At 42.5% G+C, this 141740-nt stretch overlaps 8 protein-coding genes across 16 annotated transcripts; 5 read left to right on the plus strand and 3 right to left on the minus strand.

The window, feature by feature from the left end:
• Positions 1–1535: 1535 nt before the first annotated feature.
• Positions 1536–7065, minus strand: slc5a3b (solute carrier family 5 member 3b). 2 transcript variants are annotated; one of them, XM_068704868.1, is made up of 3 exons: positions 6820–7065; positions 4785–4840; positions 1536–4230 (listed from the first exon to the last, which is right to left on the minus strand). In XM_068704868.1, the coding sequence occupies exon 3, from the start codon at positions 3937–3939 to the stop codon at positions 1807–1809; it is 2133 nt and encodes a 710-aa protein (XP_068560969.1). In that variant the 5' UTR covers positions 3940–4230; positions 4785–4840; positions 6820–7065; the 3' UTR covers positions 1536–1806. The 2 variants fall into 2 exon arrangements, with proteins under 2 accessions (XP_068560969.1, XP_068560970.1); XM_068704869.1 differs by lacking the exon at positions 6820–7065 and having other exon boundaries at positions 4785–6794.
• Positions 7066–14289: 7224 nt separating this feature from the next.
• dop1b (DOP1 leucine zipper like protein B) lies at positions 14290–36838 on the plus strand. The gene is made up of 38 exons (XM_068704870.1): positions 14290–14494; positions 17516–17693; positions 18238–18419; positions 18524–18694; positions 19403–19592; positions 19758–19856; positions 20160–20283; positions 20390–20499; positions 21214–21325; positions 21462–21582; positions 21691–21810; positions 22032–22140; positions 22506–22742; positions 22835–23145; positions 23242–23645; positions 23724–23995; positions 24085–24237; positions 24386–24486; positions 24960–25150; positions 25259–26834; positions 27126–27225; positions 27313–27504; positions 27698–27820; positions 27924–28058; positions 28162–28217; positions 28316–28420; positions 29117–29183; positions 29283–29430; positions 30168–30250; positions 30333–30442; positions 30535–30684; positions 31074–31135; positions 31704–31832; positions 31950–32086; positions 32189–32244; positions 32336–32479; positions 32623–32755; positions 35663–36838. Exons 2-38 carry the CDS (start codon positions 17556–17558, stop codon positions 35918–35920), a joined length of 6909 nt encoding a protein of 2302 aa, XP_068560971.1. The 5' UTR covers positions 14290–14494; positions 17516–17555; the 3' UTR covers positions 35921–36838.
• A 1335-nt stretch (positions 36839–38173) lies between these two features.
• morc3a (MORC family CW-type zinc finger 3a) lies at positions 38174–49783 on the plus strand. Its single transcript, XM_068704871.1, has 19 exons — positions 38174–38411; positions 40948–41020; positions 41802–41934; positions 42127–42353; positions 42665–42821; positions 43251–43395; positions 43557–43685; positions 43786–43905; positions 44016–44113; positions 44820–44927; positions 45015–45143; positions 45458–45532; positions 45718–45760; positions 45935–46045; positions 46320–46431; positions 46522–46591; positions 46679–47804; positions 48165–48361; positions 48493–49783. Exons 1-19 carry the CDS (start codon positions 38373–38375, stop codon positions 48665–48667), a joined length of 3267 nt encoding a protein of 1088 aa, XP_068560972.1. The 5' UTR covers positions 38174–38372; the 3' UTR covers positions 48668–49783.
• A 750-nt stretch (positions 49784–50533) lies between these two features.
• On the plus strand, positions 50534–58168 carry chaf1b (chromatin assembly factor 1, subunit B). 2 transcript variants are annotated; one of them, XM_068735496.1, is made up of 14 exons: positions 50534–50585; positions 50983–51129; positions 51326–51458; positions 51607–51727; positions 51874–51977; positions 52084–52180; positions 52312–52396; positions 53401–53494; positions 53616–53685; positions 53770–53861; positions 53952–54111; positions 54307–54891; positions 56049–56137; positions 57046–58168. In XM_068735496.1, exons 2-14 carry the CDS (start codon positions 51004–51006, stop codon positions 57144–57146), a joined length of 1857 nt encoding a protein of 618 aa, XP_068591597.1. In that variant the 5' UTR covers positions 50534–50585; positions 50983–51003; the 3' UTR covers positions 57147–58168. The 2 variants fall into 2 exon arrangements, with proteins under 2 accessions (XP_068591597.1, XP_068591591.1); XM_068735490.1 differs by having other exon boundaries at positions 50552–50585; positions 50988–51129.
• A 1237-nt stretch (positions 58169–59405) lies between these two features.
• si:dkey-229b18.3 (uncharacterized) lies at positions 59406–66770 on the plus strand. 2 transcript variants are annotated; one of them, XM_068704872.1, is made up of 7 exons: positions 59406–60827; positions 61094–61161; positions 61335–61563; positions 62588–64515; positions 64695–64910; positions 65532–65660; positions 65797–66770. In XM_068704872.1, exons 1-6 carry the CDS (start codon positions 60482–60484, stop codon positions 65634–65636), a joined length of 2892 nt encoding a protein of 963 aa, XP_068560973.1. In that variant the 5' UTR covers positions 59406–60481; the 3' UTR covers positions 65637–65660; positions 65797–66770. The 2 variants fall into 2 exon arrangements, with proteins under 2 accessions (XP_068560973.1, XP_068560974.1); XM_068704873.1 differs by having other exon boundaries at positions 64698–64910.
• A 16057-nt stretch (positions 66771–82827) lies between these two features.
• bcl9 (BCL9 transcription coactivator) lies at positions 82828–106575 on the plus strand. Of its 4 annotated transcripts, none has more exons than XM_068704874.1 (10): positions 82828–83007; positions 85016–85184; positions 97268–97815; positions 99438–99751; positions 100220–100327; positions 100474–100660; positions 101416–101512; positions 101614–103837; positions 104317–104589; positions 104704–106575. In XM_068704874.1, exons 3-10 carry the CDS (start codon positions 97529–97531, stop codon positions 105747–105749), a joined length of 4536 nt encoding a protein of 1511 aa, XP_068560975.1. In that variant the 5' UTR covers positions 82828–83007; positions 85016–85184; positions 97268–97528; the 3' UTR covers positions 105750–106575. The 4 variants fall into 4 exon arrangements, with proteins under 4 accessions (XP_068560975.1, XP_068560979.1, XP_068560977.1 ...); XM_068704876.1 differs by lacking the exon at positions 82828–83007 and adding an exon at positions 83022–83394; XM_068704877.1 differs by lacking the exon at positions 82828–83007 and adding an exon at positions 83797–84059.
• A 906-nt stretch (positions 106576–107481) lies between these two features.
• Positions 107482–113921, minus strand: acp6 (acid phosphatase 6, lysophosphatidic). Its single transcript, XM_068704879.1, has 11 exons — positions 113761–113921; positions 111772–111997; positions 111551–111679; positions 110760–110890; positions 110513–110592; positions 110335–110422; positions 110052–110184; positions 109126–109226; positions 108947–109042; positions 108681–108846; positions 107482–108585 (listed from the first exon to the last, which is right to left on the minus strand). The coding sequence occupies exons 2-11, from the start codon at positions 111988–111990 to the stop codon at positions 108451–108453; spliced, it is 1278 nt and encodes a 425-aa protein (XP_068560980.1). The 5' UTR covers positions 111991–111997; positions 113761–113921; the 3' UTR covers positions 107482–108450.
• A 1581-nt stretch (positions 113922–115502) lies between these two features.
• gja5a (gap junction protein, alpha 5a) lies at positions 115503–126527 on the minus strand. 3 transcript variants are annotated; one of them, XM_068704881.1, is made up of 2 exons: positions 126352–126527; positions 115503–118180 (listed from the first exon to the last, which is right to left on the minus strand). In XM_068704881.1, the coding sequence occupies exon 2, from the start codon at positions 118053–118055 to the stop codon at positions 116910–116912; it is 1146 nt and encodes a 381-aa protein (XP_068560982.1). In that variant the 5' UTR covers positions 118056–118180; positions 126352–126527; the 3' UTR covers positions 115503–116909. The 3 variants fall into 3 exon arrangements, with proteins under 3 accessions (XP_068560982.1, XP_068560983.1, XP_068560981.1); XM_068704882.1 differs by lacking the exon at positions 126352–126527 and adding an exon at positions 119263–119379; XM_068704880.1 differs by lacking the exon at positions 126352–126527 and adding an exon at positions 119260–119379.
• Positions 126528–141740: the final 15213 nt, after the last annotated feature.

The raw sequence follows: 141740 nt of genomic DNA on the forward strand, positions 1-141740 counted from the left end.
AACACTGAATGGGAAAGTAAGTGTGTTACAGCCCACACCCAGTATGAATTCCTTCCTACCGCTTTAGAGTTTTGAAGACATCTCAATTATCGTGTGATGGAAGAAGTTGCAGAATATCACTGTCAAATAATGCAGTTATACAGGAGTTGTAATAAGATGTGTCGATACCAACACAACCAGGATATAACTTGTGAAAATGGGTCCACAACTAATCAAATCATTTAGCAATTTCCTGAAAACTTGACTGATGCTTTCAAATCAGTCAACAAATCACCTGACTTGAGAAGAAATACAAATATTAAAGGGCACTTTATTTGAAATTAATGTTGATGTTGAGCAAACCTGACTTTATATTAGCTAGTGTTTCAAGAAAGTATATTCTCCAACTGTTCTTCTCATTTTTGTTCTGTAACATAAATAATGAATACACTTTTTTTTGTCTCCACAGGAATTTTATTTTAAGTCTCTAAAAATAAAATCCATAAAAATAACAATGTATATTCTCTCAGAGAGAAATAAATAATTTTAAAGCACTTTCCCATAGAGCAAATCATCACTCAATCCTCTAATTTCAGGAAGAAAAACTGACTTTTTTCATTTTAGCATCTAAGACACATTTGGTAAAAGAGGCTTATGAAAGATGCACTTGAAACAAGATTAATTGCACCGCAGTGCACTAAAGGTACATTGACACACAGTAGAGACACAACAGACAGCCGGCAACAGAAAAATGTATATTGTGGGTGATCCAATGAGCCCCGAATTACATTATACACAATATTAACCTAATGCAACAGACTCAACACTTTTGAACAATGTGAACCATACAATGAGATATTCATAGAGTATAAATGGATCATGAGTATTGGTAGTGGCTTATTGTTATGATAGAAGTTAGGATATTTCTTCTCAAGAAGAAAAAATATATAAATTAAAAAAGCCTAATGCCACAAATTTCTAATGTGCTTCTTCTCTTCAATTCTTGTGCGGCAAAACGCATACATATTATAAATACCAGATATTTACTGTAAGCTTGGCAATACCTCCAGTCAGCTAAATTAAACCACATAATGGTCATATGGAATAGCAGCAGAGGTTCTGGGCACTTAACTCATTTTACATACTTTATAATGTTCCACTTTACAAAGAGAGGGTAAAATATAATTTCTACCTATTGTCTTCAGCAAAACAACATGGATATTTATAAGATCTTTCGCTAATAAACTTGAACTGACAGTCCGGGAAACAATAAAAATGTATCAAATACTCACAAGTTTTACTGAAATAATACTGTGACAATTTAGCGCTCAGTGGCAAAAACTTGCACAAAACCGTAAAGGCCCTAAAACAGTTTTTGGACTTACTACAGACATAAAGGTGCTACACCAGCAACTAAGCCTACTGTCGCCATCAACTAAAATAGAAAAAAAAAAAAAAGCATAAATCACAGAATACATTTCATTTTCACAGAAAAAAACAAGTGCATATGTCAAATAAGGCAAATATTAAATTCACGTACAAGTACAAAAAAACAATTGTAAATGTAATACAAGCGCTGCACAAAAAGGAAAAGCACCAACTCAATAAGCTTCATAGTCATTAAGGAGTACAATTGCTTTCACGTGTCAAAGTTTAAATCATTTTAAAAAACTGATTAGCGTAATCTTAGAGAAGAACTGTATTACAGGCAGAGCTTCTCAAATCTTTGAAAACTCAACTGTTCGTTTCTGACAGTCACCGATCCCGCACATAACTTCCACCTCAATAAAAAACATCCACACCAGTTCACATTGGTTCAGAGTTCAACTACAGCGAGAAGTAAACGTACATGAAGATGGCCAAACAAAAGTTGATAAGCAGACCCACGTTGAGGAGAGTTTTGATTCTAGGCGGCTCGTACAGCCTCTCTGCAACGGCTCTTGCATCCTCCCGCACAACGTTTTGCTTAGAGCTCTGTGCTCCCTCCTTATATCCCCAAAACCATTCCATGAAACGCATGCACCTGCTAGTCTTCCCACTAACATGGCAGCTTTCCTTTCCGATCATCTCCCTCCTTGCACTACCAAACTGTTCTGGAGGGGTGGCGACAGGGGATGTTTCTGTACTAGGGGTTTCTGGGTCACAGTCTGTGGATGGGATCAGGGGTATGACATGCGCCCCATCCAAACACTTCTCCTCTCTGACCTCTGGGGGCAGTTCTTCCTGGAGACTTCCGTCTACACTATAATGGCTCTTTTCAGTCAGCTTGTAAGTGTCCTTCCTGTCCTCTGTGGGAACCTTTTCAATGTTGCGGAGCCCCCAGAATGTGGTGGTACGAACCTGCTCCTCATCTGGTGGAGAGGTGCAGAGGCTGACCACCACCGCCACAAACCCTGTAATCCAGAACAGCCCAGTGGCAAAATACATGTAGTGAATGTTAACGATGAAGGCAGGTCTATCGTCTGGCTGGTCACAGCGAGGCTGGCGGTAGATAAAAGCTAGGATCAGTCGCACGATGCCAAGTGTGAAACCTGTCATCCCGCCGCAAAAAGCACCTTTCTCATTGCACCGTGTCCAGAACACACCCAACAGGAAAAGAGCGGCAATTGGTGGAGTGAGGTAGCCAGCAACTTCCTGGATGTAGAGGTATGTCTGTCCACCTTGCATTTCAACAATAACAGGGACCCAGGCAATGCTGATTACCACCATGAGGACGACAAACAAGCGGCCCATGATCAGCAGCTCGCGCTGAGAAGCCTTCGCTCGAGCAGTTTTGTATATGTCCAGTGTGAAGATGGTGCTCGCGCTGTTAAAGATCGAGTCAAGATCACTCATCAAGGCGGCGATCATGACTGCCATCATCAAACCCCTGAGTCCCACGGGCATCACTGCCATGACCAGCCGTGGGTAGGCAAGGTTTGAGCAGCCGGACTGAGAACCACACACAGACATGCAGTGCTCTGGCCCAATGCAGGCGAGCTCGTCCGCAAACAAGATGCGGGAGATCATTCCTGGAATGACTATTAGAAACATGGGGAGGATCTTGAGCAATCCAGCCATGAGCGTTGCGCCCTTAGCGTGAACAATGTTCTTTGCCGCAAGTACTCTCTGGACAATGACCTGGTCTGCACACCAGTACCAAATAGATGCAGGGGTCTGGCCAAGAAGGAAGCCCGGCCATGGGATGTCTTCATCCAGGGGACCTCGAAGGAGACGTAGCGCATTTGGTTTAGGTTCAATACGGCAGGAAGGAGAATAGGTGAAGTTTCCGGCAGCCATTATTGCAGTAACATTTGGAACTGCCTGCATGTACTTAGTTCTGACACCCTCTAGCCCACCAACTTTGACTAGGCTAAGGATGCTTAAGGTTAGGGCTCCACCAATCATCAACACTGCCTGAAGGGAATCCGTGTAGAGTACTGCCACCAATCCGCCAGTGACAGTGAGCAGTGCGGTCATACTAATGAGCAGGACAATAGACACATACAGGTTCCAACCCAGGGACTCTTGAATGAAGAGAGCTCCAGCGAATAAGTCCACAGACAGCTTGGTAAAAATATATAGTAATAAAGACAAGAAAGCAAAGTAAACCTTTAGCCTGTTGCCACCGAAGCGTTTTGACAGGTACTCCGGCATGGTGTAGACTCCCGAGTGTATATACACGGGGACAAACACCCAGCCAAGCAGCTGCAGAAGTAGAAGTGCATTAAATTCCCATGCTCCAACAGCAAAGCCACTTGCTGCGCCTGACCCAGCAAGGCCTATGAAGTGTTCACTGCCAATGTTGCTGACAAAGAGTGATGCACCCACCACTATCCACGTCATGGAGCGTCCAGCCAGGAAGTAGCCACTCACAGTGCTGCGATTGGCTTTACGCATGGCAAAAAAACCAACGGCTAGCACCAGGACAAAATACAGGGCTACCACAGCTACGTCCACTGTCTCCATTCCAGGACCCATTATTACCGATTAACCTAAAAATAAACTCTTGGAAGAAGAGCTCACAACTTTACAAATTCTTATTCAAAAAAAAAAATACAAAATAGTCAGTTATTGATTTATTGGTTTAAAAACGGGGGAATGGAAATGCTTTGTTTTGGTTTTCTGTCTGGAAGCTGTGGTATCCACCGGCAGGTCAAAATCCCTAGATGTGCTTCGGGGGGGTTTATCCAACGGCACTGCGGTGGTCGTTCTAGTTTTGGAAGACGACGTTGTAAACCTCTGGTCTACAAAAGCCTAGAGTTCAAATGTCTGAAAACAGCAAAGAGAAAGAAAAACAGCCTCATTAGAGCGGTAATTTAAAGAGAGCAAAACACCAAACAGCCTCTCTGAAAACAGGATAAAAACACAAAGTGAGGTTTACAAATGATTTCAAAGTCAAAGTGACCATCATATCACAATCAATAACATAAAATGACGTAAGATGCATTATGTTATAGCCGACGCAATATAGCTCATTTTAATATTGTTGTATTTCATTTAGTCATTATAAATAAATGTAGTGAAGAAAAAAGTAGAATATTTCCCTCTGAAATGTAGTGGAATAGAAAGTAACATCAAAATTATACTAAAGTAAAGTACTTGAGTGCGACCAACTCAGAAAGATGGTAGCACAGGTGGGAAAAGGTAGTTTAGAAAGTCAACAGATATGTATAGTTAACAGTGAGATTGATCAAATTACATCCATAAATCCATTGAGGAAGCAGCGTCCATGCGTGGTAGAAAAGAAACCCTGTGTATTCCTCCTCACAGGCTGTATGCCCAACCCTCCCTCTCAATAAAAGAAGTCTTTGTTTTCATCTTACCATGACACCATCAAGGGCTGCACTCCATGTGTTCACCGAAAACTGTCTAGGAGACTCTAAAACACAGCAATGTCATTCAATTGAGCAATATATTTGCTAAATTATAACATGTGATTCAAACATGTTTATTATTACATATTTTCACTGATTTATCTTGCCGTCAGACAGCTCTTTCAGACGTCGAACTGAACTGAAATCTATGTATGCCCTATTCAAAGACCGCGTGATTGTAAATCCCACTGCATTTCTTGGCAAGACCCACGCTGTGTAGCTGGTTGAGGCAGAGACGATTGGTTAACGTTAAGCATTGCCCTCGAGGAGTTAGGGTCAGGACGGTCCGGACATAGCACCTGAACTAACCAGGTTACCTGTAACCCGGCCGGCATAGACGCCTGGCCAATCCTAGCGCTTGAATGCCACGCAGGGGAGTAATAGCAAGCTCAAAAAAGTGCCACTTTTTTTTGAGGCAGCCTCAGCAGCTACTGACTAACTGTGGCAGTTGCCGATGTTTTGGGCAGTTGCCACTGACTGACACGACCTGCCACGGCAGTTGCCGCTGCTTGGGGAGTTGCCATCGACTTGCCACAATGGCTGCCACTATTTTGGGGGAGTTGCCACGGCATTTGTCACTGTCTTGGGGAGTTGCCACTTTCCCTTTGCTCCACTTTGCTCCTGTGCAGGTCGAATACAGCTTCCCCGGACCTAAACCAACGCTGTCCCTAACCCTAACCACCGGTGGAGTGCGCTATCATTTTAGCAGGAGGGAAACACTATCCGACGAGGGAACCGACTTCCATATAACGTAGACCAGGGGTCACTAATAGGTGGACCACGGACCGCAGTCCGGGTCCGGACCCAGACGCCGTTGTATCGGGACCCTGGACCTACAACCGATAGATAATTGAGAATTATCTCATTTTGACGGAGCGCTTCTATTTTAACTGACACAGCTTTTCTAGCTGTTGCATGTGTTGTAAATCATCTCACGTGATGCTACTCAGCCAATCAAATATGTGTATTTCGATAAGCATCGCAACTCCAGTGAGATTTACACACACAGGGGAGAGAGACCCAACACAAGAATTACGTCAGAGAAGTTATTTCACATGACGCTCTCCAAAAAGAGAAATGTGTACAGCTTAACCAGAGCCTTTCACCAATAATGGAGACTCTTGTATCTTCATTCTTAACACGGGCAGTTTAAAACCAGTGCTTCACATGTTCAGAGACCATCACTTCACGCCTGAATGAACTGAATTTAAAGCTGCAGGACAATTCACTTTTCTAAAATGTAAGTATGATATTTTAAGATGCACATTTTTCATGGAATTTATTATTAAATGCAGCCCTTATTTTACTTGAAATGAGAGAAGAACATGTATTTATTATTAGAGTATCATTTATAATTCATCCAAACTGATGATAAATATTGTTTAGATTTTATTAAATTTAACTTTCTTTATTTGACAGTCAGTTGTTGACTACATACAGACATTAATACAACTGCTTGGCTACTTCAATATATATGGAACTAAATCACAGCGCAAGTTAGACAGTACTGTGATGTCCCGGACCTTTGCATGAGGACATTCTCTCTAACTGGACCTCGTTGAACATTAATTGAATACATCTGACGTAGACTGACACATTAACTGTGGGCGTGCCGACTGTCCTCTACTGTAGGACACTACTGACTGCAGAATAAGAGCCCACTTCAAAACAACCGAACCAGTTCATCTGAGGTCAATGCCTGACGCTAACCTCAACCGTCTCGGACAGTTTCTGCAACTTGTGCGTTAACAGTATCCGTCTAGACACGAACGTAAATATAGGCCAGATGTCTCACCAGACAATATTTGAATGGACGCTGGTCAATCAATGGTACATTCACCGTCACTACCGTAAACACAGCGTCGCCGCCTTAACACTGACATATGATCTCGTATTTTAAAATATCTAGGTAACGCTAGTCGTTGCAGTCAGACTCACTGGCTCCATTGTTTTTAACTCGGATAATACTGAAGACGTAAGCTACCTTGTTTAGCTACTGCTAGCATCGAGCATGTACTACAGCGACTCTCCATGCTGCAGACGGTACATGTGAGTGAAGCCAGTTCCTGACGGTCCGTCTCCCCTCAGGATAGGGTCGTTTGACGTTCACTGTCCGTTTTCTCGGGAGCAGCTTTGCCCTCCAAAAACCCCCAAAACAAATGCTGCCACTCTTCTTTCGCTCCTCATGCGCGCTCGTTCAGACCACATCCCACACGTGAAACCATGTGGATCACACCCGTGAGGCGTTTGGGTGCAAAGACGAAAACTGAGAATTGCCTTATCTATTTATTTGACCTACATGTTGACATAAACTAAAAAAGAAAGGATGACAGTGCCCACTGAACACACCTTCCACAACTTGTTTTAGTCGGGGACGAGAATTTACCACAGGGATAATTTACTAAACTTAATAAATCACATCTATACATTGAATACAACTGGTGGGAATTAAACAATGGCAGCTCTTCTAAACAGTATAGTATTTCACTGGAAATGAAGATGCCATTTCTAATCTGGGACAATCTTTTCTGAATTTCTGAAGCCTCCCTAAAACAGAATTTCACCCTGTATGCCAATTACAATTCCCATTTGAGATAGAGAGGTAATACTTAAATAATAGGTAATACTTAAATAAAACAATATATACATTTGTTTTATTTATTACATATTATATATTGAAAACACACATGTATTGTTTTACAACAGAAGTGAAGCTACAGTATTTCTTGGAATATAGTATACATCATATTATATAAAATATGGGAGATAATACATTACATTACATTACAGTCATTTAGCAGACGCTTTTATCCAAAGCGACTTACAATAAGTGCATTCAACATTGGTAATCAAAAGAACTACTGGTCACCAGAAGTCATAAGTACATTTCCTTTTCCAAACAAGCATCTAAGAGCATGAAGCAGAGCATAACTCAGAGCCAAAGTACAGTGCAGAAACAAGAAAAACAGTTAGTGCTATAAGTAATACGAATACAATAAGTGCAACAAGCTAGTATGAATACAATAAGTGCTAAGTGGAAGGCTCAAGGTAGCACTTCCTGCAATTGAGGAAGCAACACCTCTATTACTACCTAATAATAATTTAGCATAACGAAACATAACACAACATGACACACAAAACATACCACAACATTACAATAACACAATAGTAATACACATATTTGTTGTAGTCATTAGCCATACATCCTAACATTCATAATACTGTACATTTTGCTTTATTTTAAACACATAAGTGTATCAACAGCCTCAGCAGTCAAATCCATGTCAGCTCTGTGGTTATTTCTGCTCAGATATTTAACAAAACCATATGGCCACTTAACATAGCCAGTATTCTATTTCTGGAAAAGTCTCTTTCATGTATATTGAGGACATATTTTCCCCAATCCAGTATGTAAATATGTATTAGCTACATTTAAAAGTTGTGCACTTGTGCCGTTACAATGATGTCTTCTAAAAGACAAAAAACTAATAGCACACAAAACAGGAGCTGATTGACTTTAGTAGCACATTGACGCGCACAAAAACAGAGTTAATTCAAAAAAACTCTGCTGGCGTTGCCAGCATCATAGCAAGCCTTGGAGTGTAGCATCCAGGCAAATCAATCTAGACAGCAAGTGATCTTACAACCTTGTCTAGGCAAAGGGCTCCTCCAGGTCATCAACTTAAACATGCCCATCATTCATACACATGGATGAAAACTGAGACACAGAGCAGCCAGACAGCTTAATGTCACAAGAGCTGTGATGCTTTATACACAGTGTGGCCTCTCCTCCTGATCAAGGCTGAAGTTGAGTCCCACAAGTGCAGAACTCAACAATTGTCTTCATCGTTATGATGAAGAAGCAGGTGCTGGGAGGTGAGCTTGTAGGACATTAGGAGCTTATTTTAATTAATATTAACATTAATATTCTAACTGCCTGTCTGTCTTACTGTTTAAGTGCAATGGAAAATGTGTTTGTTCTGTTGCCAAAAGTCTGGTCAAAAGTACCAGACAGTGGAAAGTACTTACGAACAAAACCATTGACTTCTTAACCCCTCCTTTACATGCTCACTATAAGGAGACACAGAAAGATTACTTAAGCATTTGCAAATGCTTAAATAAGTTCCTCACAAAGACATCTCTCGCATCTCTTCTTTAGTGATACATAATTCCACCACATTAGCTTTTAACTGCGACCAGCGGCTCTATAGCTCACTCTGTCGGTCAGTTTTACAAAAATTTCCCCACCCACAGTTGTTGCCCTATAGAAGTTGCAATTTGAAATAGAGGTCAAGTGTGTGGGTGTGAAGGTGTGTGTTTATGTTCATGCCAGTTGGTAAAAGAGGTGTGGTGAGGTTGACCTATAATAAAAAATTGCATAGCTTTCCTTTGTTGTAGACTCTTGCGGGAAGCTTCCAGGAGGCAACCTCTGGTTCAGAAAACTGGAGGCAATGCAGAAGGGCCTTAAACTTTTGTTTATCTGTTTTAGTCTTACATTTTGAACCCTTTTACAGTGTGTTTTTTAGTTCATGTAAGTTCATTGTAACCTTTTTGATTTCCTTAAAATATCTTATTTAGCCTTAGGTTATACTTGGTTGCAAAAAGCCAAGATGGCGACAGCCAAAAAGCAGAACCCAAAGGCTTCAAAACGGCAGTCCACAAACTAATGGGTGACTACTTTCACTTCATTGCACTCAGCAGAGTATCTTTTTCATTAGTGATGCTTTGCCCTGCCCCCTACACTTTAGACCCACCCCATCATAACTAAAAATGGCAAAACACCATCAACAGCTGTCTCCAACATGGATAGACACACATACGCCCGCTGCTGGAACATTATGATTGGTTACAGAAAACTGTGTACAATTCTCTGATTGGTTGTGACGAACTATCACAAGTTACATTTTAAGGATAGTAGCTGAAATAAATCACCACATTAGAATGTATTTGCATTGGCTCCGTTGTCTGCTTATCTACTGATTCACTCACAATGTTGACACAGCTTCATACTTTGTACCTCTAAAGGTCAACTCTGCTCTGTCAGAATGTCTTCTGTACTCTTCCATCTTACAGCTAAAAACAGAACTGAATAACAAAGCTTTAATTATTCCCTCATACCATTAATGTGTATTGTTTATGAGGTTGTGTGTGTGTGTGTGTGTGTGTGTGTGTGTGTGTGTGTGTGTGTGTGTGTGTGTGTGTGTGTGTGTGTGTGTGTGTGTGTGTGAATTAATTGAGTGTGTGGTGGCAGCTACTGCAAATTTGCGCTTGTTATATCAAGATGCAGCATCATAAATATATTTTTCTATTTGACAGAACTTACTCAGCCACATATTTTTTCGGAAACTTAAAAAGGTAAGATAATGATTGCTGTGCTCCTGCTCTCATGTCACATTGTGGTTGATGCTATATGCACACATTTCCTCCACTTCAAAGATAATGGGAAAGAGGAAACGGGAGAAGGGGAAAATAATTCTAAGATTATGTTTGCCATTGTCTTCTTTTTCTGTAAAACGGGGGCTTGATTCTCATTGGTAACCATCAATTACATTTTCCATGGCTGTGACTTCTACTCAGTAGTGTGGACAAACTAAAGGAGGAACCGGCACAAGAAAGTACTTCTCTGTCTTATACAGTCAACCCGCATGTGGGAGATGTGAGACACAATATCCAGTGAAACAAATGATCTACTCATAGAACCATCGTTACATTTGTAAATCATTTTTTTTACATTCTAGCCATTTTGTTTTTTGTTTTGTTTATTTTTTGTGTTAACCCTTTGCCCCCAATGGCATGGTTGAAAACCACTGTGCTGTCTAAATAAGTTTATCAATGAATGTATGCTGTCGAGGAGCAATGAAATCAAATAGCAATTGAACTGACTCTGCAAAAGCTGCACTATCTTCTACATTTTTATTTAAGAAAAAAATGGTTATCTTTAACAGGATCATTTTATTACTCTATTACTCTATTAAAAATGGCATGCTATTAACCCTGAGTTTTTGTACATGTATTAATTATGCAAAATTTCAGGTGCGTTAGACTCATAACCACTGATTGATTGATCATGTTGCTGTGGAGTCACCTGCAACAGAATTTTGAAGGATCTCTTGGAAGTTTAGAGGTTACAATAAACCCATTGAATTCCCCTCGATTTTGTCCGACTTGGTTGTGGCTCATTAGAAACACCAGTGTACTGTTGTACAGCACTTTCCATGTTCACAGTACTCATGACCATAGCTTTCATTTTGGTTCACAAAACATGTTGGGTTTTTTTTATAGCTAGACTATCTTTGAGTTACCTGAATTCACAAACACAAACCCTGAATTTCCAAACCAGCAACATTTGTGACAAATAGTCCAGTAAGATCAAGTACTCATGGATATAATTTTATGCAAATAGGCCATACCTCCAAGAATTTGCTTGAATCAGTTGTAGAAAATCAGAAGACTTTGTAATTCTAAAAACAAATTCAAATCAAATGTTTTTTGTTGTTAGTGGCCCATCACTGAGCCTATCTTTACTGGAATCATTAAATCATGAAATCATTTTCAGAGAGACAAGACTGAAAACACAAATTTGTAGGTGAAAGTTAAATGAATCAAAGGAAAGATGAAAGAAAAGTATTATAGATAATTACAACAGGTGAAACACATTTTGGAAAGTGATTGTGTTTTAGTTGGGAAGTCATTTGTGGAATTAATTAAAATTGTCAGAAGTTTTACCAACTGGTCTGTAAAAATGTCCCCGTATGACCCTTTAGTTCGTTATTAAAGAGGAGACTAATGAACACTGGTTTCCTCTTGTCACTGTTATTACACTCAAACATGTGAAAGGACACAGTGAAATACTGTAATGTAAGCTTATCAAAAGAAAACATCTCATACCAATTATTAGTACTGGTGCAGTGTAGCTAAGTATAGTCAACTTTTTCGGATTTATACGGAAAAACAAAGTATAAATTTTGAAGTTAAAAATAAAAGGCAAACACTGCTCAATAAAAACAGCTTTACATGTTCTCAAATAGAACTTCTGATCTTTGTTTGACTTCAGTCCTGTCTAACAATTTTAATATATTCCATGAGTTGTCACAAGAGAAGATTGACCAGTATTTGTCAGTTCATAACTGCTTATGTTGTGCAAATACAATAGGCCATAAAAGTTGGAAATAGTGCAGTCAACAATACAAGCGTTTATTACAAACATAGCCCCAGATTGCAGTCTTTAAAATGATTCATTGCTATTGATACTTTGAACATGAAGCACTACGTGGCCACATTATCTTTTGACAGTTCTAGTACAGGCAGGTTAAAATAATGCCGGAGCTCCACCTAGAGACGTAAACATGTATTTGATGGTCCTTGTGTGTACATACAACATGATATATGAATAACAAAGTTATACCCAAAACCTCAGGTGAAAATGTATTATTTTCAAAAAAACAAAAAATTTGACATACAAATTAATTTTGTCATGATGACATTGTTGATAACCAGGAAAGCCAAACAGGTCCTACAGTATTTGACAGGGACAATATGGTCATTCATTATAAGATGAGAGTGTAAGATATTGTGACAAATAATGTTCAGTCTTTCACTGAAATTAAAAATAAAAATACCTATACTTGTGTTTGATAGGTCAGATATCTGAGAGCAGGAATATCACTTTTTTTTTTAACTATAACTTGACATTTACAGTTAATTTCAAATTGGGAAGAACATAACTTTTAAAATGGATAAAATATGCATGTAACCAAAAGCAGTAATGGTGTTTTTTCAAAGCAGACATGCTGCCTTGTTGTAGCAGGACAAAACACAGGTGCCACTAATAACATTCATAAGTTATCTTACTATGACTTGTTTAAATGTCTGCAATGAGAAAAGTTCTAAAAATCCTGACAGATGACAAAGAACATGGGAAAGAGTTGCTGCTTTCAAGGTGCAGAAATAAGCATAGTTCATATTCAAATCAGAATCAATTTAGCCAAAAAACAATAGAGGAAGAAATCAAGAGAGTTTTACAGTTTTTCTCAATAACTTTGGCTCATTTTTTGAAACAGTCTTAGAATTTTCTAAACTGTAAGTGTAATTTTCACAACTGCTTCATGGTACATCACAGCTCTATTGCATCTCTGCAAATGGTCCTAACTCACCCAAAAGATTTCATCCATGCCTCAAAGGTGTCAGTAAATTGGCCATTGCCAAAAAAACATTGTCAGAATGTTTAGATTTCCACCATAGCAGTAAACCTGGAAATATTTGTTATATACAAATCTTGTTTTTTTCATTTTTTTTTGTTGACACTGACCACTATATACTGTAACTATATATTGCAAGAATGTTTAACTAGCTGAAGGCTATTGTGTATCGCACTAAGCTAAGGTAAACATTTACTGGGAAAAGTCAATACTGTACAATGCTAGTTCACAGAAAAGGGATATGCACATTTATATGTGAACAGTAACTTAATTTGTGTAGTAACATATACTGCAAACAGAAAATTCACTTTTGAGCTTTCATGAAAAGTAGACAGTGAACAAACAATTAGCCACAAAACAACATCTATGCCAAAAAAATGCAACAATGAAGAAACAGCAATAGTTCAGTAAAAAAAAAAAAAAAATTGTACTTATCACTTTTGATCAGTATCCATGGGAAAGTTGTTATTGTTCAAAATGTGAACAAATGTGCATACTCACACACCACCTTTTTGTTTCAATGAATGAATGAATGTGAACAACAAACTAATTGTTCAGGGATTTGAAGTTATTGTTTTGAGAAACATATTTCAAATTCAAGAATTGAGCCAAGGCGAAGGGACAAAACTGTAAAATGAGTTAACTTATATCTGTTTCAAAACCTACATTATTAAAGATACCAGTATCAGCCCCCAAATAGTGGCGTCTGCTTTTCATGCGATGACATGTCAAACGCATGCTGTGAAAAAGGCACACGTATAACTGATTAGCTAAGACTAATTTGATATATATTACGTCAAAAAATAACCCCATATTCCACAACAAAACTGGTCAATATTAAGACATTATTTTTGTTTTATTTGCAGGGACAAAAAAAAATAAACGACAAAAATAAATCAAGTTATGGCTAAGGCAGTGTTTTGAGGTTGCAGTGCAGTGTGCTGCTCACTGTAATGCAAATATCTGACGTAAAGGTGAGAGGTTTGTAAACACTGCACATCCTGGATTATACCAAAGCCTGAGGCGAAGTGCTTGGTGGTGTCTGCATCTCGATTTTAAAGATGCACGTAGAGAAACTGGTTTATTTTGGCTCCAGGCGATACAATTAAATATAATTTGAGTGAATTAACTTTCTGGCGATGGTTTAAAGACAAACATCTCATCTATTGGGATGGTCCCCCCCGCGTCACACCCCTTCTCTACCAGGAAGTGAACCTTTCCGTCCGCGTTCGGCTCTGAATCAGCTGAGTTTGACGATCCCGCCCCGTTGTGGCTGTCGCTCCGTGGTACTCTTGGGATGTTTAGTGACACACTCATCCTTAGCACAAACAACAGGTCTACCACCTCTTTTCTTTGAGCTACGTACGCGTGGAGGATGCACCATGATGACCGGGCTGTCGCGTCTTTGAGTCGGACTGCTCTGAAGCGAGGGTACCGCATCTTGGGCTTGTTTGTCAGTTGGTGAGTCATTGATGCACCTGATAGCTAACGTTAGCTAATTGTTGTTTACGGGGGTTAACGGAACGGTACATGGTGTCTTGTAACCAGAATACCATATTATTTCTGACTCTCTAAAAAAGAAACGCTGGTGTTTAAATATTGCGTTAACATTACGTTGTTTTATTTGCTAGCTAGCAATATCTTATATTTTCCCCTGGTTTCAACTATAGTATTGACGAAAATGTCCATATATGTTAGCTGCACACACATTTTTTTATATTTCACTAACTGTAAATGTATCTTCCTTGTTTCCTAGACTTTGAAGCAGTGATATTATGATGCAGTCTGAAGTCGTGCAGTTACATAAGATCCTCAACTCTAGTGATGCTACAGTATATTCACAGGCCAAAAGCTGCAGCAGCCAACTGTCATTTAATTTGAGCCACAGTTTATGTTGTCTTCTCATCTGCCATGTCGCAGCGATCAGCGTCACATTATAGTCTAACAGCGTCACATTAAAGTCTAATAGCGCGGCATTGAAGTCTATCAGCGTCACATTGAAGTCTAACAGCGTCACATTGAAGTCTTAACAGCGTCACATTAAAGTCTGTTGTGGTGGGGGTGTCAGTCAGGTGACACAGTCTATAGCGGGGCTCGTTGTGTGCCATATTGCGTGGGTCCACCCTCAACGCACACACAATCCTGCCCAACAACAGCTTGTAGAAATGCATGGTTTTTTTATTGCACTTCCACAATGAGGAAGTGACAACGTGCATTTAGTTCTGCTTGGCCCACACGATTTCATAACCTACAGCTGTCACCTGTGAGTAGGCTGGATTTTAAGGATCCTCATGAGCTTGAAGGCTGCAAACAAATAAATTGTCTAATTGCTGGAGTATTCATGGTCCATCTAAGGAGAGACATCTGAACAGGGTCTGTGTACAACAGCACAACCTAATCTGGGGGTAGTTTGCTATGTAGCATGTCTTGTTTTTACATATTCCGTCTTTAGCCACTCCTAATTTTATATCATGGCTGTCAATGTGGAATAAATCATTGGAAAGGTAAATCCACTGGCGCCAGGATTTTACTGCTGTCATGAGTACTGCACTCTCCACTTGGCATACATATTAACGATTTGATTATGTCCAGACACATAATTTAAAAAAGGGACTACAAGACCATTTCTTGAATGAAAAATGCGTAACAAGAGGTGGTAATTGGTGCATGTATACATTATACTGAAAAGAGCATGGTAAAAAGAAAAAAATAAACATTACCAAACCTAATTTTCACCTACGAAGCTTAAAATAATAAGAGTTTGCTTAATCTGCCATATCACCTGAAAGCCAAGGCCGTAGGAAAATGCATCCTTAATAAGGTAGAGAGCCACACACTATTTCATCTAACGTTTATTATAGTATTATTATAGGTTTTCATCTGAACAATATCCTTTTCAAGCTCTGTATTGGTTTGGCTTTAGTACGAGAGTGTTGTTAGTACATGAAATGATTTTAGTGATCACTGATGAGGTGTAGGCCTATCTGCTGACAATGTTTAAGGCTGATGAGAACTGAAACAGTCTTGAGTCTTCTTCCCTCTTTATCACTTGGACATTTCATTTTCACTCTCCTTTTTTTTCTACAAGAAATAAACCCACCTCCTCTTCTGACTCATTCCTGCAGGTCAAGATCTTGGTTAGCTTTTTATCACATTTTATTTTCATTGTTGATTAACATATTTGTTGTTTTACATATATTTATTACATATTTTAGTCAGTAAAATGTGAAAAAATGCCTACTACAAGTTAACAGAGACTTAAGTGACGTCTTCACATTGCACATTATTTTGATTGAGCAACAAATAATGCTCTGTATTCAGTTTTTTGGGGGGCATTTTTCAACTTAAACCAACAAATGTTGGGTATTTGTATTTCATAAATGACTCCGAAGATTAATCATCAATTGAATTTTCATTGACTAATATTAATATTAGTTTTCTGTCAAGAGTTTGATAGTTTCACCACTAATACAAAGTCACCCTGCACGTGTTGGAGGGTTTGTCCACGATGGTAAAGCTCCTCACAGCTCAGGGTGTCCAGATGTCTGTGCTCCTCTAATCCTGCCTCTACTCCCCGACCCATCTCTCTGTGTAGCTTAATTGAAATCCACGACATGCATGTACACACACACACACACACACACACACACACACACACACACACACACACACACACACACACCACCGCTTTTGCCATGTTCTTGAAAGTGAGAAAGCTACTCCTTCTAGATCATGTAGTATATTTACTGTTGGACACTTTGTTCTGTGTTGTTTTTTTGCCTATGTAGCCTAAAATAAGATTATTTTCCAATTTCTACCTAAATGCATTTTTAAAACCAAACAACAGACAAAGTTGACATATGCTAGTGGACATAGTGGAGCTTTTAGCTGCTAAAGTGCCAGACAGGAGTTGGTGGAGATCAATATAGCGAGAGTGAATATTGGACTTATATTCATCAGGTGGCCAGAAACACCGCTCAGAATGAATGCTAATGTTGCTCTGCTGGATGTGTGCAACGACAGCACCATAAGGTGATCGTACGTCAATGTTGCCCCAAAGAGGCCAAAAAACCTGTAAACGCTGCTTTAACTGTCACCGTGAAGACAAGAGAGAAACAAACTGTATCCCTCTGTCGCTTTGTGCCCAGTCCATAGCTTGTTTTTCTCTGGAAGTGCGTGCATGACCACACAGTTTGTGTTATCTGGAACTCCTCCCTCCTCCGACTGAGAGACAGGTCAGTCAGATTAACACTGACCAGTCATGAATGAGGACATTTGTCTCCATAGTCTACGAGCCTTTATTTATCAGTACAGAGCTAATTGGCTAATTCTTTTTCCTAGAAAGGCACCTCAGAGGTAGAGGGACATCCAAGAGGCTGCAGACAAACTGATACTATTGCAGAGCTGATCGTTCTTGTGAGTTTGATAAACTTACTCTCTTGCCAATAAATAACCCTCTTGTTTGTTTCCCCTCTCATCCAGAAATATTGTGCTGAACATGCTGGGATCAGACTGATGTATCATGGATCCTGAGGAGTTGGAACTGCAGAATGACTACCGCTATCGTAGCTATGCAGCGGTCATCGAGAAGGCGCTGCGAAACTTTGAGTCTTCGAGTGAGTGGGCAGATCTGATCTCCTCCTTGGGCAAACTCAACAAGGTACGTTATGTTGTGCTTGATGCCTTAGAAATACTCTGACTGCTAATATCTTCATCTGGATGCTCTTAGTATGAAACTATAGAACTTTGGTCTATTTTTAATGTTAATTGATCTGAATTCACTTTAGCATTTGCAGGTTTTTTTATCGTCATTTTGCGGGTGTCAACTTCACAGCTGCTCTTGTGAGTTTCAGTTCTCTGTACTTATGAGGAAGTTCTTGTTTCTTCTTGAGTCTCTCTCTCTCTCTCTCTCTCTCTCTCTCTCTCTCTCTCTCTCACACCCTTATTGCTCGAGTCTTCTAGCTATTTGTTCTTTTTCCCTTGCAGAGCATGTGTTTACTTTGGAGTGTCTGTGTGTGTGTTGATGCAAAATCATTGGTCCTTAAAATACAAAGAGAATGTGAACAAAAGAAGTTCTGTTATACAACATCTCTTCCAGTGTGCCTTTATTTTATTTGAGGGTTATGCCAAATTTTACCTTCATATGTAAACTTTTTGTTCTTTGGCCAACCCAGTTTTTTTCCTTTTTTTTGTCTTTCTTTTAGGCCCTGCAGAGTAACCTTCGCTACTCCCTCCTGCCCAAGAGGCTGATCATAGGGAAGCGTCTCGCCCAGTGCCTGCACCCGGCTCTGCCCAGCGGAGTACACCTCAAGGCTTTGGAGACCTACGAGGTCATTTTTAAAATCATTGGAACAAAATGGCTGGCCAAGGATCTCTTTATTTACAGGTAAAGATTAATCTGTTACTGGTTTAAAGAGAGCGCTAGCCGGATTATGTGTGCAGTTTTTTATGTTATAACTTGTGTGTGTGTGTGTGTGTTTTGGTTTTCAGCTCAGGATTGTTCCCACTCTTGGGCCATGCAGCCATGGCAGTGAAGCCTATACTGCTGACACTGTACGAGCGTTACTATCTCCCACTGCAGAGGGCTCTGCTGCCCAGTCTTCAGGCCTTCATAACAGGACTACTGCCAGGGCTGGAAGAGGGACTGGAGGTTTACGACAGGTACATAGCGCATACTGTTTAGTCAGAAGAAATGTTCCCAAGCTGTCCCTCTTTTCTCATGTATAAATTTAAAGGATACGTCTGACAATATTCATATTTCTCTTATTGTCAACAAATCCCATGAAAAGACCCGAAACCTATAATTAATTGATCCCTCTTACAAACATATAGTCTCTGAAGGCAAAGCCTTATTCATCTGTGCTATAGGGCTCCATTGTTGTCTAAAAATAATTGAAAACACATCAAATATCCACACCGTTGCACTGGGTGACATGTTCCTTCATTTTGATGAACATGGGCACTGTAGTTTATTTTGAGTCAATCCCACATACTGTTATCGTAAATAATTTTTTCTCCTTTAATGAAAGTATACACAAGTGAGTCATTACAGAAGCCTCAGCTTGCGGGCTGAGAGCCACAGACGAGGTCGGGAAGTAGCAAAGCATTCATTTTCTCAAGTTTTTGTTGACAGCCTTTTTTATGACAGTATGGCAAACGAGCAGTCCTTAGATCCTTCTAACGGGAGCTGCTTGGTGTGCCTTTAGGCACTTCTGTACTGAAACAACAGAGGGATTTTATCAGAATTGATCGGTCTGACATCACCAACCAAAGTCAGCCTGCCTCTCGGAAATATAGATTTATTAGTGGATGTATTGTTGGAACACACGTCAATGGGTTGTCTCTATTTTGTCATCTCTCTCTATCCAGGACCGATGCCTTGCTGCTCAAGTTGTCACTGCTGGTGGGTCAGCAGGTGTTCTATGGTGCGCTGTGGGGCAGTATGCTGGTTACCCCCATGGTGCGACTGCCTGCCTCGGTCTTTATAGTCACACATTTTGACTGCAAGGCTTCTCTGCGCCAGCAAACACACATGCTAGGCTACGACCACCGACTGGTGGTGAGTGTCTGTGTTTGTCTTACTGCTCATTAGATCATTATGGGGATATCTTTGTCATTTGGACATATTTCAGTCTTGTTTCAATTTAGTTCAACAATCTGCTCCATCACCATCTTTTGTCATCCGTCTAAACTACTGAACGTCTTTGCTTCTGTGTGTCTTCAGATTAAGTCGGTGTGTCTTTCTCTGCAAGATTCAAATGTCCTGGTGCAGAGGAACATGCTTGAAATCCTGCTCTACTTTTTCCCCTTTGCTGCGTGCCTGGTAGGTACACACATAAACACACTCACTTCCTGTTTTTCTGGACAACATCTTTGGTTCCATGTGATCTATGTAAAATGCAAACATCATTAGATTCAGATTATTGAGGGGAAAAATTACAATGATATATAAATATCTGTGGCTGCTGCTTGAAACTATTGAGAATTATTTTTTGTGAGTTGTCTCCAATAATCCTCCTTTTGTTTATCTTCTTTTCCATTAAACATACAGACTGTCCTGTCATCGCTCTCCTGTTCTTTCTTGTTGTTCTTCGGGCAAATGTTACTCTGTGTGTTGTTGGTTTAGGACCCAGCGGAGGCCAGTATTGCCATGAGTGGTAAAGACATGATAACAATGGTATCTGCAGCCGCACTTACACTTCTCCGCAGAGACATGTCCCTCAACAGACGCCTCTACGCCTGGCTCCTAGGTGCTGATCATTGAAGTACATTTCAGTAATGAATGACCCACTCAGTTTTATAGTTAATACAGTACTGTTTGTCTCTCTATATATGTGTGTGTGTGTGTGTTGTCAGGGATAGACAAAAAAGGAGGAATGGTGGCACCACATCCCACCCTCTCCACCACCACAGAGGAACACACATCTTTTTACTTCAGCACATACTCAAGAGATTTCCTTGTGCAGGTAACTCACTCATGTTAGCATACAGCAAAACATAAAAATACATAAATATGTGTTTATTTGTAGTATAACCTGATTTGTCAATGTTGGTAAAGAAAAGGTCATTTTGGGTAATATGCATACTCATATTCTTGCTGAGAGTTAGATGAGAAGATCGATGCCATTCTCATGTTTGTACAGTAATTATAAAGTTACAGCCAGTAGCAGGTTAGCCTAGCTTAGCATAATAACTGGAAACGGGGAGAAACAGCTTTTCTGGCTCTGTCTCAAAGTACCTCTTAAGCTCAAGTTAAGACTTTATATATTGTTTGTTTAACCCATAAAAATAGAAGAAGTGTGAAAAGGAGAATGCTTGTGGTTTTATGTTGGTTTATGTTTGTTTCCTGGTTGGGAGCAGTGACTTGTCTTATGTCACGTTGAGGTTCCAGGCCACCAGCGGAAGACTCCAGGAAGTGACTTGACTTGACTTTTATCTAACTCTGCAAAGGAAGTGAAGAAACATATTCCCCAAAACTAAACTAACAAAATGTCTAAACTAATCGATTCCTGTAAGGATTTTAAATTCAAAAGGTTTGAACAGAGTACATTTCAGCTTGGACAGTATTTGAGCAGAAGCATACATAAAATCTTGGTCAGGTGTGTCTGTTTGAAAAGTGTACCACTGTATCTTTTTCACCTGTTTCTCTTATCCTCATTTGTTTGTTTCTGTGACTTCAGGCTCTTATTAACATCCTACAACAGCAGGATGTGGAGAGCGACCCTGAGAGTGTGATTGGGTACCTCAGGCCCTTTCGCATCATCATCAGTCTGCTGGATAAACCGGAGATAGGTAGGCAGCACGGAGCCCTGCAGCACACAAACACGTCGAAATGCTGATTTACTTGATCCGCCACTCTTTAACTCGTTAACGTCTCCGCTTCACTCTGAGCATGTTTCACTGTGATCATGACAACGTCTCTGCACAGGTCCAGTCGTCTTGAGCAGTGTGTTGCTGGAGGTGGTCCGAGCCTTCTACAGCTACTGTCGAGAGATGCTGGGGGAGGAAAACATCTCCAGCTCAGGTCTCTCAGGCAACCAGCTAGCCAGGTAAAGAGCGATAGGTGACAGGAAAGATGCAAGGATGTTAATTATTGAGTACATATTTAACTGTGACAAAAATGCAAAAATATGCTTTTCTTATGTGTTCTGAAACAGTACAATAAAAGAGAATAAAAATGCAGCGGAGATCATAAAGACGGTGAATATGCTCGTGACCTCCATGAACAAAGAATACCTGTGGGAGTACGTGACCCGACGCTTCTGCACTTCTCTCAGGTATGGCAAGAATGACTGTGACATGGAATCCTTATTTATAAAGGAGAATTATGCATTAACACAGTGAACAATATACTCTCAATAATGTGCAAGAAAGCAATGGCTGAATTTAATACATTGTTTCCCTGGAAAATAAACATTGCCAAGAACGTCTTTTTTTTTACCCTCAAATATCAACCAACAGTGATCACTGTTTTTAATTCTCCTTCTTTACTCAATAGTGACAAAGATGACCCACCAACACCTCCTCGACAGGAGCGCAATCACCCTGCTCCGTCTGTCACAGAGATGTCAAATCTGATCATTTTCCTGCTTGACGTTCTCCCTCTGGTAAACAACTTACACACACATGCACACCTTTACTTCCCTATTGTCGAACTAAATTGATGCAGTGAATCGTGCTAGTAAAAAAATAAGTGTTTTGCCAGAAAAAACAGAATATTGGGGTTTGATATTTTGGCAAATTCCCAAAAATAATGCAAAAGTAGAAAAATTTAAAAGCAAATTGTTATTATTTTGACAAAATAGAGAAAAATGGTACGCTTTTACTTGGTTCAAAATTTGTTCATTCCCCTGTTACTCAGTTACAGTAATGTCTAAGCAAATATTATCTTTCATTCACCAAAGTCTGACTCATACACACAAATTTGTATACACTAACAGTGTGTTTTACATGTTTGTTTGTTGTCCCACAGGAGCTTCATGCTGACATCCAGTCCCAGTTCCTCCCTGAGATGTTGGGCACCATGCTGGGGACCCTGCACAGCCACATGGACTTTGTTAGCCTGGAAGATGTCACACAGGGTCTACGTGCATGCTTCAAGGTGCTGAGCAAGATTCAGATGCCTGTAGCTGATATGGACATTGAGGCAGGGGCACAGACAGAGGACATCAAGTTACAGTCACCGGAGGAGGAAAGCAAAAGGACTCAGGTTAGGCATTTTACTGTCTGTGCCAATGTGGTTTATTTTTCATTTATGTTTTTGATGTTTGGCTGTGATCATATCTATTATACCCTATCCAGGATATGGAGAAGGAGGGAGAGAAAGATGTCACTGTTGGTGAGTTTAATGCCGACCGTGGAGATGAAGAGATGAACAGAGATGGAGGAGATGAGGCAGAGCTTGCAGATGGTATTTACCCAACACTCAGGTCTGAAGACAGCGGATTGGGCATCAGCGCCTCACCTTCAGAGCAGCTTCTACCACCAGGGATGGGGAGTAGGGAGGAGGAGAATGAAATTTCCAAAGAAGGTGAAGGAGTGTGGAGGAAGGGAGGCAGTGTAGACACCATGACCCGGTGTCTGCAGGACATCCTGGCCTTCATAACCACAAGGTAAACTAATGAGCAATCATCAGATTAACCATAACCTCCATGGACCTCTTTTATAAAGTGTGAATTCTATATATTTTCACTTCTACCATGTTATAGATACCTGCTGGTGCAGGTGGAGGATGTTGGGGTACCGGAGGAAAGACCCCAGCCTGACCTAACTGTGGCTTCTGTGGAAGAGAAGACATTGTTGGCGGGCATAGGGAGACGTGAAATTAAAGACAAACTGACTGAACTGTTCACTCCACACAAGCTTAAATCTCGCCCTACATCTGACATCCAGCTCTTAGCAGCCCCCACAGAGAAGAAAAAGGAGCATGGGCATTTGGGGTGTCTTGACTGGGCGGCTGGCTACATGCCCCGTGGCAGGGCAGAGATCTCTGAGGCCTGTCGACAGGCCTTCACCGCCACCTGCCACCTGCTGCTGGAGGGTACCACTTTCCCCGTCTACCTAAGTGAAGAGGAAACTCTGGTTCTCCACATGGACATGTTTGACCACACAGGTCAGCATAGATGTTATTTATCGAGCTGAGTTATTGCTACTGTCCGCTACGTACGTTTTACGTTTTGGTTTTCCACAGATCGTGACGTTGACAGCTTGCCAGTGTGGTTGAGGTCCTTGATGACACTGTGTTGCCTGTCCAGAGACTACAACATCCAGCACACTGCAGTGTCCGCCTTGTTGGAACTCATCAACCACTCGCAGTCCCTAGCACTGGTCATCCAGGACAAGCACAGACGCTACCAAGGATCTGACTCTAACCCTCTGAGTGGGCGGCTGCAGATGGTCACTGTGCCACCCATCTACCCAGCTCTGCTTCGTGCCATAGAGGAAGGCACAGATTTCTATCAGGTTAGGTTATTAAAGGGAAAGTATTAGTGCAATTCAGAGCTGTAGTGTAAATGCAGTATTCATTTTTCTTTCTTTTTGCTGTGACTCAGAGGGTGTCCCAGGTACTGTGGAACCAGCTGGACACAGAGCGGAGAGAGCAGCACATTTCCTGTGTGGAACTCTTTTACAGGCTTCATTGTTTGGCTCCATCGGCATCCATCTGTGAAGACATCATCTGCCAGGCGCTGTTGCACAAAGATAAGGTGTGTAAAATGCCTGCATACACGCTGAACACATTTGAATGTTCTCCCAGCATGTGTCAGTTTATTTGGCATGCACAAACAGAGCTACTAGGAAATGTGACAAGTGAAGCAAAAAAGCCAAATGTTTGCCATGTGTTGTCTGCCCCAGGCTGTGAGGCTGGAAGCACTACACCGCTTCACTGTTCTATGGCACCTGACCCGGGAGATCCAGACCAACAGGACCATGTCTCTCAATCACTCCTTCGATCGGTTAGTACCTAGTTGAAAAGTGGCGTCAAATGGAGGGTAGTGTTTTTATTAATGTATATCACTGTGTCTCTGTAATTCTTGAATACTGTATATTCTGTCTCAGTACTCGTCTTATAAAGCTTACAACATCAACATATGTGTCAGTGCTCCTCTGATAGTGGATGAACCTGCTACAAAAGGAGGCATTAGTGTCTTTGCAAAGATGCAAAGTGAGAACTGCATGCAAATGTCCAACAGCGTGCGGAGTGAAACCTGGAGTGACAACAAATATGCAGCAGTTAAAAACTGCCCAAATGCCTGCTCTGAATATATAAAATTGGAATGAAATGTGAATAACATGTTCGAAAACTGCAGATTGAGTGAAATCTGAGACATCGCATCCTTCTTTATATTATTCCTGTTAGACCGATGAAGGTGTGAGTGTTTCTCTTTGTGTTTGGATCCTCTATTTTAAATGTGTGTGTCTCTCTCAGGTCTCTGTGTGTGGTGGTGGACAGTCTGAGCTGTACAGATGGCTCAATAAGTGCAGCAGCTCAATGCTGGCTGGTCAGGGCTCTTTCCCTTAATGATGTGATTCGGGTCCTGGAGCCTATTCTGTTGTTGCTGCTTCACCCCTCCACTCAGCGCTGCTCCATTCAGAGCATCAAGCAGAATCTCACTGCTGGTAAGTGCTTTTTTTCAGCGTAATTTGCATATGCTGTGTAAGTAAATATTCCTGTTAGATGAACTTCTTTGGTTTGGCTGTATATGTGTTTTGTTTTGTTTCTTAAAGGCAACCTGAAGGTTCTAAGCCACAGAAGCCGAAGCTCCACCAAAACCTCTGGGACATCTGCGGATTCCATGTCAACAGAGGTCACCACCTTAAATCTCATGAACATTGTGGACCGGGAATCCCTGTGGGCAGAGTTAGACGGTGGCCCAGAGTTGGTCAAACCACCGGACACTTTAGTGGTGTCTAGGAGTGAGAGTGAAGAGACGGAGGAAGAGCAGGAGGAAGAGGAGGCAGAGAGTGAACACACAGAGTCAGCTGACACAAGTGGTGCCCAGGTGTCCACTGAGAACTCCAGCTCGGGCTCTGTCCCCTACCGCAGCGTTGAGGAAGGAGGGGTGGTCAACGGCCTGCGGAGGGCCGAGTCCGAGCACACACAGGCCTCTGATTCACTGTCGAGTGAGGATGAGGAGGATTTAGAGCTGGAAGCCATGGCCAGGTCTCGCCTGTTAAAACAGGAGCGCGAGAAGAGAGAGGCCATCGACTCTCTGTTCCGCCATGTGCTTCTATACCCTGTGGCAGGCGGCTGGCACCATCTGCTCCAAGGCTTGGCACTGCTGGACAGCCTGCTGCGAAGCAGTGCTGAATGCCCTCTGGTGAATGCCCTCGCCTACACTTCACTGGACACAAGCTCTGCTGCACATTTAAACCTGGTGTCAAACCTCCTGCAGCGCCACCAACAGGCCCAGGATGGTCAGGGCTTCTACGGCTGCCTGCTCTCCCCTTCCTCCTCCCCCTCAGTGCCCCCATCCTTGCTCATTGAACTGCTGGTGTCCTTGTGCCTGCGATTCCTGCGCTCTCATTACCCTTCCTATCTGAGCCTGGGTCCCCTTGACTTGCAGGGGAACAGGGAGGTTCAGGTGAAGAGTGTGGCAGTGCTGACCCGGATTGTGAACCAGCTTGGCTGCATGGCGCGTGGACAAGAGGGCAATGGGGCCAGCGTAGAGACCATCCGCAGACTCCTCTCAGGATGTAAAGTGCAGCAATATGCTCTGCTGACACTTTCTGCATCCATGTACGTCAGCCAGAGGGTAACGGACAAGGGACCATCAAAGGGTGTGGAGCTGCTGGAGGAGCAGGGAGGCCTGTCTGAGGAGAGTCTGGTGAATCTTGGAGCAGGAGGTGGACAGGAGCAGTACCCCTTACAAATGGAACTATTGAGACTCCTCCAGGCTCTCATCGTCCTGGAGTCCCATGTGGGGCCTGGTGGTTCCGCAGCTGTGTCGAGTGGAGCATCTGGCCAGCCCGGGGAGCCTCGTGAATCCCCGACTGCCACCACCCCACTTGCACGCGAATGGCAAACTGCAGTTCTTTTCCAGCAGTCGATCAAGGCAGCCCAGTACGTCCAAAGCCACCCCATCACAGCCCAAGGAATGTTCGTTTCTGCCGCGGCCAGGGCTCTGCAGCCGCAGTACGGCTATGCCATGCACCCCCATTGGGTGTCACTGTTGTGCTCCTCTCTACCGTACTTGGGTCGCTCATTAGGCATCATTGTGGCTCCACTCATCAGTCAGATCTGCAGGAACTTGGACGAGCTGGTCAAGCTTTACGAGCACGATGGAGGAAAGACGAATCAGAGGTAGACGGAGCACCTCCGAAAAACAGACTCTCGCTGACATAGTTTTGTACGCTATAATGATAATATAGTCCTTTTTTATTTTATTTTATTTCTCACTCCACAATATAAAACGATACAAAGACACACTGCTTAGTTCGTCAGTAGTTTTTGTAATTCAAGAAGTTAAGCAGTGTTATTAGTTATATGTGCCAGTGTGTGTCATGGCTGGAATATAGTTTGATATCATCTCAAATTTACAGTGAGGACACTATTGTGCTTTTAATTTGATATCTGTTTCTGTCCTCTGATCAGCCTGAGTGGTAGGAGGGAAAACATTGCTCCTGACTACCCTCTGACTCTGCTAGAAGGCCTGACCACCATTACACACTATTGTCTACTGGACAACAAGAAGGTGAGGAATGAAGCGCACACAGATATTTACCTCTTATATGTTTGAGAATGTAAAAACCCATTCGCTCTCTCTCTTTCTCTTGGTTAGTCCTTGGTTGCCTGTGATCCTGTGGATGTCCGTAATGCACGCAACGCCGTGATTGAGGCACTACCGCACATGCTCAGTAGCATGGCATTGTTATGGGGCGTGGTCTTGAGGGAAGAGTTTCAGAGGCGGCCATCGGATACCGCCCAGAGCAGCAGACACACTTCAACCTCTGTCTACTTTAAAAGCACCAAGGTGTGTAGTGTGCTACATACGAGCATATTTTCTTTGTTTGTTTTATGCCAACACAAATGTATGGCATAATAGATCTGTATCATTTATGGTGTTTGTGTTGGTTATATCCTGCAATTACACATCTTCTCCTTTTTAGCCATGTGCATGCGTTATGATGGAAAATGTCATCCACTCACGGTGTGTGCATGTTTAGATCTTACGACAGCGGATACTGGAGTTCCTGGTCCCTCTAACTGGGCCGTATGGGATTCAGCTCATGGCTTCGCTGGGAGCAGTGTGGAGCAGCAAAAGGAGTAAAAGGAGACATAAAAACAAAGTAAGAACTGCAGCGTTTCTAGAAACTGAGAAAGGAAAGTCACATCTAGCTAACGAAAAGGCTTTAGAGCAGCTTGCATTCATCACATCCCTGTCTTCTTTAGGTTTTACCAGTGGCCAGTGAGTCTCGTCTAACCATTGTGGCTCTGGTGAAATCACTGCACACCTTGCAAACGGATGCAGTCCTACAAATGGTCAAGGAGGTGGTGAAAAAACCACATCAGATCAAAGGAGAACAGGTACAGAGACATACATGCATACATGCACAGCTGCTCAAAACTTCAATAAGGTAATTTTTCCCTAATTTTTGTACAAATGTTACTGTACTTTTCTCTCCATCAGAAGTCAACCCTAGTAGATATTCCCATGTTACAGTTCAGCTATGCCTATATCCAGAGGTAAGTAGTAAATACAATGAGAGTCTCCACCTCAGGTTTGATAAGACCATTCTACAAAAAAAAAAAAAAAATGTTTTAAATAATGTTTCTCTGTGTAGCATTTCAGCTCAGACTCTGCAGGAAAACGTGGCTCCTCTGCTCAGTTTGTTACGGGAGTCTGTTCAGCTCAACCTGGCCCCGCCTGGACACTTCTTGTTGCTGGGGTCAGTTTTTAACACATTCACTTCTTGTTCAAGGTTTATGGTTCATTTGTTCGTTGTCATTGTACAATACAGGGTTACACAACAAAATGCAATTGTAGTCAAGAAACAAAACCAAAACGGTAGTGCATTACTGTGGTGCAGATAAGGCTCGCCAAATCACTAATCTCTTTTAAATCACTTCTTAAAACCTATTTTTACAGACTGGCTTTTATGTGATGTTGTCACTTTACTGCTTTATTTGTATTTGTTAATTTTACTAAGTTATTTTACTAAATTATTTTATTTTATTTATTTATTAGTTTATTTTTATCGTATTGATTGTTTGTTTGTTTTTTCGTTTCATCTATTGTACTGTTTTATCCGGGTTTAACGTTCTGTTGTTGTCATTATTGCCTTGCTTTTGCTGCTTTGTCTGTCAAAGCACTTTGTAAACTCTGTTTTTAAGAGGGCTATATAAAAAAAGTTATTGTTATTTATAATTTTTTAGGAATTTGCATCAGAGGATATGTAAACAGCAGCGACAGCATTTCTCTGATTAGTAGTAGTAGTAGTAGTTCTATTGTATTACAGAATACTCTCACACAGACAGTATCGGGGCCTTTAATGCACTGCTAGCTGTATTTGCTCAAACATGTTTGCCATTTGCCGGTTTTCTTTTGGAAAATCTGATCCTCATCAATGGTTTCTGTCTTGCAGAATACTCAACGACATTGTCAATAGGTTCCCTAACCTGGACAATAAAAAGGACACGAGAGATCTGCAGGTATGATGCATGTTGTATTGAGCTATGATTGAAATAACGAGGCAGTGCATGTGAGATGCTGTGGTGGTGATTGATTGATGGCGACACTATCGTATGCAGGAGGTGACTCAGCGGATCCTCGAGGCGGTGGGTGGGATCGCAGGGTCGTCTCTGGAGCAGACCAGTTGGCTCAGTCGCAGCCTTGAAGTCAAAGTTCAGCCGCAGGTGTGCCCTGAAGCAGACGAACTTGATGACACGGAGTTTGATGGTAAGTTTTCATATCTTTGACAAATACGTGCAGGCATGACCATTGACCTCGTACACAATTCCCATCCACTGGTTGAGGATATGAACCCAGGGGATCAATATGTCACTTTGGCAGATTGATTATGGAGCTCACAAATCAATACTTAAAGGGATAGTTCCAATTTGTTTTAAATCCGGGTTGTGTGAGGTACTCATCCATAGTCAGTGTATTACCTACAGTAGATGGCTATCAGCAGGCAGTACTGTAATCCATCATGTCTAATTAACCTATCAGGCTGTCCTTTAAATAATAGGAGTTGTCTTTAAACCGCAGCTGCGTCCTGATACAGCGGATTTTTTCTTTATGGTATACCTTAAAAACAACCTCCCTAGATAGAGCGTCCGCTCATTCACGGTTGAGGTATTATTTCTGAGGAACATGTGGTCAGCAGAAAGGATGAGTTCAAAGAAAAGACAGTTAATGCATTTAAACAGTGCTTTTGTACTACACTCTGGGTCTAGAATGTATTCTCCTAGTGCACCCTTTAAAACACCAAAGTAACACAATGACACAAACAAGCAAAACAATCGATCCATGGCAGGAGGTTCTTTCAAAAAGACTACATTTTTTCTTCTGTGGTGAAACATTTCTATCCTCATTGTCACCTGATTGTATATGCACACGTTGCTCACTCCAGAATTGTTACACGCTTGGTAACGGTCACAGTGAACTCTCTATTCTCTTTACTTCCTTGTCAGAGTCCGTTGCTCCAGCTAGCACCATGGTTTCCTCTTCGGCTCCCTCCATTTACAGCGTCCAAGCTCTTGTACTCCTGGCTGAGGTAGGTCTTTTTTTATTGTGAGAGAATGAATGGGAAACTCTTTCTGTGATTGTATTGTTTGACACATTCTCTCACTGTATAGGTCTTGGCACCACTTCTGGACATGGTATACCGCAGCGATGAGAAGGAGAAAGCAGTTCCTCTCATTTCTCGCCTCACGTACTATGTTTTTCCTTACCTGAAGAACCACAGGTAACTAGTGTGCAGCGCTATCTGAAATGCTAACAGCTTTGGTCTGTTTGCTCTCAGCTGACTTCATTTCACTTGTGCTTTCTTTCCGCTAGTGCCTACAACATGCCCAGCTTTGAAGCGGGTTCTCAGCTGCTGAGCAGTCTGAGTGGGTATGCCTATACCAAAAGGGCCTGGAGGAAAGAGGTCTTTGAGCTCTTCATGGACCCCCTCTTCTTCACTATGGATGTGTCCTGTGCTCCCTGGTTAGTGTGTTTATTGGTTAGAAACACAAACACACACAGAGGACTGGTAATAACTCAAACAATATACAAAGAGAGCAGATATAAGTGACACAAATATATACAAAGAGAACATTAATTGAATTATAAGACAATTACATAGAAATCTAAAAAATGTAAGTGTATGTATACAAAGATATGGGTCATCCACTAATTGGAAGATCGGCGGTTCGATCCCCGGCTCTTCCGCATATGGAAGTTTCCTTCGGCCTGCCATCAATGTACGAATGGGTGAATGTGAATTGTTGCGTATTTATAAAGAAGTATTTTGTCTGTTCGGTGTATTTAGTATTATGACACAAATGAATTGGAGATCATCAATGTCTAATGTCCTTTGTCTTTGTTCTCTATAGTTGGAAATCCATTGTAGACCACCTGCTGACTCATGAGAAGACCATGTTTAAAGACCTCATGAGTGAGTACAGCTTCTAGGAAATATTTGTAATGCTGTAATGATCTAAAGGTGAGACCTAATCTGTGACACAAAAGGTACTTTTTTTTTACTATTACCGTCTACTGTAGGTCATAAAATGTCAGGGAACAGATACATAGCAATCTGGGAACCCATCAACTATTGGTCTGACAGCGGATAAGCTTGAGAGAGTTGAGAGATGACGTGTGCGGCCGGACTGTTTCACAAGTAGCCAGTTTAAATACTAATTTTAAACAAACAAAAAAAACTAACTCATCAGACGATAGCTGATAGGTTTTTTAGATTTCGGCCATGCGTTCTGCCTCTGTTGCTCTCCACACAGACTGTTTACCTGCATTCAACAAAAGCCTGCTCAAACATGATTGGTCAATACTACAGCGACTACAAAGGGGAAACCGCAACGCTTCCAATACCAAAATATCTTGTCCCGTTGCCTGTAAATTCAGAATTTGTTTACAATGTCACTTCTGAAAGTAGTGTGTCAAATTGAAATTAAAGATCCATTTTTGATTATTTTCTGTTTTCAAACCTGTATTTATTTGTCCTGCAGGCATGCAGAGCAGCTCCCTGAAACTGTTTACTAATGTGGACCAGAAACCCATGCTGCTGAAGCGCCAGGCATTCGCCATGTTCAGTGGAGAACTCGACCAGTATCATCTGTATCTGCCCCTCATTCAAGGTGCAGTTACTGGATATTTATGTTAATTTTATATAAATCTGCTCAATTTAGTGTTAGAAACAGACACTGAAATTGACTCTTCTTTCGCAATTATAAAATTTCCTCCCCTCCTTTCAGAGCGTCTCACTGAGGCGTTGCGTATGAACCCCAGTCCGAGTGTTTCGGCCCAGATGTTCCTGATGTTTCGTGTTCTTCTGTTGCGGATTTCATCCCAGCACCTCACATCTCTTTGGCCAATCATGGTCACAGAACTGGTAGGATCCCATCTTCTGAGAGCCTGGCTTTATACACACGAGTATCTATTTTGTTTATTTTGAACAACTTGAACAATTTTTTCAACCTGTTTTATTTTTCAGATTCGCATATTTGCTCGTCTGGAGAAGTCTATGCAGTTAGATAAAGACGTCTCAAAGTGAGATGATTATTTTATTCACAAATTCATATATTATTGACACTCTGTTGACGCTCTCTCACTTAAAATACTTTTCTTGTGTACCACCTAGGCTGGCTAAAGTGGTGCGGGGAGCCCAGGATCGGAATGGACCAGTGAATTTCTCTCAGGCAGAGTTGGACATGTACCTGTCAGCCTGCAAGTTTCTGGACACCTCCGTGGCTTTTCCTCCAGAGAGGATGCCACTCTTTCAGATGTAAGAAGCTCAGAACAAAAGGACTTAAATACATGCTAGCACTCTGTCTGTCTTTGTATAAGTTGTGGTGTTGTGTTAGTTATTTTGTCAGTGGACTATTTTCCATCTTACCCATTCTGTGTAACTATCTGTTCCATGTACAGGTATCGTTGGGCATTTGTCCCTGAGGTGGACGTGAACCGCTACAGTGGCCCAGAGACTGCGCTGATAGAGGGCGAACAGGAATGCACACCCCATGTTGTCCGAGTACTGGAGAGGATACAGCAGCGATATGGGGTAAGATAACACCTGAGTTAAACACTCAATTTAAAACATATAGATAGTCATTCTCATTTAAGAGTCTACAGTCTTGAATGGTCCTTTTGATGGGATTGATTTTTGGCCCAAACATCCACATTGCACTCAAGGATGAACTGATTAGATTTGATGGTGTGGTGGAAGAAAAACTATTTAATAGTACCGAGTGAGTCCAGTAAACACTGAATACTGAAACAAGAAACATTGAAGAAAGAAGTTTGTCTTTAAAGTATTTATTCTCTGGCCAGAGAAGGCTTCACCATCATACAGACTGCAACACAGTCTGCAGAGGATGAGCAAAGAGTTCAGTTTGTCTCCTGCTCTTAAACATCTCAGCACACAGATTAGCACACAGATTAGATACAATTGATCAACAGTTTCAAGCTCCCCATTGACCCCTCCAGTCACCCCCTTCCTCTTCTGAGCCTTGTCACACAAAGACATGTGTCTTTATTACCGTTGCCTAGCTCTGAGAATCTTCACACCTCAGCATTCTCTGGTTAAACTGCAACCCCCATTTCGTTACTTCCTCGTATCAAAGCAATAGGCAGAGATAACCCATATGGTCCTGTTACCACCCTTCATATGTCACATATATAGTTGTGTTAGTGAGTAAGGCACATAAACTAAGTCACAGTAGAAATGTACTACCGCAACCAAATTTTCTATCACAATGGTCAAAGGTCAACGTTTTTGGGCATAACTCAAGAATACACATGCTAATTATGACAATTTTACACAAATGTCTTATAGAATAAAAGGATGAAGTGATGACAGTTACTGGTTGGCGGTTGCATTTAACCGAAAGGCAGTAATTCTAGTTTTATGAGGATGTAAATTGACCCTTCCCTAAGCCCCTCCCCTCGAACGCTGGTAAGTCATACCGTAGCATCAGCCAGCAACGACAACTAACCGGCTCATCTCCATAGACTCCTCGATGTCCGGGTGATGTGGAGGTTCACTATTACACTGTGATCTGTAGGCTTTGGCTTCTATCTTTATCTTTTTTACTTGTTTTCACTGCTCAGTTTGACATCCCGGATACATCCCTTAAACTATTGACTGAAATAGTATATGCCAGAATGTTATTGTAATGTATGTATTAATGCAGTTTAATACATTGTATTCTCAAGACAAATAATAAGGGACATTTGTATTACATCACAAAACTCACAATGTACTGCATGTTTAGAAAAAACAAATTAAATCATAAAATCTTTAACGACTGGCTTAACTGAACTCAAACCGAACAGTGGCCGATGGTATGCTACTGTTGTTCAGCGGTAGGTATTCCTGGAGTGGTATGTGTTGAAGAAATCATTCAAGTCCAGTTCAGAAGTTGCTGTGGTGTTGTGAGTTTAATAAAGCATGCCGGCACACTGGTGACCTCACAGACACAGAGCAGATCTGAGCCGGTGAGTTGACACAGAACAAATGAAAAAGAAGCATTTTATACAGGGAGCCAGAGCAGTGTTTAGACTGCATTTAATGCTAGAAAACTAGGGAAGACTATGACCAGACATGACCAGTGCCGTCTCTTGATGCATATGCACCATTTAATGTAAATTGGTTTGACCAACAGTGATGCCGTAAATTAATTTTTTTGATTTTATTGACAAAGTAGCGCAACACAGGGTCTTAAATAAAGGAATGTATCTATTTTATCTTGTCCATTTTCTTGTTTGGATAAATGCAAGGCTTTTTAAATGACAATAAAGTGATTTAGTATTTGCTGATGTGCCCTGAAACTGATATTATGGGCTATGTATGTATGTTACATACACACCACTGATATGAATAACATACCAATCTGATTCAACGACATATACCACTAATATGAACTTTCAAGCGGCACCTGCCTTCAGGAATTGGTGTGCCGTTCGAAAAGTACTGGCATACCACTCTAGGGATGGGTACCTCCCGCTGAACAATAGTGGCATACAACTGTAGGGATAGGTACATACCTCTGAACCACAGTAGCATACAACTGTAGGGATAGGTACATACCTCTGAACCACAGTAGCATACCACTGTAAGGATAGATACATACCGCTGAACAACAGTAGCATACAACTGTAGGGATAGGTACATACCTCTGAACCACAGTAGCATACCACTCCAGGGATAGGTACATACCGCTGAACAACAGTGGCATACAACTGTAAGGATAGATACATACCACTGAACAACAGTAGCATACAACTGTAGGGATAGATACATACCACTGAACAACAGTAGCATACAACTGTAGGGATAGGTACATACCACTGAACAACAGTAGCATACAACTGTAGGGATAGGTACATACTGCTGAACAACAGTAGCATACAACTGTAAGGATAGGTACATACCACTGAACAACAGTAGCATACAACTGTAGGGATAGGTACATACCTCTGAACCACAGTAGCATACAACTGTAGGGATAGGTACATACCACTGAACAACAGTAGCATACAACTGTAAGGATAGGTACATACCGCTGAACAACAGTAGCATACAACTGTAAGGATAGGTACATACCGCTGAACAACAGTAGCATACCATCGACCACTTTTTGATCTCTGTGTCACTCCCTCAGACACTGAATTAAAATTTAAAAAAGTTCACAGATACATTAACACTAAGGATTTTTGAATGTTACATATTCAAACCCTTGCTACTAGTATTTACCAAGTGACATCTAAGCAACGAGCCCAGTGCATTCTGGGTGTTGTAGGTTTTCTAAATTTTGAGCGAGAGGTCATACCACAGCCCATTTTCTCAGGTCATGTAGCACCAATTTCAAAAAATATTTTGCCTTTCTTGCATTTGGCCTTTATGTTTTTGTGTTTTGTGAATGACCACATCTCATTCTGATGATGAAGTCCTGTCTTGATATTCCAGACTCTGAATGGGCTGAGTGAGGAATCATCCACAGAGCACTTGGAGTTCCCCCTCCTCACTCAACGCTCGCTGTCCTCCATCACCCAGCTGTGGCCTTTCCTCCGCATCCTTTGCTGTTCCTTCCAGAGCCCTCCTCCCGACAGCCACCCTGTGCCCCACCTCCCAGTAGCAGACTACCCAGCAGCCAGTGCAGACACGGTCCTGAAGAGGCTGGAGCACATCACTGAAGAAGAGTTCCTGGACTCCATGGAGAGTTAGAACTCAAGCTTGAAGCTTTTAATGGGATAAGTCCTCTTCTCGAGCTCTTTGACTTGCATCCATACAATTGGAATACTTAAAATAGGCACAGTCGGTGTATTGTGAACTAGAAAGGAAATGTTTAGGAATTCAGTTTTTTTATGTTTTAACTTGATCTCTACATAAATATGTGCTCTCACACTGAATCCGTATTGGAAAAGCCAAGGGAATTTTGTTGTAGTTATTTCAGTGGGTGTTTTGGTTATCTGAAAAAAACAAATGGTAGAAGTATTGATTACAAATTACTGTGGAATGCTTGTTTCTCTCTCAAGGAAAAGTATCATCTAGGTTGAAAAATATTTACACATTTAGATTGCGTCTGTGTCTACGCTCTCATTTTATATGCTTTTAGTTCTAATATGTTATAATTAGGCGCCATGCACCTTATAATAATATAAGTTCCAGTAAATATTTTAAAGTTTGTCACCAAATAGCAGATTCACTGTGAAGAACCTCATTAAGTATTGTTGACTTTTGACTTTTACCACCTTCTGGTGTGTGCGTAATGTCTGTGTGACTCTCAGAATGTAGAATCTACTGTATATGGCTGCTGTTAGGTACTTTTCTCTTTGTTAGTGGATACATCATTATGGGACCTCACAACCCTTTCGCTAAGATTGACGTTAAGAGTTGTATGAGTAAGTTACTGAATGTGATTTGTGTACACCTTGAAAACCCTTTGAAGTATTCTTTGGTGTACCCTGCTACATGCTTGCCATTTCTGGTGTTCAAGGGAAATCAGTTTTTACAACTGCCTGTTGTCTTTTTTTTCCACAATGCTGAATGCTTAAGTAATTTATTTTGGATGTTTAAAGGACCATGTCTTGTTTCATGAATTAACAGAAAGAAGACTCATTAAAAAGAAATATTAATCTTAAATACTGTGTTTTTACTTTACAGTTTCTCTGCGTTTGTATTGGACACACATTGAATGGAATTGGCGTTTCCATCCCCGATCCCTCCTGCCCACATGCTGAAGTGTCCGTGGGCGAGACACCGAACACTAAACCCTCTGGCCTTACATATAGTTAGCATTTTACCATTTACCAACCGGTAAAGCGTTGCGTTTCATGCGCATCATTCACACGAAATTCAAAGTAACATCACTGCACACAATCATCAGAACCTTTTTGCCCATATATGGCTCAATGACGACCACCGGCTGAAACATGTCTTTTCCATAATAAAGCTGTTCACCATACAACAAATGTTGCAACAATTTGAAAACCCCCAGGAAGAGCTGGAGGAAGTAGCTGCGGGGAAGTCTTGGACTACCTTTCTTAATCAGCTATGACACAAACCTGTGAAAGCCAAAGAAAATAGACAAATATCTGCACAACTGAGGTTGATGGGTACAATCCACCAACAAACTGTAAAGAATATATTGCTTGTACTGCTCATGACTTTTTAGTCAAGTGTTGTAATTTATAAAGGTAGCGCTATTAAGTTGGACAACACTGAACCAGAAGTGATCCTATTAGGAAATGTATTATTAAAAATAACAATTACAATGCCTATTAGTTGAGTTCAGAATAAAACTGAGCACACGATGTGAAGCGAATTGATGCAACATGAGCAGATGAGAACGGGAAGTGGCATTTTGACAGAACTTTTTTTAGGTACATTTAGTCTCATATTGTAGTGTAAAATTTGATAATAAAGGAGACCAAGTACAATCGCTGCCTCTAATTTTGGCCTCCTACCCATGCTCTGTCTGACCTCTCACCTCCCTGCTCACAGCTCACTCCCTTCTCCATCTTCTCCTTCTCCATCTCCCTCATCCCAGCTCCCTACACCTGTACCGTAACACCACATATAGACTAAGCCCGCAGGAAGAACGCTGGGCTTTGAATCACATTTTACAGTGTCCAAAGGCTGGAATTACAATTTCCAAGCCCGTCAAGTGATGCCATGGGGCCCAAAATTGCCTTTTTCCATAGACTTAAATTGGGAAAGAGACGCCTGTAACTCAATGGATAATATTTGAGGTGAATCTATTTTTCAGTACGATCACTCGCATAGATCTTATTTAAATCATTGGGTCCTAAAAGTTTTAAAATCCACGATTAGCCAAATCCAAAGTTCTTTTCTTTCCACGGTTCATGTGAACAAGTCAGGGAATATGACTTGGTATGGTTTAGTATGGACTGTAACTGCGCATGCGTCGTACCCCACAGCTGTCCCATCCTTCATTTAACAGGCCTAGTTGTCATGGATGCGGAAGATCGCCGGAACATCCGCTTAATTGCTCTGTTGTCAAACTTTTTTTTTTTATTGACGTACCGCCGAGCAACTTTTTTAGGAATGAGTGAAGAAGAGGCAAGAATCGAAACCTAAGCCGCGCCTGGCTTTGCACTGTAACCCCATGATTTCTGTATCAACCCCTCCTACCGACATCCGTGTTTACTGAAAGATGGCGGCACAGACAGACCGCGGTGTCCCGCTCAGTACAGTGAGTAGAATAGACTATTTATTTCTATTTTGACATTTAACGTTATAATATGTGGTCAGCTGTACTACTGCGGCTATAGCTTACGTGATCAGTGGGGTTCATTATACCGTCCGTACTGTTTCAAATGCCCTGTTGACTGAAAGTAGAGCATGCATTTACGTTATGGCTTATTTATAAATACGTTAGACTCTTTATCATAACATAACTAGTTTAAACTCTATACAGCGATCTATGGTTGCAAACATTGGGCGTCAGCGTACAACTGTACTCTATGTACAATATAGTATTGCTCGTAGCAGTAATGTCTGCCTGTAAATCAATTCACAAATATCAATCAAACTGTATTTTTCAAATATTACAGATGTGTAATTTTAACTCAATGGAAGAAAAAAAGTACTTTCACATTTTAGCTCCCTCTATTTTCGTTTAATTACACCGTGGGACAACACGTGAGCTTAACTACCCTTATTAAGTAAATAATACAAACAAGTTGAAGAGTGTTTAATATGATATTGGTTTACTGCAAAATAAACATAGTACGTGTAAACCGAGCTGGTCCATGGAGCACCTAACTTCATCCTGCAATACATTCTCTTTTATTCCATTTATTTACACACTCCTAAAGTTTCTGTCCCCATCTTTTCCTCTCTTCTCTAAACTCAGTTGTTTATCTTTTTTGAGCTTTTGCCTCCATTCACTGTAATTCATATTATTCATGTATTCAGTATTGGTCTCACCTTCATGCAAATTGTATGGTACTTACATTCTTCAGTTCTCACCTCCCATTCTCTCATCTAAGACACCATTGTTTCTCTCAGTTCATATTAGGCTGCGAAAACAAGGTATAGGTTAATTAATATTTCATCCCATATTGCTGTTAGCACGTCTGAAAACAAACTACATAAGACATTTGCTGGTTTGTATAAAGCCATTCATAGTAAAAGTATTTGTGGGGGCGTCCTCTGACAAGGGACCCTGGCTGCTTGACTCCCACTCTCATTCTCTCTCTTCCCACATTTCCCGTCTCTCTCTCTCTCTTTGTGTCTCTCTCTCTGTCTGTCAAAAGAAATTATTATTATTATTTCTTTTTTAACCATAAATATAAGTGTTATAATTCAGCTCCCAGATCATTAGCTCCAGAATTTCTCTTAACTACAATCCACATCTATGTAAATTGTCAAAAGTGCATTAATTCTTATATTGGTAGGGCTATGACATACTAACACACACAATACATAAGAAACACAGAAATGACAGATTATTCTATATTTATGCTAGATTTATGCCGATCCTCATTCTCTGTTTTGAAAAAAACAGAAACCTTTTTTTGTCGCCGTGCATAACGCACCGCATTTCTGGCAGTGCCCATCTGCAAGTCTGTTCAAGGCAACCAGGCTTCCGCTTACGCATGTTCATATCCAAATCCCAAAGTTAGAAACCGAATCCCAACAAACAGATAGATTGTATATTTGGGTCCAGCCTCTCAAAGGTCTTCCTGACAGGTCTGGACTACAGGTCTGTAGTCATTGAGAGTGCTGACACATCCTTTCTTTGGCAGTGGAACAATACAAGAAGTCTTCTGTAGATTGGGCTCTGTTTCCACCTGGGTGGGAGTAAGGCTGCACTCGCTCCCAATCAGGTGAAAAAACGCCAAATGGGCCGTTTAAGTGACACTCTCACTCCTCTGCACAACCCTGCTCTACTTGTCACAATACCTGATTTGGGTAAGTGTGTGCTAAGAGCAGGGCAAGGCGATGATGTGGAATGCAGGGAATCGTGAAAGGGTGCGAGTGGTGGACATGCCATGTCTATTGACGTGTTGGCATTTGGTATGAGAGAACTGGAGGGTGAGGGAAGTTACAGGTGTGATGAGAGAGCTGGAGGTAGCCATGGTCTTGATGGCGGCAAAAGTGGGTGGGGACCCAGACCTGCGCATATCGGGGTGTGAGTTACATTACATTACATTACAGTCATTTAGTAGACGCTTTTATCCAAAGCGACTTACAATAAGTGTATTCAACATAGGTATTCAAGACAACTAGTAGTGCATCTCCTTGTTTACACAAGCATCTAAGAGCATGAACCAGAGCATAAACCAGTGCAAAAGTACAGTGCAGAAACAAACTAATACAATACAATAAGTGCTAAGTCGAAGCTCTGGGTAGTACTTCTTGAGGCCTTGAGTTGTGTCAAAACCCTTTGAAGAACAGATTCAGTTTAAATTTCTGTGGCCCTTTGAACTCAATCCGTTCTTTGTGAAGTGCTAATCATGGGTAAAGTCAGTGTCACTCATCATTTGACTGCATCGATTTAAAGTTGTGGTTAAACTGGTTATGAAACCGTCTCAAAAGGGACTCTAGTGCTCAGAAAACACGTCTACTTTCGTCTACAGGGGGCCGTCAAAATAAAACCCGAAATGAAAGTTCCTTGTAGTAGCTTTAGGGTTAAGGACACATTGATTGAATTTGAATAGATTGATGTATGGAAATAAGGCCTCTTTGATGTAGGCGAACTATTCTGTACCTCTTCCTTGCAGCTTGCTCCCAAGTTTCTTCATACAAACTCCACCAGCCACACCTGGCCCTTCAGCGCCATAGCTGAGCTCATAGGTGAGTCATCGTCACATGGTTGTGTTTGCAAGTGAAATAAGCTGCCTTACATACGTTTCTATTTACTACAGAGTGATGCCCACAGTTGATTTGCATGATTTGGTGTCTTGGATGACATAATCAATGATAGTACTATTTAGTGAATTAAACTAGCAGCGATGTTTAAGTGCATTAAAATGCAGTTGAGATTCATTTTGTCCACCACCAGGACAGATTTCCGTGAAATATTTAAAGGTTTGAATTTAACAATACTCTGAAAAGAGCCTGATTCAAATACCAACATATGGCCTTTGATGAAATGGTGTTGTAATGTCAATCAGGTCACCACTTAATACATTTATACATCTGAGTTCACACCAGAGAAACATGAGTTTTTAACCACCCAGTCAAGTTTGTAAATAATTAACTGAAATGTCCCTTAAATTGCATATTTCTATATAATTAAACATTTCCTGCCTGCTTGAGCTATGAGGTCATGAAATATGGTATCAAAAGAGTGCAGTGGCTGGCCTGTAGTTCAAATCCAAAGTTTACCACAATACAAATCTCAACTCATTGCCTCCTTTGTTGTTGTAACAAGCTCTGTAGAAAAACATAAATATGTGGTGCATATACTAGATTTCCGTAGCAGGTAGTACTCCACCTATTATATGTGCTATATTTCTCTGCACCTTGTAAGCAGTCGCTTAAGTGTCACACGCGGAGTACTGTGAACTTTAAATGCTCGAGGTTGAGATTGTTGTGTGACTTTAATTTGCCCCTGAATTGTTTCTTTTAACAGACAATGCCTATGATCCAGATGTCAGTGCCAAACAGTTCTGGATTGATAAGATTGTGGTCCGAGGACAAGACTGCCTCAGCTTTATGGATAATGGAAACGGTCTGGATCATGAAACAATGCATAAGATGCTCAGGTACTGTCACTTGGTATTTTATTTGGAAATTAAGGAAAATGTGTAATGGCCCACTGGACACTGACATTGCACTGCCAACAATGGCATACATAATGACCATTGCATAAACCTTTTACAGGCGAATGTTGTACATGGTGCTGCATTGAGTTGTGTATATACTCACTGAATGATATATCCATTTTCCCCCTCTAGCTTTGGGTTCAGTGACAAGACTACTATAAAGGGTGTAACGCCGATTGGTATGTATGGCAACGGTTTCAAGTCTGGATCCATGCGTCTTGGCAAGGACACCATCGTGTTTTCGAAGTCGGAGAGGGCTTCGTGTGTTGGGATGCTCTCTCAAACCTACCTGAAAGAGACTTGTGCTCACCAAATAAGTGTACCTATTATCTGCTTTGAACAGAGAGAGAGAAACAAGTATATCCTTCATCTACTGCATTAAGGCATAGTGCATCGTGTAAATGAAATGTAAACATTTTGATGAAGTATCATGAGCTGTGAACTGAATTGATGACAAGGAGAATCCAGAGTAACATATTGGTGTCAGTCTGGAACATGGTTTGATATGGGTCCTTTTGTAGTTATTTGTTTTTTGAAAGTATTTCATGTGGGTTTTCGTAACTTTGACATGTTTTAGAAAAGCACATTTTCGCTCAACCCTACACCCGACTGTCATATTTTCCATTTCTCCTTATTTTTCATCGCAAGTTGTCCTTAACTTTGGCTTTACTCAGTGTAAGAGAGGAGCACAAAGCCAGTCTGCAGGACATCCTGCGCTATTCCCCTTTCAAGACACAGGAAGAATTGCTTGTTGAGATCAATGCCATCAGTTCCAACGGGTCCACAAACAAAACTGGCACACGGATCATCATCTGGAATCTCCGCAGGTCTGTCTGTAGTTCCCACATACAAACACATGTTTTATTTCAGTAAGCAGGTGCTAATGCCTGTATGTGCCTCAGATTTGTACAACGATCAGATAAAGAAGATATGTCGACACCCTAACTACTAACCGTTGAACTCTTGGGACATCGTTCCTACAGCAAACAAAATTACAGTTAAAGGTAATAAACAGCATTCAGCTACATGTGTGCATCAAACTGTAAAAATAGTTTGTTGCTCAACCGTTTGTCCTCTCCGGCTTTTAGGCCGTGCTTCCAACAAACAGCAGGGAGGTTGTTCAACTTAGTTATCAATAATCAATAACACCAGTGTTGCATTTGATTGTCTGTTTGTTACAGATGGGCTCTTTCCCTGTTAGCCTTAGGGAGTCCAGATAATCCAAAGACTATAAGACATGTTTATGTTTTCAACAGGACATCTACTAGAACGACAGAGTTTGATTTTGAGAAGGATCGTTACGATATCCGAATTCCATCTGATGTCTATGAGGAAATGAATGTCACTCAACATTCAGACAGGCTCACGTCACACATCCCTGAGAGTTTTTACTCACTGCGGGTAAGGAGCAGTAACGTGTATGTCTTCAAACAGTTCTTAGTGATTGAGTTTTACCAGTTGTTTTAGTGGAGTCCATATCATTTATAGGTAATCTGTTGATATCACTTTCCATTTGCATGAGTAAATGTTTGATAATTGTTTTGTTTTTTTACACTATGTAGGCCTATTGCAGTATTCTGTACCTGAAGCCAAGGATGCAGATCATCATTCGTGGTCAAAAGGTGAAATCTCAGCTCATTGCTAAGAGTCTCGCCTTCGTCGAAAAAGACCACTACAAGCCCACTTTCCTGGTATCCTTTCATCGCAGAGTATTGATAAATGCTCTTAATTTGGGACATTTGGTATGTGCGCAGGAAGTGTTTGTTGAGTTTTCCTTAAATATTATTTCAGAACAAACGTATTCCTATTACTTTTGGCTATAACACCAAAAGTAAAGACCAGTATGGCATTATGATGTATCACAAGAACCGGCTCATCAAAGCCTACGAACGTGTGGGCTGCCAGCTCAAGGTGAGTTGTGTTGTTTTGATGAGTGTGCTTGTTTAGTACACATATCATCAAGGGTTTTTTATGAAGTTTATTAAGCAGTGTTCATGTTTCTGAAATGTTGCCTTCTGCAGGCCAACAACAAAGGTGTTGGGGTCATTGGGGTAATAGAGTGTTACTTTCTGGAACCTACCCACAACAAACAGAGCTTTGATGAAACGGACAAGTACAGGTAATGGCACCAATGCCAAGTTCAATCAGGAGAGACAAGTGACTGATTAGTAGTTAACATTTTATTATGACGGAATGATGCATTAATTAGTTACGCAGAAATTATTTGGCGCTTGAACTCGCCGAGGAGATTTGTGATCGAGTTGTGATTGCCCTGAGCGGCAACAATATCAATCCCCCCGAGGAGTCCAGACACTGGTGGTGGTGGCTGGAGGATCGGCTGGAGTTGGCTGGAGATAGTGATGGAGTGCTGAATCGGCGAAGACGGATGGAGCTGGGGAGGAGGAGGGTCGCATGAAACAGCAGCAGACGCTGGCAGCGGGGATGCAGCACCTTTAAAAGAGACAGCAGCATGCTGATAGGCTGACGAAGAGGGTGTGCCTGAGCGCTATTGGCTGAGGGCGACCCGGCTGACTAACAGCTGATTGAGTCTATGACACCTCTGACAGTGACAGCCGGTATAGAGTATGTGCTGCTAGTGGGAGAGCCGTATGGAGAAAGGCCTTTAAGCCTAGCATGAGGGGATAGTCTTCCTGTCTGAACTTGCGCTAGAGCTTCATTTCTTATTTTGATCACATCAGTCTGATTAAGGTTTGTGTGCAAGCTTGAACCTTGCACACAAACAATATTTTTATAGTATCAATAATGTCACTGGATTATTTCTCAGCACGGGGCCAGTAATGCAGAAGTCTGGTTTCTTGCTACAGGAGAACTATGACCACTTTGGGGACCAAACTGGAGGAGTACTGGAATGAAATGCGCCACAAGAGAAAAAGAGAGGATCCAAACGCCACCACACCATTGGAAAGTACCATGTTAGTACATTTTGCAGTGACTACCATCATGTATTCTACACGCATATATGACTTCCTACATGCTCTAAAACTTGTCTATGTCCTCAGAAAGCGCCCAGATCAAAACTGGGTGCAGTGTGATGACTGTTTGTGCTGGCGCAAACTCCCGGATGGGATCGACTGCAACAAGCTGCCAGAACAATGGTACTGCCGTATGAACCCTGATCCTCAGTTCAGGTAACGAGAGCGTTATCAAAAAACCTGTTGCAATAATTGTAATTTCCTGTCATATGAAATGGAAATGCAAATCTGTTTTTGTAAAAGAAAGAAAAGACAAACTATACTGTGGAAAAGTAGTTCTAGGTTTACAATATATTCGTTACTGTTACTCCATCTAAAATGGCACATTTCTCTGTGTATTGATAAATGGAAGCGCCAAAAACACATATACACATTATTGAGATCAAGGTATTTTGTCCAAACTAGTTTAACCCAAACGCAGCTCAAGACTCCCTGGATCTTTTCAATCTCTATCTATTTTGCCCTCCCAGGAGCTGCCAGGTGGAGGAGGAGCCAGAGGACTCTGATGATGAGCAACCTTCATACCGCAAGACCTATAAACAACAGTGAGTCCCATGTCCGTTAAAAACACTGCCACAACTTTTGCCCCCAAATGTAATTGAATATTTAGACTCAATAAGAAATGCATGTTTTGTATTAAGCTGCCAAAAGCAGCCCTAATACTTAAACTGAGCATAATAAATGAAGTGACTTGCCTTACGTTACCCCTGTGGTTATTTTTTTTGTACAGAGAGAGGGAAGACAGGAAGATTCAAGAGCAGAAAAGACAAAAGGTTAAAACATTTTCTATACTGTGAATCACCTGCCGTTTCTCTGCATGCTTTTGTTTTTCCCTCTACATGGTGCCTGTAACACCTCTGCAGGATTTAGAATAAACTGTTCTTTTTGTGATTCATAAAAGGTTGACACATGGCTAATAGTGTGTTTGGGAATTTTAATTTTTCTAGTTGGAGGAGGCTAGAAAGCGCCAGGAAGAACAACGTCTGGCTACTCTCGTCAAGGAAAAACAACGTCTGGCTACTCCCGTCAAGCAAAAACAGGCCCGTGGACGTCTGCAGGTACGACAATTATTGTGTTAAAAGACGTTTTAATGAATAAATAGCAGAAAGTAGATTATGTTGTAGGATTATGAGTACTTACAAAACAACATATTCCTATGTTTGAACACATTTAGATGTGTTTTTTAGAACATCTTTCAGCTGTTAATCATGCAGAATGTAGTGTCTATATTGTTTGTCTGTATGAGGTGATTTAGTGGCAAGTGAGTTTCCCCATTGGGAATTAGTAAAGCTTGTCGAGTCTAATCTTCCTTTTTGTTGTGCTTGTTGACAGGCAGCCCATTCCCCCGCCACCCCAAGGAGGAGGTTTAACACTGTAACACCACAAGGGGGTGCTGCAAGGGCTAAATCCTCTCCATTTAGGTCCCCTCCCCTGTTACAAGCTGGTAAGAACAAGTGCTCTTCGTGTATGTGTGTGTGACAGAGATACAGAGAATGTTTATGAAATTTAAAATGTCTCTCTTATTTTTCTCTAGCTGGCAGCCCCTCCAGTAACAGTGGTCTTCCAGTTATTTCTAGTGTATGCTCACTGTCAACAGCCCCCAGGTATGATGTTGTGTTGTTTGTGAGCTTAAATATAACCATTTGAGTTTGTTTAAGAAGCATATTTATTGTGCTTTGTGTGCATTGCAGGGGGAAAAGAACACAGCCTGCTACTCCACAAACAACGGCCAAAAGACCTAAAGTCAATGGCAACACGGATACATCCACATTAATGGAAGTGAGCCCACAGAGCTCCCCATCACTGCTCATTGATTATAATGATGATGATGATGATGATGATGATACTGATGATGACATTTTCATCGTGGAAATCACCAGTACCCCCAAGCCAAAAAAGTCAGGCTTTGATTTGACTCGAGTGAAGATGGAGCAAGAGCAAAGTGACGCTGATGTCGGCATGCTTTTGGAGTGCAACGATGATGCTGCTGTGGGCGACGCCCCGGAGACGAATGTTGCAGGAACAGGCCCTTCAGGGTCTGCAGCTGTGGGAGCCAGTCCCTCCCCGGCACCCCCTGCAGAGGTGGCCAGCAGCACTACCCAGACAGAAGGACCCAAAGTGAAGAAGGAAGAGGAGGACCAAATTCAAACTGAAGGGGAGGGGAGAGCCGGGCAGAGTACATCCACTAAGAGTGGTGGAGAACAGAGTTCATATGTGGACGTCGGTGTCTGCACTGTTGGGCAAAGATTAATGAAGCATGAGAACAGTGGAGACACTCACAGCGCCAATCAAGGAAACCAGGCCTTGCAGAACGGAGAGACACATCACCTGGATAGCGACAACGTTGCGGCACCTCCCTGTGCGAATGCCTGTGGTGAGAACGACTCTCCACTTCCGTACCCCAGTGTCACCGAGGTACAGGACCAGCAGGACCAGCTCCTAGAGCTGATGCAAACTACAGCTGTGGAGAGAGACTCTTTTCAAGAGCAGGTCCATAAACTTACCTGCCAACTGCAAGACATGCAGGGCCGACTGCAGGAGCTGTCTCAGATCAATGTGAAGAAGGAGTGTTGTCACCAGGCCAGCCAGACGGAGGAAACTGAGGGGGGGAAGGACTACAAAGCTCTGTTTGAGAGGGCCAAACAGAAAGTCGATGAACTGATTCGGGACAAAGAGCTTTCACTGACGGCTACTGAGACCAAGCCTAGTGCTGCCCAATGTGAAGAAAAGGACATCGATGAAATTGCACTGCAAGTTGACCATCTGATACTAGAACTGGATGAAAGAAAAAAGGAGAGGGATGAACTGCGCACACAGGTCAGCGTTCTCTCTGTGTTCAGAGTTTAAAGTTCAAGACCAGTGATACTCTTTATTTTTCTTATTGCCAACAAATGCCATAAAAAGACCACAGCCAACAGCTTCCAAGTCTGGTTCCTCTGGACAGCCTCACACATACGTATATACCCAACAAATCCAAACATGAATCCGACTGTGCACTTTATTTATAGGTAGTAATCATAGAGAATGAGTTGTGAAAGGTTGTATGGGTATATGTTATCATTGTCTTTTGCATAATTTACTCTCTAAATATACCTTTTTTATTTTTATTATGTTGCCTTGCTTACCCTTCCTCCTTTATTCATTTTCTTTTCTCCTGGGGATCTGCTACGCCACCAGTTGGACCGTCTGGAGGACGAAAGGGCAAACCTGGCATCCGAGTATGAAGAGTTCAGGTTGAGCCAGCAGCAGGAGAGGGAAAATGCTCAAGCGGGATGTAAAGCTCCACACAGAACCACTGATTCTCTGGTACAAACAGATCCAGAGGAAACAGGAGCGACGTCTCGCACAAATTCAAGCTCGGATACATCAAGAAGGTTGGACTCTCCTTTCACGTTGAATGAATTATAACTGAATTATCGCTATTTGACAAAGCCATCGAGGAACTCGGCAACCCAGAAAAACAATGGCGTAAATCACATTTTCGCTTTTCTCTCCTCCCTTTTAGTTTGATCGAGCTGAGGCACAACATCGGGCGTCTTCTCGTCTCCTTCGTGCCGGCTCTGGACCTGGGACAGGTGAATTATGAGTGCAATGTAATCGATGAGATCCTCGAACAGGTTCTTTCTGATGTGGAGTCCGTCGCACGGGTGGGGCAGAGGTACAGCGCAATAAATGATTAAGCAACTCCTAGGATCCTGCAATGAAGAACCATATTGCACCTGTAAATATTAACTACAGAATTTTATAATTGTGAGTGATGAACTTGTATTTATTTGAAGTTTTTTTTTATTGATGTACAGTACATTTCAACATTATGAGCCGCTTTGCACTCTTTCTTTGTCTCAACTGATGAAAACTACTATAAAAGAAATATATATCATACAACCACAGTGTACATTAATAAATGTTATATATTCATTTGTTGATCAGATTTTGGGTAGAAAATTTTTTTTATGTTTTCCAGAAAAAATAGGCTCTGTATCTGATTTTTGTTTCTTTTTCACAATGAAACTGTTTTCTCTTTGATTTGAATTGAAGCATATTTTATATGTTTTCTATGAAATATATTTTTGTATTTCCTGTCTTTGCTCTGTGATGAAATGCTCAATGGCACATTATCCTTAGTGTCCTTTTTGAACCCTTCTGGTATGACAAACATAGCAGAGGCTGTCTTCCAGTACATTTCTGAGTGATATAAACTGAAACTTAACTGAAAGAGTTATCATAAACCTCCCTCTGTCTTTCAACAGGCGTGTTTGAGCCATGTCTAATAGGCAACCATGATCATAGGTTGAAGAAGGAATCAGGCCTTTTACTTAAGTATAATATTAACACCACAGCGTAAAAATACTCTTACAAGTAAAAGTCCTACTTCCAAAATATTACTTAAGTAAAACTGCAAAAGTTTTAGCATGAAAATATACTTAAATCTCAGAACGGAAATGTTCTATTGATGCATCACTAGTTCTGCAGCTAGTAAAGGTGGAGCTCATCTCAGCTACTTGATATACTTCTGGGTGTCTTAATCTATAATAATATATCATAAGTAAAATAGCAATACTACCTTCTAAAATGTAGTCTAGTGGAGTGACTGGCTAATTGGAGAGCAGGGCCGCCTTTCAATCAGAGGTTCAGAGGTGTCGCTTTGGATAAAATCGTCTGCTAAATGACTGTAATGAGTAGAAGTAAAGTTGCATAAAATGGAAATACTCAACTACTAAAGTTTCAAGTACAGTACTTAGTAAATGTACTAAGTTTCATTACATCACTGACTGTAATAAAGGACTCAATCAGCATTTTGTGCTTGCAAGCTAATACTCCTTCATCCTCATACAGAAACTATAGGTGTCAGATCTTTACAGGTTTGTAAATCACAATATGTGACAAGGAGATTTTTGGAGCTGTATTTGTTCAGGAAGGCTCATCTCTTTATTTTGCAAGAGAGAGAGCAAATTAAATGTAGTGTGTAAGTTGAAAAGACACTCAAAGCAGCCATCACACACATAGACACTAAAACATCTATGCTGATTTTACATGTCATTAAGGGCCATTATACGGTTTCATGTAACTCACTGGTGAGTGTGACCTTTGTCTTGGGTAATAAATCACATGACACTCATACATGATATCTCAATATTCTTTGTAATAAAATACCAGCTTCCTAGTTCAATAACACTTTGGAAGGACTCAGAATCAGAATAAAACACACAGTGTGGGTTGACATGTGGAAGACCACATTTTCATCACATTTAACCGAAAACTTAAATTGGTTTATTAATTATATTTAAAAGGTCTCTGACACACATGATTGCATAAACTATATTACAGGTCAATAAGTGAAATACGACATGTTTGTTGTTTTCTACTTTGGAACCATGATTAAACGGATTCTAAATATCCATTTATCTGTTTTACAAGAGAGAATCAACTGAAGGGTACCGTGAGGGATTTAACACGTTAGTAATGCATCCATGCTAAAGACACACAGGCACCTCCTCTTCCGGGTTTTCGTCCAATCACTGCACTCTACTCGGCCGGAAGTTTGGAACGAATTGTACGCGGGAAATAACTAAGCGCTTCAGCTGGTCAACGGTGGAGGTAAGACGCTGTAATTTACTTCAAGATAACTTATTTTCCAGGAATAAACAGATATGAGTCGGTGGTGTTTGTAACGAACATGTTTGTTAGTAAACCATAACTCATATAGAGTTACATGTTTACCCGGGTTTGTCATTTGTAATGTTAGCCCTTCTTTATCCCAGCAAACCCGCTGAATGTATTGCTAACGGTGTTAGCTAGTTGTAGCATTAGCTTCTAGTGACTTTGTGGCCAAGTACGTCATTAAGTCAAATTATTTTCTATCGTAACTTGCCACACGGGCTCTATATTGTCTCGGCATGAGGAATACGTTACGTTAGCTGCTAGCTAACATCAGTCCATTGGAAACCGTCAGTAGGAACGTTATCACATTTACGTGCTTTTTTTCCCTCCTGAGGTCAGTGTTGGATATTGAAAGATGAAGGTGGTAACGTGTGAGATCGCATGGCACAACAAGGAGCCGGTCTACAGTCTGGACTTCCAGCACGGCTCAGATGGACGCGTTCATCGGCTGGCCACAGCTGGAGTGGACACTACAGTCAGAGTGAGTGGAGATGAAGGGACGGGTGCAAATGGTTTAACGCAGTAATGAACCAACAGTGTTATATGAAAACATGCATGTTAGACCAAGGATCGATTTTGACCAACAAAAAAAAAATAATAGTTTACCTACAGCTATATAAGGTCACAGCTGATATACAGAGTGTGCTTGATGACGTTTTGCCCTGATGTGGATGCAGCTGTGGCGGGTGGACAGCGGCCCCGATGGGAAGGCGGTGGTGGAGTTTCTGTCTAATCTGGCTCGACACACCAAGGCTGTCAACGTAGTGCGCTTCAGCCCCAATGGAGAGCTGCTTGCCTCAGGAGGAGATGGTATGTCACACTTAGTAGTAGTAGTAGTAGTACACGTATATTGGATTAAATATGTCAGTATCTGAAATGCACTAATGATGTTAATCTCAAAACTGAAGATATTTACAAATACAATGATCTTTTATTAATCAGTTTGTATCTGATACAGATGCAGCCATTCTGCTGTGGAAGCTCAACGACTCAAAGGAGCCGGAGCCGGCCCCCATGTTCCAGGAGGAAGAAGATGCTCAGCTGAACAAGGAGAGCTGGTCTGTGGTCAAGACTTTAAGGTACACAACTGTCAAAAAGCACTGTGTGGGGCCCAAAGCTAACCATAAAACCATTTCAAATCTGTTTGATGTGACTGTGTAGCAATACTGTGGTTATAGAAAGACTGTTCTTCTCATTTATTTTATTATTATTATTTTGTCTTCAGGGGACACATAGAGGACGTGTATGATGTCTGCTGGACCCGGGATGGAAACATGATGGTGTCTGGCTCTGTTGATAACACGGCTATTATGTGGGACATCAACAAAGGTTTGTTAGGACTCAGACATGTGCATTCCATTCAGTTCCATCTGTTATATTTGTATTTTAGTCATATGTAATGTATCTAAGATAATATCTTGGTTCTTGTGTTCAGGACAGAAGCTGTGCATCTTGAATGACCATAAGAGCTATGTGCAGGGGGTGACCTGGGATCCTCTGGGGCAATACGTAGCCACTCTCAGCTGTGACAGGTAGAACAACAGAGATTCAGACAAGCTGGTCGTCCCTCGTGGCCCCGTGATAGATCTAATCTCCATTAAATGAATGGGTTTGCTGTTGCTTAGCTTCATACTTAAGATGTCTGTGTTTTCCTCTCCTTCAGAGTGATGCGTGTGTTCAGCACTCACACCAAAAAGAAAGCCTTCTGTATCAGTAAAATGAGCTCTGGGCCACTCGCAGAAGGAGAGGTGAGTAGAATGTTTGTATATATATCCGTCATCATATACTGCTCTACACATATATATATATATATATATATATATATATATATATATATATATATATATATATATATATATATATATATATATATATATATATATAGTCAAATATATTCTGCTCACACTGGTTATATATTCAATCCATTTATTCAAAATTTGGTAAAATGTGTTGTTTTTGGTCCTCAGGGAATAAGTCAACCTTTTCCGTTTTAAATGATTCCATAAGTATCTTCCAGTGTAGTCTCCAGGTTCCTGCTTCTTTTTTCCACTTCTCTTTCATACACAAGGTGTTTTCATTATTCGCTTAAACAAAAGCACTTTACAATCTAGAGATGGATGTTCTTGCCTTTTTGAACGGAAGCCTGAAATCAGGATTTTATAAAACGCCTTTTTTTTTTCTTTCTTTTTTTAAGTATCTGAAAAACGAATTCTGCTCGAGGCCACGTTTGTCCTGCAAAGATTGAAAACTTTATCGTGCACATTTGTGTGTAGATGAGAGATGGTTGTAAGTCATCACTTTATCCGGGATTCAAATCTTTGATCTCTTCTGTTAGGAATAAATTCTGTATCATCGGCACACCATCTGAAAAGATTTAACATCTTCTTGTTTCCACATGACTTCAATACCTTTTTGATGTGACATTTGTCTCAGGAACTCGTATCAGCAAGTAGAAGAACATTAGTGGTCATTCCAATATCGTAATCCTTTACCTTTTCTGTTCAGTCATGTTTTTTTCAGAATTAGCCATGTAAACCTTGAATGTTTACCTTTTGCATGAATGATTTTGGGATTATTTTACGTGAAACCAACTCTCTCTGTTCTCACTTATGCTCCTGTTTTGGCCATCTGTTGACCAAGACACATTTGTCTTCCCTATGTGGTCTTAAATTATGAAAGAGATCTGCCACCAAGTGAGTGAGTCATGTAACCCACTCACACTCAGTGCTGCATTTCTCTTTTATCGTTGCAGGTCAAGCCGTACAGAATGTTCCATGATGACAGCATGAGGTCGTTTTTCCGACGGCTTTCATTCACACCTGATGGCTCTTTCTTGTTAGCCCCAGGTATCAGTGTGTGGCAGTTACCTGCCATTTATCTGGTAACATTTGATTGTTGTAATATCCTGATTAAGATCATTTATATAAACTAATTTACATTTTCCGTTGTCGCCCTTTGTGACCATAGCTGGATGTGTGGAGCTTGGAGAGAACCTCATAAATACCACCTACATCTTTTCCAGGAAGAGCCTCAAGAGGTAACTTTTTGTGGCATGTATGTTGTCATGTATGAGTCATTTTTGGCTGTAGTTCCGGTAACTGATGTACAACTGTGTTTTTAGGCCTATCGCCCACTTGCCGTGTCCAACTAAAGCTACGCTGGCTGTGCGCTGCTGCCCCGTCTACTTTGAACTGAGGACCAAGACTGACGAAGGCAAGAACAAACGCCCCCATTAGTCAACTGACAACAACGATAATGAAGCCCCTCCCCTTCTTTTATTGTTTTACCGTTTCTCCTCTACAGACGGTTCGGTTCAGGTTCTTCCCAACGTATTCCAGCTGCCGTACCGCATGGTGTTTGCTGTGGCATCCGAGGACTCCATCTTCTTGTATGACACGCAGCAGACCATTCCTTTCGGCCTGGTGTCCAACATCCACTACCACACACTCAGCGATCTTACATGGTAAACTACTATCGTCTTCTTCTGTAGCGCTTTCTCGCGTTACGAATAGTCGTCATTTGTAGGAATGAATTGTGGAGGATGTCGTAGATCTACGTATATGATAATAGTTTTATTTCTATATACATTTTAAATGATTAAAAGAAGACTTCTTGAACCATATGTTTTAGACACGTTTTTGTGTTGCATCACCTTTAGGTCCCGTGACGGTTCCTTCCTGGCAGTGTCCTCCACAGACGGCTACTGCTCCTTCCTGTCCTTCTCTCCCGGGGAGTTGGGCACTCCCCTGAAGGAGCCCCCCACCCTGGAGGTCTTTGTCCCAAGCACTGGTGTGGAGAAAAGGGGCAAGAAGTCCTCAGCGGCCAGGACCTCGTCTCCTTTGACCCAAACGCCAAGCTCAGCACAGACTCCCACATCCCAAACCGGCCTCGTCAAAGAGGCCCCCTCTGTCACCCCCCCAGAGGAGAAGAAGAGCACCCCGAGTGTCAAGTCTAAACCTCCGCCTCGTAGGATCACCCTGAACACCCTGGAGGGCTGGGGGAAGCCCTCCTCTGCTAAAACCACCGCTCCTCCGTCAGCGCCTCAGACCCCAACATCTGCAAGCAGCAGCGCTCCCTCTACTCCCCAACCCTGTGTCACCCCTCTCACCCCCACCACCTCCTCCAAGACACAGCCACGCATCGCCCCCCTCACTCCCTCCACCCCGAAAGCTCCCAACAATGGTAATAGTGCTGGCTCCACCACTCCCAAGGGTGCAACCACCCCAAAGGGGCCCACCCCAAGGTAATGCAAAAGTACGGTTATGTTTGATTCTGTGAGAGTGAGCGAAAGGGAATTTGTTTATTATATATAAAGGGTGAACCTTTGTGCATACACAGCTATGCTTTGATTGTCGGCAGGTAGACTTTCAGCATGTAGTAGGACTGCAGCTCATGATTATTACGTTATTGACTAATCATTTAATGACATTTTTAATTATATTTCAGCAAATAATGAGAAATAGACATCACAATGGCGTCTTCAAACTGCTTGTTTTGTTCAAAATCTTTTATCTATGTGCGACTTAACTGCCGATCAGTTGATCGTTTAAGCACTAGAGCACATCGTACTTTCTTTGTATGTACCATTTGTTGATGTGTTTTCAATAATTGTGTCAGTATTCACCCGAGTGACGGGGATGTTTTTGTCTGTTTCAGTCGCTCAAACATTTCAATAAGTCTGCACACTGCCAAAAGCACTCAAGTCATTTGTGTGATTTAATTGATCACACAGGAGAATTAATGTCATTTATTTTCTGAACCAGCAATACCTTCCTAAATGTTTTTATCCTCTCAGGGTATTTAAAACTGAAGATGGTGTGAAGGATGCAGGAGCTGCCTCATACGGGAGTGCATATGGTTATTTATGGAAATACCGGAACTATTCAAATGTGTTTTGAATGGCGTCAGACTGAGGAAGTAACACACAGAGCACACTGCGTCCACCTCCCTCCCCCTAATGATTAAAGTAACTAAGCTGATTATCTCCAAAGATGCAGTTTAAAGGAGTACGAAACGCAAGAAAGCGCTGTGATATTCAAAATGTGTAAAATGTACTTTTTTTAAATAGCAGTAAAAATATAAACAGCCGTAATGGGCGTGCGGTGTTTTTGTCTGTTTACATGTGTCTGCACTGGCAGTGAGAACAAAGCCTGTCTGGTGTGAGGGTTCCGTTGGACCCCCCACTGACTATTAAAAAAAACAATCACTGACACACACACAGTGTTAGACAATGGCAGGTCTGCACATGCTTTTGTGTTTGCCTTATATCTGTAGCTCGGAGTGTTTGCATTTAGACTGAATCGGAGGAACAAACTGTGATCAACAGTGTAGAAGAGAACAGGTTATTGTCATATCTTGTGCTTCTGTGTCTTCTCATGCTTTCATCCTTGTTCTTTACAGGAGAGTATCGCTGACTCCCATTGCATCCCGGTCTCCAGCTATTAGCTCACTCTTCCGCACTCCCTCCTCCACCGAGAAGGCCAAACATGGTTAGTGAGTGCAACTACTTCATGTTGCAAATATCACAAAAGACAAAAAAATAATATGAGAGACTGCTCAACAATCCATCCACCTTAGTAGACGCCCTCACTGTCACATTTCTGTTGTATCGGTCCAACATTTTTTTCTCCTGATGCTGAGTCTGATACCTCGACACAGGATGTCCGACAATACTAAACAGTGATCCAAAGCCAATACTCTTTTTCACAAATTTAAAATCTATATTCCTAACTGCAATGAACTCCTTACAATCATTTTATGAGAAGTAGCATGAGGCCAGAGGTTTGTGTTTCTGATGAATGTAACTGAAATAGAAACAAACTCTTGACAAGGAAACTGTCATCCCCCAAAGAATCGGACCAATACAGATCCAGCAGAACAGATTTGTGCATCCCTAGTTGTAATCGGTGTATTTTTTGCAGAAATTGTACCTCGATAAACATCATTTTTTCAACAAATTCAACACTTATGGTTTCTGCTCTTTGAATTATTTCTATAGCTTGGCCGAAAAGCAGGAGCTTAAAAACTCTTAAATTAAATATTACCGTTTACTTTTGTTTTTGACCATTGATTTCTGATAACCCAAACCCCTTTGTTCAGAGGGCAAACTGAAACATTGGTAATAGTCCTTAATTGCACAGGGAAGCGTTTATCGGTGTTTACAGCGAGCATAAAACCTGACATTCGCTTTTGTGTTTTCTTTGGAATAAGTTTGGCTAACCTGGGGGTTCGTTAAGTTATAGTTGTGTCCTGACTTCAACATTTTCATTACCAGTGTGTTAACTAGTCAGTTAAGACAGAATTACTACATACGGTTTCTTACATCACAGCAGAAGACAGAACCAGGCTACCATGTGTAACGCTGCCGTCACTGATCCGTCCACTTGTATTCCTGCAGAACGTCCTTCTCCTCCCTCTGATCCCGTGTGCCAGCCTCCAGAGTCCAAACGGCCCAAGACCGGTGAGCCCCCAGTGAAGACCAGTGCCACCCAGACCTAGTGTCTCATAGGAACATTGTGGTGCTGTGACATCGGCACATACAGCAGAGGGTGACCGTTACAGAAGCAACAAAACCACTGAGGCTCCTCGTGGATGTGACGCCATCGTGCGACGCCGTTGTGCAACAGCATTGCGTGTGTGTGGATGTGGTCTGTACTTGATTTAACTCGGTGAAGCTTTAACCCCACGTAATGTAGTCGTCATACAACAAACCACATTGCATTAAGTGTTCTTGACTTAATGCTTATTTTAGTCTTTAGTGTGTTTTTGTATCATACAGTAAACAGGTAATTGTACTATATTTGTTTTACGTTTAGATGCCTAAGTGTGGTTGAACCAGAGGAAAGGTTTGTCTCATTCTTTTTCAGAAACATGTGATTGTGAAACCTGAAGAGGAAAAAACACAAGCGCCTTGTGAGAGCTTTGAATACACAACCCGAGTCTTAAATTGATGCAGACTATGGACCAGCCGCTTGAGTGTAAAGTTCAAAATTGTCTTTTTGTCATTGTATAATAAAGGATGTTTCATATAAAGTGAGTGTTTAAGTGGTTTGTAGAAAATAACTGGGATGATTCATGCTTCTTTGTTAGCTACAAGCAGCGGACTGTTGTGTAAAATGTCTCTTAGGAAAACGGTCATTAATGAGCTGTTTTTGCATTCAGCCTAAACTGATTTGAAGGCATACATCTCTTGAGCAATCTTTACAATCCTTGTGAGAACCAGGCTGATGTACAGAAGAATAATACTGACTGTCCGCAAACGAATAATGCAACGTTTGAGTAGACGTACATCCATGAAATGTATGGCTATTTGTCTTTATGTTCAAGACTGTGGTCAGGATTTATGTTTTTGATTCTGAGGTTGGATGACAAGATCTATACTTTTTCCTTTTTTGGATTTTTCTTATATAATTTAATTATTGAGTTAACTGTTAATGTCTACATGAAGGTCTAAATACTGCATGGAAAAACTGGCGGATAAATAATCAATCTATTTCTTTATTGTACAACAATAAGTCATTTTAAACATAGTCTTAAGGAAATGCATCCAGTAAATTCCCCCCCCCCCCCCCCCCCCCCCCCCCCCCCCAGTACAGAAGACATGACCTTCATGCATGCAAAGTACAAAACACATGTGATGCTCAGAGTGCACACAGCTCATTATAGCCCATGTTTCAATGCTTGTAATCAAATGTACACATTATTGACTCAATGCAGCACGTTTGAAAGCGTTTCTCTTTATTTTAACATTGCCATGGTAGTTGTTAATATGGTGGTGGTGGTGTTTGAATTGTGTTTTAATGTTATACAGTTTCCAGAGTAACGTTTTAGCTTAATGTATTTTTGATGATTACTGTAAATGTGAATAGAATATACTATATGGTTTGTAAGTTTACAAGTAATTAGAATATATACTATATGGTTTGGTGTCTTGAATTAAAGACAAACTTAGTGGCAAATACAGTACAAACAGTAAACTGATGCAGTGAAGTGCCATCGTATGTGGTGTAAAGTTACTAGAGCTCATCCTCTATATTAACCAGAGTACACCATATTAAATTCATGAAATGAAAGTCAATGTTAAATCATTTCAAACGCTGAATAAAATATGCATTTTTTTCATTACTATTTGTATACTCATAAGGACTTTACCACTGCTTTGGTTTGATGAATACTGTTTGACAACAATATTCAAAAAAACATTTTTTTTCAAACGCTACAATGATTAAAATGAATTATTGAACATACATTGTTTTGGTGTTGACATATAGGCGAATGGGTGATGTGTTAATTTGATACAGATGTTTTAATTTTCTGTTTCATGTAAAATGTTGGGGACAAATGTTGAAAGTTTTGTGAAAAATTAGCCATTTGTAAAATGAATACTGTATTTCAATATTTGTAACTGATTTAAGATGATAGTGACTACAATTTAAAATCAGAGATCATTAGATGCCGTTTGTTCTAGCTCAATAACGTCAGGTCAATTTAGGAAAAGATAAAAACTGGACAAATTTAATTTAAGAATATCTGCGTGTCAGATATTACATTGATATTACATTGATCATATTATATTTAGCTTGACTGTGCAGCAAGTGAAGCAAATACTAGTTTACTGGCGTGTGCGAACAACCTACCTTGCTGCAACGGGAAGAAAACTAACTTGAGTGGCAGCTCCGTCAGCCAATCACATGTCGTCTGGTAGAATCTCTTTAAAGCTTCTGCTAATGGCCTTTGTGTGAAGGCGGGGAGGACTCGTCTCGGTTAGGCTGCTGATTAGCAACAAACAGAAGGTTACGAGTTTAAGAAATTGGGAAATTGGACCGCCAGCCTGTCTTTGCGGCACCGAGAGCGGCGCTAACTGTGTCGGATGTCCAACCGGAGCTTGTTGTGTCGCTTTTGAGAGGAACCCGGGTGGTGATTTCGCAACATTTCGGGGCTTTATCGACGAGACAACCTCGCGTTCAGGTCGTTTCAAGTGGCGATGCTGAGCCGATAGCTGCGTCATCATGTTGCTTCCGACTCGAGTTGTCGAAAAGAAATCTCAAGTTAACGCCAGCGGTGAGGCTGCCCGCCGTCATCCCGCCGGAGGCCACTCCCGACCCCTGAGATAGATGGAAGACGGGCTGCTGGTGTGCGGCTTACGGTGAAACCCGGTCTTACGGTGTCGCTGTGAAACTGGTGACTTTACATCACTTGGCTCAGCGTTTTGTTGGCGCGATATATATATATACTCCCCCCCCCCCCCTCCTTATTATTTAACGTTTACACTCGGATGGACGGTCAAACGCGTCCATTGATGTGTCGCGTCGCGTTAGAAAAAAAGCGCGATTTTTACAAAAAAAATATGACCAAACGCTGAAAGTGGAACTGGATGCGTAATTTAGGGATGTTAGCCACAACTGTTTGGAGAGTGAGAAGTGATGCTCTCACTGACAGTTAGGGTGCGTTACGAAGCAGGACCCTCTCGTGAAATGCTGCCCACTCCCACCTGGTGGGGACTTTCTTCGTTAGCGCCAGTGGAGAAAACTAGCTTTTTGTAAGCAATGAGAGACGTTGTGGTGCATTTGAGCTAACCGGCTAATTTGTAGCCGTCCACCGGGATATGTCAGCCTGTTAGCGGGGTGTATAGTTGCCACTTATTGTTGGGGTCGGTGGTCTGTTGTCTGCTGTCATCGTATCCACGTGGACTTTGTTTCAGGTCGGTGGTGTAAAGTTTGGCTCGCAGCCCCTCCGCGGTGTAACATTACCGGCTGTTTGAGAAGGGGCAGGTGCGGTCCTTCTAAGCCTGGATAAAGTTAAATATACATCACAATATAAAACCTGTTTTAAAAATGGCCGGCGACTGCACCCACACCAATGCCCATTACGCGAACTCAGAGACGTTTTGTCCGTCCAAGCCGTGGTCGGACGGAGACAGACCCGGAACCGGAGGGATGGAGTCCGCCGGGAACTCTGAAGGGCGTGGACTTCCCGCACGGTGGTCGCCCAACTTCGAGACGATAGACGGGCTGTTGTACCGCAAGAAGCTGGAAAGGGGCTTCGTCAACTACCGGGAGGTTTTGGACGAGGATCGGAGACCCGAGGCCCTCTCCACCTTTCACCGGCGGCGGCTCGGCCAGCGCCACCTCTCCCTGGAGGAGACGTATAAATGCGTGGCTGAAAACTACTGGTGGGAAGGTATGGACTTCCCTTACGTCTGACATAACAGGAACACAGTATGTTGTTCCTGACTCTGAACACCAACTTCTTATCTGTTATCTTATCTAAAGACTGTTTGCATGTTGTATTGTTGGGGAGTGAGTGGCATTTAAAACGTCCACACACTAATGACTCAATCAAAGATTAAGACATGCACACACAGATAAATGACAGCTTTTCTACATTTCCTCTTGAAGCTTTCAGTAGTTTGGATGTTAATATTGTTCTCTGTATTCTCTTCACAGGGATGTACTTCCAGATTAGAGATTTTGTCCTGGGCTGTCTGGAATGCCAGCGCACCAAGAAAACAGAGGTACGTAATATGATTCTGGATTCATTTTAATCATCAAACTTTCAGTCTTTTTCTAATTTATCTGCATCTCACACTTCTGAGTTTACACTCTCATTCTCACTTAGTGGTGCTCTCACACTTGGACGTCTCACACATTGTATTCCTATAATGATGCCTCTCTCTCTGCCTCTCAGGAGCCGGGTGGCAGAGGATGTGTCACGAAAACGATGGTGTCACACAGCACCGACATGCTGAGCAAGCTGAGGAGTCAACGGGAGGCGGGGCTGTTCTGTGACATTACGCTGCGGACCAACGGGAGGTCCTACTCGGCCCACAGAGCCGTTCTGGCGGCCGTCAGCGATCACTTCCAGGAAGTCTTCACGGAAATGGACTCGAGCATGAAGGCAGACATAGATCTCACCGGTAAGATTTGAGGTCCAAACTGACAAAACACTGCTGCTGCTTGAGTTCTGTTTAAGCTGAGCCTGAATCTGGTCCCCAGACGTAACACCAAAAAGATGCATTTGAGTATTCTTCTTTAACTTCTCAGTCAAGTTCATCACCAGGAAATGTTCATCGCTGTTCCTCATGATACTAGACTGTTTTCGCCACGAAATGATGAGAAATGCCCTTTAGAATTACCCAGAGCCCAATGTGACATTCAAAGATATTAAGTTACCATCATCGTTACATTAGAGAGGCTGGTACCAGGCAACGTTTGGCATTTCTGATGGGAAATTGATTTAAACAATTATGTGATTATCAAAATAGTTGCAGATTAATTTTCTGTTTATTGAGTTATCGTTCCAACGCTAGTTAATGGTACATTCAATAATAATAATAATAAACAATGTTTCTGTGATTAACATTTCCTTTATTTAGCTTGTGCATTGGCTTTCCCATCGACCCAGTAATTCATAGACTGACATTTTGTATAAAACCTCGTCAACAATTGTCATGTGACCGCCTCACATGACAATTGTTGACGAGGTTTCATCTCTCATTATCATTCAAACAATGGTCTGTAGGAGACAGAGCTGCAGATGATGGATACATACATACATACATACATACATACAATGGTCATTCAGGCAACAGGAAGCTGTATTTCTCAGCTGTATTTAATGTCCTTTTGAAACGGTTCCGGCTTGTCAGTTAGTTGCAACGTTTTAATTTGGTCAAGAAATTCGGAGTTGGAGGGTCCAGACCCTGAATTGGGACACAACCATCGTCTGTCTTTTCCATTACGCATGTCTTTGATGTGTGAGCAGAAGTGGCCCTGATTAAAGCCGTCGTTATATTGTCTCCACCATCATGTTTACACTCTGCTCCCACTCTGCCTGCTGTCTCTCTGATCCTCTGTTTGCACAGTCACTTTCATCTTACTCCCTGATTGACCAGGGTGCAGCATGTATAATTTAAAGGCTCCCCTTTTTTTCCTCTCCAGGTTTTGGCGAGGACAGCCTTCTGTCTCTGCTGGAGTTCTCCTACTCCTCCACTCTGTGCGTTCGCCAGCAGGACCTACCCGAAGTCATTGCCATGGCCCGCCATTTGGGCATGTGGCCCGCGGTGGAAGCCTGCTCCGCTCTCATGAAGGAGCAGGAGCAGGAACTCCATCCTTGCAAGGACTTCGCCTCAGCCTGTTGCTGCCAGCAGAGGGAAGGCAAAAGGAAAAGGGTTTTTGGATCGGAGAACAATGTGAGCAACGGCTTCAGTCAAATGCTGGATGCATCAAATGAGTCTTTAGAAGGAAGTCCGAGGCGAAACTTGCGTAGGACGCCGAAGGCCCAAGGCCACAACGGCCTCCCTCTTAGTCCCTCACACAGGATGAAGCTCATGGACTTCAAATCTCCCTCACTCAAGAAAGCCACCACGCCTCGACACACCATAACCAACCCGCAGAATTACTCGCGCATATCGCCACCGAACACCCGTCTTCTCCGATCCACTCCCGGGGCTGCCAAAGAGGTCCTGAGGTTGCTGCCCGTGCCAGAGAGCCCTCGACGAAACCGAAAACCTCACTCTATCGCACAGCTCTCCCGCACCTCTATATCGAGGGTTAAGAAGATCGCCGTGTGCAGCCCCGTGAGGGTAAAGCAGGAAGTGGAGGAGGTCGGAGAGGATGAACAGGACAACGCGAGGGCACAGGAGAAGTACGAGCTGATGAATGTTCTCGGGTTACAAAGGACCGCCCTCCTCCCCAGACCGGAAGATCTGATTGGCTGGAGACAGAAGAAGCGCCTGAGGAAGCTGAAGGCTAACAACTATTCACTGACAAAACGGCGGAAACCACGCCCCACCTCCCCGGGACTACCGTATGGGACTTTGACGCTATCACTTCCCCTCTGTAACCCCGTTAACACCCACCTCCTCAACAAGTCAGGGAAGTCCAGGCCCGTGGGTTTCGTCAGCAAAGAGCAGATGACGGTGAAGAGGTCAAAGGCTGCCCCGCGACACATCCCTCCAAGTGACAGGAGCATGCGGAGTCAAGGTGCGTTGCCAGACATGTTCCAGCCTGCATGCAGGGCTCCCTTTGGTGGGAGGGACCTCAGACGGTCAGTGAGGAAGGGCGACAGTGCCCGCCTCCCTGTCCAGCCGCCTCGGCAACGCAACACCAAGAAAACGCTCGTGAGAAACGCGGTCAGGATCAAATCGGAGCCGACTGAATACTCTGTCTCAGGCTTCCCTCTTTCATCCAACAGTCGCTGTGGCCACACACCTCACAAATTGCCACCTTCACACAGGAGACAAGCCAAAAATCAGGTCACCGTTGAGGTGGTCAGAGCGCCGCGTTACAACAGCAGCCGTTCAGCACCGAAGGCCAAGCTTAGGCGGGGCTCCAAGGTGGAGGTGGAGAAGACAAATCCCAGAGAGCAGGGCGGGAAGATTGGGGTCATGGATAACGAACCCGGTGGGCTCCAGTTTTCGGAGCATGCACCTCCGGCGTCCCTCTACAGCCACCCTCTGTACAAAGTCATCAAAGAGGAGCCTGCGGACCCCGTGCCAGTGGGAGGACCTTTCCCCGATCCTCCCTCGTCGGACCTTGGCAAGCGCCAGAGCAAGCCCCCCATCAAACTACTGGACTCGGGCTTTCTTTTCAGCTTCTGTCGGCCCACAGGGGGGCCGATGGCGGGCCTGAAGAAAGAGGAGGAGAGCGTGGATATCTGCCTAACGCGCTCCGTGTCACAAGTTGGGGAAAAATTTGGAGCGGAGGAGTCCCCCCACAGGGCGCTGAGAGCCAGAGGGCCGACCCCGCTGCCCGCGGTGAAGAAGGAGAGGAGCGTGAGCCAAAGCAGGGCTCAGAGACCCCGGCAAAACTCCCGACACAGCACTCCTCACCTGGCCAAATCTGTCGGGTCAAAGGCCAAGCCAAAGGTAGATGAAAGGGAGGGCAGTGGTTTATTTTGGGATCATAAAGCATCCAGGAAAAAAAGCAGTTAAGGGGGAACAATGCAGAAAAGGTCACCTTCTACCTTTTTTGATTTTGCATGTATATGATGTATCTTGCATCTACAAAATGTGCTTAAATTCCTTCGTTTCTCCTGCATCACCAGCAGCAAGGTAATCTCCCTCCGAGCAGCAGGAGCTGCGTCACACCGGACGCTGTCCGTCGGGCGAGGCTGAAGCGGCTCCGAGGGCCTCGTAGTCAAGTCCCCAAAGTCCCAAAAGCGGCCCACGCCTGTGTGCAGTGCCCGGCCTCCTACAAGGACTGTGATGCTCTAATCATGCATCGCCTCAGGCACATCGAGGGCAAGCACTGGCCATGTCTGGTAAGACCTAAACCGTAACCTGAAATCACACGACACTTAAGGGGTTGACAATCATGACCTGAAGTGACAAAAACCTGCAGCTTTTAACCCCACCCAGCGTTATTCCATGTGATTTAGAGTGAAATCCAGCTGTGTGGTGAGATTCAAGACAGGTACGCCTCATCTGAAGTGGGTGCTCTGTTAGTTGATTGGTTGTAGTAAAAATGCAGACTTTTGCAACTCTCAAGTAATGTACTCTTGTACAATTATGAAGTCCTTGACTTTAGTATTTGCCTTTTATGCCAATTTATAATTGTTGTACTCCAATACATTTTAAAGAAATATGTTGTACTTTTTATCCCACTACTACTGACAGCTGTAGTTACAAGTTACTTTGAAGATTGTTTTTTAAGCTTGTTGGGAACCTCGGGCACACGTTCCACCAATGACACTAACCAATGGCATACTAGCAATAGTGTGCAAGATAGATTTATACCACTATGTTTATCTGTATGGTAAATATGAAGCTGGAGCCAGGAGACGGTTAGCTTAGCACAAAGCCGCCACATGTGTCCCCTCAGTATGAAGTCTCCGTTCGTGTACATGCCGTTAAGCCTTCGTCCTCCCCTCTCTGCTGCGTAGCTCTGCAGTAAGACGTTCTTTCGACTGAGGAACGTACGGAACCACATCCGCACCCATGACCCCAAGTTGTACAAATGTCGGAGCTGCATTGCTGCCGGTTCCTGAGGCCGCTCGAGCAGCGAGTCTGAGGTCAGTGAACGTGACACCTTAACCAAATCTCTAATGTGCTTCAAGCTCGCTTCGCTCATCTGTTGTCTTTTGTGAAGCTGTCTAAAAAGTGTTTTTTTAAATATTTTTATGTCTGTTTATTAACACTGTCTTCCAGGATGAAGGCTTTCGCTGTGTGACACCAGCGAACCAGCTGACGCCAGGGGCACATGATCGATCAGCAGCTTGTACATAATGCATCTGTCACACATGAGCACAAAGGGGCTGTGGAAAGGCATAATTACTCCGATTCTAATCATTGCTGTCGCCAACGATCGCTAATGTTAATTAAATAACCAAACCGAGGTTGCTGGTCCTGTTTTGCATAGCAGCAGAAGGTTAAACTTGAACATTACACTCAGGGGGTGGGGAATGTCATGCCACGGTATAAAGTGATTTTAACGTCACAGTTGTGTATAAAATGAAATGTAAAGTGATTGTTATAACCATTACTGCTACGTATTGTTATTATTTTTATATGTATAGATGCATCTCGAGTGCACTTATGTCATAGCTTGCATTGTAAACCTAAGAAGTGGTGATGAAATTGAAGGTTTTGGAGTCGACGGCGGGGAAAACTTGAAGTGATGAAAGTGCTGGAGGGAATACTTGAAGTTGGGCGGGGGTCCTAGGAGTGAGACGGTCCTTTGGGTGCTTCAGTGGGTCTTTGTCCTCTTGGTGTGCTAACTTTTGAACGACCAGTCTGTCCCCTCCTTATGTATTTATCTCTCGTCGTCTCTCGTAGTCGGGGGTTGGACTCCGGGCTGGTATGGTGACACCACTGCATGTGTATTCGCAGGCCGTTTGTGGTCCACTGTCTTTTCTAAAGGCTGCCAATTTTGAAAAAGGGAAATGTGTGTCTCGTTTTTAATGTGAATTTCTGGCTAGTAATCAACACAGCTGTGTCATTACAGGTGTTTTATTGATCTCTTCCACTTTGATCCAAGAAAAAGACTCTTGTTCTACTAAAAATCCCCCTCCTACTGAATAATGTTCACATTAAGAGATATTTAAGTTTCACAAATTGATTTTAGAAATAAATGAGCTGTCTATTGCTATCTGTTAAAAGACTGAATAAATCTTTGCCTTTTACATCTCGTTGTTCTGGCTTTAATTACACGTTTTATATTTTATTTCTTCTGTAACTGAAGGGAACAAAGGACGGTGTCGCCAGTGGGACACAATTCTTGACTTATTCAATTTGTATTATTCTAACCATAGAGATATAATTGTATTTCTATTGCCAAAAAATACTCTTAACTTGAAACAAGTAGTCTATCAACTGCTATTAGTCTATTATAATAATGAATTGGTTTCAAGCAAAAATGCAAAACATGATGGTGTTCCAGCCTCTCAAATGGCCGTGTTCACTGTTTTTCATTGTCTTGTGTAATATTAGTCGACTTGTTTTGGTTTTGTTTGGACAAAACAAGCCATAAGAAGGTGTCCGTTGGGCTTAAGGAAATGTTTCATCGTTTTAAAAGCCAAACGATTAATTGAGAAAAGGTCTAGCACATTAATGGATCATAAAAATATTTTTTTTCAGGAGATATTTTTTAACCTGGAGAGAAAATATCTTCATCTACAATAATAACTTAATGATCTTGTAGTGCAAACCTACTCCTGTCACAGAGTAGTAGTGGTGATAACGAGGCACTGGATTGTTTGATAAATCTGCAGTGGGTTCAGCTCTGAAGATGTATCCAGTCAGGAGGAGGATGAGGAGTTCTGTCTGTAGACGTCGTGATCCAGGAGGAATGAAGAAGAGCTTCAGGCGTGAATCACACATCTTTGCATCCTTTCTGACTGATTCATCTTGAGGAAAAATTAAGGTTGTTGTGTTATCACGTGTGCAGCAAGAGAAGCTGAAGTACAGACTCATGTTAAACCAATTTAAGAAGAACCCGTGATGAGCCCTCTGAGTAGTCATTACGCCAAGAAAATGTACAATGACAGGTAGGAGCAGCTACTATTTGGATACATGGGAGAGAAAAACTACAGGTTACAACATGACAGTCAAAATCATTTTCAAAAATGATGAAATGTAGTTAAATTAGGCATTTTGAGTTCAGTTCAATAAGGTTATCAATACATACAAAATATGTAAATCAAACAAAATATGGCTATTTAAGTAGCTGATTAAATTAAATATATGGAGTCCAAATATATTAATGAATTTGGGGGAAAGTACGTAGGTGTGCAACATTATACATCACATGTATTAAAATAGCTGATGTGAATCACAGAAAGTGACGAGACACATTTGCGTCTTGTCTTCTTATTAATATTAGCATAAGAAAACACTGCAGGATGGAGAGAACAGATGAAAAATAGAGCAAAACATATATATTTCAGATAAATGTGAAGTGAAGCTGACAGACACTGAGTGTGGTTGGAGATGAACTGTCAGAAGTGAAGAGCATCTAAAGTAGAGGTGAGCCGGAGGCTGAAGGTGTCTGTGCTCTCAGTCCCACCTGCCTCTCTATGCAGGGAAATCTACAGATTTGTGATCAATAAATAAATAAATGTAAAGTATTCAACATGGATTTTATTTACAATGTGAAGTTCATTAATCTAGCAGCATTTCCTTTTGATTTGCTTCTTGTGGATTTAAAAAGTGGAATCTGCAGACTGCTCGTTGTTTCCATAAGCATGTTTATTCCCTGTTGATGTGCAACGTTTCGAGCAACGTATTGTGGCAGCAAAGAACAGGCTGCAAATTCAACTTTTGCCTCTACATTTGCCAGTTTGTTTTCCTCTAATAAAAAACCCTTTTTAGATCTGCATGCACAAATCACACGGCAGGTTACTAATGTTTGGAATTTAGACATTTTTCACATCTTGCGATCCACAAATGCATGGTACGTTTAATAAATGTAAACAAAATGTAAAAACGTTTTTTTAGACATTTAGCATATTTAATATGTATATGGGGAAGAATGTAGAAATAACATGTTGTTCAATGTACTTGCTTCAGGCTGGTGATACGTACGTGGAATACCTGCCAATGATTTAAGTTGGGTTGTATTTGTGGATGTGAGAATGTATTCACACATTTCTACAAATTTCTCTCCCTCCTTTATTTCCACCCACTTTGAGCACAGCGCTGAGGAAACATGTTGAAACTCCATCAGTGTTTCTTGAGGCAAGTTGCTGAAACCCAAACTGCTCTGCTGCTGACTCTAGCTCTCACAAGCTGCGAAAGATACTCGTCAAAAGAGAATATTTCAGCACAGAAATCTCTCTGACGTATTTGCTGTAATGAGAATGCTCGTCAAACCCGACAGACTGAGGAAGCAGAGACTTCTTTGTTCACTCTGCGTTACACTCTGCAAAAAACATTCACATTTCTCTCTCCTTTGAGTGCATCACTTCCCATTTCTTTGATTATTCAGGTTTCACTGCCAATGCATCCATCACCAAAACCCCAAAACATGATTATTGATCTCTGACCGAAGTAAATGAACAGCCCTCTTGCTGTTATAATGCACATGGTTGTGAACTGGCGTTTATCTAATGACTCTCTTTGGTGTTGCTTCTTTAAACCATCAGTACCTAAACCTGACACTAGATGACAGCCTGCACTAGTGGATAACAATGGCTGCTTGGTAACAATCAGACTAAAATGCAATCCATATGAACCCCTACCTCTGGTGTGGTGTATTTGAGAGCGAGAGGCACGTTTAAGAACAAGTTGAGTGAAAACCCTTCCACCACTTCTGGTCTAAGCATACAAATATGAATTACCTTCATGTTCATACATTTAATTATCCATAAAAGTGGGCATCACACTGATAGTTATAAAATAATTGTGGTTTACGCAGTTTTGACTCTCATAGGGTCAATGTGAGGGACCTTGTTGTGGCTGAATAAACTCTCTGTGATTTCAGGAAGTGATAGCAGTCGTGTGAGAATGCCCTTATGTCACGAAGACTAATAATATTGTGTAGGTGTTTTCAAAAAATGTATTTAAAAGGTCAAAAAGAAGATATGTTGATGTCAACCCCAAAATACCATTAGCCTGAGTATCTGTTGCAGCTCACCAGAGAGTAAAACTCTCAGTGCCTTCACACTGCAGCAGTATTCAGGGGCCTCAGTGTACTTTTTCAGACTCATAACCAAGAGGGCTTACTTAGGTTACCCTTGTCCCACCAGCGACTGCATATGTGGGCTTATGTGAGTTTAGGGAGCCATGGAGAGTACGCCCAGGAACAGCTGACAATTTATGCTAGTGGGGCCCCCACATTCTCAGAGAGAGAGAGAGAGAGAGAGAGAGAGAGAGAGAGAGAGAGAGAGAGAGAGAGAAGAGGGGGGAGGGAGGAATGGGGGAGAAGGAGAGATGAGGAAAAATAAGGGAGGGAGTGGGAGGGGTGGAGAGGGTGGAAAGAGTAAGAAGTAGGGAGCACAGCAGACCTGGGTTGAAGGGGTGAGAGAAAGAAAAAAAAAAGGGGGGAGAGAGAGGGAAAGGGAGGCTGTCTTGTTTGTAGCTTGTCAGCAATTGCTTGAGACAAGCTTCCCCTCCATGTGTGAAAGCTACTTGGCAGGAATGCTTGGGCTGTACCAAGTGTAGCCAGGCGAGAGGGGGGTTCCACGAGAGGTACAGACCCGGATTGAGGAGCCAATGTGTGGCTGAAGTAATCCTTCGGCGGTGGCGGCTCTTTGATGTTGTATCTTTGTGGATGTGTGTGTGTGTGTGTGTGTGTGTGTGTGTGTGTGTGTGTGTGTGTGCTGTGTGTAGGGAGAGGGAGGGAGCGGTGTGTGGGTGTGAATGGGGCTGGAGAGAGTGTTCTCTATGGATATGTGCTCTCTCTCCCCAGCAGCAACAAAAGAGAGGGAATGAGACACCCCCCCCTCTTGCCCCCCCCCCCCCCCCCCCCCCCCCCCCCCCCCAGCTCTCAAGAGAAAGAAAGCAAAAAAAAAGGAAAAGAAGATGATGAAACCTGAAGTGGTCCTGCAGTGTGAATTGCGTGTGTATATGAGCATACACACACACACACACACACACACACACACACACACGGATGCTCATGTTTGCATCTACATATTTGTGTGTGTCTCTGCATGCATGCCAGTGTGAATAGCTTCTCCAATTTAATCTGTTTACTAACAATCTGTGTGTATCCTGTCTGTGCTATTTATGTGTGTGTGTGTGTGTGTGTGTGTGTGTGTGTGTGTGTATGTGTGTGTGTGTGTCTGTGTGTTGAGCCCAGTCTGTGGGTGGGTTTCTTTCTGCATTCAATTGTCTCTGTGTGTTTGAGTGTGGTCATGTTATGTGTTTTCTCCCCAGTAGAGGCTGTTATTGTCCTAAGAATATGTGTGTGTGTGTGTGTGTGTGTGTGTGTGTGTGTGTGTGTGTGTGTGTGTGTGTGTGTGTGTGCGCGCTTGTGCATGGGGTCAATCTCCAGTAGCCTGTTGCTTTCTGCTTCTGACTGCTCTCAGCTCTGCATCAGGAGGAATGCAGACTGAGATGGATTCCTGCAGGATTTCTCTTCTCTGGCTTCCTTATTCCCACTGCTGCTGCTGAACAAACACACACACGCACACACACACACACACACACACACACACACACACACACACATTTCTGCTGCTTCTCTGACACAAAGAGGAATTTATTTTACAATCTAAACTGACTGGTATTGATGACGAACACAGATTGAGCAGTTGGCTTAATTTCTTCCCAAAAACTTTCTTTCTACTCTAAATAACTGAACTACAAACTCTCCTCCTCATCTCCTCCTATTTTCTTCCCTTTCACCCCCCCATCTCTCTTTCTCTCTCTCTCTCTCGCTCGCTCTCTCTCTCTCTCTCTCTCTCTCTCTCTCTCTCTCTCTCTCTCTCTCTCTCTCTCTCTCTCTCTCTCTCTCTCTCTCACACACTCTGCTGTTGGCAGTCACAGGGTTTTATTTCCACACTCATCCTTTGTGTGTGGAAAAGCAGTAAAGTTTGAGAACGTCCAGTCAGCAGCAGCAGCAGCAGGCTACCGAAAGGGCAGCAGCCTCTATGTTACACAAGGAACTGAAAGCTCCTCTCATCCCTTCACCCCTGCTCATCATCTGTTTCCAGGGCTTGTGGTAAAAAAGAAGAAGAAAAAAAGAGGCCAAGAAACGGGATGAAATTTAAAATGAATTAGGCCGTGAATAATTTTCAGGATGTCAAAATGTATTGGGGTGAAGGCGTTTATGTAATTGGAACACTTGGTTCACTGGTATACAGCTTAAGAGAGGACATTCTTTATTAGGAATGGAACGCACCGCACACACACCCAACCCTTAATGAATGTGCACACACATTCGTGGACTCACATGTTTGATTTGTGCACGTATGCGTTGGTTCACACCTACGCTCACACCTGAGTGATGCGGTTGATGAACTCGACAGTGCTGACCTCATTTACATGTCTCTCTTGAGGAGGCGTAGAACGGAGGGGACAAGGCAGAAAGAAGACAGGAGAGAGTAGACAAAGGGAGAAGGGGAAAGGAGAGATGGTGAGAGAGAAAGATAGGGGAGGAATGAAGAGGGGAGGAAAAGGAAAGGTGTGGAGAAGATGAGAGGAATGGAGTGGAGAAAAGAAAAAGAGAGGAGAGGAGAGAAGAAGAAAGGGGATTTGATGAGATACGGAGAGAGGTGAGGAAAGGAGAAGAGAGAAAAAGACGGTAGAGGAAAGAAGAGAGAGGAGGAAATGAAACGGGAGGAGAGTGGAGAAGCGAGGATAGCAGAGGGGAGAAGGGGAGAGGAGAGGAAAGGAGAGGGGGAGAAAGGTTACTGAAGAGGTGATGATAAAAGAAGAGTTGTGCAATGTAACGTGAAATGAAAGGGAGGAAAGGCTGAGATTTGAGGAGAGGTGAGGTCAGGAAAGGAGAGGAGAGGATGAAAAGAAGCAGAGTAAGAGATAAAAATGAAGGGGAGGAAAGGCAAAAGGAAGAGGGAGGGAAGGATGCGGAAATAAGACAGGGAAAGAGGAAGAGGGGGAGGGCGTTTGGGGAGGAGAAAAAGATGGGGAGTAAAAGGATACATGAAAGAGAGGGAAAGTTGAAAGGTAAAGGGGGCAGAGAAATGAATGAAGGCTGTGGTGGAGGAAGGCAGGGATGGAGAGAGGGAGGGAGGGAGGCTGGCGGAGGAGGGAGGGAGGGAGGGGGCGAAGGGAGAGGGAGGAGGGTTGATCTCTGGGGTTTGAAGCACATTAGTATTCATGGGGAAGAGGAGGCCACAGACAGCAGAGAAACAGAGGGACCAGACTGAGAGCAGCATAGCACACACACACACACACACACACACACACACACACACACACACAAATACACTCACACTGTGTAGCCTACGTGCCCACACACACAGAGCGTATGTATTATGTGGATTTAGACGCTACAGAGGGCCTAACCATTCCTCGCGCTGAAAGCAGAAACAATTGCGCTCCATCTTGTCTTAATATCTCCAGGTCGCACACAAATAATGTGCACACAAAATCTGACAATCCTCCCCTGGGATGATTTAGCGGTTGAGGCCTCCCGAAACCACACGCACCCCCGCTGGCCTCGGATCGAATCCCGCTTCAGAAGCGTCTCTCCTGTGTTTTCACCGTTCACGCGTTCCCCTTCCTCCCTCCTGTTCTGTCAATAAAAGCAGAACACACTGCGGGGCCATGGATTTGCTTTGCTTTTTCCTTTTAAGAAAAGAGGGCCCCGAACAGCTACTGTACACCTTGCAAAAGCGGCGAGAGGAGCAAAGGAGTGCAGGTGACTCATTTCACTGTAGGAGAGGAGGGCTGGGCTGAGCCGAGCTCTGGGGAAAAGGGTGGAAGACAGAAAAGATTCCTATCGTGATGGAGGCCACTTGCAAAAAACACCACTGATGGTGGCAGGAGGAGAGCAGAGAAAGAGAAAGAGAGAGGGAAGAAGAGGTGGAAGGAGAAACGGCAACACTCTCCGGGTGTTCTATTCTTAGTCTCTTCTCCTCAGACTTTGGGTGTACGTGTGTGTGTGTGTGTGTGTGTGTGCGTGAGCAATGTGTGGGCAGGCAGGTGGTGTACAGCTGACAGTTGATTTGCTGTGACACCAGACACACTGGCTGCCTTGGACTCCCATGGCCTAGATATCAGAGTCTCCTGGAAGCCCCTCACACTCTGTTTCACACACACACACACACACACACACACACACACACACACACACACACACACACACACACACACACACACACACAAACGCACATACTTAATCACATGCACAAACTCATCTGTGTCACTCTTTCTTTTTCTTTTTGCCCCCCCCCCCCCCTCTCTCTCTCTCTTTTCCTACATATCACTTTCTGATTGGCAAGCAGGTGGGCTCTACTGAATGTCCTTAAGGGTTCAGGAAAAAAGAAGAAGAAAAAAAACCCTGGCCTAGTAAAGATAACACCAACAGCAAGGCAGCAGGCAAGAAGAGCCAGAGAAAGAAAAGGGAGCTTGAGACCGAGGAGTAGAGAAATTGTGACAAGAGAGAGACAAATAGAGTGAGAGAGAGATAGAGAGAGGGAAAAAAAAGAGAAAGAGAGGAGTGATAGAGTGCAGGGCGCCGATAGAGAGCGAGATGGAGGAGAAGAGATCCCATCATGTAAACAGTCTGAAGCACCGCATAGAGATGGAGGAGGCTGTTGCCATGGCGGCAGAGGCTGCATCCTTTTGTTAAATATGTCACTCAGGGGGAATCAGGGCTAATGAGGAAGGACTTTGCGCCTACGCGTGCGTGTGCGCGCACCCGTGTTTAGTCGATGTGTATCTGGGCAACACGGTCTGCTGGTATTCTTGCTAGTACTGGTGGTATAATGGTTGTCACCTCAGGAAAAATATAAAGGATGATAGTGGAGAAAAACAAACAGTTGAGAGCGGAGGGATGAGTGGGGAATTAAAAATAGAGAGCTGAAGTCAAGCAGGGGTTACACAGCCCATGTAGAGAAATGTCAATGTCATTGGTGAGAAGGGCGGCGAGGCAGTGAACTACAGATGAATGTAACTGTGTGTGTCTGTGTGTGTGTGTGTGTGTGCGTGTGTGTGTGTGTGTCAGCGTGCCCGAGTGAACTCTATTGAGACTTAGGCAAGTGATGCGTGTGTGTGGTTTGGCGTGTCGCTGTGATGCGTAGGTGGTTTGTTCTCTGTGCTCTTCATCTCGCTGCAAATTAGTGAAGAATCAAAGGGAAACAGGTTTCATTTAATCCTACCCTCTCTGTCTCTCTCCGTCTTTCTTTCTTTTTCTCTTTTCCCTCTCTTGTCTCTTCGTCCTCGGCAAACAGCCTTGAGCCTCCCACAGAGTGAATGCAGACATCTGCCTGCACTCTCTCTCTCTCTCTCTCTCTCTCTCTCTCTCTCTCTCTCTCTCTCTCTCTCTCTCTCTCTAACTCTAACTCTAACTCTTTTTCTATCTTGAAAACATGCACACAAACATGCACACACTGTCACACACACACATACACACAGCGTATTTGTTTTGCTGTCAGCGCCGTCATCAAAGAGAGTGAGAGAGATCTTCGCGCCATTCTTCCATTCTACTCCATTCTACTCCATTTCCCTCTCCCCGCTCGTTTTTCCCTTCTGTTCCCCTCTACCGGCTCCCTTTTTTCCTGATCTTCCCCTCTTTTCCCTCTCTTCCTCTGCCTTTATAGACAGGGATAAATAATTTGATCTGGAGGGTTTTGAAATTCCACCACTCTGAGAGGCGTGACGTTAATCTTTTATTATCTGCTCTCTCATTCTTCCTCTCCCTTTCTCTTCCATTCCTTTTTCTCCTTATCTCTCTAACAGACCCTCCCTCCCTCCCCCCCTCCCACCCCTCCTGCCTTTCCCCCAGCCTGTCCTTGCAGTATTCTAATGATTCATATTTCACATCCACTGCCTTTTCATTTAGCCTGTCTACACCGCTTCAGGGACAGCTACTCACGATCTTAATTGACTGAGGAGATAGAGGGGCTGGGAAGGTGGCAGAGGTAGAGCCACCATCCAACCCCCCACTGTACACAATCAAACGCATATGAGAATGAAACAGAGGAAGACTTGAGCACATATACACTCTCGCCGCCATCCACGCATTTGAACAAAAACACTCCAATGCATTGGGCAGGCATGCAGATTTGCACGCTGTCGTAATTAAGCCGTCGATTTTTCTTAGGGTCAAGGGAGTGATGCAGGTGAGCAGGGCAGAAATGATGATGTGAAGGAAAGGATGCTCAGATGAGGAGAAGCGAGAGGACTCACTCCCTCCCTTTCTCACCTCTCTCTCCATCTCTGCCTCTCTCCTCCTCTCTCTGTCTCTGTATCCCCACACCCCCCCTCCCACCCCCAGCCCATCTCTCTGTCTGTCTGTGGCTCTCTTTGATCTCAGCCCCTGTCCCACACTGCATATTAAGATGCCCGGGCCCCTGTTTGGTATTCTGAGGCGGGCACCATGGATGCCAGTCTCCATATCCTCTCCTCGCTTCTCTCTGAAAGAGAGCAAAAACCCCTCTGTCTGTCTCAAGATGCTTATCCCGCTAAATGGGTCTGAAATAGCTGGAGAACAGGGCGGGGGAGCGGTGGTGGCGGCAGGGTAGAGAAGAAGAGATGCATGGAGGGGGAGAGGGCTGTAAGGGGAAGTATTAGACACATCACAGACGGGTGGTGGGGGAAGAGGTGGAGGGGGTGGGGGAGGGGGAGGTGGGAAGGGAAGCGTGGTAAGGGAAGGAGAAGCAGAGTGATGGGGCTGATTTTAGCTGGGAGGATAATTAAACGCTATTATCACAATGGGCCAGTAATAAAGCTAGCTTGTACATGGAGAACCCAGCCCTCCCGTGTTTGCCTCGCTAAAAAGAGGGAGGAAGGAATGAGGGAGGAGGGAAGGAGGGAGGGAGAGGAGAGGAGAGGGAAGCACAGATTAATAGGCGGAGGAAGAGTAAGAGAAACTGGGAGAGAAAGACAGAGAGGCATGGAGGGGGAGAGAGGGAGAGAGACGGTAAAATAGGCAAACAGAATTAGAATGGGAGAGTGAGTGGGAGAGTTTAGTGGTGGGGTGATTTCTCGGTGATTTCTCAGTGTTTGGGATTAGCATGACTCTCTCACCCACACTCTCTCCCTCTCTCTCTCTCTCCCTCTCTCTGTCTCTCTCCATATATATCTCCTTTTTTCTTTCTCTCCTTCTCCTTCTATAAGCCCTGGGGATGGCACAGCTTTAGTTAAACTGCTCTATTAAACGGCGCCTGCTGAGAAAATCAAATTATAACTTCCTTTAATCAGCGAGTATCAGTGGCCCACACAGGAGCAGCCGGCTCTGACAGCACACACACAGGGAGAGAGAGAGAGAGAGAGAGAGAGAGAGAGAGAGAGAGAGAGAGAGAGAGAGAGAGAGAAGGAGACTGTGACTGGAGACCTGAGGGAGGCCGATATGAACCTGTCTCCCGTCTGCTTTGGTTCCCATGGCAACAAGATAGAGTGAGGGGGAATATGGGTTGTGGAATGTCTGCATCTATCGTTTCCTCTCTGTAAGCATTCATACACAAAGATAGGCGAGAGGAAGAGAATATACGCTCAGCGAGCCAGGGCGTCCTTCTGTTTGGGTGGCGTTTGAAGGTGGGTGCACACACTCACAGCTATTGTCATCTATGTGTCCCCGATGTCTGCCTGAGAGACACAAGTATATTTACTCAGGTACTGTGCTTGAGTATGATTAGTTAAGTACTTGAACTTTACTTGAGTACTCCCATTTTCTGCTACTTTCTACTTCTATTTCACTACATTCAGAGGAAAATATTGTACACTTTACTGCACCACATCTATTCAACTGTTTTGGTTACTTTCAGATTAAGATGTTACATTAAAAAGCATATGATAAGATTATACAACATACAATGCATTTATATTAAATCAGTGGTTTGCAACCATTTTTGGCTTGTGACCTCTAGCAAACAACTGTGTTTACTTGGGGCCCCCTTCTTACATTTCCAACAGTTTTATTACTAAATTGCGTCTCCAATTATGTGGTGCAGACAAATGCCATTTATGAATCTTGACAAGACACGCCCCACATAGCACGCCTAGCCAATCCTAACGCTTGAGTTCTACGCAGGTCTTGTCAAGAAAAGTGCGATTCAAAAATAACGCAGCTAATGAAGCAAGCGGACAAACTGGATCGTAGAGATTAGCCTACATACAAAAAGAAAGTAGTTCTAGTTAAACATTAACGACATGAACATCTGTCTGTGGTCCGTGTACAGCTGGGTAATCCAGGCAGCAAGTGTTTGAGACACACAGACGGTGAAGTGATCCCGACTAGTGCTAGTGTCAGCATACTAACACATGCTAACTGCAATCAGTCACCCTGGAGGATCGGACTGACCACGGCTGGTAACTACCTCTGTAACAACCAGTGTGACAGAAATATGTGACAGAAAGTTTGACTCTAAATTTGACACAATTTATGAATGTGATTACTCTATAATGTTGCATTGAACAAATATTTGTTAAATACATCCAAATCGATCAGGCCTACTCAAGTACTCAAGTAAGGTTACTTATGCCCATCCCTGGCAACTAGCTATTTATCTATGTTATCTAATAGAAGCCAGTTAGTGCCGTAGTCACTAGTGATTATTGAATCACAAGATCGGATACTTTGGTGCAAAACATCGGTGAACATTTTACTAATACGTTTAGTATCAACAACTTCCATCATTTCCTCATTATGTCGATATTAGCATTATGTTTTCTGCAAAATTCATCTGTTGTTGCAATTTTGTTGTATACAAAATTCTAAGAGATAGGGTTATTAGCAGTTACACCAAAGAGAAGTTTTCCCCATAACTTCTGAAATTGTTAATTTAAATAACTGTTTGAGGCCCAAAGAGGTCTTGAACAAACGGCCTGCTTTTTCTTCTTTCCTTTTTTTTGAATCATGACCCCACAGATTTAACTTGTGACCCTTTAAAGGGGCCCAACTCCAAGGTTGAGAACCACTGAACTAAAGCACCAAATCGTACATAAAGTATGTTACAGAATGTTACAAACACATTGATGCATCAATATTAATAATCAAATAATGTCATAATATATCAGTCTGCATGTTTGATACGTTAAGTATATTTAGCTGACAACACTTTATTTCAAATGCAGGACTTTTCCTTCTTTTCCCTTTTTTTCTTTTTCCTTTTACTGAATTAAAGGACCTGATTACTGTTCCACCACTGGATCTGAGCTCACTTCCTGTTATCACTGTAAAGGCCTCAGCCGTATAAGTGTACCAGACTCGTGCAATCATAAATCCTTCTCGTTAGGAGGCGATCTAATCACTCTCGCCTCTGATTAGTCATTAACAGTCCAGTTAGTGAAATGGTGAGACGCAGGTGGGTGGGCAACTGCTTAGATCTCCGGGGTCTGCCTTGACTCGTTAATGATCGGTTAATTAACATTGTTTTAGTCCTCCGGCTTGTTTACGCTCACCTGCCACGGGGAAGTCAGAAAACACTGCTGCAGGGGACAGTAAACACGGGGAGGAGGGAAAGAGACTGCAGGTTAGAAAGGGAGGAAATGATGTTGAAATACAACAGAGTAAGATAGGCCAAGTGGTAACATCTCGGTGCATCAACCATCATTAAGGATCCGCAGGGCAGTGCTTGTCTTTGTTACTCATAGCAACACTGCATACCATGATAATAGGCTGACTGGTGATTGGTCCGGCTGCCACACTCTGGTAAGTGACCTCACCGCTGTGTGAGTGAGCTCACTGTCTCAGTATTTTGATAACCCAGCCGGTCCTGGCGTTCTACGCAGCACCGCCACCAAACCCGTTAATGAACAAACTGTAGCCTGTTGTTGGCCAACACAGGGGGGCCCTAAAGATATAGTGCACGCCCCCGTTACCCAAACCCACCCGGCATTCGAGTTTTCCACTGGTCTGAGGCCAGGTGTTTTACTGTAATTTGTTAATATTCTACATGTTAACTTGTCAGAGCGACTCTGTATCAATTAAATGTGTCGCATCTCCAACCCACCACCTCAGCCCTCCTCTCTGTGTCTACAGTATGTCTCCACAGCATAAGACTGTTTATCGAAGCTTTAAATAATGCAGATGGTAATATGATGAGTGAACAGTCAATGTTGGTGTCCTGCTTAAACACACACACAGATGATGCACACACACCCACACATGCAGGCAGACAGATGAGCAAACACAACCACACATAGCGCTCCCATTCGCAATCAATATGATTCAGTTTTTCTCCAGTTGTTTTAATGTAACACTGGGCAGAATTCGGATTTAGTTTTCCCTTGCCCAAAGTATTCTGGGTTAGTCATGCCAGAGAGATTCAGGGCTGGAGAGCCAGAACATCGACCTGAAGAGCTTTGCTAGTGTGCATGTCTAATGCAACCCAGTCTGGGAATACTGCCAGTCTACTGTTACTCCACCAGTGGGGTTTATCACACACACACACACATGCATACACCCACACACACAGAACCAGAGAGAGAGCGAGTGTAAGACAGAAAGAGAAACAGAGCTTTGTGGTGTGTCACTGATCTCGGCTAGCATGCACGAACACGTCCAATGTAGCCATGGCCTGCTTGTCAAAAGTCACAAATATGTGGCTCTCATCCCATTATTTTGTGTCCGACGTACCGTGTGTCATCTCACAATGCTCACTGCCATAAAAGGTCCCCGCATTGCTGATGCTCTACAGCCATGTGCGCTATATGCAGAGAGACATAAGGGATGTGAACACACCTAACAAGGACGAAAGAAAGAAAGAAAAAGCTGGTCAAACAAACCAAATAACTAACTGAGTTAACAAAGACTCGAAGAGCTCATTAAAGAGCTAGTTAAGTAATAATTATGTAAGATTTCAAGCTAAATATTCAAAAGATCAAGCGATGCCAGCTATAATGAGTATTTGTTGGAATATAGTCGTCTATGGCATCTATGAACCCCTTGGATTTCGGATGCATTGGTGTGACAAAACTAACAATTTAAATATGTCAACTTAAGCTTTGGGAAATTGCGAGGATCATTTCATTTTCTGAAATGTTATTGACCAAGCGAGAGAAAGAAGTGGCTTGCTTAGTCAATAAAGAAAATAATCATTGGTTGCAGTCCTAAATGATGAATGACATTATTGAGCACAAAACATGCAACCCAAACACTGTTAGCATGGCACCCCTATTTCCTATGTTTTCAGTTGAAATCTGCCATGGGCCTATTTTGACATTTTGAAGATTGGGAACAAAAGAATCCCTGTTGCAAACTTAAATTTTGTGATGCAACTCCTCGTACAGTTAGTCTGCTATTCACACATTAAACCAAGCCCTCTCCCTCAAACAGCCTCTTAAAGAAGAATGTCTCAGTTTGAAAATACATCTTCACTTTGAGAGCCTGAATCAGTTCTCAGAGAAGTACAGGAGCACACACACACACACACGTACACACACGCACGCACGCACGCACGCACGCACGCACGCACGCACACACACACACACACACACACACACACACACACACACACACACACATTTATACTATCACAAGCCTCAGAGGAAGAGTGAAACATTAAAAACATGCAATGTGAGATTGGTCCTTCTCAATATTTAATCAAGATACATTTGAAATCTAACCCAAATGTATAATCATGACAACTGGGGATTGAATGAATTGGTGCTTAATTGCACACAGTATTAGCTGGCCTGAATGTGTGTATGTGCGTGTGTGTGTGTTGTAGCCAGACTTTATTGTATTAGATCAGTATATTTTTTCATGCCATTAGATACTTTTCTAATCATAACACTTTTAAAACTGGATGTAACCCTGTATAAAGAAAAGGAATGCGATAGACTTGAGAATCCTCTTTTTGTCTTTTACATCTGTTTTCACTGATATAAATTGGGGGACAAAATGCAAACTAAATATTACAAACATCTCTCATAACAATGCAATGGAATTCAACAGCACCACAACAATTGTTTATAATTGTAAATGCTTACAGGGCTTTTATGCATTCAATACTTTTTTTTTTTCTTTCTTTCACCATTTAAAAAAAAAAGAAAAGAATTATCTTTAAATTATAAAAATTTGCATCATATTGACCACTACTATGATGATTTGGGGGCTATAAACCTGGCAATTAAATGATGAATGATAAGTTACTCGTTAGAGTACAAAAACTGAGTGTCTTAAAGGGGACTCTAACTGATGTTACACATTAAAGGTTAGTTTCATCAGGGTTTAGGGTTTAGGGTTTGGTAAAAGTGTGAGCTTTACAAAAGAAAACACAAGTCATAAACTGGGGGTGGAGTTTGAAGTACATGGCCATTTGCCAGGTAGGGAGGATCAATGAAAAGATGGTTGCATTGTGGGAAATGTAGGATTAAGGGCTTTTGGAATCCATATTGTGGGCCAAAAAGAACTATATAAAACGATGCTGCGACCTTTGCTGCTTTGATTTTTGCTTCTTGGAAGTGCACTAGATGTATGTACTCCTTTAATACAAATAGAACTAAGTAAGTGCTTCTTAAAAAAATACTTTACACTAACAACTGACTAAATTGAGCTTCATTAATGGAAAAAAAACATCTGGAAAGAAAATAACCAGAATGTTTATTCTAAAAATGGCTAAATGTCAGCAGTGACAGTGCAACGCTGCAAGGATTTTAGATCAATCTTCCATTTATTTTCTTGATTAATAATTTGATCTATATTATCAGAAGTTCCTGAAACATGCCCATCACAAATTCCTAAAAACAGGTGACATTTCATCTGTCTTGACAAACCTTAAGGTATCCAGTTCACATGAAATGACAAGGAAATCATCAACTTTAAGAAAATAATACAACTTCTTTATTTATTTATTTGCTTTACTAAAAAACATTGTCATGTGGGAACTTCCTCAAGTTTGATTCTTATAACTAATGCAAAGTTATTTGATGGGAAGTTTGATATCTCCACAAAGACAATGGTATAACTCCCCAAATAACAATTGCAATGTTTTTAAACTACAGTATACTCCTCTGTGTATTTGTATGTTAGCCCATATAGTGTTTACCGTGTAACATGGAGTGGACGTCTCACTGCTGTCCGACAGTAACATTCTCACTGGCACACAGACCTGACCTAGAATTGCTACTTAGAATTCGGGCTAAACCATCGCGCTGGAACGGAGGGGGAGAGACGACAGGAAATCTTGACTGGGATGTAATGGAGTAGGACCACTGGAAAGCTCGGGCGAAAGGGGGGAGACATATTTCTATTTTATAATGTTCCCGTGATAATGTTGTGATTTCATTAGTGCACGGTATGAATCCGTCGTTCGAGGAAAAACGGGAATTAAGCTAACATTCCAGGTGAGTGTTCCTTTTTGTCAAATTCAGGTGGAAAGTGTCCGTTCCACAGCTCGCCTCCTGGCAACGGGCACACGCGGGTCCTCCTCCCGGGGACATCTCACTCCGGTATCCGTTCTTCCCTGCCTCTGTCCCCGAAGGCTGGCTAGCGAACCCACGTCGTGTCTGGTCTGGCAGACAGTGAGCATCCTTTCGACCGTAAATGCCGATTTTCCCCCCAGCGCATCAAAAGCGGATTATTCAGGATGTTTTCAGCATGGTGTAAAAGCCGCGGAGAAATATTGGTTTTTACCCCATTATACTGGAGGACCGCCCGTGCTTCGTGAAAATGAAAAAAGGATACAATGCAGCATGCATGTTCTGCATTCTTCGGGACGTACCACACCGCTGGTATTGTATTTCCTTTATTCAAAATGTGCTTGATATGATTTATAAACGCGTAGCGACATTATAGGCCTCGGCTGCTGATTGTGTCGGCCAGCCCTATCATCTGCCGAGCGATTTAATTGTTACATTGTTATCGGAGCTAGCAGAACTTGAAAATGAACGTTTGCACAAGGAGGGCCTGAATTGTTTTATTAGCCGACAAAGCCCTGAAAGGAATCTCATTTTGTGTTTGATTTGTGTGTGTGTGTGTGTGTGTCTGTGTGTGTGTGTGTGTGTGTGTGTGTGTGTGTGTGTGTGTGTGTGTGCTTGTGGCCGACGTCGTTGTTCTCGCTCTCAGCCGCCGTCCAGTGCCTCCCTCTTCGGGGAAGACTTTGTTTGCGCTGGCCGACGCTCCATGAATGCAAGTGCTGAAGTCCTCCCTTCCCCCCCACTTCTCTGGCGAAACAGGAACAACTTCTTTTAGGAAAAAAGAAAAAAAAAAGTTCCTGGAGTTTCAAGCGCCATGGAATTACTTTGTCCGCCAAGAGTTGTCCAGTGAGGCGCTGAGATTTCAGGGGGGAAAGTCTAGTCTCTGTAGTAGTTGTGTGCTTTACGGTTATTTGCAGAGTTTTAGGTTCGTAGATGTCTGTGTGTGTATTTTAGGACGACTTCCTCGAGTAGGCCTGTTTGTGAGTAACTTTTGTGGCTTTGTGCTGTGTTGCTTTGGCAAGACCAAGAGAGCAAAACATGGCAAAGAATGTGTTGACTCTTTTTGTTTTTACCAATCTTTTTTTCCTTCTTTTTTCTTCTCTTTTGTAATTGACTTGCGAGTGAACAAAATCCACAGGTCCTATAGTGTAAAAAGGTTTAGTAAATGACACCTGGTGGCAAACAGATGATAGTAAGTGTCCCTAAGTCATTTATTTTTTCCGTTAAAACATTTAGCATGCACTCAAAAATAAACTTCCTGGTAAAGGTGTATTCTGCATCATTCTGCCTCCATGCTGTGTTTTTTTCACTGGCTTTTGTTGCAGTTTGCATTCTAGTCCTGTAGCTGATGCTGTTATCCAGAGCGGCCCCTGAGTTAGCAGGTAGGGGCCCGGTGTCTTGTCTGAGGGCCGTCTTAAGGCTTACCTGCCAGTGGCTGACATTGAAGTGCAGACCTTCCTGTTCCAGGACTCCGGTTGGTCTCTTCAATTGCTAGGCAGACACTGCTGTCTGCCACCGAGTTGCATCTGTTGCATAGTCTTTAACGCTATTTTTTTTTTTTTTTTATCTATCTCTTCTACGGCCACTACTTCTACTCTATTTTCTTTTGAAATATCGAGGTGGCTCCCTTTCACTCCCACAGTGGATATTTGGAGTGAAGTCCTCTTTGATGCGAGGAAGCTCTCGGCAGAGTATCATACACTGTTTTGTAGTCCCTTATGTGCACAGCGGTCGATAACTGAAGTATAAATGAGTGTTCGGGTTAAAAAAAGGCGACTAGACACTGTTGCTGTGAGCCCCTAATGACCTGCGCTTTGCGCGAGTCGTGTTTGCTACATGTTGGTCTTGTCAACACGAGTGACTGAGTGCTTTTCCATGCCATTTTTCTTGTTTTGCGTTTCACCCGATGAGCAAAGTTGTCTCCTCTCTGTTCCAGGTGTGAATGACTTGTGGCTGTAAGGTGTCGTGAGTGGGCCAGGTTCCTGCACAGCCTCAGTGGCTGACTGCTGGGAGGAGTCAAGTGGAGAGCAGACATCAGTGCCCAGGGGACCTGAGGCCTGGTTCTCCATATGAGGCCCTGCTGAAAGGGCAGGGGGGCTTCTGAGGTAACCCAGCTCAACTCTTGCTCTTTTTTTTTTTTTTTTTCTCACTTTTCTCACAGAGTTTCTTTCATACAAACACATCGACCCTGTTCTCGAAAAGCGCACACCCATGACAGACTGCACATAAATGCTGTTCTCTCATCCCCATTTTTTCATTGCTTTAGTTCTCATAACCAAAGGTCGAAGGCTGGTATAATAACGATAGTTTGGAACAGAAGAAAGCCGATAGCCACGAATCGGGCGATACTCCGTCCTTGGGTTGCATTGTTGGAATATGTTCTATTTCTTTACTGTTCTGTGTCCTTTGACCCGCCGGTATTACCTCTGTTTTGCATCCGGTTAAATTGCTAAATGCCACTCTTATGTACCATTAATGTTGGTGCATATTCGCAGGGAAAAGAGGATCCTAAAGTGTGTGTGATTTAATTTCATGAATGGATAGTTACGTGGCTGGATCTTCTGTAAGAGAAAAGTAACTGAAAACGGGTCGGATATGACATGAGTACCACTTGTCAGCTTGCTCTAAAATCAGCTGTTCCCCAGAACGACAAAGTTTTAGCCCACATTTTCTAATCTTATGGCCAGAACAATACATGTTTTGCATGGAGTAGACAATTTCTGGAAAAAAATATTTTAAAGTCTGTCGTGCATTTATAGCTGGAGTGCACTGAGTGCCAGCGATAGTTTGTAAACCGCCTCGCTTTACCAAACCGATAAATGTCTGTATGCATGTGTTTGTGTGTGTGTTTGTGTGTGTGTGTGTGTGTGTGTGTGTGTGTGTGTGTGTGTGTGTGTGTGTGTGTGTTTGTGTGTATATATATGTATATATATATATATTCTTTTGCATGCAAATATATGCGACACTCAGTGCTGATGCAAAATGACAATGATTTATTACCGTCTGAAATCTCTATTTACCATTTCACAATAGAGTAAACTGAGATTTTATCCCAAAGGGAGGAGTGAATGAGTGAACAAGGCAGTGGTTTTGGCCACAGCAAGAATTAGTTTTCACCATGTGTAGGAATCGGTGTAGCAGAATGAAAGGGACTGAAATATATCCGTCTGCCATGTTTTCTACTGTAACAGTTCACACATCTTCCTCCCCATCATGTTTTTAAAACTAAGACAAACTTTTCTTGCTAGCCGGTGCCATAACTCGTTAGCGTAACGCTGCTCTGATGGAGCAGCAACAAGCACAGGCTCACCCTGACATCCGTCACTATCTTTTTGACGTGTATCTGTGGATGTGCCCATGTTGACGGCTGCGGTCTGATGAGAGAGAGGCCTTGAATATGAAGCGGTTACTCCTGTTCAGCCGCTCTCGGTGCTTGAGGGGGAAATGACCTCACCGCTTCGGTCTATCAGTGCGATGTTTGGTCTCATTCTCACATCTGCGCACGCTGAGCGAGGACACAACACACGGTCAGGGCGCTCTTCCTGAGAACGCCGTCCGCACTGTTTATTTATCTGCTATCTATTCTGAAAGCGTGTTAACCAAAAACCACAGTGAGGTGAAGGGCGCAGGGAAATGGATATTGATGTAAAGCGGCAGAGGATTTATTTTTCTCCTCTTGTGTGTCGGCCTCTCATGTTTCCATGCATTTGTTTGCTTCATGGGTTTTCTAATTAAAACTTGCAACGCTCGTGTTGTGTATGGCGTTCATACAGTAGATTAGACCCGAGTGTGTCAGTTGTTTTCGGGTGCTCGAAATGTTTGATTTTTGTACCGATTTGCACCTAAACTAAGTAGTCTACATTCTAGCACTTGGTGTTTTGAGTAAGACATCCATTCAGAATTTATTTTAAGGAGTTTAGTTCGTCAGCTGGATGACTCCTCCAGTAATCAGGCATCCATTGTACACTAATTATGTGGTGTTCCCCATGGAGCAGAAAAAGTACTATTTGGTTTGTAACCATCGAAGGTTTGCGTGTCAACATTCAACTCGTTTGGCAGTTTAGAGTGATGTTAAAATATTGCTTTGACTTTACTGAACTACTGTAAATAAAATACAATTATGTACAGTTTGCTTTGGCGGCAGGACATGAAAATATGTAAGTATGAAACACAGACAGAGAATTCACAAATTTTATTCACGGAGGGAATGTTCTCCCTCTATGTTTTGCAAAATGTGTATTTGTTTCCCTGTTCCAAGAAAGTATGGCTTATTATATTGATGAGTTGATTTCTGTCTATTGATTTATTGATTGCTGCAAATATTATCCATTTTCCCTGCAAATAGTCATAATGGGCAGTTTTTACATTTAAAATAGGCTGAATAGTGATCTTATCAATACATTAAATCAGCATTAACGCCTATAGAGTCTTTATTAAATAAATCTGGTATTGGCCAGATTTGACAAATCCACATGAAATTCGATTTCTATCACTGTTAGTATAAAATTGTGACCAGACAGTTTTATAAAGCTATAAACACAACATATTTAAATCAGTTGATCAATTGGGAAACAAAAAAAGTGAACTGGAGTTGCGTTGGTTCTCTGTCTCAGCCAATATCTTGATTTCAGGTATCAGAATTAGTATGCAGAGAGAGAGAAAGGGGAATTGTTGTACCCTAAAAACTACTAAATGTATAGCACTTGTGAAGGACCAAGCTTCACATTGCAGAAGCTACACAGGACCAAATACAATAAGATAAAATGGGAGACAATACAGTAAAATCTGATTACAATTTAGTAAGCATACCCATGGATAGATGATGGATGGATATTATAGTGGTATTAAAGTAACACAAAGTGTTCAATAAGTAAAGCCATGTTTTTTAGGGCCATGGACAGCAGTTATTTAAAACCCAAACTAGTGTTGAATGCTTTCGAATAGATCAAATGACAGAAATATCTATTACTTCATTTATAGCCATGCCGTGCAAAATTTTCAGCGAGTAGACCAATAAGTGCGCCATTTGTTTTCTTAAGTTATTAATTTGTTCAAATTGTATGCTGTCCAAGATTGAGCAGCCATCACTTAGACATGTTATAAAGATACATTATTATAATAATAAAGGAAGTTGGCCACACAAGGCTGCTGGACGTCCTTTTAAAACAAATCTTTTTGGACTCTAAGGACTCCTTTTAGTAGTAAGTCTTTACAGCTTAGTGTGCCTTTCCCAAACAGTTACTGCTATAAATACGAATGTGTTTTTTTCTACGAGCTGCATTTCATATCTTTCTTGGTGTAGGCGGAGGTCTCAGTCTGTGTGGATGTGCGGTGGGATAGCTGCCCGTACCGGATCCTCCGGGACGTGTCTGGCTGAGTCAGAGTGTACCTATAATTCTGCTTTCATGTTTCTCTGCTGTGATTGACAGTTACTGCACAGACACGCTGCTGCTCCTCCCGCCCTGAGGGGAGCGGGTCCTCTCACACGGCGCTGCTCTCAGGTGGAACCTCGGGGCTACGGCGACCCTCGGTCACCCCAACTATCTAAAGCTAAGAGCTGCCAGATCGGCTGCTTAGCCTACTGTAGTGTAGCGCCATAACGTAGTGGTAACCAGCAGAAGTTAAGAGAGCAAACTGCAGTCAAGCTGTAGTGTTAGAATTGAGATTTTGGCTCCAACACCTGGGATTTTCTGTTGTGCTCGCCATTAGGAAGAACACAAGATTTCCGATTTTCTGCCATTTGTGCATGGGACACAATTCATGGAGCTCGGTTTTTAATTTGAAATCAATTTGCTTATTTTACAAACCAGCGATGAGCATCCATCAACGGTGGCACATCCTCATTATCAAGTGTTCTTTGACTACACTGCCGGTGCAAAGTGAGAGGAAGCTTCTGGTATGTTCAAGTCCTTTATTTTCCTGATATGTAATGCTGTGCTTTGCAGAAAGTCACATTAGTTTGTGAGAAAAAACCCCCCAAAGCGTTACAGATTACAGCAGTGGTTTATTAATAAATGAGACTCCTACTAACAGTTAAATTAGTTTATATCCGACTTTACGATTCTGGCTTTGCAACCATTTTGCCAGCAGTTTGTTGACACCTCTGTCGTTCTGTTTGCTAAGAGAACTATCTGTCTGAAGCCGACGCAAACACTGTTTCCCCCTCACCTGCACGTAACAACAGTCTGATCATTATGACGTGAACACGCTACATGTAGTTTTCCCCTTAAATCAGCAGGGAGCTCCCAAAAACATACAATATTGATCCCTGCGGCACTAATGCTAACAAGCTAACATCTGTTGTGATTCCTCGAGTGCTCCAATTCAGTTGTTTTTGTTTTTTTCTGGTTTGCTTTTTAAATATTGGATTATGTAGAGCAGATTCCCTCCTTTCTACTTCTGCAGTGTTTAGTCCTGGATGGTGTTGAGCTGCCTGTTGGTTGTTTCACTGCAATAGTTCATTTTGTTTGCAAACAACTGTAGTCTTATCGAGATTCACAGCGACTTTCCAAATAGTGCCACACCTTAGGTTTAACCTGCTTAGGTCTCACCTTCATCCTCCATGTTTGTTTTTGTGCTCTTTGTCTAGTAATTTGAACCATCTCCTTATGCTGCCTATTTATAGGAAAATACAGAAACTTCCTTTGTTTATGTATTTTCCTTGCCTTTCAATGAACATAATGAAAAACAATCATATTTCTCAAACACTTAGAGCCTAAATGTATATTCTAGATTCATAAAAAATGTTACATTCCCCCTCATAGCCACCATTGAAAGTCTTGAGAGCAGCTCCTAGAACTATACAACCATACAAGAGGTGTGACTGACAACATCCTCACCTCCTTTACTGAGAAGATTAGGTGTTGAGAGTAAATTCAATGTCTCTAACATCAGGATTAATGAGCAGATTGCATTTTTTTAAGCCACTTAACTTGGGTTACATTGGCACTATAGTGTATGCTTTCTACATTATTATGTGGGTAATAGCTGGGCAGACATGTCTTGTTCCAGAGCAGTTCATAGTTTCAGAGGCACGCAAGCTCAGACTCATGGGAGCAGCAGCTGCCATAAACTCGCACAGCAGTTTGCAGTGCATCTCAGCCATTTTTAGGACGGCTAACTACTGCCGCATGTGGGTGTTTCCATGTGCAACAGTATGAGTATGTGCATGTATATTGCTCTGCGCCTGTATATCTAATTGGGCAGATCTTAGCCAGTGTGTTTAAAATTCCACGGGAATGACACACACACACACACACACACACACACACACACACACACACACACACACACACACACACACACACACACACACACACACACACACACACACACACACACATGCAAACTGGGGTAATTCAGGGACACAATCTGGCTCATATTCTCTCCAAAGTGCTAATTTTGTTGTACGATGGGAGAAGAGACGGCACTTGAATTGTATAGTCTATAGTTTTCTGCTTTGACTGAAACACGTCTCTGCTTGTTTGATGTCATGCAGGTCAGTGGCGTCGCCTGAACAAGGTCAGACAGGTTGAGAAGTCACTTTCTTTAATGATTTAATGTGCAAAAAAAGATCTCAAAATGTCATTCTTTTATTGCCAAATGCTCTTAGTGCTATAAATGGAGCTGTTGTTGTGAGGTTCCATATCAATGCATCGACACTTGTGTAATAAAATTGCAAGTGGCTTGCAAAAAGAGCCTTTTGACCATGAGCGAGGAGCACCTCCTTTTACGCATTACCTCAATGGTCTGCTTGGGGCCTGGCCGTTGGGATATCCCACAATGCATTTAGCTACAGGGAGACGTCCTCCCAGCATGAACAAGGGAGGAATTTGGCCCGAGTGTGGGAGCGACCGTCGGGATGGAGGGAGGGAGTCACGGACCAGAGAGCATGGTCAAGGGAAGGGAGGAAAGAAGGGGTCTGCACAGAGGGCAGCAGACTTTCTGTTTGGCTTCTCATTTAGCCACCAATCGGAAAAAAGAAAGCGCCTCTGCTTGAGGTCTTCATGTGTTTTGAACTTGAGGTAAACCTACCTCAACCTAATGTGCATAAAATAATATTTAAAAAAAGGAGTTAACCCAAAAGGATTCATACTCTGAGGATGATAAGGACCATATCAACAAGTAACTGTACCCTAACAAGTCTTCTCTTATCTCTTAAGTCTTCTTATTATGCAGTTTGACGCACCAACGTATTGATTCAGAGACCCAAGACCCTACCTGGACCCAAATTTATTTTCTGAACCTGTCCCAACTTGTGTCCAGGGTGTGTGGGGTCTCACTTGTTAGACTTGTGAAGCAGACGCTATCTAGTTCTAGCTACTGTGGCTGTGTTCTGCTGTGCTAACAGTTTGAGGTGCAAAGCTGTAATGGTAGGCAAAAGACTGCATGGCTTTCTGTACCTGAATAAAGAAGAAATCTGTCTGCCTCAAGATTGCACACATTGCATAGGTTGTTATCTTCATAGGTCCGCTTCAGCTCTGTTCAGGATTTTTCATTTTGGCTTTTATTGCTCGCATATCCGCTACTAACGCAGGTGAGAATTTAAAGTTATTTTCCACTCAATTGTCTGAAATTGACCAAGCAGCATAGTGTGTTTTATGTTTACGCTTTTACAGTCCAAAAGTTGCGATATACGCTTTACTGCTTGTCTAATACAATCCAAAGTAAATGTGTTTTTTTTACCTAAATTTTACCATTTTTGGCAACAGTCATTGTACTCAAAGCATTTGATACTAGTAAGTGTTTGATAATGGCACGCCCCTTAATTTGAACCCACGCTTGTCTTGTTGGAGAAATAATGGCACATTGTTGCCAGTTTCTCAGTCTCTTTGTCTTGTATCGAGTAGAGACACACCCACTTAGCCAGAGACGCCGGGCAGATGGACAGAGATGGAAGTGCAGGGTGAAGTGTGTGAGACGGAGATCAGAGCAGTGCCGGAGTGCTGAGTGCCAGTCCTGCTGTTGGAGCTGGCTGCCACACATGGCACGGTGCCCAGGCTACGCCAACAGATGTGTCACTAGTGAGTCAGCTGTGTGTGTGTGTGTGTGTGTGTGTGTGTGTGTGTGTGTGTGTGTGTGTGTGTGTGTGTGTGTGTGTGTGTGTGTGTGTGTGTTTCAGACACAGACACCCACCCGCACACTCTGTGAAGAGAGCGACTTGTGTAATAACCTCCTCCTGCTACGGGTAAATCTGTATCCCACCCTCTTCCTTCCCTTCTGCTTTCATTGCCACTTCCATCATTGTGATGGACACGGCTCGGCTTCTGTCACCGTGATATGATTTGACAGAATGTGACATTACACACATGTCGCCTCCCCGGGGATGGAGGGTGCATCGCCTGCAGACCACAGGAAAGGATGAACCGAGGGAATGGGAGTTGTCGTACAAAGGCAGGACAGACAGACAGACAGACAGACCAGCAGAGAGACAGCTGGCACTGAGGGGTAAAGACTAAAACACTCGCGGAAGAAAATCAACCTGGGTGGAGACGGATGGAGATATGTAGCTATTGTACTCTGGGAGCAGTTAAGAGTTTGAGGAATGCGGAAATGTTCATTGTAAATATTTCTGTGGCTTGCAGCTCAGTCCTACTGTATGTGAGGGTTGGTCATGTGTGGGAGCCCTTGTTCCCGCCATGGTAGACGCATTATGTCAAATGTTCACTCTGTGGCGTCACAGCGCTATCTTTAGTGCCACTTAGCATTCCTAACATTCTGTGAGTACCGAGCGTGAGTCGTGACCGTTTACTTGCAGGGTGTGGCATGTTTCTCTCAGGGAGCCACCTCAACAGGTGACCGTTCAGGTGTTTCCTCAGCCAGCTCACTGTGGGATGTCCGGCTGCTCTTTGCTTGGAAAGCAGAAGTCTTGCTTTTTTTTCTGCTTTCTTAAAGTAGAGTTAATGCAGTTTGGTTAGTTACTGCTTCACTAGCAGCCAGACAGGTATATCTGGGAACTAGTTGTGTACAAGGTAGAACAAAAAAATCTTGTGAAACTACTTACTAAGCTGCCGTCCGTGATGTTGTAGAAACCAGCAAGAGCAAGCATGACTTGAAAGTGTCCAAGTGAAAAACCTAGCTCAGTGATGCTAACTATTTCCCAATGAAAGGAGCTAGCAGCTCTAGCCCCAAAAGTCCCCAAATCTAGCAAGAAGTTCACCAAGTCAGCAACACTGACAGCATGTCCCTTCAGGCCCAAAATTATTATGAACATTAACGTATCATAATGAATGTAAACAACAAACATAGCTTTTGTTGGTAGTCATAGCTTTCAAGCTAGCAGCTTGTGGAAGATTCTAGTGAGCAGAATGAGTGGATAGGCAGGCAGGTAGGAAGGCCAATCACTTCATTTGGGCTGAATGAAATGATTTTCTTTGTATTTTTTCTGTCGGAGCGTTTGATTTATTGATTGTGGTCGGGATTTAAAGAGAATTTCAACAAATATAACAGAAAAGCTTTTTAAAATACATTATCCATTTTAATGAAGTAGCACTGTTATTTTCATACAACTAAAAAGTTTAATTTATAAAAAATCAATCCAGTGCACTCTTGGCTTTTTGTTGTTGGTGTTTGTTCAGGTACAACAATCTTTATGATTTTGCTCTCTAAATAAACGCTACATATTTAAGTTGCTTTATCAAGAATTACTACAAAGTTCTTGCACTAGAGAAAGTTTTATACACAGGTGTGTGAGATGAAAAAAATGTGTGTGAAGGACCGAAATATCCGGCACACTGTCGATACTTTATGACGTTTCAGTTCTCAGACCCTCATCGGATAAAATGTATGATTCATATCACAAAAGCAAACGTTGTATCTCGTGAGAAGACTTGATTGTTGTCTCGTGCTTTTGATCCTATTACAAATGCTCTTTCTTTTTCTGCTACAAAATTTTGACTTGAGACATCATACGGTGGTAAAATGATTTTAATTCATATTGGGTGCATGTAAGTTATGCCCTTATAGAAAAAGACTGAAAGGCTTTTCTGTTTAAGAGAGCTGGTCGATGCTTCTTCAGACTGCACGGTTCCTTGTCGATGAGTGGTGCATATTTGTATATTCTTGCAGAAAAACCCGAGGAGAGGTGGAAATAATGTGTCTGATGTTGGCCTAAACAAATAATGGACTAAAGAAATTCTCGAGATGGAGGCTGAGCAGACGGGAGAGCACGTAGAGGAGCTAGAGAGCGAGAACGGGAGAGCAATACTCCATTGTGACTGAACTGCAAAATGGGATTTGCATAAATAAGGCTGAAACATCAGCAGGCCCTTTTACAGCCAGCAGCAGGGCTGAGATGAGGGAAGAGAGTTGGTGTGTGTGTGTGTGTGTGTGTGTGTGTGTGTGTGTGTGTGTGTGTGTGTGTGTGTGTGTTTTACTTGTGTGCCCCCCCCCCCTATCTTTTTCAAATAATGCCTTTGTAGTGTTGTTGGGTTAAAAATTCATAACACGGTCTAGGTTTCTTTTCCTCTTATTCACATACCTTTTAACACCCACCCCACCCCCCCACCCTCCCGTCCATACCAGTGGACCCTCTACTGGTATAAAGCCTCCCATCTCCCCCTCAGAGGAATTTGGGTGACGTAGCAGGGAAGGTCTACACTGCGCTCAGCCAGCATACGAAGGCTGTTACATAAGCAAGAAATGAAATGCTCCCTTTTAGTGCCACCCGCATTTGAAAAACCCAAATCTAATTGAATTGAACTATTTTCTGCCCTCTCTTCATGTGGAACCTCATATTTATATCAGAGGCAGGAAGCTCATCTTTATAGCCTCATTATACTGTTTTCCCATTGACTTGCATTCACGGCTGCTCTCCGTGTGTGCTGTGATAGACAGTTCAGCGTCTTTACTGGAGATAGAGAGAGAAAAATCTCTATGATTGCCTCTACGGTGTTTTGTTGTGCATGGTGGGCTGCAGTGTGCACAGCTGGTGTGTGTGTGTGTGTGTGTGTGTGTGTGTGTGTGTGTGTGTGTGTGTGTGTGTGTGTGCGCGCGCTCCTTATGACAGTCATGTCAGCAAGCTCCCCAATTAGTGTCTTGTTAGCTTGCGATTGGAGGGAGCGGGTGATTGACAGGTCACGCTGTTTGCGTCAGTATGCGTGTACATGCTCATATTGCGCACATTTGTGTATGATTAGGTTTTAGGTTTGGATAACGCCCCTCGAGGGCACATGTGCCAGTTGGGGCTGGCCCCTCATCCAAACACTTTAAGCCCTTGTTTATTAGCACTGATGATGCAATTAATAAAATGAAAAAATATATATATGTATGTATTTATTCCTATTGTTCCCACTTAAACTGAAAGCATTTAATTTGTAAGTCACTTTTAATGTAATGTATGATTATGATTTCTGCGTGCCGTTTTAATCCCCATTCATCAAACGTGTCTTGAAAGGAATTAGGAATTTTGTCCACACTGTCCTTTTTTGCCGACCCATCTTGGGCACAAGTAAACAATCCTGGATGTTATTATTGATAGTGTTGGTTCAGAGCGGTTGTTTGGCAGGTCTTTTCCACTGTGACTTACCCAAGTCAGTCATTACAGCAAAATCAAATGGCATCTCCGTTTCTGCCACTTCCTGCTCTCGTGCTCTCTCATATTTGAAATTCTGCTTTAACAAAACCCCAACTCCAGCAACAACTACTGATCCGACACGAGTAGACCGTCTGTTTTACTGATGGTGTTAAATTATTTAGACACAAAGTTTAAACTGTGACGACTATAGTTTGAGCCAAAGCCCTTGTGTGAAATTCCTGTCAATTTCTGCGTGCTGTGCATCATCACTACTGCAGAATAACTTGCATATAAAATATAATGTCCACAGTTATGTATCAAAGCATGTTGTGTTGTAAAAATATAAACATGTCATGCCACCATGATAGAGGTCTTTCAAGCTGTTCTGTTGTAAATGCACAAATCGCAAGTTCACAGCAGTCATTAATCTGCCCATTGCTTCTCTGAAACGCCCCCACTCCTGTACCACGAAGTGTGTTTTTAGATAGAAAGGTTAGTCTAATCAGTGTAATTTGGGTACACAAGGCTCCTCTGTGCTCTCCCCTCTGTCCCTGTGGAGAAGCCGGCCTCTGCTCGCGTGCAGTAGTGATATGTGGGCCCTGCTGGTTGTAAATCACTTCTCCCTCAGACCGGTGAGTGACGAGTGTTGCTGCTGTAGCAGGAGTCAAGTGTATTTGTCTGGTTCCCAGTGACACCTCCCCCTCCTTTAACCCCCCCCCCCCCCCCCCCCCCCCCCCCCCCCCAAACACTCCACCTCCTTCTCCCCAGGGGGAACTCTGGAGCCAGTTACAATGTTTAGTGTTTTGGAAGAGCTCCTAAATATTTTCAGGATGACAATGTAATCTGACTGACTGGGCTGCTCCCTCGAACAGGATTCTCATGCAACTCCCATACTAAACGCACACAAAGAGAAACGCACAGCGGTTAGTTTGGACCAGTATACTGTTCTCCCACTCCATCACCACACTTCACTGTTTGCTACACGCACAATTTAGTGCCGGTATTTATAAAGTTAACTTGATATAGTAGTATCAAAGGCTAACCTGACTGATGTTGGGTTTTGGATGTTTTTGGGCTAATACCAGTATTGATATTTAAGAGGTTAAAAAACGGTATCAGCCCACAGTTTTTATCGGTCTAGCTCGATGAAACTCAATGTAGTGTTGATGGGTGGCAGTATGTTTTGCCAAAATATGGTTCAATACACAAATTCAGTTTGTGCCATCAGCTGTTGCGGTTGGTCCCTTGTCATACTAAGCACACAGAGGTAGATGGAGATAATACTGTAGGACGCTTTTGACATGTTTCTCTGAGCATTTTGATATATACTGTGGAAATAGCATTAACCCTCTGACACCCATACATGTGTAACAAATGGTATCAACCCAAACATAGCTGATATTGATATTATCTATTATTATTAACTCCTGTGCTTTCACTACTGCAACATGTAAAAAATGTGAATCCATTGCTGCTGACATGAATTAAAGCTGAACGACGACACTGCGAAGGAATAATGATGAACTTTGAACAACCACCTTTCAAGTCTACAGAAGTAGATTGGTACTAAAACGATTTTGGGTGGTGTGTCACGTTAAGTTTGCTCAGACTGTTGTCCTCTTTTCCAGTTTTGTTAACTGTTTTTTTTCCTCTCTCCTCTCCTTCTCTCAACAGTGTGCCCAAGGGCCGTTGAAAGCCCCCTTGGGGGAGTTTCATAAATACACACCGAGCAAGAAAAGACTTCTGGACTATTGTTATCGTCTCTACACACTTTCTCTCACACACACACACACACACATTCATTCACACACACACACACACACACACACACACACACACACACACACACACACACACACACACACACACACACACACACACACACACACACACACAGGCGCACAAACCACCCACACAGACAAGGACATAGAGAGAATGTTGGAGGTCCAAGAGGAGAGGCCAGCGGCGGCAGGTACAGCAGCGACACACTTCAACAAGAAGGAGCGAGGGAAGAAGGAGCGAGAGGAGGCCAAGGACGGTCGGGGGAACCTCTCCAACATTGGGAATCCCGCGCCCGGCTCCAGGAACGTGCGCGCAAAAGCGCCGCTCACGCACACCGGCAGTCCTCACCAGCTCATCACTCCACCCTGTTCTGTAGTCCTGGGAGCCCCATCAATGCACTCCAATAGGCTAAAGAACTCCCCGTCCACCAACACGCAGAGGTGAGTGGACGCACACTGACCACCTGTGGGGCCAGTGCTGTGATGTAATAATAAGCATGCATTGGTTTATGTCTTTGTGAGGTCCTGATGATTGTTTTACCAGCCTAATCAGCCAAACACCGATATGAATGTTGATTATGTATTTAATCCAGACTTTCTATGAGCAGCAGCACAACTGCACAGCAAGCAGAATTAAACATTTCAACTGCACTATGTTAAACAGATGATTTTTATGGCTGCATAACATTGTTGTCGCCAGTGACACTTAATCACGTTTTTATCCTCGGCGTTGTCGTTTTGTACTTCTAACAGCTCGATGACTAAAGTACTCAGTCGTGTCTTTCCACATCGATAACATAAAGTACGCTTTACTGGGCAAGCACAAGCTTCTGTCCAGTAAATAAACCTGTTGCAAGTAATTAAAGAAAATCATCTCCCATTATTGAAAAATGAATAAACATTAGCTGTCAGTGTTTATTAACAGTTTGGAGGAGAGAACAAATAAAAACACTCAACCGTCTGTTCAAAACGGAATGAAGTGAAAAAAACAGGTCTCTGTAAAAAAAAAAAAAAAAAAAAAAAACTCGCAAATGTATGGAACCATTTTCTGTAAAAAAAATAAAAATATATTTTGTGCTGTTTGGCTGATATGATTGGTTGCAGAGTGATTGGTGCTTCCCTCATGCAAGTGTTTTTGGTATGTTCACTCATATCGTAATCGTTACAAGGTGCACATTGTGCAGCCAATGCCCTAAAGCAGCATTTTTTGTCATACTTTATAAATCCCTATGGGGAAATATGACCCATCCCAACTATTTGAGTAAAGTAAGCGAACAACCATCTCTAAAGCCAGTGGCTCGGTCTGTGGCGGAATGCTCTGTTACTGAACATGTTTTTGATGTTGGGGGTGGTGGTGTATACAAGCTATGTGATCAGTAGTGAAAGTCTTAGTTGACACAAACCTGAGCATGTCACCTTGGCCATACCTGTGCTGTTTAGCAGGCAGGTGTAGGTCCGGTGTAATGCAGATCCAAGATCAGCTTCTGCGCATCATTCTTTTAACTTGCAAGGTCTTGATGCGTGCTCCAGAGCTGTTCTAGGGTCAGGGAGTACACTGAGGTTGGAAGTTTTCCCTGCTGACTCATGGTTCTGGAGCCTCTGGAAACAGCTGTCTGGACTGCCAAGATTCTGCTCGCTGTGTGTCTGTGTGAACGTACAGAAAGTGTGCTCTGCTGCTTTTTGGACATGTTGGCATTTGGTGTGTGTGTGTGTGTGTGTGTGTGTGTGTGTGTGTGTGTGTGCGTGTGTGCGTGTGCGTGCGCGTGCGCACGCATTAGGGAGAGAAAGACAGAGATTAGGGTGTGGTAAGGGTGTTCTCTGCCAGTTGGATGTGTCCTGTCTGAACTGCTCTCAGAACTAGTAAGCAGCAGTCATTTATAGATGGCTTGTGTTTCTACTGTCTGTTCCTTCAGGTTTAACTGTGCACAAGTTATTTCCAATACCAATAGCCTAATATAGAGTTCATAGATATCCATGCTGGATGCCATAATGAACACGTTTTCCTTTCGGTCTCCTCTATTAATTATGTCCGTGATCTCTTTCTCCCTCCTCTTGTCCGTCAGCCCTAAACCTAAGACGGAGGCCATGGTACGCTCCCCTCCCGTCATGTCCCCCTCCACTGCCACCCAGATAGACTCTAAAATGCCCAATCAGGGCAAACCAGGGAGCACTGGCAGCCAATCACAGCCCTCACCCTGCGACCCCAAGACCCTGGGCTCCAAAGGGGCTCAGAATGTGACCGGGGGAATGGGGCTGAAGAACGGCCAGGGCCTGACATCAGGCCCGAGCTCTAAGGTTAAAGTCAAAAGGGAGAGAAGCACCTCGGTGGAGTCGTTTGAACAGCCAGAAGGTGGCACGCCCACCAGTGAGGAAAAAGGTAAGTAGCAACCATTGTAGCCCAGTATGCATTATAATGGCAGTCAATTCAAATTTGAGGTTATTTTAAATGTTTTTATTCTCACCAGAATGATAAAATAGTTTAACTAAGGTAGTCGGGCAAAGGTTCATGAGTTACTTGATGATGTCTTTAGTAGCTATCCTTTCATGCTTTGTTCCCAGGCTGTTGTTGTGTTCCTTTTATCCTGCACCACCGCATAACTTTATTTTGAAAAGTGCTGTACATATAGATATTTATGTTCTCATTGTCTAGAGAATGCAACAGTTGGACATCTTGAAAAATATACTTTGGAGTCACTCACACAGATAAACCGAATCCCACTGGTGTGTGTGTGTGTGTGTGTGTGTGTGTGTGTGTGTGTGTGTGTGTGTGTGTGTGTGTGTGTGTGTGTGTGTGTGTGTGTGTGTGTGTGTGTGTGTGTGTGTGTGTGTGTGTGTACGTACACAGACAGCAGCAGGGTGAAGAGGATGTGTGTGGCAGAGAGGAGGCAGCCGTACAGTGGAGCTGACTGGTGCTCTGGGGGAGAAAGTGAGGAAGATGACAAAGGATTCTTCAGTAAGTGTGTTAACGTGTTCATTCGAGCATGCATAGAAGTCCCTCTGCTGATCAACTTGACTAATGGCAGCTCCTCCATAGAACTACATTACCCATAGGCCTGTGCTGGTCTTAAAGCTGCGGTCCTTTCTCTTGTCTCTCTGCAGACTGTAACTCCAGTGACGTGAAGCCCCAGGACTCTGTCACACATTCTACCTCCAATGCCGGACTCAGTCGCTCCTCCACACCTTCCCACAATACACTGGGAGGCCAGGGCTCGACAACAGAACCTGCGAGTGGCCAGAAACCAGGCACAAAACTTGTCTATGTCTTCACCACGGAGATGGCCAACAAGTAAGGAAGCTAAGAGTTACCATTCGTGTGTGTCACAGCTTGTTTCTTCCATAATATTGTAGCTCAGAAACTACTCTCTCTAGCCATATTTTGACACTTAATTCCTAAATTGTTAGTGCATATATTGTACACGTATGTGTAGCGTATGCACTGTTTTTGCGTTATGTTTGATGATTAGTTTTACAGTTAAAGCTCTATTCGTTTTATATATGAATGTGTTTATACAGGCTAATTAAATCATCTCAATACTTGGAACCCTTTTTTTTACACAAGCAAAACATACACCCACAAACAGTGAAACCCTTTGTTGGTAATTCCATTTAATTTTGAACTAAACTTCCACAATGTCAATTGCCTGAAGTTTATCTCTGCGCCCCTGTCATCAGTGGTGGTTGTTGTCTTTGATGTTTGTGTGTACGGCACTAAGATACTTGCTTCCCACCACTTCTCTTCCTTCCTCCAACTTTCCCAGTTATTGCCTAAATCCATTGTGTGTATCTGCACAAGCATGTGTGTTTCTCAGTGAGCGTACACTTAGATTAACTCTCTGTTGGGAATTAGAGATCAAAGATGTGGATGCTCAGTGGAAGTTGTGCGTGTGTGTGAAATAGTTTGCTTAGTCTGTTGACCTTGGCTTTACCTTCGTTGTCCCATCTAGTACTCATTCATCCAGCTCCACTTCAAATGGACCCTTACACACACAAACGTATTGTGTCTGATGACAGATATCTGACTGTCTGCCTTCTTGTCCACAGGGCAGCTGATGCGGTTCTAACTGGCCATACAGAAAACATCATTGCCTTCCACATGAAAAACATCTCCAGCAGCAAGGACAAAGCTCACCTCCTCCTGGTAAAGACTCTTTTTAAAGCACATGTATGTACTTTTATACACCAACATCTCGCATGAGAGTGTCTATAACTTAATCCTATTTCTGTCACTTTCTGATAAAGAATAATGCAGCAAGCGCCCTTCGAAATGAGTCCAAGCCTCCCCAGCAACCCCCGTCCCATGCTCAAGATCAGAGCCACCAGCCTGGATCCAAGCCGTCCTTACCTGGCATGGCAGAGCCAACCACACCCCAGCCTTCAAACCAAGGGAGCCAGTCTGGTGTTCTTCCGCAGGAAGGGTCGTCCTCTGCAGGCATGGAATCCAAAAATCTTCCCGGCAGTAGCCCCAGTAACGCTATTGCTCCAGTTGACCAGGCCCCTGTCACCCAACCTGAGGCAGGCCTCAACCCTCCAACAGCAGTTGAGGGAGGGCAGGGTGGAGGCTCTGGTGGAGCGGGTCTGACACCCCAGCAGCAGCAACAGCAGCAGCAGCTGGCCCAGGAGCTGTTGAACATGGAGGCCAACACAGAGGGTCTGTCCCAAGAACAGTTGGAGCATCGCCAGCGCTCCCTACAGACCTTGCGAGATATTCAGCGCATGCTTTTCCCTGATGATCGTGATGCCCCACAAGCTGGGCCCCCACAGTCCCATGGTGGACCCCACGATGGAGGCCCTGATGGTGCACCCCGAAGGTCTGAGCAGGGCCCCTTACAGGCCATGATGGCACAGTCTCAGAGTCTCGGACCACCAGGTGGGCCAGGAGGACCTCGCCCACAAGGTCCACCCTTTGGCCCACCCCATGGTCCACCGCATGGTCCACCCCACGGCCCCAGGGACATGCCCCCGTTTCCACAAGATGAAATGGGTGCACACATGGGGGGTCCAGGGGGCTGTGGAGACGGAGATCAGATGACTCCAGAACAGGTGGCTTGGTTGAAGCTACAGCAGGAGTTTTATGAAGAGAAGAGGAAGAAACAAGAAATGCAGCACCGGCCACTTCCTCCGGACATGATGATGCACCCCCACGGTCCACGTGGCATGATGCGAGGCCCCCCGCCTCCCTACCAGATGGGCCCAGGAGAGATGTGGGGAGGACCAGGTGGTCCACCAGAGCACTACCAGGAGCGCATGGGCATGGGCATGGGCCCTGGCCCCGGCCCTGGCCCCAGGGGTATGCCCCCACATATGCAGAGAATGCCGGGCTTCTCTGGTATGATGAACCCTGAGATGGAGGGGCCCCCAAGGCCTGGAATGGGCTGGCCTGACGACATGCCTCCCCGTATGGGAGATGCACGCGGCTTCCCTGGAGGACCTGGGGGCATGTTTGCTGGTCCAGGGGGTCGTGGTGAGCGTTTTCCAAATCCTCAGTCAGTCCAAGAAGCAATGTTCCACCAAGGTATGGGTGGAGAGAAGGGCATCCCTCCAGGGATGATGATGGACATGCAAAGGATGATTGGGCACCAAAGAGGTGGAATGGAACCTGGTAATGGCATGGGCATGTTTCCCAGAATGCCCGGTGATGGTCCTATGAGTCCATCTTCTAGGCTCCAGGGGATGGGGGGGAGGGAAATGGGACCTGAGTTTGGCATGGGGCCTGGCCCTGGGCCAGGACCTCATATGCATCCTGCCAAGCTACGAGATCCCTCCATGAATATGAGTCCTGAGGAGATCATGAGAATGAGAGGAGGTGGAGGACCTCCAATGGAGAACATGGGTCCACAAGGCCGGCCCATGCAGGGTCCACCCTTCTCTGACCAGTCACAACCAGGAGACTTTCCTATGGGGCCTGGGCGGCCCTTCCCAGGGGGTCCGGGAGGAATGAGGGGTCCGCATGTAGACCAAGCCTTTGGTCCAGAGCACAGATCTACACCAACAGGAGGCAATGGCCGTATTAACCACCTCCCCCCTGCCGGTGGTCCTTCACAAGTTCAGAGGGGCCGCAAGCCAGCAGATCTGAATGTCCAAGCAGGAGGGGGAAACTCTCCCAGTATCAACCCGCTTAAGTCCCCTCCTCTGAGGCAAGTGCAGTCCCCCATGATGGGTTCGCCCTCTGGAAACCTTAAATCCCCTCAGACGCCATCCCAGCTGGCTGGCATGCTCAGTGGTCCCACAGGCCCCAGTGCCCCTCCACCTCCTCCAGCTTCAGCACCAATGAAATCCCCGCACTCCATGATGGGGTCAGCTGGTGCCTCTCCAGTTCACATGAGGTCTCCTTCTCTTCCAAACCCCTCTCCAGGATGGGCATCCTCACCAAAGCCACCCATGCAGAGTCCTGGAGTACCACCTCAGGGTGGCAAACCTCCCCTCAATATCACCTCACCAAACATGATGGGTACCATGGAGCAAGGTATGAGTCGCTTTCATCCATTTCCTGTTAAGCAGCACCTGTTTCTTCTTCTTACTTCATAGTTAATATATATTTTATTCCCCATAATTTTTCAGTGCATCTTTATTACATTTAACACAGTTAATATTGGGATGTCTTCTGTAAATGGTTTGGAGTTTATTTTTATTAGGTAGAATATCGGTCCATTTAGTCAGAATTAGTCTATAATACTGAAAATGCAACTAAAGAGATGTGGAGGCTATTTATTTAGTGCATCTCTTTAAGTTACCACATCTGTATGAGGGGTGGGGTTGGGTGGGTTATGGTCCAGTGGCTCCCTCTTGTGGCTACATAATTAAATCTCACTGAGTCTGAAGTAGCAAATATTATTGCTACTTTATCATTGCTGATAAAAGGCAATCTGCCAGAGAATGAAGGCTCAACTGCTAAGATTGATCATCTCTGTCATGTCTTCTCTTTCTCACCATGCTCTCCTCTAGGTGGTAACGGCCCTCCCTCAGCCCCTCCTTCATCAGGGGCTCCATCTGGCCCCATGTCCCTACCAGGCAACGTTCAGTCTGGCAGTCCGTACACCATCCCCCCTGAGCCAACTCTATCCCAGAACCCTCTCTCTATCATGATGTCACGCATGTCCAAGTTTGCAATGCCCAGCTCCACCCCACTCTACCATGATGCCATAAAGACTGTCGCTAGCTCTGACGACGACTCGCCCCCAGCTCGCTCCCCTAACCTGCCTTCAGTAAACAATAACGGTAAAACATCTGAAATGTCTTTTTGTTTGTTGTTTAATTTGAACTTTCAATTGCACCCACCTGCACCTGCATGTGTAGAATACATAATCACTTCTTTTTGTCGTGCATTTACAGGTATGGCAATGAATCACCAAGTCAATCCACGTATGATGGGCCCTGGAAATGCTGGACCCATGTCTGCCCTCAGCCCTCTGGGCATGAATCCAATGGCATCCCAGCCCCTCTCCCATGGCATGCCCCCACAGATGCCCTCTCCCAATGCTCCTAATATGGGCCCAGGCATGATGCCTCATGGCATGATGATACCGCCAAACCCCCAGGACCCTGGTATGGGAAACCCCCAGATGATGTCCCAGGGACGCATGGGTTATCCTCACAGAGGCCAGGGATACCCCCTCACCCAGTCCCCTTCCCAGCAGGGCCCTTTCTCCCCGCACAACGGTCCTGGTCCCCAAGGTTTCCCTGGCCATCCCATGGGCTTCCAGGGAGAAGGGCCTATGGGAGGACGGATGGGGAACATGCCTCACGGAGGAGGGGTTGATGGGGGCATGTGCAAGCCCAATACCCCCGGAGGGCCGGAGTTCAACAACATGCAAGGTGGGTTCAGTGATGCGGACCTTCATGAGGTGATGCGGCCGGGAGCATCTGGCATTCCCGAATTTGACCTGTCCAGGATAATCCCGTCAGAAAAGCCCAGCCAGACTCTGTCTTACTTCCCCCGAGGTGGGGGAGACAACCCTGGACACCCTGGGGGAAAACCACCACACCCCTCTGGCTTCCCCATGCAGGGCATGATGGGCGATGGTCCACCGAGGATGGGGATGTCCATGCAGGGGATGGGGGGGATGCCAGGGGGGCCCGGTGGGGGAATGGGCCCCCAAGACATGCCAATGGGCAACCCTGGCCACAACCCGATGCGGCCCCCAGGATTCATGGGCCAAGGCATGATGGGCCCCCAGCACCGGATGATGTCTCCTGGGGGTCCAGGAGGGATGATGCAGGGGAGACAAATGGCCCACCCAGGCCCCGGTGGCTCACCTAACATGATGATGTCACTGCAGGGCATGGGCGGCCCTCCACAGCAGACAATGATGATGGGGGGTCAGATGAGGCCACGTGACATGGACATGGGGTTCAGTCCGGGCCCTGGAATGTTCTGATCCTACAGAAACCTTGTATGTAGAATGTTCTTGGACAATACACAAGGATGGAATAAAGGTGATGGTGGAGTGTTCAGAAAACTCTGATGAACTTGAGTAAAGGAAGTATAATACAGGAGAGAGGATGTACCCAGAAATTAACAGAACGGAGCTAACCAGTCACCGAGTAATGTCCTGTGGGAACTATTCCAATGGAGACTCGGGACAGGCCCAGATTGGAGTACTTTTGCCACAAGAACATTTAATTTTGACTCATGAACTTCAGAATGTATGGGATTGTTGTGCATCAATTTCGCAAAAACTGTTCTCGTGTTTTTTGATTATCTGACTATAAAGATGACTTTCAACATCAAAGAGGAATCAACCTAACTCAAAGTCAGCGTGGAGATGCTACAGTATATGTCTACTTTTTTCAAATAAAAAAACAAACAAATTTGTCATGAAAGTGGTATGGAACAAGAGAAAGGAATAAGAAGAATTTGTGCTTTGTGAAGACTTTAGTGAAACTCCATCTTGTCTCTCGCTCCATTGTTTTGACTGTTTCTGTACAGTATATACGTGAGAGTGCGTGTGTGTGCTTGACAGACTGTATGTTTGTGTGGTATGTATGTGTCTGTATGTATAGGCATTCTATCAGTGACCTCTCAACTCCTCTTACCCAACTTTCATTGGGGGAGGAACGCCCCCTAAAAATACTGTACTGTTTACCATTGGTGGGCTATTCGAATTTTAGTCTATTTTAATTTCCTTTGTAACTCCAGTGTATAACAAACCAAACTATGACCTCATTAAGATAATAGTATTATTAAAAAAGCACAAACATGGACCGTCTGCAGAAAGCGTCTTCTTTTTCTATTTTTACCGTTGAGAGCAACACAGTCAGTGTGAGGGTCCTGGCAGCTTTGCAGCACAATGATAACACCCGGTCCAGACATTGGACTCGGTGCTCCAAAACTTTCAGGACTCAACGTTCGCCAGCGTGAATAATACTGCTAATACCCAGATGTGCTTTGTGTGTTCTTCTTGTTCCCGTTTTTTGATTTTTACTCTCTTGTTGACTCTGGGTAATAATCATTCCCACAGCAATAATCCCCCCAAATGGTCAGCAGAATGGGACAGGAGTGGCTGAATGCCACAGCAGGTATGCCAGGTATTCTAGAACTAGAGTTAGGTAGATCTGGTACAATTTTTAGAAAGGCAGGTGTGGTGTCCAGAGGGAGATACGCGGAAATGTAAACACTTACTGCTAAACCATCCAGCTGACTTCCTCTCTTTTCTCTATTGTATAAGCTTGTCATGTGTTTCTCCATTGGCTTTGGTGCAGAATAGCCTACCAGGGCTGTGGTGATGGACTACAAATAAAAGATATTGTTTTGGTACATACATGTTGTCTATGGAGTGTGTATGTGTGTGTATGTGTCCACATGGCTCTTGACTAGTCACATCTTGTCAGTCATGTGGATCAGGTGGTGTCTTTCATTCTACACGTCAAACCAGCTTCACCAAAGTTTGAGCTAGAACAAAGAGAGCAAGTCATACAGAGAAGCAGCATTGCCAAGTTGACATTTTATCAGGTTTTTAGCAAGAGCTACTTTCGGAGGACACCACACTTGCAAAATAGGTGCAAGCATTTGAACTCTACTAAACTAGTTGTGCTTTAATAACTCATGTTTTACTTGGCTGGTAGGAATAGCACACGTGACGAGAGCCCAAAAAAAAAAGACTTAAAATATTGATTTGAAATCTTTATGAGTCACCAATTCAAACCTTTGTATTTTAAACAGTAGCTCACAGGACAATCCCGCTGATGAGGTACAATGCGTGTTATTGTAACACAGGTCTATATAATGGGCATGTATTCATGTATACATTATACTGTGGTCTGATGATACCAACAAATCCCCACAAGAAGGCAACCTAATGTTTCAATCTTAAAACATAACGTAGCAGAATTATTAAATTTCTGCAGGTTCTACATGGTCATGAAGACATTCATAATGTTAATACATAATGTTAAACCCTGAACATTAGATCCAGTGCATGGACTGATCAGCGTCTCTTGAGTGAAATGAGTGAATGTGAAAGATTTGATTGTGAACACAACCAAATTGGCAGAACAATTGCATCAGCATTCAGATTACAGCATTGGTGCCACATTATCCTAAAACAAGTGTGCCCTGTTTAAGTAACCCAAATGTAGTTTATTCCTCTGTGCCAAATACCGCAAATGAAAGTATGTATTTGTCATCTGCTTTTAAAGTTTTAAAACAGCCCAGACACTGTTGGTTTTGCTGTTTTGTTTGGTTTCGTTGACCATAAGAAAAACATGGAGCCTTCATCATCAAGCGAAACAGGTTAATTGCATACAAACCGACATGTGCTCTAAGCATCCGATATCACGTAAAACACTGTTTGGCAAAATGATTCTGCCCTTATACTTGTCAATATGCATAACCATTAAATTCATCTACCTAAATAGAACATTTCACTGCCTTGGTTACATGAAGATGAGGAACTATGAAATAAGAGTCTGATGTAAACTGATGCTGTAATCCAGGACTTGTTCACTCAAAGCTTTCCCTGGTGACAGTGGCTGGATGGCGTGAGAGAGGAGGATGTAGAAGAAACAGAAACATGACGTGTGGTTACTGTTGGGGTGTAATGTCATGGATAGCACTGTGGTGAGACATGAGTTAATGGTTCAGGGTTCGGTCAAGCCCTCTGTGCTGTTACAAAGTGAGTGGTAGGCTTCAGAGCTCAGGGAGTATGCTGAGAGGACCTTCTTGAACTCCTCCAGGGGGCAGTACACTCCACTACAACCCGGTATGAGTTGATCCTAGAAAGAGATAACCAACTTAAAGTAAAACACAACAGGGAAGAAAAATAATGCAAAAGCGTATCAAATAAACAAGACACATTGTCATCCCTTACCTGGCCTACGTAGGACACTTTAACAAAGGGCTTCTTGGTCTCCTGGTGTTGATGCAGCTCCATAGTGATATCGGCGGCAAATTGCGGCCATCTCATGTCGAAAATCCCCAGAGCCATCAAACAGGGAATCAAAGTGGTATCATGTGCTGAGTACAAAAATAGCTTCCTGATGGAGACAGAATATTAACAGTGGATAATTTAAAAGACCAGACACAATGAAGTTTGTGCAATAAAATAATGGGTGAGTCCATCCAGAGGGGTCCCACCTGTCTGGCTCTGATAAGGTGCCCTCAAGTTTCTTCTCAATGTTGGTTAGAAATGAGTGCAGCAGGGGTCCCACACACAGCTGAAAGTTCTCCATGCTAAAATCAGAGCAGAAGAATTAAACCCATAACAAAATGGTCCACATACAAATAAAAAGAGGCCCTCCTCTGCTGACTCTAACCTGCTGTTGTGTCCGTACACATGGCAGATCATGTCCACAGCTCTCTGTTCCACGGTGTTCCTCCAGGTGTCCAGCACTGATGGGCAGGGCAGGCCGTGCGCCTGTTAATGTGCAGACACTCGTCAGTATTACCGTTGCAGCTGAGCAACACAAACCTCAAAAGGAAAACCAACATGACTGAAGATTTGCTCACATTGTTTTTTCCAGGGGCCACCATCTTGGTCATGAGATATTTTTTTACAGGTTTGCCCTTCATCATAGTTATCAATGGTGTCTATTGTGGGCGACTTACAGTATAGAAGGTGTCAGTATTGAGCCGTGACAAAGTATTAGTAGCTTTATTTAGTTTAGATGTATTGACTAACAAATGTGTTGAATCAATTTGTTTGTTAGTTTGTAACTGATAACAGGTGGATTCAAACACAATCAGACAGAATGTTAGGGTAGGGCTGTAGTATTTGGCTTAAACAGTATTTGGGGGAAATGAAAGGCCAATAATGTCTCCCCCTCTGTCTTGTTTCAGATCTTGTAGTGGCCCCATTATGTACATTTACAGTAAAAGATGGTTATTTGAACATAAAATGCCCCTCTAAAGTCTGATAATGACAACAATATATATTTTCAGTCTCTCGTCCAGTAATGAATTACTTTCACTGACTGAATTAGAACTTATTTTAAGATATCGTCAATTACAAGTAAATTCCCTCAATGTTTAAATTCAAATCATGCTGCATCTGTTATTTTAGCTTGTTAAAATGTCTAGAAACTTGATGAACTCTGTTGTGGAGTTTTTATTTTGCACAACTAGCAGCTTGCCAGGTGTCCGCCTCCAGCCAGGTCCAAGTCCTCACAATAATCGTACGTGTTCTGATAGCTTGTGGTGAGACCTAATAAAAGTCACATGAATCACGATGCGGCGGTGTCACCTCTCTGGCAACCATGTCGTCCCTAATGAGGATGAAGTCGATGTGCTGGTGAGCGGCGATGCCCAGCGCGTTGTGGATGCTCTGCAGGTCCGCTGCAATGTCTGGCAGAGTGGACGACTCTGCCCAGCGGTGGCTGCACAGAACACACACAGCGTCAGCGTCGAAACACAGACGCACTGTGACAACCTGTCAGAGGCATCGCAACTCTGGATTCCAGTTTTTTTTGGGGGTAGCGAGTGCAAAGGATGCTGTGAGGCCTGCTATGAAAATGTACTTTACATACCTGGCAAGGACTTTGAGCAGCTTGCATCCATGGAAGTTAGGATACAGGGTTTCAGACGCTGCCTCCGTTGTTAATATAGGGACAATTTCTTTAAATAGAACAGAAGATTACAAAAAACTGATTAGATGAGATCCAGAAAGGAATGACAACATCGTGCACATGTGGCTTTCTAAACTACCAGTTTGTTTTTGCAGGAAGAGCCCGGCTACCAGGCACTTGGCAGATTCAATGGTCCTCAAAATGTTTGTGGAGCGCACACTAAAATGAAAAAAAAAAAAAAAAAAAAAACAGGTCATGGAAGGTAGCCAACTTCAAAAAAGTAAAGCATTTAGGCTGTTATCCTTTGTACTGCACTTATAAGCACAATGTATCAAAACTGTCGTGTGCAGAAACAGTGCAAGTGGCTCTTGCTAGCCAACACTTACTAGACCTCAGCTGGGCTAAAGGTGGAGCTGAGGAAATGGGTCTCCTCAACGTATCTCTTCCGTAGCTTCTTGCCCAGCTCATACAGCTGCTGCATGCCCAATGTGGTCAGCTGACCGGGGAACGTGCCACCCTGCCAATTGCGACAAACGGGATCAGATTATACTCACAGATGTGGCTTAACAAACACACACACACCTGCGATGTTCGTGCAGGAATCCAGAGTGAATGTGGTGCGAGGATGGCGGGAGTCCATATTGTGGGGATTTGGTTTTCTAAGCTAAATCCAGCGCAGTAAACCTCTTTAGCGAAGCAGCTAACTCAGCGCAGGAAACTATTATTTCTACGGACAGAGGCTGAATGAATGAAGCCGCTTTAACGGCATCTGTAAGGCTTTGTAATGAGTCCTAGAGGCCACTAGAGGGAGGAAGCTTTCTGAATCCACAAGGCGCTTTACATCTATGAAGCAAAAGAACATTGAAATATACAGAGACGATGCAAAGTATTTAATCCAAAAACACCTGTCAATTAAATTGCACACAGGTAAACAAATAACATTAAACAGGCCTTTACCACAGCATATATAAACTTGGCATAGCAGAAAAAGCCCAGTAAAGGTTCAACTATGCCAGATTGCTCAATGCCAGTGCCACTTTTCCAGTTCCTACATGTTTAAATTATCCTCACACAAAGCCTCTCACTGATAACCAACTGAACAAGTTGCTGCACCTGAATTTGTTCCTTCGGCTCTGTTCTTATCTGACCACTTTCGATCACCACAAAGCACACCTACGTTCAGGACGTTTTTCCGATAGTTGTCTTCTACAGGAGCCGGGGGTCTCGGGCCCCCGTGAAGATCTGTCACTTCATAGTTGATGTGGGTGTGCGCCGGAGGCTCCAAGAGTTTCGGCACCCACTGGACCTGAACCCAACAAAGAATTGTTATACAGAGATAATTTTTTTTATGTACACGGGCACATAACGAGTTGAGGAAACACAGAAAAAGAGTTCTACCTCCATAACGCCAGGTATTGACTTTAGCGGCGTTCGAGCACCATGTCGGAACAGCACTTGGACCAATTTGAGTTCGTAGGGAGAACTGGGATTTGTATCGGCGGAGGTGCGACTGGAAGCCACCTGGTCCGACTCAGCTTGCTTCTGTGACCACAGCATTGAACCGAAAGCCACCGACACGGAACCGAAAACACCTGCTTTGGTCCAAAGATTCCTCATGGCTGAGCTGTGAAACAAACAGACGTATTGTATTAGTGTCTGAATTAACGACACTCGCATCACGGTTAATATTGAGAGAAAGATTAAGAAGGACTTCTATAATGACAGTAACGAAAACAGACACAATCATATTCAGGAACAATACCCGTGCATTAACCCTGCACAACGATCATCCACCTTTAGGAACACTCCGTTACATTCCTTGCTGAGAAAACTCTGACCGTGTCCTCAGATTTGTAGAACTAGTTTCATTCCCTAAGCTCACCTTATCTGGGTGAACCAAAGCTGATTTGTCCTCCTTCCACAGTGTTGCTTTCTTACCTACAGTGCTTATGCCAAATACCCACTAGAGCTTCATGTAACCAGTTTATCATATACTCCTGTGTGTTTTATTAAACCTAAGGATACACCAATACCGATACAGGGCTGTTACTGACTCAAATAGGTGAATCAAGGTATCGGTGACAGTGAAGCTGATCTATTCAATTCCATTCTATGTTTATCTACTATATACGCTGCATTAAAAAAGGTTTACACTTGTTTTCCGCCATGTTTTAAGGAATAAAATGTTGTAAAAATCAAGCTATTAATGACATATGAACCCCTCTGGAAAAACCTTCAGAATATAGATAAGAATGAATACGCATAGTGTATGTCAGTGCTTCTGACGAGGAGATTTCTGGTTTAAAGCAGGAAAAAAAACTAATTTGAAGAAAACAGCGTTTAAAGATATGTATTGTACATTTTGCAAATACACTACAAGTGAATAGGGTAAATAATTAGCATCCCCATATTACCCCAGTTAATTACTTACACTTGACACTTACTTTTTACTTTTTTTAAAGTTTCCTCAAATTGTATGTTTAAATATGCAAATGCAATATGCATTTATTTCTAAATTAACACTTAAAGGCACTTAATAGTATATATAATAATAATAATAATAATAATAATAATAATAATAATAATAAAGGTAGTACTAACTTTGTTGTATACCAATACACACTGTTTAACATGTAAATATCATTAAATACAAATATATTCACACCGTACAGTCATATCCACATACCTCATGTATTTAGCAACCTGTTGCATTAACCATTCCGTATTTACAGTCCACACTATTGTCTTGCTGTCTATAAAAGTGATGTTATCGTGTGTGTGTGTGTGTGTGTGTGTGTGTGTGTGTGTGTGTGTGTGTATATATATATATATATATATATATATATATATAACAAAAACACACACATTCGGTACTTACAGCGGATGTTACGTAACTCCCTCACAAAAGGAGGAAGTTAAGTTGCATAGCGGCATTGTACAGCTACAAGCGGAACTAGAATAATTGCATAAAATAGCAGCATATATACTGTTTTTATGGAAATGCCCATCATCATTTCTCAAATTTGGTTTTATTATTTAAAAAAAGCGTTATGGAAGGAAGAACATGTAACATCCCCTCAAGTTCAACGACGCCGTGGATGAAACGAGCAGCTCTAACGCTTCTATTTATATTCACACGTTAACTAGATCATGACTATTCACACTGTCTCTTGCTGCCCATCAAACATTGCTTAACTCGTTTCAATACAAACCCCGTTACTGCTTAAAGCACGTGAAGAAAACACGTTTCCACGCACGGCTAGCTCGTTTCACCACAGCGTGACTACATGAGGTCTGACCTCTCAACAGTCACTCTAGCTAACTGCACCATGACAACGAAGCTCACTCTTGTGAGTTAGCCAACTAAGCTAACAGTTAGCTACTTACTTTATGAAACGAAGACCTTTTGCTCCTCTCGATAGTAAATAAAACTCAGCGCTCAGTAAATTACAGATTATCTTGGCATTAAGCAGCTCTTTCCACCGCTTCAGGTCAATGACATGTCGGGAACTGTAGGGTGGCAAATGCCGCTGCACGTTGAAAGTGAAGGTGATAGCTACGGGGACAGAACTACATTTCCCGGTACCCACGATGGGATCTTTCTTCTCCTTCTAAAAAGAAGATGGGAAAGCTGCATCCAAAGCGCGCCAGCGCCATCTACAGGTGTGTCTGCACGCCATTTGATTGCGGGTGAAAATGTCATTTTTTAATCACGAAGAAGAGATAAAACAACATCTAGGCCCCCTAAAAGACTATTCACATGTAACAGTTTCATACAGTTTATACAGTTTTTATGCAGTGGAAGCCAAGAATATTTTTATTATTAAGATAATAACCAGAAAATATAAAACTGTTCATTTACAATTTTATTTAAAAGACTTAATCATTCTAGGCTTTTAAATGATTTGTTATATATTTTGTTTGGTACAGTAATAATAACAAATGTGTACATCGAATGTGAAAGCTGCTTCGGGAGTAATGTCTTTTGAACTTTATAATTTTTCATTTTATCCTCCCTTATGTTTTTCTAGTTATACTTACTACACTACATTCAACAATTAAATGTTGTAGTTTTTATTCCACACCATGAATTACATAGTTACTAGTTATATTACAGATGGAAATCATATATGATACATGTTGTACCCACTATATAAAATAGTAAAAAATAGCTGCTACAGGTCAATGCATCATGAATGATAGTTCAACCATATCTGTAATAATATAAAACTCAGAGACAAGATTTCACAAGATTATACTCAAGTGAAATTTTTATTTACTTTTGATGAAGTAATGATCACTTTTTCCACTCCTGAATCTTCCATCTTAAATGCAGATTCTTCTAATTTGAAAGCCTTGTGGCAAGTATTTTCACCCAACATTTATCCCCAGAGAAGGAACATTGAAATTATTTATAGAAGTGACAACTTCAAGCACTGAATATTATTGTATTATTGGGTTTATTAATGTATTGTTAGTCTTTTGGAAAACCAAACCTATGGGGGTGGTAAATGGACTGCAAGGTGCATGTTTTTCCCTGTGTAATACATTCACATGCATACTCACAACAATTTGGGATATCCTGCCCAAATACACGTTGACATGTAGACCACAGGGGCCAGGGATTTAACCACCAACCTTCTGTTCAGTGGACGACCAGCCTTAGTCCTGAGATAATAGTTGAACTGAATATATTTGGCCCCAGCAAATACCTCTATCAGATCATTGAAAACATCGCCTCAGCTTTGCCCATGGGTGATTTACAGAGAGAAGATTTTATTGGTCAGCAGTGTGAAGTCATCACTCTGGCTGCTGCTCTAAAATATAAGCTGTGTATAGCATGATCTTATTCAATGGTAATAAGATCCGGGTAACTTTGCAGAGGTGAATCTGATCGGCAACAAACAAATAAAATGGCAGCATCTACTGTAGCTTTGCTTTCGACTCAGCTTGTGACAGACCAAGTTGGATATTAGGGCTCAGCTTCCTGGCAGTGATGGCGAGACAGTCTTTGTTTGTGTAAATACTACACATCCCCTGCAGTCTGTCCCCTACAGGTCCTTTCTGGTGAGAACAGACTGGAAAATGCAAGTGGTGATAGGATACTGATCTAAAAATGCAGGAAACCCTTCAACCTCATTTTGTTTATTTCACTTATCATTTAGTTCATAGCATTTCTATATTAATCACAAGATTTTCAGTATACGTTTAATATATCAGTAACACACATCCGATGTTTCATATATATCTAAGAAGTAGTTGCATTAAACACACACCTTGAGGACAACAGAGCAGAATGTACAGTTGATGATTCATTTATTTGTGATGAGTGAGTGATGACATTTATTGCAGAAAAGTCTGTGTGAAAGAACCAAAAAACAAACCAAAAAAAACAAACAAGATTTCTGTGTTTTTATGAGAATGTTTGCTGTGTAAGATAAACATAAACAACCTGTACAATGATTCTGCAAGACACCGGAAATGAAATAACATACATTCAAAGATATCAACTGAAACATACATTGCATAGGGACAAATTCACTATTTACAACAATGGCTCCAGGACAGAAACTGAAAAGCACAAGTGCAATGTTGCCACCCAGTGGCCGGATCTCCTCATAACAGCATCCAAGCAGGACCTCTTCTTTTTCTTTTCTCTTCAATCCCTCTTGATAAGGAACGTCCTAAAACGGGTTACATTCTGCACACAAGACTCCTGTCAAATACATAACTAATGAATACAGTTTTACTCACACCTCATTTTTAGATTGTACAGTGACTATTCTTGAGATACATTTGATGTGTGCTGACCTGTGTAGTGCAATCAGTTTAGGAAGTCAACACATGGCTTAATCTACATTTACAGTCTTTGCAATGGCTTTTTGAAAAAATCTGTATAAAAACATGTCATAGTAAAGAGATTTATTTTCACACTTGTTAAGGCACTTTACCTTGATTCACTGCATAAAAACTAATTCATATACCGGCAAGCTTCACAGTTTATTGCATATTAAGTCTCTGTTTCCTCTAAATCTCTCATCTCTCTTTTTTTTCAGTGGCAGAACAAAACTATTGTAATTCAGTTTGCTTTCTAATGAAATGGTTTCCCTAAGTCATCTCACACCAAGAACAGAGCATCACGTCACTTTCACTTAGTTGTCTTTTTTTTTTTTATCTCACTTAGTTTTTGGCTTTAACTGTTTTACTAAAACATAAATGTGCAATAGTCAGGTATCACACCTGTTATCCTGTTCTCATTTAGAAAACATTTTTCTTTTGCAGTTTGTTTTTTCAAGTTCTGGGACAGATTGGTTTACAAACACTATCTGCTGACAGAGCTCACACATGTCACTGTCCACTTACAGATCTCAGTGTCTCTTTCTAAAGGGAACATTTAGTCCATCCTCTAAGATCAAGTGTCTGGCTTCAATGCCAGAGTTTGCATAATTAATAGTCTCACGCTTCGACCCCTTCATTCAGTAATAACAGTAATCCTTCTAAACTCATCTTTCTGTCCCTTCTCTTTGGTTGTGAGTCTATACTGCCAGGTCATCCTGGCGAGCCCGGCTGCTGGTACCACTGGTCTTGCTCAAGCGGCGTTTGTCCTTACTGTAGCTGGAGCGCAGCAGCGGCGATGGGGAGCAGCTGTTGGGCAGCTCTGGGGGCACTTGGTCGTATCTCATCCTCGTGAAGTCTTCCTCATCCTCCAGGTTGTCACAGCTGTGACGGCGCTCTGTGGCCAAGTTGACTGAGTTCTGCTGCAGCGCCATCCTGTTGTTGAAGGGATGAGAGGCCATAGAGGCCATGGGGTTCATGGAGCTCGGAGCTGCCAGGCACTGGCTGAAGTCGGGAGGCGGGGTGCAGGAGACCGAGGGCCGAGGTGAGCTGTTGGGCTCCAAGGCCGCGGACACCGTCACAGCTCTGTGGTTGCTCTTCTGCATCCTCCTGTTGCGTAAACACCTCCTGGCGCTCTTCCAGATAAGGTGGTAGAGCTCCAGCACAGAGAGCAGCAGAGACACACTGGCCACCACCAGCATGAAGATGATGAAGACGTTCTTCTCTGTGGGCCGGGACATGTAGCAGTTGACGGGGTTGGGGCAGGGCCAAGCCTTGCACAGGTACATTGCCCTGAGGAACACCCCATAGATCATGTACTGCACCACGATAAATGTCACCTCCATCACTGTGCGGATCATGATGCTCAGGATGTAAGTCTGCAGCAGCGCTCCTCTCAGGCGAACACGGCCAGTCCCGTCAGATGCCATTATTCTTCCGCTCACCTTCTGCTGAAGGTATTCCTTCTCCCCCTCCAGGTCTCCTCCGCCCTCCCCTCTCTCCTCCCTCTGGTCCTGTTCCATCCTCCGCAGCTTCTCCTCCCTGCGCACAATGTGCATGGCATGGCCCATGTAGATGAGGGATGGTGTGGAGACAAAAACAATCTGCAACACCCAGTAGCGGATGTGGGCGATGGGGAAGGCGTTGTCATAGCACACGTTGGTGCAACCGGGCTGCTTAGTGTCGCACAGGAAATCGCTCTGCTCGTCACCCCAGGACGACTCGGCTGCTGTGCCCAGCACCAGGATGCGGAAGATGAAGAGGACGGTGAGCCAGACCTTCCCGACCGAGGTAGAGTGTTCCTGGACCTCCTCTAGGAAATTCCCCAGGAGACTCCAGTCCCCCATCACTGCTCACAGGCCGAACACGCACCTGAGACACAGAGACTGGAGCGGGAGGAGAGAAAGTGCGAGAAGAGGGTGCACTACAGGTGAAAAGGTGAAGTCACTGAGGGGGAGAGGTGGAGGATGAGCTGAGCAGAGAGGAGGGTAAAAAAGGAGAAATACAGACAATCAGTCATAGACAGATAGGTCCTCTATGTTGCTGCAGATGAAATGACTTTGAGTGTTTGTGGGGCATCATAAAAATAGCTTCTCTGCCTGTGAATTGCTTGAGTACTGGATACCATGGCATGAGAACAACCATTTTCCCATGAGCTAGAGAGAGAGGGGGGCAGCGGAAGTGCGGGAGTCATTTAAAAGTAAATAATGAGGTTGTTTTAAGAAAAATGATTCAATAAATATATTATGTGTGGGTTTACATTCCCCATGTCCATTTCCAAATTATGTATGACAGACAGACAGAGAGCGTAACAGGCCACCACGGGGCAAGTCAAAGCTAGGAGACTTTGTCCTTTCAAAGCTGTGACCCGGCCTGAACTGCACGGTCTCTCTCTTGCCTGTGGCCCATGACCAGCAGACTTCACTCACAACGACAGCAGCTTTAATTTCCACTGTCCTCTCTGCGATAATGAAAACCTCCTACGCGATGCTTTCTGGATCTATCTGAGAGCGTCGATCAGATCTCTCCATCTATCCAATGTGTGTGTGTGCGCTTTCACCTGCAGCATTAGTGGGAGTTTAGGTAAGACCCAAACATGGCAGTGACAGGCTGGCGAGTCTCAGCCAAGAATGACCCTATAAGGCAGTAGACCAGACAGCTTTATGAGTGCAATAACTGACCCCCATCATTGAGGGGTTAAGAAAACCCATCAAACTCCATTGAGGGATGACCTCTGACATCTAAATGCACTATGTGCCTTTGCTTGCTGTCAACTTTTACTTTAGCAATTAGAGATCAAAGCCAGATTAATTATAACATACTGTAAGGACGGCTGAAGGTAACAGTTTGACGGGTTTTTCCAACACGTCACACATCTGAAGTTACTGCCCTACTTGGCAAGGTTACAGAAAGCATAGTAAACATTCCTCAAAAGCTGTGTGTTAAGACACACTGTTATTTTAATGGTGTGCCATTTAGGATATACAGTATAATCACTACAATCACAGTGTGTGAAAAAAGCCAAACACAGAGTTAAATATTCTCTCTTACCACCTCTCAACTCCCTCCAAGTGTTATCCATAAGCAGTTGCTTCCATAAGCAGTTCCTCCCATTGTATAGTCCACTGTGCAGGGCTTTGACTTGCCTCACTGACACTGACAGTAGTTATGTGTGAGAGATAGATGGTCTAAATGACCCTCAGTCTGTCTCTCCCCCTCCCTCCGTGTCTCTATGAAGTATATATATGGCAATAAGATGGAAAATTAGAACGTTGTGCTCTTTATCTGTGAAGCATGGAGAGGCGGGAAACAAAACACCCCCATCAGAATGTGGGAGAGGAAATGTTCAATCTCTATCCATTCACAAGGCTGATAGGCCAATACATGGGAAAGTTTATCGTCTGACACTTGTTTTCCAGCATGCACCTAATTCCCGCTAAGGTCTGACTGGTCACAGTTGGAGAGCAGTGGGATTGTGAGTTAGTGAAGTGGGCCCTGTCCCACTCAGGGAACTGGCTTAAAGCCCTCTTCGGATGAAGCTGATGATCTTTGCTGGAAGTAAATCACAAACAGGCAGAGAGCTGGAGGAGGAAGGGAGTGAGAGTACTGCCAGCACAATAGCAGGAGGTGCAGCCATGTTCTTATCAGCTAACACTGACAACAGGCTTTCCTCACCCGTGCAGACCCTGTTAACAACAATACATCTCCCCCTGGACTAATTTAAAGTTAACCTTTGTGATACTATCACATGGTTTTGAATCTGTATCATGATGACTATTCATTTAGCATCACGTACAGCAGTCTGTAATGAAAATCCAAGTGATCTAGGTGGGAGACAACAAACCTACACAATGTGTTTATTTTCCATCTATTCCTTGAGTGGTAAAATGTGAAAACTTGAATAGAGGTGAGGGTTTACTAATCTGTCACTGGTGTGCTACGATGATTTTCAGTTCCTTTAGCAGTTATATCACTCCGTAAAAATATTTTTACATATTACAAGTCCTTTGCTCAAAATATACTCAAGTACAAGTAGTATAAGTATCAACAGTAAATCTACTACTTTTGGTACAATGGTCCCTTTAAAGTGTCTTGTTGTTAAATTATTGGATTACCGTCACTGATGATTTAACATGTATGTTTTAATGTGGTAACTGGTCAACTTCATGTAGAGTTATATAAGAAGTGATATGTGGACTCGATTTGAACTCTTTAGTGCTGCATTTTGGCCGTCACCATCTGGGTTTTTTTGGCCCGCGCCATCTTGTTTTTTTACAACCAGATGTGACATGAAAGGGTGGCGATAAACAACGTTGAAATATCAAGGTTGACTAGCTTTGCAAAGCAATTATCATGGTAATGAACTAAGCCCAGCCTCCAACACTGTATCCAGTTCTCTTTGTACAGCCATGTTCAAAACCGGAGGTGTCTGCCTGTTTGGTTATCTTAATCTCAAATCAAGACGAAGGGTTCAGCCATGCTAGTGAACGATGTAGGCTACTTGAGCATTTTTAGCTCAAAGCGGTGCTGTACCTAATCCAACATGCTAACGTGCTCACATTGACAATGCTAACATGCTAATGTTTAACAGGTAGCTATAATGTTTAGGCTATGATGTTGATCACCTTAGTTTGAAAACACACATTTTGCATGGATGAAAAATCAATGGCTTACTGAAGTTATACAATTCACCCTAAGTTGAACATAAATGTCTGTACCAATTGACATGGCCCATTCATCCAAGAGTCAAACATTTCTATTAAAACCATACCAACCTTATGGTGAAGCTGAATGAACATTAAGGGGAACACTAAAGTCAGCAGGATTCATCCTCTGGGCACCATGAATGTCTACACAAAATTCCATTGCAATTCATTCAACAGTAGTTAAGATATTGTAGCCTGGACCAAAGTTGTGGACTGAGCCATGCTGAAAACAATTATCATATTTTAGAAGCTGATGCTTTGCATGTAAAATGTCTACAACCAAATAACTGAGAGGAAGTAAACCATTTCTCTCTCAAATGTAGAGAAGTGATATAAAGTGAAAATAAGGAACCAGGACCTGAACACTGTATTTAAATAGTTACTCTCTACCATTTGTAGCACTGTGGTTTGTTATCTGGAAACATACATAAAATAATACATACAGTATACACAATAATATCATAATACTACATAGGATATATGATAATATATTAGACAAAGTGGTGCTTAGGTCAACTGGGGAAAGGCTACATTCTTAAAGTCGCTGTCTCCTTCCCTTGACTGCTTCTTCCTGTCCTCAGAGGAAGCAATCTCAAACATTATGATTTCCGAAGGACAAAAGGAACAAGGTATTAAAAGGAGTGGGAGGCAGAGAGGTTACAGCCGAGACGTTCCAGTCAATTGCTCTTCTTTAAAGAGCACCTTTTGCTGTTGGTTGTCTGTCATACCTGTGGTCCTGTTGGTCCTCTGGCAATAACCATGGATTTACTGGAATACATTGTGCCCTTTGCTGAGTGGTCTGGTTTGCCTGTAGACCATCATGGCTGTCATATTTGTTGATAATCGCTGTGGCAGAGTAATGGAAATTCTGGTTATAAGGTATTCAAAACGGTGAACTGCGCAAATGGGGTATGATGCACCTGTGAGTTATTTTCTGTCTGACATTATATCTGAGTCTCCTTGTGCCTTTGTGTGTCCTGCAGAGCGGAAGAATGCTGTTGGGTTAAAAGATTTCCATGGAAACAAAGTGTTCGAGAGATATTATGACAAACTGAGCATGAAAGTCGACTCTGTATGTAGTCAAGAACTACAGTCATTTCACCACTTCAGTGTCAACTCAAACTTAAACTGGACTAACTAAATGTGTATTTAAATTTCAAGTCAGATGTGCATGCTGTTATTGAGCTAGTCTGGATAGCAGCCAGGCAGCTCAGAGAAGAGAGAAATAGCAGCTATTAAACTGCATCACTGCGAAATGACGGCTGCTGCTGTGACTCGCTGCGGAGCAACAGGAATAAATGATGTGTGTTTCTCCCCCTGCAACACAACAATAAATCCTCTGGTGTGTTGGAGCAGCCTCAGTGTTGCCTTAGAGGGCAGTGACTGTGCTTCAAGAATCAGTCGGGACTGGCATCGACTCAAGCTGGAGAAACCCCCTGGACAGAATGGAGGTTTTATAGGATCATTAAGCCATGTTTTTATTGCTGTACGGTGGCACATGGAGCAATGATTTCAGATTTATGTCTCTCACAGAATCATTGAGTGTTTTTTTTTTTTTAATTCAGTCATAACATAAGAGTGCAGAGATAGACACTATTTATCTGTTCTAGGTTGTCGTTTTTGACGCTCAGGATGGAAAAACTTATTTTCAGACCGAATAAAAAACTGCTGATGATTAAATTTCTCTTTTCGAATTGAGTTGATGAGTTTAAAAACTGAACTCTGCCAACAGTAGCTGGTCCCCCTCTGCCTGCAGTGTATCCACAGGCCAGAAACAACAGGGGGCTAGGATTGATTCAAACAGTCCATCAGTGACCTTTCAGCACTAAGCCGTGTTTGACAGACTCTGCATCCTAATAGAGGACCAGGATACACTGCCTCCTCTGCACTGTCCTCATAAACACACGGACAATTAGATGGCGGGGCATACATTTTCTTGGCCAGCTTCTCTTTAATGGGGGGTGTTTAGAATGACATCAGTGCAGGAAAGTATTTACACGGCGTTGTGCATTAGGTACAGTAGTGTTATTATGAGTGTCCGAGAGGATTTGCTGGAGATGAAGTAAATGTTTTCAGCAATCTCCCAAACGATCTCAAAACGCCGGCTTTAAAAACCCATTCCCTGACAAGCTCATTAAATTGTTTTCATTAGAAAGTAAAACACAGTAAGAAAGCTCATTTATTTCCGAGAAAAATGTCTACATTATTTGACATATTCTAGAGGGACAAATTTGGCCACACAGGCTCACACTGGAGGGGCCTAAAGTTAGATACTAAAAAAAACGCATAGAGCCAAATTTGGTCGGCTGTCCTCGGGAGATTCTGGTGTAGGAAAGCTTTATAACTACACTAAACCTATTGTTTGTTACAGATAAGAAAAAAATTGTATATGTGGACTTCATGGCTGTATTATTGCTGCTGTGAGTGGATTACAATAACAACAAATGAATAGTCTTGAGAAATGTATTACCTGAGACATTCGTGTTGAGGTGTGTTTTTGTTAAACATCGCTAATGCCGCGTCATGCCAAGAGTTTGATCACTGTTAATGCCCTGGGAGGGTTTTTTTTGTTTCAGTTTTTCAAAATAAAAACGCCCATTAATTATGATTTTACTGCATCTCTGCAGAGATGATTTTACTGCATCTCTGCTGACAAATAAACACCTCAGTGTTTATTTGACTGCACTAAAAAGACTAAAGAAGTCGTATAATTTGCAAACTCAGTAGTAATGGCTGAGAAAAATTACACTTTACTGGTACAGTATATGATATTTAATGCTCCCATTGCTATTTATCAAATACTCTCTACTGTTAAAGCTTTCAAACTACCTTATTTCTCTTGTCTCATTGAAATTTGGTTCAGATCTGGAAACTACTTAACCTTAGATATTCCATATGTACGCATAAACCTTCTATAGTTTCAGGTATTATGGACCTTTCAAATGGAATGAAATGTCAACTTCCCTCAAGCGACATTTGTCAATTTCCCTTGGTGAGATGTTAAAAATGTATAATCTGAATCAAGTTGTCTCTCTTGTATGCAGGTTGTGTGGTTGTCTGGCTATATATACATGTTTTTTTGTTCCAAATTCTCTCATGAAAAAGATACTCCCTATTAGAATAACGTTACTGACGTAGATAAACTCTACATTTCAGCTCATATTAAATGACCCCAAACAAAAAGCCCCTGCCAGGAGCTCTGTAACCAAAATATCTTTGCCGGTCACTTTGCAGTGTTGTGACAGCTCAGCAACGTTTCAGTGGAACAGCGACAGCAGAGTAAGAGAAAAAACATCAGACCTACCATACAACTGCTCTGGGCTAACACATTTATTCAGAGGTTGCATCAGTCTCAGCTGACATCAACAAACCCGACATACAGGATGCCAAACATACCCAGGATTCAGTTATTGTTATTTTTACTCTCTGGTTGATTGAAGCAGCTTCATGAGGTTATCTAGGATATAGTGGACTGATTGATGGAAAAATATATTTTTTTAATTAGACAAAGTTCAAGCTTAAACGTGACACAGCTTTTAAACTTGACCATAGAAATGTGTGTAGGGTGAATCACATGTATGTATTGCAGCAGCTGTTTAGCTTCAGGACTTCAGGGGTGGTGTGCGTATCTCTCCCATGTGTGCTGGGATTACCATCAAAGATGAGCATGTTTAAGTTTAGCGTGGCATGTTTTAGTATTGGTCGTGGTGGAGGGGTGAGTTTGGGATAGTGGATCCGATGCGGGATGAGGGGGAGAATACTTCCCATTCATGTGAGTCACCTGTTGCCACCGCTTTCAGGCCGGCATGGATCCAGGCTGCCATATATCAGTCTCACCAGCAGAAGCCGGCGGGCTGATGTGCTGCCTGCTACCATACATGGCTGTCTGGCTCTTCATCTGCCCACTACTGTACACAGACCCACAGCCCTGTTATGATCTATTGTTTAGCTGCATATGGCATTACACTGGAGCCCACAGGCCAGACAGCTGCAAGGTGTTTCATGGAGGAAAATTCTGACTAACACTCTCCCGACTGAAACTCCTGGAGAGCTGCTATTTCTGGGGGTGACAGATTAAGTGCCTGACTTGTTGTGTTTTTTTTAAATTGAGCTTTCTTTTATTTAGATCTTTATTATAGGTGATGTAAAATAATTATTAGCAATGGACACAATATAATTTGATAAGTGAGCCTGTAATATTTTATCTTTTGTTGTACCTGTTGTTTTGTTATTTTTGATTCCTCTGAAATATAAAGTCTTTTTTATGACTGTGCGGCAAGGTGGGATTCGCCCTGATGACACAGAGCTGGTTCATTTTCAGTGATGATGTGTCTGTAGTTTGAAACAAAAAAAACATAACACAGACAGACTGAATTTATTTGTCTTTGATTTGTTATGGAAACTCATTTGAGTTGCGGCACTTTATTTACTTTTTGTAATCTTGTCTAGAATAATTTGTCGAGTTCGATATATCCGATTTCTGAAGGCTAGAAGTGGAAAGTAATTAAATTTATTTACTCAACCACTGTACAGTTCTGAGGTACTTCCACTTTATTTGAATATTTTGAGTTTTTGCTACTTTTTACTTGTACTCCACAGCATATCAGTAGGAAATATTGTGCTTTTAACCATACTATATTTATTTAATAGCTATAGTCACTTGTTACCTTTTAGGTTAAGATATTAATTAATAATAATCCAGTGATATAATATATAAACACTATAACACTGACTGAGGCCATCTTACCTGCATACTTTTACTTTTGTACTAGAAGTACTTATTGCTGATAATATTCTTCCACTATTTCAACATTTTCTTTGTAAGACTTTGACTCTGTGATATTGATATTGCTTTAGTAAAGATTGTAAATACTTCTTCCATCATTGGTTTATAAAATTTTAAATAAACTTGTCAGTGTGTGGCTTTCACACCCTACGTGTTTATTTTTCTTTAGTTCTCTCTATCCATTTTGCAGCATTTATTTACATTTTGGCCGACTGGTTAAAACATTTTTGCTCACAAATTTTGTAATGAACAACTTCCGCTCTTGAGACAACACAACGAACAACTCTTCAAAGTGTTCCAAAAGTCAGCACACATTGCCCGTGGCCCTATGTTTTAAAGTCTCCAGTGCTGCACTTTGAATATATTTGTCTCTTCTGAGAGTCATGAGCAGAGAGGATGGAGAGAGAGAGAGAGAGAGACAGACAGACAGAGCGAGATGAGAAAGGCGACAGCTGTACCTGCCGTAGAGGTCAGGGACTCTAACAAACACCAGGCTTCCCATTCCATCTCTTCCTCACAGATTTCCTCGGTAAGAGACCACTTCTGTAGTTTTGTAGTAGGATGCTCACAGTGTTTATCTAAATGTCTGCATCTCCTTCTAGTCTTTCACCTGAGTAAGAGTTGTAGCTTTGTGATAACCTGATGGCTTACCTGCTCTTCTGCTGTTTTTCTGATCAAGTAGCGGCTCCCTATCCGTCCTCTGATGAGACAAGTCTTCCTTGAACTCAGTGGACAAATGGCAGGTGACGATGCAAAGATGAGCAGACGACCAAAGACCAAAGGCGATGTTGGGACAGCCTTCTTCTTGTGAATATCAACAGGATCTGGCTCTCGTTGACGGCGTCTGAGCAGAGTGTCGACCCAACACCAAACTGTTAGTCCACTCAAGGGGCAAGAGAAGAAAAGCAGGGGCATCACAAGAGTGTTTCCCCCAACGGCCCTCCCTTCTGTCTCTCCTCCTCCATCTCCTCCTCTCCCCCCCTCACCCCCACCTTTTATTCTTACATCCCTGGTGCTCTATTTTTTGCTGGGAAGCATTCTTCGGCAACGAGGAAGGGAAGTGGAATTGTTTTCTGGGATCAATAGCAATTCCGCTCAGAGTAAACTTCCAGAGTGCTCTTATTTACTGCGTGGTCCTTCAGGTTTACAGCTCTGTTGTCTGTGCTGTGTTCAGTGCCAGGCACTGCAAAATTCCTATAATGCAAGATTTTAGTACAAATACAAAAAAAATTATATTTCTAAAATGTCAAATTGATGCAAAGACAAACTGATAAAGAACGGAATAAATCTCGTAAAAATGTGTTTTTAGCTTTATTTTGGAGACCCAAAAATCCCTCCAATCTGGATTTCCACAGCCTAAAAATAAAGAAACAGAAGAAACAGTCATGAAGTCAGGTGTTTGAGCCACGAGATCTGAAACCATCTGCTGAAATTTGGGATGCAAACAAAGAGTCACAGACAAAACTCAAAGAGCTCATCCTCCTCCTCGTTCCGTTCTTCCTCCTCGTTTTCTTGTGTGCCGTATGGGGTGTGAGTTTTAACTCGGGACAATCGCTCAGCAACGCAGCCTGCGTGCAAATACGTGCTGCATTATATAAAAGGGATCTTTTAGGTTAGATTTATCCTTGCTGAAGGGCCAACGTGCAGTCATATGGCTTTAATTATGTTGCGAGGGCACAGGATGGGCACTCACACATGGACGAACAATTCCAATGTACATTCACAAATTATGTAACTTTAATGCCACATTGCATCGTTCTTTGATTTGACCATTGTTACATCTGTCTTCTGCTTATGGTGAGTCATTCACTCTCTGGACTTCCCTCCTATTCCTATATTAAAGTTTTGTCTTTAAAGGAATAGTCTTGCTAAGGGAGGAATGTTACCACTCGCATGCTTGTCTGGTGAATTTTGAAGAAGCTGGTTAGCTTAGCATAGCTAATATGTTTGGAAACTAATCCAAACCACAATTTTTACCTAATTTTAACCAAGTTGTTTTTGTGTATAAACCTAACCAAACCTTCACTGTAGTTTCATTTTTGGAGGGCATGGATGAATGACGGATCTCACTGTTCAAGTTGAAGTCTCATTGGGTTTTTGAGAGGGAGTCAGGTGAGCTGTTTCCAGTCTTTGTGCTAAGCTAAGCTAATCGACTTCTGGAGGTAAATTGTATGTAATGAACATACATAAGAGTGGTGTCGTTTTTCGCATGTAATTATCAGCAAGAAAGTGAATAAGTGCATTACTCAAAATGAATCCCAAACTATTCCTTTAATGATGATGTTATTTCAGTGAAGTAAATTGTTGATTAAGTGCAGTCAATGATACCCCAGTCTTCCTCCTGCTGATGTAATGGCTCGCTCAGTGATCTGAATGGCTAAATTCTCCTCTCTAACAACTGGGCCTTTGACCACGGGACAGAGAAAATGTGTTAGCAAGTATAAATAGCAGGATGAACCAAACCAACCAGGATCTCATGACCAGCACTGCCAGATCTCTGGCCAGGAACTAGATCCCTGCTACATCTGTATCCCTCCTTTCTTGCTCTTGAAAGACAAAATGAAGTCTCTTTATGAAGACTGTGTCAGAGTGCTCCTTCTGAACTAACGCTCAAACACCCTTTTCCGTCTTGAAAAGGTTGCCAGGCGTCGGTAAGAATTGCCAGTGATTTCCGAGTTTCCTTAAACACAAGCCCGTGGCATGGAGCACCTAACATCCTCTCAGTCAGCGGCACCGTTTAATGGAGTGTTTGAAGAGATGGAAAAGCTGTTGCTAATTCCTAATTACTTAGCCTTCCTCAGTTTAAAGTCCGCGCTGACGTTTTCATTGTGCTGCTCATCAAACTGGATTTAGAAGTGGAACACCATTCACACAGAGGAACAGCATGAAGTGATTTGTAACAAAGAAGTGATGTTCCATGACTTCACTTAATCTCATCACTTACAGCTGCTCGGCGATGCCAGAATGAGGTCTGATTAATGTGTGTGTGTGTGTGTGTGTGTGTGTGTGTGTGTGTGTGTGTGTTATGGAGAAATCAAAAAAAAGGGACAACTGCACGTGTTTGTGTGTGCTCCTGTGTGATGTGTACTTGATGGAAAAGCCCACACTGCCAGGATGCATTAGTGTAACCCACCCCACCCGCCCACCAGCCTGACCCCTGCCTGCTATTCTGCTCCTGATACAAACTCATTTCAGTCCTGCCTCATCCACATCTGAGGAAATCCAGGCTTGATGGACATGTGCTCCTGAACGGCCATCCCAACCTCATGTAAACCCTCCAACGCATCTCTGTAATCCACCGGTGGCTGCTTATATGACAGTAGAATGAAACTCCAGAGTGGGAAAGGTTGAGGAGAGAAACACACATTTTTTTTTTAGCTGAGGTGAACACATACTCGCTGGTGGATTATCAGCACAAACTAAGTCACTGACAGGCCTGACGCAGAGCACTGGCATGTTGTCGTAGCAGACTTCCTATCAATCCGACACATTTACTGTACTTTGCGTTGACTGTTGACATGTGGTCATTAGTCAAAAACATTCTGTTTCTGTCTGTCTTCCCTCATACGTTCTTTTGAGTTTTATTAATATATACATATCTTTTTTTCCGTCCTTTTTTCTTTTATTCTTTTGCACAATTGTCTTCTTGTTAACATTTTCCATATTAATATTTCATCTGTTGCATAAATTAAATGCTGATGCTAGCTTGTGTCTGGGGAAAAAAGAAAAACCCTACATCAGAATACATTACTTTTTTGCAGACACTTTCAATTCTGGTTTTCTTTTCGTTTTTAAACTTTACTTTCATTAAAATTAATTTAAGTACTAATGCTCAAGCACTGAGGTTATCACTTTCTTATCAGGCATACTTCATAAATCGAACGCCTCTATGCATTAATGATGCTTTGTAACTCAGTAATAAGTCATCTAAAAGTTAATTTTGTTGGTGGATATCTTCCTTCAGCACAGTTTGATTGTCTCAGCCCTCTGAATCAACTACTCCAGAGGACAGGTGGACCACATGTTAACTACAGGGCATCAATAATATTTTTTTTGAACATTTTAAACTGTTGACTAATAGATTTTTGGAAAGTGAGCAAAGTGTCCATTAGAGGTGTCTTCCTAAAACATTAGGAGGGCGTTCTATATTTCTCCATACTTTTCAACTTCCCTATCATGTCTGTGAACTTGGCCCTGAATGAAATAGGTTCAGGGCCAAGGGAATTATTTTCAGCTCTGCGTGTAGTCAGCCAGAGCTACAGTGGGGCATTGATATGTTTTAGAACAACAATGGAGCTCTATGACACAGAGGAATAAGGCTTTGACTACACAGGCAATGATTATTAGTGCGATCAATTAAATGTCAACTTGCAGCTCTTACACATGGATTTTACTCATTCATCAATAATGCATAAATACATAATTTACCAATTAATAAGTCCATTTGTGACCATTTAGAAACACTTAATGTAGTATTGAACTGGTGAATAGTTTTTTAAGATATAGTGTCTATTTGGTTTAAGTATAAAATAACATACAACACCATCAATCCCTTCTCTCTTCTCATCAACATATTTACCATTCAAGCCAGGTTATTAATAAAACCAGTGCTGCTCTGTTGACAAGCCGACCCAGAGTAGCGAGCACGTGTTCATGGGCAACAATTGAATATTCGTGCTGTTTGCTTATTATAAAGTGACAAAGCTTACAAAACAGGTGAGGGATTGAGTGACGCTGACCTGGCAGACGGTCAGTCATTCTTTGTGTATTTTAAACTTCTGTCCATCTGTTTCCAACACTGTCTACACTGTCTACACTGTCTACAGATTTAGGCTGATGCTATTCTGACCAGCACCTCTTTGACCCTGCCGCTGATGGAAAGGCGGTCCCAGACTGGAAGCATTGATGATGACGAGCTTATGAAGGCATATATGGGTCACACATGCATTACTGTGTATGACCCACATAATGCCATGTATCTACCTGGATATTCAACCTGCCGATTTTCCTCCGATCTGGGGCTTTTGTCAGTGATCTCCAAAAACCGTTAAACTCAGCATTAGAAAGGCTTTAGTGTAGTGAAACTCTAGAACACATGAGTATGGTTGGCCTCCAAGTCACCACAGAAACTCAAACATGGTTGCATGGCTAATCTAAAGTTTCAATATTTGGTATTATATATTTATATGCCCAGATTCCTATTTGTTTTATAGCATTGAGCTTACTCTGCTTACTCCAAAGTCTCAGTAAAAAACTGAGGTCTGTCCCTGTGAACCATCAACAGTGATGAATGAATTCCATTGAGCCGCATCAGTTTCAAGGTCTTGGTATTGTGAATGCTGACTCACTGTCACAGCTTATTGGGACACATCAGAGCCATTGTTGATTTTAGCTAGAACCTCCTGTATATTTCCTACTATTACAAGTCAAAATGTCTGCTGTGAAAAGAACCTGTTGGCCCCAAATATCCAGTATTGGTCGGGCTGTAGATAAAACTTATTGATGTTTTTATTCCAAACGCTTTTATAAGATTACTGTGTTTCTTTGTGCAGAGTCAGAAACCGACGGTTTAACAAACTGAAAATAAACAAAACCTTGCACGTTCCTCCTCCGCCCTACTAAGAACAAGGTTATCAAGATATGGAGAGTGCCAGAGGAAACATGGACTCCTACTGCCATACCCCCCCCCCCCTCCCATCACCACCGTGGAGTTACAGCATCCCAGTGTGCAGCGGCGGAGAAGGAGCGGCCTAAACAAATGCAGGAAGAGGGATATCTACAAGACCCTTCACCCAAGACAACCAACTAACTCAGACATGAGGACAGACGGGTCATGTGTGTGTGAACAGATTGACTTTGTCCAGCGTTTATGTTTTATGTGTGTACGATGATTGAAGACAGACATGGGGTGTATGTGTGTTTATGTGCCCGCCATACATCCCTGAAAACAAACTGTGAATGAAAGGACGGTATTGTTCATCAGGTCCAGCAGACGTGCGACATGCAGTCAGCGGCCAAGGGCAACGAAAAGGCCATTCTGGCTTTCAATACATCCTCTTCCTCCTTGCTGAACCTTTGACTGGAATTATTCTAAATCAAATAAATACAAGTCAAGGATTTACAGCCGATTTGAGAAATTAAATAAAATCATGAATGGTCGTTTTTTTTTTTTTCGGGGGAGCTTGGCATGTTCTCTGTCTTATTATACTATGGCAATGTTTTATGACTTCCTGTTGGTCCTGGTCATTGTTAAAGTGACTCTGCTTCATTTGAGGAAGCAACATTAAATTATAAATCATTTCTCTCACCCACTGACCGTGTGTGAGAAACTCCTTTGTGTGTCCGCCAGTGGATGGTTGACCGTGTGTGCCGGCACTCCTATCCGTAGATAACATTGTGTTGGGCGGCTGGCTGAGTTTGGGGACCTGGAGGCATGAAATCACCCTGTGTTGGGCCATGTGTTCCCTCGATAGTGACAAGGAGGGTGTTAACCTTCACTGAAATCTACCTCCAGACCTTCAGGCAGCTCTTCCTGTCCTGAGCGACATGTACACCCACAGTGTTCCCTCTTACACTGCATTTCTCAGGAACTTTGGTCACCCTTCATGCAGCTAAATAAAAAAATCAACAATCTTAATTCCTTTCATCCTCCTTTTGTTTTGTTTCCTCACGTTTACAAGTCTGTTAACACCTGACTTCTTCCCAGGGCCAGTGTTCAGAGAATCAATGAGTAATAAAGTTTCATAGTAAAAGCACCGCAAAACTTAAAATCTCAACTATTTGCATGTGTAAAGGGTCATTTATAGAAAGTCCAATCACAATGAACCTCCATTGGACCTTATTTCACAAAAGAATATGTACAGTGGCTGATGGTGAGAGAAAAATATTTCATTGATTCTATTTGAATTAAACTATGAATAACACTTACAAGAACAACAGGTCTTGCTCGTTTGTTTGTTCCCGGCTGATAAAAAGAGTCGCTGGATAAAACACTTTTCGGTAAAATAACTTTACATTTATTCATGGAACACAGCTACCTAGATAACCAAGGTAACGGCCATGTTGGTGTCGGTGATTGGAGACAAGAGATGTGGTTCACTGATTTGTTTCTCACAAAAATAAATGATTCTACTACAAACCTACAACAATTTGCAACTTTCTTGACTTGCAAAATGATCTTTTAAACTGACAAACATCATATGTGTAATTCATGGCAGAATTCAAACAGGATCAAACTGAGACAAAAGTAGAGATCCAACTGAATACTGCTGTCTGCTGCATGTTTAAACAAGTAAACAACTTGCTAACAAGTACACCATATCAACTTACAAAGGTGAAAATATGTCAGAGTGTTTACAGCTTGTTTCTATGGCTCCCAAGTGTACATAATAAATAAAGAACACATGAACTTTTATGCAGTCAAACAACCTTCTATAACAAAGAAGGTACTGCTGCATTCCGGTTTCTCCCTCCTTTCTTTGTTTTTCACTAAATTTGTTTTTTTTAAATCGTGTGTATCTTAATTTTTTGTCCCTTGGGACAAATAAAGGCTTTGAAGTGGAACTTGAATAAAATATTTAATACAAAAAATAGAAATAGGCCTTTTTTGTCAGTGATAACTGAACTAAAGCAACTCTTAGTAATTAGGTGAAATTACACACATACTAAAGAAAAGTATTTCCATGTTTGGTAGCATTTCTCATACAGCTTAATTGCTAACACTTAGCAAGTCTCTCTAGCCTCGTCTAACATGACCATAATTGACCATCAGGTAGCTAGACAATAAAATCAAGGTATGAGGTGCTAAAAAACAAACTATCCCCACAACAGTCCTGAATCACTTACTTTCTTAGTTGCTACACACACAACCAGTACGTTTTTCTTTGATGAGGTCATCTCACAACTGCTGATGTGAGGCACAAGGGATTTCATCAGCCTTATGTGTGTCAAGACACCATGGGAAAGTTAAATGCTCAAATACACGTTGATGTATCACCCCTTAGTTTATCAAGACCTTTTGTTCTTAACCATCCATTTGAGTGCCTGGAATTAGATTTTTGTTTTTTTTAGAATTAAAAATGTTTTTGTTTTTCTAGGTCTTCTTAATGGTGACCCATTATGAACTAATACTCAAATATCCCTGGCAGTAAGTGCTACATTTTAGTATTCAATTCAGCAGCATTCTGGGATCATCACCATTTTATTTCTCATTAATCATACAGGGGGAAATCCATCAAATTCATCATATCATATCATATAGTCTAATGGTTTTACCTTTGAGGAAAAGGCATGAGTCACGATGGGAAACTTCCAGGAAATCACTTGATTTGTCAAGCTGTGGGAAAGTGGGAATGACAAACAAAACATAGAAACACAAAACAATGTTGATTTACAGGAATCCAAGAGAGGTGGTCATTTAACTTCCTGCCTGTCTACAACCATCATCTCAATCCCTCACTAGTCATCCTGAACTTCACTCTCTCTCATCCAGCCTCTTGTATCCAGGCAGCACTTACATCCTCCCTCCATTAACGCCTCACGTCTGCCCTCCACCCAGCCCTTCTCCATTGTGTGCACATCGATTCTCCTCTCCCTCCCATGGTGCCTGGCGTTACACAGAGAGGAAGCTGCCCTTCCACTTCCTTCTTCACTGGTGAGAACAATTCATGCATTGTGTCTCACCCCGTCTCTCTCTCTCTTAAACCCAGACTACAAGAAGCTGCCTGGTTACTTGGTTTCCTGACACAGGGTCTGGTCTTGTAAAAATGTAGAGTCATTTATTTAAAGGTCTTTATCTGTGTGTGACCTATACATCCACTAGGGCTCCAGAAGAGACAAAATAGTTCTGGGAAAGTGTACAAAAATTGTAAAATACAGAGGCTTTCTTTATTATTATGATGTGTGAGACCAGCATGTCCGTGGAGGTGTTGTTGGCCCTATTTTGTTCTATAAAGCTGTCTTGGGGCATACATAAATTAATGAATAAACTAATACCTTTAATCCACTATATTTATAGAGCACTTACAAAGTTACAAAGGGAATTAAGTTCTTTTACAACATAAAAACACAGGAATTGAAATACAATGAAAACATGACAACACATGACAATATTTAAGACAAAAGCAGTTAGAAATTACTGGCTAAACATGTATAAAGAATTATTAAAATAAGAGTAAATTATAAAATGAAAGAGTTGGAAAAATGTGAATTTAAGTTTCATTAAGTGAAAGCCGAGTCTTTGGGTCAGTCACTCTGGTCTTGCATCAACTCTAGCATTATAGGGAGTGATACGTTTGGTAATGTAACCAGGTACCAGTTCATGCAATGCTATATAGGAACCAATACAATTTTAAAATCAGCTCTAAAATGAACAGTACAGTGTTTAAATCAGGTGTAAAGTGAGCGGTTAAGGGCCCCTCATCCCCGACGAGGCCCTACAAAATAATCTAAAATGCATTTTAAGACACTGATGGTAATGTGCTTGTAAGTGCGACCAAATCCCAAAATGTCCTCACATAGTGAGCTGGGCATGACATTTGAGGAGAAAGGTGCACGATCATAAATATTGTGACAGTAACAAATATCATGTCTGAAAAACACACACTCTTGTATTGCTCTTTCCTGAGTGTAAATGTAAAGTCTCACAACTGACACATAAGGAAACTCAGAAGTCCGCAAACTATGGCTCACACGTGACAGCGATACACAATCATTGAATTGATAAGTCAACAAAATACATCTGGTGCAAAACATTGGAAATAAAAGTACATTATATTATGATAAATAATTGGAATCTGAAATTTAGGAGCGCTATTATACATTTTAGGGAAAATAATGTCTGGGACTTAAGGGGATTATAACAGATAACATGGGCAAGTGGGGAGTGCTATCACAAAATCAGGCTACTAATGTACCCTTTTCCCCATCATAATCATGAGAGGCAGATACTGGTTAAACTCTTTAAATAATTTGAAGTTAGTGTTTAGTGGTTTCAATTGATGGGGCAGCTAGTCTTGCTTACAGCCTCACAGACTCTGCGCACACCAAATCAAAACACATGTTCACCAAACTTCCCTGGAGAATCGTCCCAAGCATTTGAGACGTGAACACAGACTCATGCACCCAAAACGAACACACAAGACAATAGTGGCCCCTTTAGACAACAGAGCCCCGTCACAGACAGGAGGTGGTGTGCGCTGGTGTTGTAACAGGACGTGGAAGGGGAAACCTTAAGCACAAATGCAGGTAATGAGTCTAAACAGTCCAATCTTCTCACCATTTAAACACACCGCTCTCTTTTGTAATCGTACCAGCGATCAATCTGTATTTAACTCTCCTACAAACTGTCATACAATAGCCGGTGAAAAATATTTATGGAGGGACAAACTTTAATTTATGAAGAAAACCACTTTTCCTTCATAATGACGCATTTGACTTTATTAGCTCTCAAAATTGTATGTATGTGAGTGTTTTTGTACACCAGTTCCCGTAGTAAAGCGTGTTTAACACGCCTGCACTTCCAAGCTCCAAACGACCCTGGCTCACATGTGAGCAGTTCAGCACAGGAGGGACAGTGGCCTGGACCAAATTCAACAAATGTGACCTCCGGAACACAATGATCAAACCCAAGTCCAGCTGGGTAGCAAGAACTCTGCCCTCAAAGCACCATGCTATGGCTGGGGAACTGATGTGACACATGTAGTGTGTGTGTGTGTGTGTGTGTATGCATTCATTTAGCTCATACGTGTGTCTAAGCATGTATTTAAATGCATTCTGACTGACTGGTGTAGCTTTCTGTCTCAGTTTAAGATCACAGGGTCAACCTCCTAAACTGCAGCTTTTTATCAATCTTCTCACCAGCTTCCGTTGGCTAATACTGAAGCGAGTGGCCACAGTGTCACCGTTGTTTACTCAGTAAAGTTTGGATGCCTTTGAGAATAGTTTCAAACTTTCTCACCATCGCAGGAAAGAAACGATTGCCTGGTTCTCAGAGGAAATGATAAATTGCCGGAGAAGAATGTTCACACATGTGAAAGGGAGAGAAAGAGGTCTGTGTAAAAGTGGTCGTATAACAAAGTAAGCTGCTTGGTAAATTGTTGGCATCTTGACATCTAATAGCTCCATTCAAAACAAAGGGAAGTTGCTCTAAACGGATGACTCATGAAAAAAAATAAACGTAGGAGGAGAAAAAATGAGGGCTTTGTCACTGTGGCAGTAGGTCACTAATACACAAAGAGAATCGATGGCACACATATGGGCACAAATATGTATGGATGTTTGCACACTGAATAAACAAATGTTCAGAAACAAGTGGATCTCTGTCTTTAAGCGTAAGCCTCGTGCCATTGAGGTCTTAGTTTTGTGCTATGTCATGGGACAGCGCTGCCCCCAGGTCACGTTGTATCTGTGAAGGGCATCGCTGATACCATCTCTTTTAACCCGCTGTGAATGCCTCCTTTCTGTGAATGTCAACCTGACACAGACAATTAAAATAGTGAGTGAGGAAAAAGCAGGAAACATCATGAGCGTGGAGACATGAGGTTTTTCTTCAAAATGCTGTGTGGTCATCTCAATTTGAAACACTATAATTGAATACAAATACATTTGATGGTTTTATTCAAATAATAAGTGGAAGAATGAATCCTTCCACTTTTGATACTTTAGATGATAAGAATCACATCATTTGACTTACTTTTACTTGTGGTGGAGTGTGATTTTAGTACTTTTACTTGGACTCAGAATACTAAAAAGCCGCTGTACACACAACCTGCCCAGCACAAGATGTTTAGAGAGTAAAAGTTGTTTTTATCAATATTCAGTACAAGTCTCTATTCACAGAGATTCTTCTGAACAACATTAAAAGTAGATAGCAGTTCCTTGATTGCACTTAATTATGAGGCACAACTATATATAATGGTGTTGTCCACTTTGAGAGGAAGACTATTGTTAGTTTTGGTCTTTTCATGGCATTTATAAGCTATAAGAAAATTCAGAGTAATGGCAGTGTTATTCTTTAATGACTGCTTTTTTGAGCAGGGACGTGCGGTCAGGGGAGGCAGGTGAGGCTGAGTCTGTCATCATGAAAAGTAAAAAAACAAATAATGCTAAAATAAAATGAATATTAATATTTATCTTCTGATCTGTGCTATATGTGTAATTTCTGTATGATTCCAATCATTTCAAGCATTTTTATAATCAAAATCGCTGAATTAGCGCATGTCCTGTTCAATCAGAGGAGACAGTGAGGTGAGGCAGTGACGAGCTGTTCCTCACCTCAGATTGTGAATCCCTCACAAACTGGGTTGAGCGCGTGCCTTTTGCTTTCTCATTGTTTGTCACCACTGTAATATTTGTAGACACTTTTATTATATGTCCTTTCTTTACATAGACTAGGTAATGTATTTCACGTCTGTGTAGAACATATTTAGTGTTGCTGATTTGACATTAAACCGCAGTGAAAAAGCACAGAGAGGCAAACAGTACCTCTGCCTCAAAGAACGGGTCGGGTTTATGCTTGTTCTGTCGTTGCTCTTCTTCTACACTTTTCTTCTTCTTATATTTTTCTTTGACTACAAAAATGTAAGATTCTATATCCAAGCTTAAAAATGTTTCCAAAACAGGGAAATATGAACAAATCAACAGCAGTTCAACGTCGGACAGGTAAAGTAACCTTTCATGTGTTTGTGGTTCTCTTTATACATCCGTGGTTGTTACGCAGATTATCACGGAATCTCACGGGATTCTCACGGGTGGTGCCCGCGAGCGCTTCGCTTCTGATGGGGCAGATCGGTGGGGAATCAAATATGTACTTTACCTATGTGTGTGTAAAGAATGCTGATATCAAATATGAAAAACAAACAGTAGTCAATGTGCAAGCTGCCAATTGACTGGTGATTTAAGATACTCTATTGGGTTCATATATTTGTAAATCTGACTTATGTAGTGTCAGTGCCTCACCAGACACGAACCTCACCGCACGACACTGTTTTTGAGGGTGTACTGCGAAAGGCCGAGTGGTATTGCTGTCAGCTAAAAATGCTGAGGTCATAAAATACAGCAGTCTTCATGCATTACACACTTTAAACTTGATCTGAATAATCTATTGAAGATGATGGGGGGGGGGGGGGGGGGATCCTTTACTCAATAGAGGACTTATAACCAGCAGATTTCCGCCTGTTCACTAATGAAATGGAGGTTCAGACCCTTCAAGCAATTATTTTGAGACCTGTCAAAATGAATATCTTAGTTGTAAGCATTAGATTACTGAAGTCAGAGTGATTCCCCGCCTTTCATTACAGTTTGTTTTCACTCTCATCCTTTGAGCAGAGGGCAGAGCCCATGTTAAACACTATCAACTGCAACTGGATGCAAATATACCATATATGTCACTTCTCTTTCAAAAGGTGCCATATGAATAAAGTTTGCTTGCTTGCAGTTTAGAACGGCCGTTCCCCCCCTGCTGCAGTCCTTGTTGCTGATAACTCCCACTGTTGTCCTGAGATGAGTTCAGATGGAACGAGACAGACCAACCATGTGCAGCAACAAAGACATGATGTGGCCAAACCCGAAGCAGCGCAGAACCCTCAAATTATCAGAAACTACCTTGTACCTTCAGTATAAATCAAGAATATGCATCTGTTCGCATGAGGACATCATTGCTGCTCATTACATGGCCAATGAGTAAAAGAAAAGGTTATTTTCAGGGCAAAAACATACTCATCCTGAAAGGTGTTTTTCCTCAGGGAGCGATGCGAGATGTTCATTGTGTGAGAGGTTACAGGGAGGCCAAAACAAACCACGTGTCACAATCACACAACGCATATTGTTCAATGAAATATGTGTCTTAAATTGCATCACATCGATAAGGTCGTTACAGCAGTAAGATATCAGTTACTTCCTGACTCTCAAAGGCCCCGCGAGCAGGAAGCGTGCGGTACCAGCGCCGTAGGCAGATCGCAACACGATATGTTTGTTAGCGTGTTAGCATTCTGATTAACCGCCAGTTGGTGCCCTGCTTCGGCGGTCTAATCTGGCCTCACGCCTCACTGCACCTGCTCAATAGAGTCCGCACCCTGCATCATGACATCATGTCTTTATGTGAAATCCCGGTGCCATTCACGGGCCCACCGTAGGGCTTAGCATGCAAGCGTCCACTATACCAACACACAGCTCTTTAAAGGGAGTCCCCTGCTCCCCCAGCTCAGTGGATACACCCTGATGCCTCCACAGAGCTCTGAACATGGCTTCTATTCTCCGACCCATCGGGCTGAGCCCATGTGCCATCCAGGGCCCATGAGGAGAGCGAGTATTTGGGCTTTTTGTTGAGGACATTTTGATATGAGAAGATATCACTGCTCCTGGATATATGGAGACTAGTTCTAGCTATCCAGTCAGCTAACATACACACTGATGTTCCTGGATGTCATTCAGAGAGAAACTGTAACAAACAATTTGGGCACATTTAACAACATAGTGCCTCACACTTTCGCTCTAAAATTACATCATCCATTTGTGAAAAGCTGTGGGATCAGTGAAGCTCAGTGCGGAGGCCAAATCTGCCACTAACCAACAGATCAGAGAGCAGACATCAAGAGGTGGACTTTCCAGTTCACCAGCCCAGTGATGTCACCTAGGACAGAGAACGCTATTGGTTGAGAGACAGCGAGGGCTGGCTGTAAAAAGATGGGCAGAGTGGAGATACGTCCATAAAAGGAGTGATGACCTCTATTGATTAATGATTGTTGATTTTGACCATTGATACATGTGGCCTGTAGGAGGTCACCTCCATTGTCCATGAGGAATTGATTAAAATATGTTGAATTAAAAGATGCTGTATTTCTTTCTTTACTCTTTTCAATTATAACTTGAAAAAATTCACTATTTTGTCATTTGCGCAGATAGACTCAAACTAAATTATGAACAAAGAACAAAATATTTTGCTTAATTTTTTATTTATAATAAAAGGTAAAATATAAACATGTTGAATTTAGGGGTTATGGTTTTGACGAGAAATATCTGTATTGAAGGCAAATCCGACTTCAAAGAAAACCGCATTGTTCAAACTTTATTGGGTCCTGGGAATATGAAACAATCGTGGAACCTGGAAATTAGATTGTGCAAAGGGAAATGAGTTGTGTGACCGTAAACAAACCGTCTGTTTCAGACTGCCTCGTAATGGTTTTGTTCCTTCCTTTAAATTTGGTGCATCAGTGGTTTACCGGGAGAGGTTTTTCAACAATTTGGATAAGGGGCAAACAAAAGCTTTCTTCAAATAAACGTAACCACACATGTGGTTTATGATGAAAGTATTAAATGTTGGCATAAAGAAATCCCATCATTGTAAGGTTCTGCAGTTCAACACAGTGTGTAGTATTCCAATGTGTATTCCAATCCAACAACATCCTCTTCCCCATGTAGTCTAATATTGAAACATATGGACATGGGAAAATGTTTGTTTAATGTTAATAAAGCCACATTTTTAAAACCATCAACAAAATTAGCTTAAAAATGTGGTCGAGCAGAAATTTTCCCAGTTTAACAAACAAGCCACAACAAATATGATATTTAGCAGTGATTTGTTTTCAATGAGGCTGATGAACGAGTGTATGCACTTGAGCTTGGTTTTGTATTAATATTCTGTTTTAGATGGAGAGGAAATCTTTTTTTTCAGTTAGTTTGGGACTGAATTTGTATAGATGGTATGAGAACAAACAAAACTTACAGAAAACCAAATAGAATTAATTAAAGCAATTGTTAACACAACTTATTATAAATGATTAATATTATTTTTTTAAATAAATAAATACATATCTTTTTTAATTAATACTTGATTTTATTATGATGAATATGATAAGAAAACAAAGGACAGTTACAGCATACTATAAGAATAACATTGCCATGCTTGTGTGTGTTAAAGTAATATATTTAAGTCAGAATCAATGAAAAGAATCCAAGAAGACAAGTTTGTCATCGTTCATTTCATCCCTAACATTTTCACTTGTAGGAAGGATATTAGTTGCATTTGTGCAAACCTGGAGATC

The sequence above is a fragment of the Cebidichthys violaceus genome, unplaced genomic scaffold, assembly GCF_023349555.1.
Source record: "Cebidichthys violaceus isolate CVI_PGR_0920_01 unplaced genomic scaffold, fCebVio1.0.p SCAF_11, whole genome shotgun sequence".
Classification (NCBI taxonomy): Eukaryota; Metazoa; Chordata; class Actinopteri; order Perciformes; family Stichaeidae; genus Cebidichthys; species Cebidichthys violaceus.

Excerpts from the sequence above, each read along its gene's own strand:
- slc5a3b (XM_068704868.1), bottom strand. The coding sequence starts at position 3,939 with ATGGGTCCTGGAATGGAGACAGTGGACGTAGCTGTGGTAGCCCTGTAT.
- dop1b (XM_068704870.1), top strand. The coding sequence starts at position 17,556 with ATGGATCCTGAGGAGTTGGAACTGCAGAATGACTACCGCTATCGTAGC. Across the intron at positions 19,593-19,757 it reads GCTACGACCACCGACTGGTG|ATTAAGTCGGTGTGTCTTTC; the intron begins GTGAGTGTCTGT and ends GTGTGTCTTCAG. Across the intron at positions 27,505-27,697 it reads TCTACTTTAAAAGCACCAAG|ATCTTACGACAGCGGATACT; the intron begins GTGTGTAGTGTG and ends GTGCATGTTTAG.
- morc3a (XM_068704871.1), top strand. The coding sequence starts at position 38,373 with ATGGCGGCACAGACAGACCGCGGTGTCCCGCTCAGTACA. Across the intron at positions 38,412-40,947 it reads GCGGTGTCCCGCTCAGTACA|CTTGCTCCCAAGTTTCTTCA; the intron begins GTGAGTAGAATA and ends TCTTCCTTGCAG. Across the intron at positions 44,928-45,014 it reads ACACCATTGGAAAGTACCAT|AAAGCGCCCAGATCAAAACT; the intron begins GTTAGTACATTT and ends CTATGTCCTCAG.
- chaf1b (XM_068735496.1), top strand. The coding sequence starts at position 51,004 with ATGAAGGTGGTAACGTGTGAGATCGCATGGCACAACAAGGAGCCGGTC. Across the intron at positions 52,397-53,400 it reads GGCCACTCGCAGAAGGAGAG|GTCAAGCCGTACAGAATGTT; the intron begins GTGAGTAGAATG and ends TTATCGTTGCAG. Across the intron at positions 54,112-54,306 it reads ACACTCAGCGATCTTACATG|GTCCCGTGACGGTTCCTTCC; the intron begins GTAAACTACTAT and ends CATCACCTTTAG.
- si:dkey-229b18.3 (XM_068704872.1), top strand. The coding sequence starts at position 60,482 with ATGGCCGGCGACTGCACCCACACCAATGCCCATTACGCGAACTCAGAG. Across the intron at positions 61,564-62,587 it reads GGCAGACATAGATCTCACCG|GTTTTGGCGAGGACAGCCTT; the intron begins GTAAGATTTGAG and ends TTTCCTCTCCAG. Across the intron at positions 64,911-65,531 it reads GCAAGCACTGGCCATGTCTG|CTCTGCAGTAAGACGTTCTT; the intron begins GTAAGACCTAAA and ends TCTGCTGCGTAG.
- bcl9 (XM_068704874.1), top strand. The coding sequence starts at position 97,529 with ATGTTGGAGGTCCAAGAGGAGAGGCCAGCGGCGGCAGGTACAGCAGCG. Across the intron at positions 97,816-99,437 it reads CCGTCCACCAACACGCAGAG|CCCTAAACCTAAGACGGAGG; the intron begins GTGAGTGGACGC and ends CTTGTCCGTCAG. Across the intron at positions 99,752-100,219 it reads GCCCACCAGTGAGGAAAAAG|ACAGCAGCAGGGTGAAGAGG; the intron begins GTAAGTAGCAAC and ends GTACGTACACAG.
- acp6 (XM_068704879.1), bottom strand. The coding sequence starts at position 111,990 with ATGAGGAATCTTTGGACCAAAGCAGGTGTTTTCGGTTCCGTGTCGGTG. Across the intron at positions 110,423-110,512 it reads CTTCCTGCAAAAACAAACTG|AAATTGTCCCTATATTAACA; the intron begins GTAGTTTAGAAA and ends TTCTATTTAAAG. Across the intron at positions 109,043-109,125 it reads GTGTACGGACACAACAGCAG|CATGGAGAACTTTCAGCTGT; the intron begins GTTAGAGTCAGC and ends CTCTGATTTTAG.
- gja5a (XM_068704881.1), bottom strand. The coding sequence starts at position 118,055 with ATGGGGGACTGGAGTCTCCTGGGGAATTTCCTAGAGGAGGTCCAGGAA.